This window comes from Rhododendron vialii, chromosome 11a (assembly GCF_030253575.1).
Source record: "Rhododendron vialii isolate Sample 1 chromosome 11a, ASM3025357v1".
Lineage (NCBI taxonomy): Eukaryota > Viridiplantae > Streptophyta > Magnoliopsida > Ericales > Ericaceae > Rhododendron > Rhododendron vialii.
The window spans coordinates 29,942,317-30,086,495 of record NC_080567.1 but is presented as its reverse complement, the minus strand read 5'-3'; the positions used below and the strand labels follow the sequence as shown (position 1 = coordinate 30,086,495).

Genomic DNA, 144,179 nt, shown 5'->3' with positions numbered 1-144,179 from the left:
AATCTGTGGTTCTTGGTTTGGGCCGCCGGTTGGTTGGTGTTCTTATTCTTGTAAACTGGGTCAGAAACATGAGAGTTCACTTTGATGAAACATAATTCCTTGATGTGCTTTCACTGTTACTGGCTTTTGTTGCAATTCCAACTGTAGATTCTTAGAAATCTGCAAGCAAACAGGAACCGGTATATGTGAATGTATACATCTGGGAGAATAATGCATTTAGATGTGCATTTCTGAATCCCTGCAGTAGATGGAGGTGGCGTTAAAGCAAAAAGATGCGGACAATTGGATTTTATAGAGGGGAAGGAGCTGCCAATCTCGTTCTTGCTCACTCTGGATCCTCTCCTATATTTGTGTGTTCATTTATGCTTCACCCTTTTGATCATTTCGTTGGGCCTCTTCATTTCAATTTTGGTTATATAATCATTCAACTGAGCATTTTTCCTAACTCCAAAAGGAAAGCAAACAATTAAGTTCTTCCTTCCAACAATTGGGATTTTCGTTTTGAAGAGTTGTTTGGATTTGCAAATGCATCCTTGTACTCTGTAAAATGAACTTAAATTCTAGAATAAAATGGAGATTAAAATGAGTTAGTTGCCACTTAACAGTGGGTCAATAGGGGAGGCCATAGTAACATGCTTCGTTACGAAGACGGTGCAATGTACCTACATTCATTACTTACGACATTTGCTTCGATTTTGAGTAAACAATTTGATTTCGTTGGATTATTTTTACGCCCTCATGGAACTAAATCTTGATGGACTATCTTTAAATGAATGTGTTGCATAATTGCAAAGCTACATGTAGACTTATTGTTTTTTGGGTAAGTAATATAGACTTATTGTTGGTTAACAATACACTACTATCCTTGGGATTTGGAAATGCCTGTGCTTGGTAGCGGTACTGCCGAGCGGCCGATCCGACCTTCATCTCGGCGATCGACTGCTCGAATATTGATCAAGAAATGAACGGTTTGAATTTATATGCGCTCAGATTCAATCCGAGTGATCCGTACCGAAATGAACGGTCGGTTGCCGCTCGGCACCGGGGTGCTTGGCAGCATCCTTTGGCCCCATTTGTTATCCATTGAATCCATTCAACCATGAAATTGGAAGGCCCGAAAGATTGAGGTGTATGCCTGGACAGTCACTTGGACACGTCTCTCTATTAAAATGTTAAATAATCGCAAACAATTTTATTTTTCTGCCAAACGGAATTTTTTTTGTCTCTATTCATTTTTTTTTTTTCGTGATTGTTAGTTTGCGTCAAATTTTTGTAAACTATTGATTCATCTTGACGAGATGAGCCAGAAAAGTGGAAAATTATGACCCATACTCAGTTATTTTTGGAAAAATCCAATAAAAGGCCAAACGATATTCAAACTTTTCCGACCTTTTTCTTGGTTTTTAAAAAATAATATTTGAGTTAGGGTCATAATTTTATGGTTCTTCGATTTATCTCGTTGAAACGATCCAATAATGCATAAAAGAAACTTTGACGCAAAACTAACTAATGCAAAAGAAAATTGGATAAAATAAAAAAATTAAGGAAACATTAATCTTTTAAAAGTATAAAATCCCCAAAAGAGAGCCAGGAAAATATTTTGGGCCAATTGAAAGATTCTTAAAAGTTTTTTTTGTTCAGATTTTTTCAATAGGTTTCGGCTTAAAATGAGGTGGGCCAACTGGTAAGCTCAATTCAGTCCACTAAGTCCTAGAGGCCCACTTCACAACCCAAATTCCTCATTAGAAGCCCCAGGCTCCGACCACGATGACGGGTATACTAGTCCCGCTTTCAAAAAATCACGGCCTAGTGTCAAAACAAGCGGTCAAGAGTAATAAGAAGCGGCCAAGTGTAATAAAATGCGGCCAAGAGTAATAACAAGCGGAAAGGAATAATAACAAGCGGCCAAGTGTCAAAAAAAGCGGCCAGAAGTAATAAGAAGCGGCCAAGAGTAATAAGACGCGGCCACGAGTAGTTACATTTCTCCTAAGAATCCCTAGGTCATCAAGGTGTCTGGTTAGAGGGATTGAAGTGAGCCATTGGCAAGGAATTGATGCACAGAATCCGCTGCTATTGAAGGAATTACCGGCTTTCCTTAGCTTGGCACAGTTGTAACCCAGCGAGAAAGATAATGTTAATTGGCTCTTACTTACTCAATGATCGATAGTGCGCCTAGGACTAATCCCACTCACGGCATGTGAGGTCTTACCCGCTACCTTTTCAAAAGAATGCGATCACACCCGTCAATCTCTGATAAATCAACTCAGGGGGTAGAATCCGCTGCTTGTATGGATGGTATCGAATCAGCTGTTGGAGGGCTGTGGGACTTCACAAGCTCATGCCATCAAAAGTAAGCTCTTTCGGAAGAGAAGGAGTTGCACATATAAAGGCTGTTAGCAAGTCAATTCCTTTACCTAGGGGGAGGGCCATTTCGCCTAGTAGGAGTAGTAGTCTTAGCATGTTAGCAATTTGAATTGGACAGGTTTCGACAGTTGGGATGGAGCCTTTCCCTAATAGACAGAGTGCAGATGCAGATTGCACAAGAGCGGCCAAGTGTCAAAACAAGCAGCCAGGAGTAATACGATGCGCTCAAGTGTAATAAGACGCAGCCAAGATGTCCGAAAAAAGATCAATACACTAAAACACGTGTTCCGTAACCACGCTTTAAAAAATAGCGGCCAGACGCCAAAACATGCTGCTAGGAGTAATAAAATGCGGCCAAGATGTCCGAAAACATATCATATGTACACTAATCATGCTTTTACCAGAAGTAAGCAAGAAGAAAACGCATGAACGACAACGATTTGAGCTTCATACTTTGTACTGTTCAAGCTGTTGTTGAGAGGTGGGATGGAGTTGAAGAACTACGGAGATGTAGGAATGACAATGATTTACTGAAGAAGCCGGGGTGGAGCTGCGCTGAAGCCGAAGGTTTGATCCATGGTTTTGCTTCAGGAGATCAATCACAACCTCAAATGCTATAAGCCCATGGATGTCATATGTAGAAATTAAATTGTTTTATTTCCTTTTGAAACTGCCTCGAGGCCCAAATTTTTTGTTCAAGATTTGTATCATAGGCAAATAAATATGGATTAATACAAGAAACCATGACCTCTGAAGTTTTTGTTTATTTAATTAGCTTTTTGATTTAGAATAATGGAGCTCACAGTTAAAACTTTTTTGCACTTTTGAGCATGTTAGCATGAAATTCAGGGGTTCATTACATCAAAAGAGAAAAAAGTGCATGCTCCCGAGGAGCAATTCAAATGCGCCTAAGGCACATTATGAAATGAGATCGAGAAACAAGGATGTGCCCGGGGCACGTTCAATTGCGCTTGAGGCATTTTTTTTTTTTACAAGGGAGAAAATGAGGATGCGCCCGGGCGCAACTTAAATGCGCCTGGGGTGCATGTGATACAACAAATATGTTTGATTTGTTTTTTACTGAGTTTTTCTAGTCCGAATTGGCATGAGACTAAAAAAGACAATCCCTTTAAACATTATAAGGATTGTTAAAGAATAAGAGAGGCACAAGAAGGCGGTACGAAGTGATTCCATCAGTTCAATCCATGAAGATTTCATTGACATATGTTTTGATTTTCAGGTATACATGATTCAAAAGTAATCTGTGGTTCTTGGTTTGGGCCGCTGGTTGATCGGTGTTCTTATTCTTGTAAATTGGGTTAGAAACACGGGAGTTCACTTTCTTTTTTTTTTTTGATCCGCGCGAGAGTTCACTTTGATGAAACATAATTCCTTGATGTAATTTCACTGTTATTGGCTTTTGTTGCAATTCCAATGGTAAATTCTTAGAAATCTGCAAACAAACAGGAACTGGTATATGTGAATGTATACGTCTAGGAGTATAAGGCATTTAGATGTGCATTTCTGAATCCTTGCAGTGGATGGAGGTGGCGTTAGAGCGAAAAGATGCAGACGATTGGATTTTATAGAGGGGAAGGAGCTACCAATCTCGTTCTTGCTCACTCCGCATCCTCTCCTGTATTTGTGTGTTCATTTATGCTTCACCCTTTTGATCATTTCGTTGTGCCTCTTCACCCTTTTGTTCATTTCGGATGCCGCTCGGCACCCGCTTGGCACCGGGGTGCTTGGCGGCATCCTTTGGCACCGTTTCTGATCCATTGACTCCATTCAAGCAAGAAATTGGAAGGCCCCAAAGATTGAGGTTTATGCTTGGACACGTCTCTCTATTAAAATGTTAAATGATTGCAGACATTTTTATTTTCCTGCAAAATGGAATTTTTTTTCTCTATTCATTTTTTTTTTTTGCATTTGTTAGTTTGCGTCAAATTTTTGTAAACTATTGATTCTTCTCGACGAGATGAGTCGGTGAAGTGGAAAATTATGACCTAAAATCAATTATTTTTGGAAAAATCCAAAAAAAGGCCAAATAATATTCAAACTTTTTGGACCTTTTTCTTGGCTTTTTTAAAATAATATTTGATTTTGGGTCATAGTTTTATGGTTCTTCGATTTCTATCATCGAAATGATCCAATAATCCATAAAAATAAAAATAAAAACTTTGACGCAAAACTAACTAATGCAAAAGAAAATTGAATAAAAAAAAATTAGAGAACATTAATCTTGTAAAAGTATAAAATCTCCAAAAGTGAGCAAGGAAAATATTTTGAGCCTACTGAAAGATTTTTAAAAGTTTTTTTTTTGTTCAGATTTCTTCAATGGGTTTCGGCTTAAAATGAGGTGGGCCAACTGGCAAGCTCAATTAGTTCCACTAAGCCCTAAAGGCCCGCTTCAAAACCCAAATTCATCATTAGAAGCCCCACGATCCGGCCACGATGACAGGTATACTAGTCCCGCTTTCAGAAAATCGCGGCCAAGTGTCAAAACAAGCGGCCAAGAGTAATAAGAAGCGGCGAAGTGTTATAAAATGCGGCCAAGAGTAATAACAAGTGACACGGAGTAATAACAAGCGGCCAGAAGTAGTAAGAAGCGGCCAAGAGTAATAACAAGCGGCCAGGATTAATACGATGATCTCAAGTGTAATAAGATGTGGCCAAATGTTTGAAAACAGATCAATACACTAAAATGTGTGTTCCGTAACCAGGCTTTAAAAAATAGCGGCCAGATGTCAAAACATGCTGCCAAGAGTAATAAGATGCGGCCAAGATGTCCAAAAAAAGATCATGCGAACACTAATCACGCTTTTACCAGTAGTAAGCAAGAAGAAAACGCATGAGCGACAATGATTTGAGCTTCATACTTTGTACTGTTCAAGCTGTTGTTAAGAGGCTGATCAAAAAAAAAAAAGCTGTTGTTGAGAGGTGGGATGAAGTTAAAGAACTACGGAGTTGTTTGAAAGACAATGATTTACTGAAGAAGCTGGGGTGGAGCTGTGTTGAAGCCAAAGGTTTGATCCATGGTTTTGCTTTTGGAGATAGATCACACCCTCAAATGCCAGAAATCTATGAACCCGGCTGTGGATGTCAGATGTAGGAATGAAATTGTTTTGTTTCTTTTTGAAAGTGCCTCGAGACCCAAATTTTTTGTTCAAGATTTGTCTCATATACAAATAAATATGGGCTAACACAAGAACCAATGACCTCTGGAGTATTTTTTTGTTGATCCAGAATTATGGAGTTCACAGTTAGATTTTGCACTTTTGAGCATGTTAGCATGGAATTCAGTGGTTCATTACATCAAAAGATAAAAAAGTGAATGCTCCCGAGTAGCAATTCAAATTGCGCATGAGGCACATTACAAGAAGAGAGAAAATGTGGATGCGCCCAGGTGCAACTTAAATACGTCTGGGGCGCACTCGAATTGTGCTTGAGGCGCATGTGATGCAGCAAATATTTTAATTTGTTTTTCTACCTCACTTTTTCTAGTCCGAATTGGTAGGAGACTAAAAATAGTCAATCCTTTAAACATTATAAGGATTGTTAAAGCATAAGAGAGACACAAGAAGCCCGAATGATGTATTTTCAGCTTTTGGGGAGAATGATAATCGTTTTCAAGGGAAAAATTGCATGGTTTTGCTACTGAAAATGGACTTTATCACAGTGTTCTCCAAACTTCATTCCTTGGATTTTTATGCAAAGTGCGGGTACATGGATAGAGCAGCTCAAATTGTTTAGACAAATTCCCTTTTAGAATAGCACCACTAGATTTAGAATCATATTCAAAATGCCCTCCATTTTGAGAATGCCATAGAACTGTTCCGGCAAACGGGCAATGGAAGTCTAGAACTTGTGGCTGATATCTTTTTTTTTTTCCCCTTCTTTTGATGAGTTATGTGGCAGATATCCCATCTTTAAATGCCTCATCGTTGTGTATACTAATATTGGCAGCTTGAAATTGTGGTTGATAGGATGCTAAATAGTGAACTCGTGACATGGACATCAACTATTGAGGGTTGTGGAGCCCGTGGGCTAGGTTTCGAAGCCCTGCAAATTGTTTGTCAAATGGTGGAAAAAGGACTGGAGCAGAATAGTATTGACCTCCTTGAGCTTATTATCTACTTGTAGCCACTCTTGGCCTTCCTTCTAAGTGAAGGCTGTAGAGTCTTTTATGCCATGAAATGGATATTCGGAATGGAACCCGATCTAAATCATTACACTTGTATTGTGGATTTGATGAGTCGGTCTGGGAAGCTCAACGAGGCTTTCGGTATGGTTCTAAAACTAGTAGCTTTTCTTTGAGGTAGAATTTGGGGAGTGCTATTGGCAGCCTGTAGAGTTCAATAGGAACAAAAAAAAAAAAAAGGGGAATATGCAGCTGAGGGCTCTTGGATTAGGAACACAATAATGCTTGCTATTACACTTAGTAATGTTCAAGTTGTTGTTTACATTTGATGCTTTTTAGGCCTTTTGTTTTTTTTTCACTGAAAGTCTGAAACTTGGTAATACATACATGTATGGTAACTATAGAAGTTTTCAAGATCATGTTTTTGCTGCCTTAAAGTTTTCAAGATCTTGTTAACTACACTTAAGAATTGTTTGCCAATTGTCATGTTGGATTGTGACTTTTGATTTCCCATGGAAGCAATAAATATTGCACCAACCATTGTCTGGCTCTGCAACTATTTTGCCACAGCCATTACCTGCATGACCTCTCTCCGATTTCAAACGCATTAATTTATTTGACAGTTTGGCATAGTTCTTTTTTTGCTTGGAAAAAGACGATTTTATAAAAGCTCGATAAGGGTACATTGAGGGGAAGAAAAAGTGGATAAGCAACAAAAAAAAGTTTGCAAGAAGGGAACTGGGTACTGTATGTGAAGGATTCATTTACAAATGCCGCTGTGTTACAACTTATTGTCATGCTTTCAGATATCTTTTCCTTCAACAATATCAGCTGATTAATGATCCACTTACGACTTTTCCCAATGACACGAAGTGAATTTGTATTTTGAACCAGAATTATGGAGTTCACAGTTAAAACATTTTGCCACTTTCGAGCATGTTGGCTTGGAATTCAGTGGTTCATTACATCGAAAGAGAAAAAAGTGAATGCTCCCGAGGAGCAATTCAAATGCGCCTGAGGCGCATAATGAAATGAGAGAAAATAGGACGCCCAAGGAACATTACAAAAAAAGAGAAAATGTGGATGCGCCCGGGCGCAACTTAAATGCGTGGGGGGCGTATTGCGCCTGCGGCTTATGATGCAGCAAATGTTTTTAATTTGTTTCTTACTGAGTTTTGTAGTCCGAATTGGCAGGCGACTAAAAAAAGCAAACCTTTGAACATTACAAGGATTTTAAAAGCATAAGAGGGGGACAAGAAGCCCGTACGAAGTGATTCCATGAGTTCCATTCATGAAGATTTCATTGACATATGCTTTGATTCTCAGGTATACATGATTCATAATTTGTTCTTCAATGCTTTGCAAGTTGTGTAGGAGATCATGGACTCCAAAGTTTCCGAACCTTATAAGGATTGTTAAATAAGGTGGGTGGTTGCTTTGGGGGGTTGGGGGTTGGTCTGGTGAGTGGTGATTTGTTTTGTGTCACTCTGTCTATGACTTTATGGCATGTGGGTCGGTTGTTAGCTAGCGGTAGATTGTAGCTATGTAGCTGTTCTTTTTGTCTGACAAGTCCATATCTAAAGAGTCTTCTATTCCTTAGCATCTTGGGTGCCAACGAATAATGGGAAAAAAAAATTCTGCATTCTATTCTAGAATGTTTTACATTGAAAAATGCACTACTGTACTACTGTTATCTAATTGTGTGTGGGTTGTTCTGGTTGTGCTCAGTGTGTTGGGGTGTTGGTCTTGTTTTGGGGAGGGTCATGGGATCTGGTGTGCTCCTGGGATGGTGTTTGGATCTTGAGTCCTGGTTTTGCATTTTGGTCATGAGTCAGGATATGGAGTTTGGTGTGTTTCTGGTGTATTTCTGGTGTATTAGTGTAATATTGAGTCTATCTGATGTGTTTGGTGTATGGTCTGGTCTGGAGTCTTGTCTTTTGTTGGGTGTTTGTTTAGTGGAGTCGTTCTTGAGTCTAGTCCTTTGTTGGGGTGCTTGTTCTCTGGGATTCTTTAACTGTCAGGTGTGCTGTCTTGAGAAAGGGTCTGGTTTTGTCAGCTGCTCAGGAGCCTGGCCTAAGTGCTGGTGGTGTTAATTCAGTTGATTGAAGGATGGCCTATGTTGCGGGTCTCTACCCCAAGACGGATTTGTAATCCATCTGTATTGTGGTAATCCAGTCATATTCACTCTCACAACCAGTGTGTTGATGCAATAGTGGATAAAATATTTGCTTTGATGTTATTGATGTTGCTACGAGTCTATTTATTTATTGAAAGTATAAATAAGTTCTGTCCAGAAACAACGGAGAAATAGGGACTTAGTTAGTTGCTTACCTACAAACTCAATGATTAGACGATTATCAGGAACCCTTCCAGACAGGATATATAAAGAAGGAAAAAAAAAAAAAAGAAGAAACCCTTCCAGACGGCTTGCCAGATAAAGTTTCGCAGTACGGCAACAAGGGGCTAGGCCGAAGGCTGCCATCGTCGGTGTTGGAATTTGCGTCCCCAAAGTTGTATATATAGTCTTGAAAACCACAATTCCTTGAACCACCACCACCTTTTAAGTAAAGAACATACGGAGCAAGTAAAGGGCCGTGAAGCATTCTTTTATATGGTTGTTGCCAAGCCAAGGACATAAGGATCAGGCGTGTATGGAGAATTTGTTTTTTTGTCTTCCCGTGATTAGGCGAAGCGGTTTCTTTGTCCTCCCAATCGTGCATGCCGTGGCTATCTGGCGCGGTTGTTTTTGGCTTCTCATCATCGTGAACACCAAGGAAATCCGACAATGGTTTGTTGAGATCATCAAGCGCCGTTGCATTTGTTGCCATAGCCAAGGCCGGCAGTGTGGCCACTGTAGGCAAGAGTGTTTGCACCCCTTATGTTATCTCAATGGCAGCCGAGGAAAGGACAAACAAAAGAATGAAGAGATGAGAAATCACGACGATGAAAAGGCAACTCTATGTAATGATAAAGAAATCACTTACTTTGCGTGTTACTGGTTTTTGCTAGAGATTTAGGTTCTTAGAAAGGAAATGATCGCTTTCAGAACTTTTGAAGATACGTTTTTGTGTGAACTTCTAGTTTTCCTTTTACATACATAATCAATATGAACAAAAACATACAGAAGAAAAGAGGGAGAGTAAAGCCTTCAATTTTTGAAGTTCGTTAGAGGTTCAAACCAAGCTTGACTAAGCTACTACTCCCATTGTAGGTAGCCTTCAAAACAACACCATTGCAGAGTGAGATTTATAGGAGACGCAGACACCTAAACTACACCAAATTCTGGGTATTCTTAACAGCTACAATGAAGCTTCGAGGCAGTTGTTAAATTTCAGTAAGCCCTTTCAGTGCATTTCAAGACAGGATATCATGGAAGTTGACAAGTGCATCAACAAAATGAAAGATGAAGTAAGGCCTTGCAGTGACACATTAAACTCGAGTATTTTCTGTTTCTGGGGAGAATGGTAATAGTTTTCAAGGCAAAAAATTGCATGGTTTTGCTATTCAAAATGTACTTTATCATAGTGTTCTCCAAACTTCAATGTTGGATTTTTATGCAAAGTGCGGGGACATGGAGAGAGAAACTCATGGGAACCAAAAAATTTGGGAAAGATACAGCAAAAAGGCTCTTGGATTTGGAACCCAGCAACGTTGGCTGTTATACTTTTAGTACTGTTCAAGCTGTTGTTGTGAGGTGGGATGGAGTTGAACTCTATTGAAGAACTACGGAGAGATGTATGAACGATAACGATTTGATGAAGAAGCCGGGGTGGAGCTGCGTTGAAGCCAAGGGATTGATCCATGGTTTTGGATCTGGAGATCAATCACACCCTCAAATGCTAGAAATCTATAAGCCCATGGATGTCAAATGTAGAAATTAAATTGTTTTATTTCCTTTTGAAAGTGCCTCGGGGCCCAAATTTTTTGTTCAAGATTTGTGTCATAGACAAATAAATATGCGTTAATACAAGAAACCATGACCTCTGGAGTTTTTGTTTATTTAATTATCTTTTTGATCCAGAATAATGGAGTTCACAGTTAAAACTTTTTTGCACTTTTGAGCATGTTGGCATGAAATTCAGGGGTTCATTACATCAAAAGAGAAAAAAGTGAATGCTCCCAAGGAGCAATTCAAATGCGCCTGAGGCACATTATGAAATGAGATGGAGAAATAAGGATGTGCCTGGGGCACGTTCAATTGCACTTGAGGCACAAATTTTTTTTTTACAAGAACATAGAAAATGAGGATGCACCCGGGCGCACTCGAATTGCACCTGGGGCGCATCTGTTGCAACAAATATGTTTGATTTGTTTTTTACTGAGTTTTTGTAGTCTGAATTGGCAGGAGACTAACAAAGGGAATCCCTTTAAACATTATAAGATTTGTTAAAGAATAAGAGAGGCACAAGAAGGCGGTACGAAGTGAGTCCATGAGTTCCATCCATGAAGATTTCATTGACATATGTTTTGATTTTTAGGTATACATAATTCAAAATGGTATACATGATTCAAAAGTAATCTGTGGTTCTTGGTTTGGTCCGCCGGTTGGTTGGTGTTCTTATTCTTGTAAACTGGGTCAGAAACACGAGAGTTCACTTTGATGAAACATAATTCCTTGATGTTCTTTACTGTTATTGGCTTTTGTTGCAACTCCAACTGTAAATTCTTAGAAATCTGCAAGCAAACTGGAACTGGAATATGTGAATGTATACATCTAGGAGTATAATGCATTTAGATGTGCATTTCTGAATCCTTGCAGTGGATTGAGGTGGCATTAGAGCGAAAAGATGCGGATGATTGGATTTTATAGAGGGGAAGGAGCTGTCAATCTCGTTGTTGCTCACTCGGATCCTTTCCTGTATTTGTGTGTTCATTTATGCTTCACCCTTTTGATCATTTCGTTATGCCTCTTCATTTCATTTTTGATTATACAATAATTCAACTGAGCATTTTTCCAAACTCCAAAAGCAAAGCATACAATTAAGTTCTTCCTTCCAAGAATTGGGATTTTCCTTTTGAAGAGTTGTTTGGATTTGCAAATGCATCCTTGTACTCTGTAAAATAAACTTAAATTCTCAAATAAAATGGAGATTAAAACGAGTTAGTTGACACTTAACATTGGGTCAATATGGGAGGCCATAGTAACATGCTTAGTTACGAAGACGGTGCAATGTACCTACATTCATTACTTATGACATTTGCTTCGATTTTGAGTAAACAATTTGATTTTGTCGGATTAGTTTTACGCCCTCATGGGACTAAATCTTGATGGACTATCTTTAAATGAATATGTGTTGCATAATTGCAAAGCTGCATGTAGACTTATTTGTTCTTTTTTTTGGGGTAAGTAAGGTAGACTTATTGTTGGTTAACAATACACTATTATCCTTGGGATTTAGAGATGCCTGTGCTTGGCAGTGGTACTGCCAAGCGGCTGATCCGACCGTTCATCTCGGCGATCGACTGCTTGAATATTGATCAAGCAATGAACGGTTTAGATTTATATGCCCTCAAATTCAGTTTGAGTGATCCGTACCGAATTGAACGGTCGGATGCCGCTCGGCACCCGCTTGGCACCGGGGTGCTTGGCGGCCTCCTTTGGCCCCATTTGCGATCCATTGACTCCATTCAAGCAAGAAATTGGAAGGCCCCAAAGATTGAGGAGAAATAGGAAGGCCCCAAAGATTGAGGTGTATGCTTGGACATGTCTCTCTATTAAAATGTAAAATGATCGCAGACATTTTTATTTTCCTGCCAAACTTAATTTTTTTCTCTATTCCTTTTTTTTTCGCATTTGTTAGTTTGTGTCAAATTTTTGTAAACTATTGATGCGTCTCGACGAGATGAGTCAGAGAAGTGGGAAATTATGACCCAAACTCAATTATTTTTGGAAAAATCAAAAAAAAAGCCAAACTATATTCAAACTTTTCGGACCTTTTTCTTGACTTTTTAAAAATAGTATTTGAGTTTGGGTCATAATTTTATGGTTCATCGATTTCTCTTGTCGAAACGATCCAATAATCCATAAAAAAAACTTTGACGCAAACTAACTACCACAAAAGAAAATTGAATAAAAAAAATAGGGAAACATTAATCTTGCAAAAGTATAAAATCCCCAAAAGAGAGCCAGGAAAATATATTTGGCCAACTAAAAGATTCTTAAAAGTTATTTTTGTTGAGATTTTTTCAATGGGTTTTAGCTTAAAATGAGGTGGGCCAACTGGTAAGCTCAATTCAGTCAACTAAGTCCTAAAGGCCCACTTCAAAACACAAATTCCTCATTAGAAGCCCCACGCTCCGGCCACAATAACTGGTATACTAATCCAGCTTTAAGAAAATCGCGGCCAAGTGTCAAAACAAACGGCCAAGAGTAACAAGAAGCGGCCAAGTGTAATAAGAAGCGGCCAAGAGTAATAAAAAGCGGCCAATTGTCAAAACAAGTGGCCATGAGTGATATAATGCGCTCAAGTGTAATAAGATGCGGCCAAGATGTCCAAAAATAGATCAATACACCACGCTATAAAAAAATAGCAGCTGATGTCAAAATGCGCTGCCAGGAGTAATAAGTTGCGGCCCAGATATCTAAAAACAGATCATACGTACACTAATCACGCTTTTACCAGTAGTAAACAAGAAGAAAACGCATGAACGACAATGATTTGAGCTTCATACTTTGTACTATCCAAGTTGTTGTTGAGAGGTGGGATGGAGTTGAAGAACTACGAAGATGTATGAACGACAATGATTTACTAAATAAGCTGAGGTGGAGCTGCGTTGAAGCCGAAGGTTTGATCCATGGTTTTGCTTCTGGAGATCGATCACACCCTCAAATGCCGGAAATCCATGAGCCTGGCCGTGGATGTCATTTGTACGAATGAAATTGTTCTGTTTCTTTTTGAAAGTGCCTCGAGGCCCAAATTTTTTGTTATTTGTCTCATATACAAATAAATGTGGGCTAACACAAGAACCAATGACCTCTGGAGTATGTTTTTTTTTGTTGATCCAAAATTGTGGAGTTCACAGTTAGATTTTGCACTTTTGAGCATGTTGGCATGGAATTTAGTGGTTCATTACATCAAAAGAGAAAAAAGTGAATGCTCCCGAGTAGCAATTCATATTGCTCCTGAGGCACATTACAAGAAGAGAGAAAATGTGGATGTGCCCGGGCGCAACTTAAATACGCATGGGGCGCACTCGAGTTGCTCCCGAGACGCATGTGATGCAGCAAATATTTTTAATTTGTTTTTCTACCTTGCTTTTTCTAGTCTTAATTGGTCGGAGACTAAAAAAAGGCAATCCTTTAAACATTATATATAAGGATTGTCAAAGCATAAGAAAGACACAAGAAGCCCGTACGATGTATTTTCAACTTCTGGGGAGAATGATAATCGTTTTGAAGAAAAAAATTGCATGATTTTGCTACTGAAAATGGACCTTATCGCAGTGTTCTCAAAACTTCATTCCTTGGATTTTTATGCAAAGTGTGGGTACATGGATAGAGCAGCTCAAATTGTTTAGACAAATTCTCTTTAAGAATAGCACCACTAGTTTTAGAATCATACTCAAAATGCCTTCCATTTTCAGAATGCCATAGAACTATTCCGGCAAACGGGCAATGGAAGTCTAGAACCTGTGGCTGATATCTTTTTTTTTTTCCCCTTCTTTTGATGAGTTCTGTGGTAGATATCGCATCTTTAAATGCCTCATTGTTGTGTATACTAATATTGGCGCCTTGAAACTGTGGCTGACAGGATGATAAATAGTGAACTCGTGACATGGACATCGGTTATTGAGGGCTGTGAGGCCCGTGGGCTAGGTTTCGAAGCCCTGCAAATTGTTCGTCAAAAGGTGGAAAAAGGACTGGACCAGAATAGTATTGACTTTGTTGAGCTAAGTATCTACTTGTAGCCACTCTTGGCCTTCCTTCTAAGTGAAGGTTGTAGAGTCTTTTATGCCAAGAAATGGAGATTAGGAATAGAACCCGATCTAAATCATTACACTACTATCGTGGATTTGTTGAGTCGGTCTAAGAAGCTCAACGAGGCTTTCGGTATGGTTCTGAAACTAGTGGCTTTTCTATGAGGTAGTATTTGGGGAGCGCTATTGGCAGCCTGTAGAGTTCAAAAGGAACAAAAAAAGAAGAAGGGGAATATGCAGCTGATGGCTCTTGGATTTGGAACCCAATAATGTTTGCTATTACACTTAGTAATGTTCAAGTTGTTGTTTACATTTGATGCTTTTTAAGCCTTTTGTTTTTTTTTCACAGAAAATCTGAAACTTGGTAATACATACATGTATTATAACTATAGAAGTTTTCGAGATCATGGTTTTGCTGACCCTAAAGTTTTCAAGATCATGTTAACTACCCTTAAGATATTGTTTGCCAATTGTCATGTTGGATTGTGATCGAGGGAATGGGCATTTAATCTTGTAAAAGTATAAAATCCCCAAAAGAGAGCCATGAAAATATTTTGGTCTAACTGAAAGGTTCTTAAAAGTTTTTTTTGTCGAGATTTTTTCAATGGGTTTCGGATTAAAATGAGGTGGGCCAACTGGTAAGCTCCATTCAGTCTACTAAGTCCTAGAGGCCCACTTCAAAACCCAAATTCCTCGTTAGAAGCCCCACGCTCCGGCCACGATAACGGGTGTACTAGTCCCGCTTTAAGAAAATTGCGGCCAAGTGTCAAAAAAAGCGGCCAAGAGTAATAAGAGGCGGCCAAGTGTAATAAAACGCGGCCAAGAGGAATCACAAGAGGCCAAGTGTTAAAACAAGCGGCTAGAATCAATAAGAAGCGGCCAAATGTAATAAGACGCGGCCAAGAGTAATAACAAGCGGCCAATTGACAAAACAAGTGGCCATGAGGAATATGATGCGCTCAAGTGTAATAAGACGTGGCCAAGATGTCCGAAAACAGATCAATACACCACACTTTAAAAAATAGCGGCCAGATGTCCAAACATGCTGCCAGGAGTAATAAGATGTGGCCAAGATGTCCGAAAACAGATCATACGTACACTAATCACGTTTTTACCAGTAGCAAGCAAGAAAAAAACGCATGAACGACAACGATTAGAGCTTCATACTTTGTACTGTTCAAGCTGTTGTTGAGAGGTGGGATGGAGTTGAAGAACAACGAAGATGTATGAACGACAAAGATTTACAGAAGAAGCCGAGGTGGAGCTGCGTTGAAGCCGAAGGTTTGATCCAAGGTTTTGCTTTAGGAGATCGATCACACCCTCAAATGCCAAAAATATATGAGCCCAGCCGTGGATGTCATATGTAGAAATGAAATTGTTCTGTTTCCTTTCGAAAGTGCCTCGATGCCCAAATTTTTTGTTCAAGATTTGTGTCATATACAAATAAATATGGACTAACACAATAACCAATGACCTCTGTAGTACGTTTTTTTTTTGTTGATCCAGAATTGTGGAGTTCAGAGTTAGATTTTGCACTTTTAAGCATGTTGGCATGGAATTCAGTGGTTCATTACATCAAAAGGGAAAAAAGTGAATGCTCCCGAGTAGCAATTCAAATTGCGCCTGAGGCACATTACGAGAAGAGAGAAAATGTGGATGCGCCCGGGCGCAACTTAAATACGCCTGGTGCGCACTCGAATTGCACTTGAGGCGCATGTGATGCAGCAAATATTTTTAATTTGTTTTTCTACCTCACTTTTTCTAGTCCGAATTGGTAGGAGACTAAAAAAAGGCAATCCTTTAAACGTTATATATAAGGATTGTCAAAGCATAAGAGAGACACAAGAAGCCTGTACCAAGTATTTTCAGCTTATGGGGAGAATGGTAATCGTTTTGAAGGCAAAAATTGCATGATTTTGCTACTGAAAATGGACTTTATCATAGTGTTCTCCAAACTTCACTCCTTTGATTTTTACGCAAAGTGTGGGTACATGGATAGAGCAGCTTAAATTGTTTAGACAAATTCCTTTTAAGAATAGCCCCACTAGTTTCAGAATCATACTCAAAATGCCTTCCATTTTCAGAATGCCATCGAACTGTTCCGGCAAAAGGGAAATGGAAGTCTAGAACCTATGGCTGATATCTTTTTTTTTTCCCCTTCTTTTGATGAGTTTTGTGGCAGATATCTCATCTTTAAATGCCTCATCATTGTGTATACTAATATTGGTGGCATGAAAACTGTGGCTGATAGGATGATAAATAGTGAACTCGTGACATGGACATCGGTTATTGAGGGATGTGGGGCCCGTGGGCTTGGTTTCGAAGTCTTGCAAATTGTTCGTCAAATGGTGGAAAAAGGACCGGAGTAGAATAGTATTTACCTTCTTGAGCTTATTATCTACTTGTAGCCACTCTGAGCCTTCCTTCTAAGTGAAGACTGTAGAGTCTTTTATGCCATGAAATGGTGATTCGGAATGAAACCCGATCTAAATCATTGCTCTAGTATCGTGGATTTGTTGAGTAGGTTTGGGAAGCTCAACGAGTCATTTGGTATGGTTCTGAAACTAGTGGCTTTTCTATGAGGTAGTATTTGTGGAGCGCTATTTGCAGCTTGTAGAGTTTAATAGGAACAAAAAAAAAGGGGGAATATGCAGCTGATGGCTCTTGGATTTGGAACCCAATAATGCATGCTATTACACTTAGTAATGTTCAAGTTGTTTACATTTGATGCTTTTTAAGCCTTTTGCTTTTTTTCACTGAAAATCTGAAACTTGGTAATACATACATGTATGGTAACTATAGAAGTTTTCATGATCACGTTTTTGCAGACCTTAAAGTTTTCAAGATCATGTTAACTACACTTAAGATATTGTTTGCCAATTGTCATGTTGGATTGTGATCAAGAGAATGGGCATTTTATCTTGTAAAAGTATAAAATCCCCAAAAGAGAGCCATGAAAATATTTTGCGCAAACTGAAAGATTCTTGAAAGTTCTTTTTGTTGAGATTTTTTCAATGGGTTTCGGCTTAAAAGAAGGTGGGCCAACTGGTAAGCTCAATTCAGACCACTAAGTCCTAGAGGCCCGCTTCAAAACCCAAATTTCTCATTAAAAGCCCCACGCTCCCGCCACGACAAAGGGTATACTAGTCTCGCTTTAAGAAAATCGCGGCCAAGTGTCAATACAAGTGGCCAAGAGTAATAAGAAGCGGCTAAGTGTCAAAACAAGCGGCCAAAAGTAATAAGAAGTGGCCAAGAGTAATAAGAAGCGGCCAAGAGTAATAAAAATGGCCAAGAGTAATAACAAGCGTCCATATGTCAAAACAAGCGGCCATGAGTTATATGATGCGTTCTATTGTAATAAGACGCGGCAAAGATGTCTGAAAATAGGTCAATACACCACGCTTTAAAAAATAGCGGCCAGATGTCAAAACATGTTGCTAGGAGTAATAAGATGCGGCCAAGATGTCCGAAAATAGATCATACGTACACTAATCACGCTTTTACCAGTAGCAAGCAAGAAGAAAACACATTAACGACAGCGATTTGAGCTTCATACTTTGTACTGTTCAAGCTGTTGTTGAGAGGTGGGATGGAGTTGATCTAAGAACTACAAAGACGTATGAACGACAATGATTTACTGAAGACGCCGAGGTGGAGCTGCGTTGAAGCCGAAGGTTTCATCCATGGTTTTGCTTTTGGAGATCGATCACACCCTCAAATGCCAGAAATCAATGAGCTCGGCCATGGATGTCATATGTAGGAATGAAACTGTTCTGTTTCCTTTTGAAAGTGCCTCGAGGCCCAAATTTTTTGTTCAAGATTTGTGTCATATACAAATAAATATGGGCTAACACAAGAACCAATGACCTCTAGATTACGTTTTTTTTTTTGTTGATCCATAATTGTGGATTTGACAGTTAGATTTTGCAGTTTTGAGCATGCTGGCATGGAATTCAGTGGTTCATTACATCACAAGAGAAAAGAGTGAATGCTCCCGAGTAGCAATTCAAATTGCGCCTGAGGCACATTACGAGAAGAGAGAAAATGTGGATGCGCCCAGGCGCAACTTAAATACGCCTGGTGAGCACTTGAATTGCGCCTGAGGCGCATATGATGCAGCAAATATTTTTAATTTGTATTTCTACCTCACTTTTTCTAGTCTTAATTGGTAGGAGACTAAAAAAAGGCAATCTTTTAAACATTATATATAAGGATTTTCAAAGCATAAGAGAGACACAAGAAGCCCGTACGAAGTATTTTCAGCTTATGGGGAGAATGGTAATCGTTTTGAAGGCAAAAATTGCATGATTTTGCTACTGAAATGGACTTTATCACAGTGTTCTCCAAATTTCATTCCTTGGATTTTTATGCAGAGTGCGGGTACATGATAAAGCATCTCAAATTGTTTAGACAAATTCTTTTTAAGAATAGCACCACTAGTTTTAGAATCATACTCAAAATACCCTCCATTTTCATAATGCCATAGAACTGTTCAAGCAGATGGGCAATGGAAGTCTAAAACCTGTGGCTGATATCTTCTTTTTTTTCCTTCTTTTGAAGAGTTTTGTGGCAGATATCTCATCTTTAAATGCCTCATCGTTGTGTATACTAATATTGGCGGCTTGAAACTGTGGCTGATAGGATGATAAATAGTGAACTCGTGACATGGACATCGGTTATGGAGGGCTGTGGGGCCCGTGGGCTAGGTTTTGAAGCCCTGCAAATTGTTCGTCAAATGGTGGAAAAAGGTCTGGACCAGAATATTAGTATTGACCTTCTTGAGCTTTGTATCTACTTGTAGCCACTCTTGGCCTTCCTTCTAAGTGAAGGCTGTAGAGTCTTTTATGCCATGAAATGGAGATTCGGAATGGAACCCGATCTAAATCATTACACTAGTATCGTGGATTTGTTTAGTCAGTCTGTGAAGCTCAACGAGGCTTTCGGTATGGTATTGAAACTAGTGGCTATTCTATGAGGTAGTATTTGGGGAGCGCTATTGGCAGCCTGTAGAGTTCAATAGGAACAAAAAAAAAAAGAGGGGAATATGCAGCTGAAGGTTCTTGGATTTGGAACCCAATAATGCTTGCTATTACACTTAGTAATTTTCAAGTTGCTGTTTACATTTGATGCTTTTTAAACCTTTAGTTTCTTTTCACTGAAAATCTGAATCTTGGTAATACATACATGTATGGTAACTATAGAAGTTTTCAAGATCATGTTAACTACACTTAAGATATTGTTTGGTCATGTTGGATTTTGACTTTTGATTTCCCATGAAAGCAATAAATATTGCATCGACCATTGTCTGACTTTGCAAGTAATTTGCCGCAACCATTGCCTGCATGACCTTTCTCCGATTTCAAACGCATTAATTTATTTGACAGTTTGGCATAGTTCTTTTTTTTGCTTGGCAAAAGATGATTTTATAAAAGCTCGATAAGGATACATCGAGTGGAAGAAAAAGTGGATAAGCAAAAAAAAATATTTGCAAGAAGGGAACTAGGTACAGTATATGAAGGATTCGTCTACAAATGTTGTTGTGTTATAACTTATTGTCATGCTTTCAGATATCTTTTCCTTCATAAATATCAGCTAATTAATGATCCACTTACGACTTTCCCCAGTGACATGAAGTGAATTGTATTTGGAACCAGAATTATGGAGTTCACAGTTAAAAAACATTTTGCCACTTTCGAGCATGTTGTCTTGGAATTCAGTGGTTCATTACATCGAAAGAGAAAAAAGTGAATGCTCCTGAGGTGCAATTCAAATGCGCCTGAGGCGCATTACGAAATGAGAGAAAATAGGATGCGACCGAGGCACATTACAAAAAGAGAGAAAATGTGGATGCGCCCGGGTGCAACTTAAATGCGCTGGGGGCACATTGCGCCCCAGGCGCATGCAGCAAATGTTTTTAATTTATTTCTTACTGAGTTTTTCTAGTCCGAATTGGCAGGCGACAAGAAAAAGGCAATCCTTTGAACATTATAAGGATTGTAAAAGCATAAGAGGGGGACAACAAGCACGTACAAAGTGATTCCATGAGTTCCATCCATTGAAAATTTCATTGACATACGCTTTGATTCTCAGGTATACATGATTCATAATTTGTTCTTCAATGCTTTGCAAGTTGTGTAGGAGATCATGGACCCCATGGTTTCTGAACCTTATAAGGATTGTTAAATCAGTTTCAGTTTTACTGATAATCCCAAATCATCCCAGTTTATCCATGGTTATCCTAAACATGTACGCATGATTGATGCGGAAGCATTTCTTATGCTAGACTATGTTGTGGCTGGGTGATAAATAGAGAATTTGTGACACAGAAATCGATGATCGAGGGCTGTGGAGCACATGGGCTAGGTTTCGAAGCCCTGCAATTTTTTCATCAAATGGTGGAAGAAGGTATGGAGCCGAATTGTATGACCTTCGATTTTGAGCTTATTATCTGCTTGTAGCCACTTTGGCCATGTAACTGAAGGCTGTAGAGTCTTTTATGCCATGAGGATTTGTTGGGTCGGTCTCGGAATGGGCATTTGGTATGATTCTGAAACTAGTGACTTTTCCATGTGGTAGGATTTTGGGAGCGTTATTGGCAGCATGTAGAGTTCATGGGAAGCAAAAATGGGGGAATATATGTAGCAAAATGGCTCTTAGATTTGGAACATTAAAATGCTGGCTACTACACTAATAAGTATGAACGACAACGGTTTGATGAAGAAGCCGAGGTGGAGCTGCGTTGAAGCCTAATGATCGATCCATGGTTTTTTTTTGGAAATCAATCGCACCTTCAAATTCTTGAAATCTATGAGCCACTGGATGTTGGCATGGAATTCAGTGGTTCATTACATCAAAAGAGAAAAAAGTGAATGCTCCCGAGGAAATAAGTCCAGGGAGCGTTCAATTGCGCCTGAGTCACAAAACAAAAAGAGCGAAAATGAGGATGCACCAGGGCGCAACTTAAATGGGCCTGGGGCACACTCGAATTGTGCCTCAGGCACATGTGATGCAACAAATTTTTGTATTTTTTTTACCGAGTTTTTCTAGTCCAAATTGGCAGGAGACTAAAAAAGGCAATCCCTTAAACATTAGAAGGATCGTTAAAAGCATAAGAGAGGCACAAGAAGCCCGTACGAAGTGATTCCATGAGTTCCATCCATGAGATTTCTTTGACATATCTTTTGATTTTCAGGTATACATGATTCAGTAGTTTCGAAATGGTCGAAATATGCAAGTAATCTGTCGTTCTTGGTTTGGGCCGGTTGGTTCGTGCTCTTATTCTCGCAAACTGAGTTAGAAACACGAGAGTTCACCATTCATGAAACACAATTCCTTGATGTGTTTTCACTGTAATTGGCTTTTGTTGCAATTCCAATGGTAAATTCTAAGAAATTTGCAAGCAATTAGGAGCTTATGCATATATTTAAAGCAAACTATTTAAAGCCTATATCCCAACCATCAAAATTAAAATGAGATCCAATAATTTAGAAGGACGCCAAACAAAATAAAAACAATAATAATAATAATTTAGAAGGATCTCGGATCCCACCAATAAGATGCATGTAACATCACGCACCTTCCACCTTGGACATTAAGAAAATAAAGCATGTATGCTTAACAAATTGCCAGATCCATATAAGAAAAAGGTCATGATGCATTTCATGTCTTAGAGACTCATTTATTGAGTGGCCAGGATGAAGACCGACTAGTGAGCATCTCTAACACTTCAATGGAAACACTGAAGTTATGCATATTGTACCATAACAACCAGAAAAAAATGACATTTCAAAAAGAAAGGGATGATAAGTCGCCGAACCTGGTAATTTGCCACTAATGTACTACAAGCAAATTTCTTCTGCAGCTTTAATTTGATGCCAATGCTTCAGGATCGAGACAAAATCGCTCCAACCCTGAGACTTTTGTCATCATCTTGTTACCTTGTCTGCGCTCTGTCATTAACTGAATGGTCTTCAGAGCACATTTGCAAACAACAGACTCCTTTCCTCTAGTAACTCTGTGATGCGCTTGCATTTGGCTAATAAACGTAGGCCCTCAATGCTTGCATTTGGCTAATAAACGTAGGCCCTGAATCCTTCTTACAAATTTCAGTTGGGTAAGTTGAACCTTTTTTGATGTTTCCCAAGAAAAAAGCATCACATAGTGCAGCATCCAAAAACAAAATGGACTTGTTTGTTGATTTAACTAGGTTTTCTTGTTATAGATCTCTATTTCATAGAAGTGTCCTTCATTTGGACTGGAATCAGTGGTTTGCTGATTTTTCTCATCTGTCCTTCATTTGGTAATCAAATTCTTAATCCTAAGACATTTCTTCTTTGCTTAATTATTTCACAATGTTCATAGAGTATCCACACTTTGTGAAGGCGTAGAAAAATTTGCCTCCTCATCGACATTCACCCAAAGCGCGGCTCAAATATTTTAAATTTCAAATTTGGGTGTGTAAAACTTTCAACACAAATAAATCTTTACGGTTTTAGTTGTTCATTTAAATCATCTTTTAATAGGGTGAAAACCTTATTTATCATTATATAATTGGTCGTAGTTCGATCCAAAATGGGAATGATACTAGTGTTTAACTAAAATAATTTGTTTTTCGACCAATTGAGGGTAAAATGGTCATGTATTTTGATGTAAAAATAAATTTTCGTTGAAACCAATTCGGCTTGAAAGTAGGTTGGACAACCTTTCTAACGGTTCAAACCACGAGCAAATTGGAGTTCGGTAGTATCCGGGGAAAGTCCGCAAAGTTGGACATGTTTTGCAACGTTCACGATACAAAAATCGTCGAAGCCAATAAACCTAAAGCACATTCTATGTTTCATTTGGTAATCAAATTCCTAATTCTAAGGCTTTTATTCTTTGCTTAATTGTTTCACAATGTTCATAGAGTATCCACAATTCATCATGGGGTAGGAAAAATTTGCCTCCTCATCGACATTCGCCAAAAGCGGGGCTCAAATATTTTAAAATTCAAATTTCGGTGTCTAAAACTTTCAACACAAATAAAAGTTTATTGTTTTAATTGTTCATTACCATCGTCTTTTAATAGAGTGAAAACCTTATTTATCATTATATAATTGGTCTTAGTTCGATTCAAAATGGGAGCGATACTAGTGTTTAAGTAAAATAATTTGTGTTTTGACAAATTGAGGGTAAAATGGTCATGTATTTTGATGTAAAAATAACTTTTCATCGAAACCAATTTGGCTTGAAAGTAGGTTGGACAAAATTTCTAACGGTTCAAACCACGAGCAAATTGGAGTTCGGTAGTATCCGGGGCAAGTCCGCAAAGTTGGACATGTTTTGCAACGTTCACGATGCGCCTAGGGCGCACTGAAATGCGCCTGGGGTGCATCAGATTGTGCCTGGGCACATTAGTGCTGCATAACATGTCAAACTTGGCGGACTTGACCCGGACACTCCCGAACTCCAATTTGCGTGTGGTTCAAACTGTTGGAAAGCTTGTCCAATTTACTTTATAGCCCAAGAGGTTTGGCTAAAATATCATTCGTACATCAAAATTAGTGACCATTTTACCCTCGATGGGTCAAAATATGATTCATTCTGGTAAACCGCGTATATGTTTCTCATTTTAAATTGGATCAAGACCAATTATATGTCAATAAATAGTGATTTTAAAGTACTACACGATAGTGAAATCCAACCATAAAAGTCTTTGCTTTTAGTTCATGAAAAATGGGTAGAAACTAGACGACTACAAAAATCGTCGAAGCCAGTAAACCTAAAGCACATTCTACGTTTCATTAGGTAATCAATTCCTAATTCTAAGGCTTTTATTCTTTGCTTAATTATTTCACAATGTTCATAGAGTATCCACAATTCATCATGGGGTAGGAAAATTTGCCTCCTCATTGACATTCGCCCAAAGCGGGGCTCAAATATTTTAAAATTCAAATTTGGGTGTCTAAAACTTTCAACACAAATAAAAGTTTATTGTTTTAATTGTTCATTTCCATCATCTTTTAATAGAGTGAAAACCTTATTTATCATTATATGATTGGTCCTAGTTCGATTCAAAATGGGAGCAATACTAGTGTTTAAGTAAAATAATTTGTGTTTTGACCAATTGAGGGTAAAATGGTCCTGTATTTTGATGTAAATATAACTTTTCATCGAAACCAATTCTGCTTGAAAGTAGGTTGGACAAACTTTCTAACTGTTCAAACCACGAGAAAATTGGAGTTCAGTAGTATCCGGGGCAAGTCCGCAAAGTTGGACATGTTTTGCAACGTTCACGATGCGCCTAGGGCGCACTGAAATGCGCCCGGGGTGCATAAGATTGTGCCTGGGCGCATTAGTGCTGTATAACATGTCAAACTTGGCGGACTTGACCCGGACACTCCCAAACTCCAATTTGCGTGTGGTTCGAACTGTTGGAAAGCTTGTCCAATTTACTTTCTAGCCTAAGAGGTTTGGATAAAATATCATTTGTACATCAAAATAAGTGATCATTTTACCCTCGATGGGTCAAAATATGATTCATTCTGGTAAACCGCGTGTATGTTTCTCATTTTAAATTGGATCAAGACCCATTATATGTCAATAAATAGTGATTTTAAAGTACTACACGATAGTGAAATCCAACCATAAAAGTCTTTGCTTTAAGTTCATGAAAAATGGGTAGAAACCAGACGACTACAAAAATCGTCGAAGCCAGTAAACCTAAAGCACATTCTATGTTTCATTTGGTAATCAATTCCTAATTCTAAGGCTTTTATTCTTTGCTTAATTGTTTCACAATGTTCATAGAGTATCCATAATTCATCATGGGGTAGGAAAATTTGCCTCCTCATCGACATTCGCCCAAAGCGGGGCTCAAATATTTTAAAATTCAAATTTGGGTGTCTAAAACTTTCAACACAAATAAAAGTTTATTGTTTTAATTGTTCATTTCCATCTTCTTTTAATAGAGTGAAAACCTTAGTTATCATTATATGATTGGTCTTAGTTCGATTCAAAATGGGTGCGATACTAGTGTTTAAGTAAAATAATTTGTGTTTTGACCAATTGAGGGTAAAATGGTAATGTATTTTGATGTAAAAATAACTTTTCATCGAAACCAATTTGGCTTGAAAGTAGGTTGGACAAACTTTCTAACGGTTCAAACCACGAGCAAATTGGAGTTCGGTAGTATCCGGGGCAAGTCCACAAAGTTGGACATGTTTTGCAACGTTCAGGATGCGCCTAGGGCGCACTGAAATGCGCCTGGGGTGCATAAGATTGTGCCTGGGCGCATTAGTGCCGCATAACATGTCAAACTTGGCGGACTTGACCCGGACACTCCCGAACTTCAATTTACGTGTGGTTTGAACCGTTGGAAAGCTTGTCCAATTTACTTTATAGCCCAAGAGGTTTGGCTAAAATATCATTCGTACATCCAAATAAGTGATCATTTTACCCTCGATGGGTCAAAATATGATTCATTCTGGTAAACCGCGTGTATGTTTCTCATTTTAAATTGGATCAAGACCCATTATATGTCAATAAATAGTGATTTTAAAGTACTACACGATAGTGAAATCCAACAATAATAGTCTTTGCTTTTAGTTCATGAAAAATGGGAAGAAACCAGACGACTACAAAAATCGTCGTAGCCAGTAAACCTAATGCACATTCTATGTTTCATTTGGTAATCAAATTCCTAATTCTAAGGCTTTTATTCTTTGCTTAATTGTTTCACAATGTTCATAGAGTATCCTCACTTCATCATGGGGTAGGAAAATTTCCCACCTCATCGACATTCGCCCAAAGCGGGGCTCAAATATTTTCAAATTCAAATTTGGGTGTCGAAGATTTTCAACACAAATAAAAGTTTATTGTTTTAATTTTTCATTTCCATCATCTTTTAATAGAGTGAAATTCTTATTTATCATTATATAATTGGTCTTAGTTCGATTCAAAATGGGAGCGATACTAGTGTTAAACCGAAAAAATTTGTTTTTTGACCAATTGAGGGTAAAATTGTCATGTATTTTGATGTAAAAATTACTTTTCATCAAAACCAATTCGGCTTGAAAGTTGGTTGGACAAGCTTTCTAACGGTTCAAACCACTAGCAAATTGGAGTTCGGTAGTATCCGGGGCAAATCCTCAAAGTTGGACCTGTTCTGTAACGTTCAAGATGCGCCTAGGGCGCGCTAAAATGCACCTGGGCCACGTAAGATTGCGCATGGGGCGTATTAGTGCGACACAATATGTGAAACTTGGCAGACATGCTCCGGACACTCTCGAACTCCAATTTGCGCATGGTTTGAATCGTTGGAAATCTTGGCCAATCTACTTTCTAGCCCATGTGGTTTGGATAAAATATCATTTGTACATCAAAATAAGTGACGATTTTACCCTCTATGGGTCAAAATATGATTTATTCTGGTAAAACGCGTGCATGTTTCTCATTTTACTTTGGATCAAGACCCAGTATATGTCAATAAATAGTGTTTTTAAGTACTACACGATGGCGAAATCCAACCATAAAAGTTTTTGCTTTTCGTTCATGAAAAATGGGTAGAAACCAGACAACTACAAAAATCGTCGAAGCCAGTAAGCGTAAAGCACATTCTATGTTTCATTTGGAAATCAAATTCATACTTCTAAAGCAATTCTTCTTTGCTTAATTGTTTCACAATATTCATAGAGTATCCACACTTCGTCAAGGCATAGGAAAATTCGCCTCCTCATCGACATTGGCCCAAAACAGGGCTCAAATAGTTTCAAATTCAAATTTGGGTGTTTTAGACTTTAAACACAAATAAAACTTTATTGTTCTAATTGTTTAGTTCCATCATCTTTTAATAGAGTGAAAACCTTATTTATCATTATATAATTGGTCTTAGTTCAATTCCAAATGGGAGCGATACTAGTGTTTAACTAAAATAATTTATTTTTTGACCAATTGAGGGTAAAATGGTCATGTTGTTTGATGTAAAAATTACTTTTCAATTAAACCAATTCGGCTTGAAAGTAGGTTGGACAAGCTTTCTATCGTTTCAAACCATGAGCAAATTGGAGTTCGATAGAATCCGGGGCAAGTCCGCAAAGTTGGACTTGTTGTGCAACTTTCAGAATGCGCCTAGGTCGCACGGAAATGCGCCTGGGATGCATAAGAATGCGCCTGAGGTGCATTAATGCTGCATAACATGTCAAACTTGGCGAACTTTCCCCGGACACCCCCGAACTCCAATTTACGTGTGATTTGAACCGTTGGAAAGCTTGTCCAACTTACTTTCTAGCCCAAGTGGCTTGGATAAAACATCATTTGTACATCAAAATAAGTGACCATTTTACCAAGGATGGGTCAAAATATGATTCATTCTGGTAAAACGCGTGTATGTTTCTCATTTTAACTTGAATCAAGACCCATTATATGTCAATAAATAGTGTTTTTAAAGTACTACACGATGGTGAAATCCAACCATAAAAGTCTTTGCTTTTCATTCATGAAAAATGGGTAGAAACCAAACGACTTCAAAAATCGTCGTAGCCAGTAAGCCTAAAGCACATTCTATGTTTCATTTGGTAATCAAAGTCCTAATTCTAAGGCATTTCTTCTTTGCTTAATTGTTTCACAATGTTCATTGAGTATACACTTCGAAATGGCATAGGAAAATTTGCCTCCTCATCGACATTCGCCCAAAGCGGGGCTCAAATATTTTAAAATTCAAATTTTGGTGTCTAAAACTTTCAACACAAATAAAACTTTATTGTTTTAATTGTTCATTTCAATCATCTTTTAATAGAGTGAAAACCTTATTTATCATTATATAACAGGTCTTAGTTCGATTCAAAATGGGAGCGATACTAGTGCTTAAGTAAAATAATTTGTGTTTTGACCAATTGAGGGTGAAATGGTCATGTATTTTGATGTAAAAATTACTTTTCAATGAAACCAATTCAGCTTGAAAGTTGGTTGGACAAGCTTTCTAACGGTTCAAACCACGAGCAAATTTGAGTTCGGTAGTATTCGGGGCAAGTCCGAAAAATTGGACTTGTTGTTCAACGTTCAGGATGCGCCTAGGGCGCACTAAAATGTGCATGGGGCGCATAAGATTGCGCATGTTGCACATAGTGCTTCACAACATGTCAAACTTGGCAGACTTGCCCCGGACACTCCCGAACTGCAATTTGCGCGTGGTTTGAACTGTGTTAAAGCTTGTACAATTTACTTTCTAGCCCAAGTGGTTTGGATAAAAATATCATTTGTACATCAAAATAAGTGACCATTTTATCCTCGATGGGTCAAAATATGATTCATTCTGGAAAAACCCATGTATGTTTCTCATTTTAAATTGGATCAAGATCCATTATTTGTCACTAAATAGTGTGTTCAAAGTACAACCCGATGGCGAAATCCAACTGTAAAAGTCTTTGCTTTTCGTTCATGAAAAATGGGTAGAAACCAGACGACTACCAAAATCGTCAAAACCTGTAAGCCTAAAGCACATTCTATGTTTCATTTCGTAATCGAATTTCTAATTCTATGGCATTTCTTGTTTGCTTAATTGTTTAACAATATTCATCGAGTATCCACACATCGTCAAGTCGTCGGAAAATTCGCCTCCTCATCGACATCCGCCCAAAGCGGCGCTCAAATATTTTCAAATTCAAATTTGGGTGTCTAAAACTTTCAACACAAATAAAACTTTATTGTTTTAATTGTTCATTTCAATCATCTTTTAATAGAGTGAAAATCTTATTTATCATTATATAATAGGTCTTAGTTCGATTCAAAATGGGAGCGATACAAGTGTTTAAGTAAAATAATTTGTGTTTTGACCAATTGAAGGTAAAATGGTCATGTAGTTTGATGTAAAAATTACTTTTCATCGAAACCAATTCGGCTTGAAAGTAGGTTGGACAAGCTTTCTAACGGTTGAAAACACGAGAAAATTGGAGTTCGGTAGTATCCGGGGCAAGTCCTTAAAGTTGGACTTGTTGTGCAACATTCAGGATGCGCCTAGGCCGCACTGAAATGCTCCTGGGGCACATAAGATTGCACATGGGGCGCATTAGTGCTGCATAACATGTCAAACTTGGCGGACTTGCCCCGGACACTCCCGAACTCCAATTTGCGCGTGGTTTGAACTGTTGGAAAGCTTGTCCAATTTACTTTCTAGCCTAAGTGGTTTGGGTAAAAATATCATTTGTACATCAAAATAAGTGACCATTTTACCATGGATGGGTCAAAATATGATTTATTCTGGTAAAACGCGTATATGTTTCTCATTTTAATTTGGATCAAGACCCATTATATGTCAATAAATGGTGTTTTTAAAGTACTACACGATGGCAAAATCCAACCATAAAATTCTTTGCTTTTCGTTCATGAAAAATGGATAGAAACTAGATGACTATCAAAATCGTCGAAGCCAGTAACCCTAAAGCACATTCTATGTTTCATTTGGTAATCGAATTTCTAATTCTATGGCATTTCTTCTTTGCTTAATTGTTTAACAATATTCATCGAGTATCCACACATCGTCAAGTCATAGGAGAATTCGCCCCCTCATCGACATTCGCCCAAAGCGGGGCTCAAATATTTTCAAATTCAAATTTGGGTGTCTAAAACTTTCAACACAAGTAAAACTTTATTTTTGTAATTGTTTATTTCCATCATCTTTTAATAGAGTGAAAACCTTATTTATCATTATATAATTGGTCTTAGTTCTATTAAAAATGGGGCGATACTAGTGTTTAACTAAAATAATTTATTTTTTGACCAATTGAGGGTAAAATGGTCATTTATTTTGATGTAAAAATTACTTTTCATCGAAACCAATTTGGCTTGAAAGTAGGTTGGACAAGCTTTCTATCGATTCAAACCACGAGCAAATTGGAGTTCTGTAGTATCCGGGGCATGTCCGCAAAGTTGGACTTGTTGTGCAACGATCAGGATGCGCCTAGGGCGCAATTAAATGCGCCTAGGGATCATTAGTGCTGCATAACATGTCAAATATGGTGGACTTTCCCCGAACTCTCCCGAACTTCAATTTATGCGTGGTTTGAACCGTTGGAACACTTGTCCAATTTACTTTCTATCCCAAGTGATTTGGATAAAATATCACTTGTACATGAAAGTAAGTGACCATTTTACCCTCGATGGGTCAAAATATGAGCCATTCTGGTAAAACGCATGTATGTTTCTCATTTTAAATTGGATCAAGACCCATTATATGTCAATAAATGGTGTTTTTAAAGTACTACATGATGGTGAAATCCAACCATAAAATTCTTTGCTTTTCATTCATGAAAAATGGGTAGAAACTGGACGACTACAAAAATCGTCGAGGCCAGTAAGCCTAAAGCACATTCTATGTTTCATTTGGTTATCAAATTCCTAATTCTAAGGCATTTCTTCTTTGCTTAATTGTTTCACAATGTTCATAGAGTGTCCACACTTCGTCAAGGCGTGGAAAAATTTGCCTCCTCATCGATATTCGCCCAAAACAGGGCTCAAATATTTTTAAATTCAAATTTGGGTGTCTAAAACTTTCAACACAAATAAAACTTTATTGTTTCAATTGTTTATTTCCATCATCATTTAATAGAGTGAAAACCTTATTTATCATTATATAATTGGTCTTAGTTCGATTCAAAATGGGAGCGATACTAGTGTTTAACTAAAATAATTTGTTTTTCGACCAATTCAGGGTAAAATGGTCATGTATTTTGATGTAAAAATTACTTTTCATTGAAACCAATTCGGCAGGAAAGTAGGTTGGACAAGCTTTCTAAAGGTTCAAACCACGAGCAAATTGGAGTTCGGTAGTATCCGGGGCAAGTCCGCAAAGTTGGACTTGTTCTGCAACGTTCAGGATGCGCCTAGGGCGCACTGAAATGTGCCTGGGGCGCATAACTCTTCTCTTCCACCATTGTTTCCCTGCAATTTCTTACTTAGCTGCTCATAAGTCATAACACCTTCTTATCACAGTTTATATTCCCTTGATCCATGGGCTTGTATTTTTCTCAACAAAAATTGCGACAAAAAAAAGTCCCCCAAGCACCGACAAAGATGATCGTCCATAATTACATTAGGTAATATGAAATGATGAAATCGATTGCATAATTCGAATCTCATACAATTTGGATAAAAATTGAGCTTTTGCATACTTGATAATGTGAGGTAATTAGATTGTAGAGGATTGACGCCCGTATGTGAATGAAGATTTAGTGAAATACAATGATGTATACAGAGAGAGAGAGAGAGAGAAATCTTGGGGGAAATCAACTGGGGACAACGTCTGGTGTTAGGGTTAGCACTTAGCAGCACGTCCTCGCGCTCATTAGAAACTCGCGAGTGACAGGCACGAGCCTTTGCCCAAAACGGCGTTGCCCATACTAATTACTACTTCGCAACTTCAAACTAAGAAGTCAGTTGAAAACGAGAATTTGACAAATTGTGAGCTCATTCTGGTTTATTTTTGTGATCGTAATTGTTCATGTTTTTGAGATTTTTAAGGCTGTAAACCTTGATAAATATCATTTGAATCGAATATTGATTTAAATACGATCGAAGACAATGGTGAATTTTCTTTTGTGAAAATAAACTTGGCCACACTGTATCAAACCCATTTGGGGAGAAACGACGTCGCCAGCTTTGATTCGGACGTTGCAAGCGTGCATCAGAGGAACTGCAACAGGAATTTGTCAAATTGTGATCTCGTTTCGATTTATCTTCATGATTGAAATCGTTTAAGTAGTAGAGATGTTGAAGAAGATACAAAATGTCGAAGATCATTTGAAGCGAATGCTGATTGATACATGATCGGAGATGATCAAAGTGAATTTGTTCTTATGACAATGGATTTGCCCATACTGTATCAAACCCATCATATCAAAGAACAAATTCACTCCGACAAAGGGCTGTCCGTCCCCTTCGGTGAAGTTGTTCAGCAGAAAAGGACGACGGAGGACCTTCTGGATTCTTAATCTTGCATCCTTCAACCCTAATTGATAACCAACAAGCTAATTTCGACTTTGTATAGATTTCACCACAATTGTGTTTTTGTTTTTTGGGTAAATCCCACAATTTTGTTTTGTTTATATGAGAGATTTCATGGTCACTTGAATTTTACCATAATCTGTTGATGATCTTTGTCCATTGCATGTTTATATTGAGGCAATTAGGTTCTTAGAAAGGAAAATGATTGTTTTCAGTTTAGAATACTTTGCGTGTTCGGCTTGATTAAAGCTCCTTTGAGAAATTTCTTGCTACTCGTATGTTTAAATTCAGGCAATTGTCAACTACTTTGCGTGTTAGTGATTTTTGCTAGAGATTTAGGTTCTTAGAAATGAAATGATCGCTTTCAAAACTCTTGAAGATACGTATTTGTGTGAACTGCTGGTTTTCCTTTTGCATACATAATTAATACAGTATGAACAAAAAAATACAGAAGAAAAGAGAGAGAGTAAAGCCTTCACTTTTTGAAGTTCATTAGAGGTTCAAACCAAGCTTGATTAAGCTACTACTCCCATTGTATATAGCCTTCAAAACAACACTATTGCAGAGTGAGATTTATAGGAGACGTAGATGCCTAATCAACACCAAATTTTGGATATTCTTAACGTACAACTACAATGAAGCTTCGAGGCAGTTGATAAATTTCAGTAAACCCTTTCAGTGCATTTCAAGACAGGATATCATGGAAGTTGACAAGTGCATCAACAAAATGCAAGATGAAGTAAGGCCTTGCAGTGACACGTTAAACTTGAGTATTTTCAGTTTCTGGGGAGAATGGTAAGAGTTTTCAAGGCGAAAAATTGCATGGTTTTGCTATTCAAAATATACTTTATCACAGTGTTCTCCAAACTTCATTGTTGGATATTTATGCAAAGTGCGGGGACATGGAGAGAGAAATTCATGGGAACCAAAAAATTGGGGGAAGATGCAGCAAAAAGGATCTTGGATTTGGAACCCAGTAATGCTGGCTATTACACTTTAAGTACTGTTCAAGCTGTTGTTGAGAGGTGGGATGGAGTTGAACTCTTTTGAAGAACTACTGAGAGATGTATGAACGATAACGATTTGATGAAGAAGCCGGGGTGGAGCTGCGTTGAAGCCAAAGGATTCATCCATGGTCTTGCTTTTGGAGATCAATCACACCCTCAAATGCTAGAAATCTATTAAGCCCATGGATGTCATATGTTGGAATTAAATTGTTTTGTTTCCTTTTGAAAGTGCCTCGAGGCCCAAATTTTTTGTTCAAGATTTGTCTCATAGACAAATAAATATGGGCTAATACAAGAAACCATGACTTGTGGAGTTTTTGTTTATTTAATTATCTTTTTGATTCAGAATAATGGAGTTCACAGTTAAAACATTTTTGCACTTTTGAGCATGTTGGCATGAAATTCAGGGGTTCATTACATCAAAAGAGAAAAAAGTGAATGCTCCTGAGGAGCAATTCAAATGTGCCTGAGGCACATTATGAAATGAGATTGAGAAATAAGGATGTGCCCGACACGTTCAATTGCGCTTGAGGCACTTCTTTTTTTTTTACAAGAAGAGAGAAAATGAGGATGCACCCGGGCACACAACTTGAATGCGCTTGGGGCGCACTCGAATTGCGCCTGAGGCGCATGTGATGCAACAAATACGTTGGATTTGTTTTTTACTGAGTTTTTCTAGTCCGAATTGGCAGGAGACTAAAAAAGGCAATCCCTTTAAACATTATAAGGATTGTTAAAGAATAAGAGAGGCACAAGAAGGCAGTACGAAGTGATTCCATGAGTTCCATCCATGAAGATTTCATTGACATATGTTTTGATTTTCAGGTATACATGATTCAAAAGTAATATGTGGTTCTTGGTTTGGGCCGCCGGTTGGTTGGTGTTCTTATTCTTATAAACTGGGTCAGAAACACGAGAGTTCATGTTGATGAAGTATAATTCATTGATGTGCTTTCACTGTTATTGGCTTTTGTTGCAATTCCAACGGTAAATTCTTGGAAATCTGCAAGCAAACAGGTGCTGATATATATGAATGTATACGTCTATGAGTATAATGCATTTAGATGTGCATTTTTGAATCTTTGCAGTGGATGGAGGTGGCGTTAGAGCGAAAAGATGCAGACGATTGGATTTTATAGAGGGGGAAGGAGCTGCCAATCTCATTCTTGCTCACTCCGGATCCTATCTCCTATATTTGTGTGCTCATTTATGCTTCACCCTTTTGATCATTTCGTTGTGCCTCTTCATTTCATTTTTGATTATACAATAATTCAACTGAGCATTTTTCAAAACTCCAAAAGCAAAGCAAACAATTAAGTAAGTTCTTCCTTCCAAGAATTGGGATTTTCCTTTTGAAGAGTTGTTTGGATTTGCAAATGCATCCTTGTACTCTGTAAAATGAACTTAAATTCTAGAATAAAATGGAGATTAAAACAAGTTAGTTGACACTTAACAGTGGGTCAATAGGGGAGGCCATAGTAACAAGCTTCGTTACGAAGACGGTGCAATGTACCTATATTCATTATTTATGATATTTGCTTCGATTTTGAGAAACAATTTGATTTCGTCGGATTATTTTTACGCCCTCGTGGGACTAAATCTTGATGGACTATCTTTAAATGAATATGTGTTGCATAATTGCAAAGCTGCACGTAGACTTATTGTTTTTTTTTTTTTTTTTTTTTTGGGGGGGGGGGGGGGGGGGGGGGTAAGTAATGCAGACTTATTGTTGGTTAACAATACACTATTATCCTTGGGATTTGGAGATGCCTGTGCTTGGCAGCGGTACTGTCGAGCGGCCGATCCGACCGTTCATCTCGGCGGTCATATGCTCGAATATTGATCAAGCAATGAACGGTTTAGATTTATATGCGCTCAAATTCAATCCGAGTGATCCGTACCGAAATGAATGGTCGGATGCCACTCGGCACCCGCTTGGCACCGGGGTGCTTGGCGGCCTCCTTTGGCCCCGTTTGCGATCCAATGACTCCATTCAAGCAAGAAATTGGAAGGCCCCAAAGATTGAGGTGTATGCTTGGACACGTCTCTCTATTAAAATGTTAAATGATCGCAGATATTTTTATTTTCCTACCAAACGGAATTTTTTTGTCTCTATTCATTTAATTTTTTTTGCATTTGTTAGTTTGCGTCAAATTTTTGTAAACTATTGATTCATCTCAACGTTGAGATGAGTCAGAGAAGTGGGAAATTATGACCCAAACTCAATTATTTTTGGAAAAATCCAAAAAAAAGCCAAACAATATTCAAACTTTTCAGACCTTTTTCCTGGCTTTTTTTTAAAAATAGTATTTGAGTTTGGGTCATAATTTTATGGTTCTTCAATTTCTCTCGTCGAAACGATCCAATAATCCATAAGAAACATTGATGCAAAACTAACAAACGCAAAAGAAAATTGAATAAAAATAAAAAAAAATTAGGGAAACATTCATCTTGCAAAAGTATAAATCCCCAAAAGAGAGCCAAAAAAAATATATTGGGCCAACTGAAAGATTCTTAAAAAAAATTTTGTTGAGATTTTTTCAATGGGTTTAAACTTAAAATGAGGTGGGCCAACTAGTAAGCTCTATTCAAACTACTAAGTCCTAGAGGCCCGCTTCAAAATCCAAATTCCTCATTAGAAGCCCCACGCTCCAGCCATGATGACGGATATACTAGTCCCGTTTTCAGAAAATCGCGGCCAAGTGTCATAACAAGCGGCCAAGAGTAATAAAAAGCGGACAAGTGTAATAAAAGCGGCCAAGAGTAATAACAAGCGGCTCAGAGTAATAACAAACAGCTAAGTGTCAAAACAAGTGGCCAAAAGTAATAAGAAGTGGCCAAGTGTAATAAGACGCAACCAAGAGTAATAACAAGCAGCCAAGTGTCAAAACAAGCGGCCATGAGTAACACGATGCGCTCAAGTGTAATAAGACGAGGCCAAGATATCCGAAAATAGAACAATACACTAAAACGCATGTTCCGTAACCACGTTTTAAAAAATAGCGGCTAGATGTCAAAATATGCTACTAGGAGTAATAAGATAAATATGCTACTAGGAGTAATAAGATGCGGCCAAGATGTCCGAAAACAGATCAGACGTACACGAATCATGCTTTTACTAGTAGTAAGCAAGAAGAAAACGCATGAATGACAACGATTTGAGCTTCATACTCTATACTGTTCAAGCTGTTGTTAAGAGGTGGGATAGAGTTGAAGAACTACGAAGATGTATGAACGACAATGATTTACTGAAGAAGCCGAGGTGGAGCTGCGTTGAAGCCGAAGGGTTTGATACATGGTTTTGCTCCTGGAGATCGATCACACCCTCAAATGCCAGAAATCTATGAGCCCAGCCGTGGATGTCATATGTAGGAATGAAATTGTTCTGTTTCCTTTTGAAAGTGCCTTGAGGCCCAAATTTTCTGTTCAAGATTTGTGTTATATACAAATAAATATGGGCTAACACAAGAACCAATGACCTCGGGAGTACTTTTTTTTATTGTTGATCTAGAATTGTGGAGTTCACAGTTAGATTTTGCACTTTTAAGCATGTTGGCATGGAATTCAGTAGTTCATTACATCAAGAGAGAAAAAAGTGAATGCTCCCGAATAGCAATTCAAATTGCACCTGAGGCACATTACAAGAAGAGATAAAATGTGGATGCACCCGTGCGCAACTTAAATACGCCTGGGGGGCACTCGAATTGCGCCTGAGGCGCATGTGATGCAGCAAATATTTTTAATTTGTTTTTCTACCTCACTTTTTCTAGTCCGAATTGGTAGGTGACTAAAAAAAGGCAATCCTTTAAACATTATATATAAGGATTGTCAAAGCATAAAAGAGACACAAGAAGCCCGTACGAAGTATTTTCAGCTTCTGGGGAGAATGGTAATCATTTTCAGGGCAAAAATTGCATGATTTTGCTACTGAAAATGGACTTTATCACAGTGTTCTCCAAACTTCATTCCTTGGATTTTTATGCAAAGTGCAGGTACATGGATAGAGCATCTCAAATTGTTTAGACAAATTCCCTTTAAGAATAGCATCACTAGTTCCAGAATCATACTCAAAATGCCCTCCATTTTCAGAATGCCAAAGAACTATTCCGGCAAATGGGCAATGGAAGTCTAGAACCTGTGGATGATATCTTTTTTTTTCCCCCGTCTTTTGATGAGTTCTGTGGGTAATATCTCATCTTTAAATTCCTCAACGTTGTGTATGCTAATATTGGCAGCTTGAAATTGTGGCTGATAGGATGATAAATAGTGAACTCGTGACATGGACGTCGATTATTGAGGGCTGTGGGGCCCGTGGGCTAGGTTTCGAAGCCCTGCAAATTGTTCGTCAAATGGTGGAGAAAGGACAGGACCAGAATAGTATTGACCTTCTTGAGCTTATTATCTACTTGTACCCACTCTTGGCCTTCCTTCTAAGTGAAGGCTGTAGAGTCTTTTATGCCATGAAATGGAGATTCGGAATGGAACCCGATCTAAATCATTACACTAGTATCGTGGATTTGTTGAGTCGGCTTGGGAAGCTCAACGAGGCTTTCGGTATGGTTCTGAAACTAGTGGCTTTTCTATGAGATAGTATTTGGGGAGCGCTATTGGCAGCCTGTAGAGTTCAATTGGAACAGAAAAAAAATGGAGAATATGCAGTTGATGGCTCTTGGATTTGGAACCCAATAATGCTTGCAATAACACTTAATAATGTTCAAGTTGTTGTTTACATTTGATGCTTTTTAAACCTTTTGTTTTTTTTCACTGAAAATCTAAAACTTGGTATTACATACATGTTTGGTAACAATTGAAGTTTTCAAGATCATGTTTTTGCTGACCTTAAAGTTTTCAAGATCATGTTAACTACACTTAAGATATTGTTTGCCATTTGTAATGTTGGATTGTGATTGAGGGAATGGGCATTTAATCTTGTAAAGGTATAAAATCCCCAAAAGAGAGCCACAAAAATATTTTGGGCCAACTGAAAGATTCGTAAAAGTTTTTTTTGTCGAGATTTTTTCAATGGGTTTTGGCTTAAAATGAGGTGGGCCAATTGGTAAGCTCAATTCAGTCCACTAAGTCCTAGAGGCCCGTTCAAAACCCAAATTCCTAATTAGAAGCCCCACGCTCCGACCACAATAACGGGTATACTAGTCCTGCTTTAAGAAAATCGCGGCCAAGTGTACTAAAACCAGCCGAGAGTAATAACAAGCGGCCAATTGTCAAAACAAGCGGCCAGAAGTAATAAGAAGCGGCCACAGAGAAATAATAAGCGGCCAAGTGTAATAAGACGCGTCCAAGAGTAATAACAAGCGGCCAAGTGTCAAAACAAGCGGCCACAAGTAATAAGAAATGGCCAAGAGTAATAAGAAGTGGCCAAGTGTAATAAGACGTGGCCAAGAGTAATAACAAACAGCCAATGGTCAAAACAAGCTGCCATGAATAATATGATGCCCTTACGTGTAATAAGACGCGGCCAAGATGTCCGAAAACAAATCAATACACCACGCTTTAAAAAATAGCGGCCAGATGTCAAAACATGCTGCCAGGAGTAAAAAGATGCAGCCAAGATGTCCGAAAATAGATCATACGTACACTAATCATGCTTTTACAGTAGCAAGCAAGAAGAAAATGCATGAATGACAACGATTTGAGCTTCATACTTAGTACTCTCTCCGTCCCCTAATATTTGTCCGGTCCGCAAAATGGAGACGTAAAAATAATACAATTTTTATTAGAAAAATTGAAAAAAAATTCAACAATTTACTATATCTTGACGAGTTTCTTTTAACTTATGAAAAAAATTTGAATTTTTTCTTGAAAGAAATACATTATTTTATAGTCCTCGTTTTGCGGACCAGACAAATATTATGGGACGGAGGGAGTATTGTTCAAGCTGTTGTTGAGAGGTGGGATGGAGTTGAAGAAACTACAAAGATGTATGAACGACAATGATTTCTGAAGAAGCCGAGGTGGAGCTGCGTTGAAGCCGAAGGTTTGATCCATGGTTTTGCTTCTGGAGATCGATCACACCCTCAAATGCCAGAAATCTATGAGCCCAACCGTGGATGTCATATGTAGGAATGAAATTGTTCTGTTTCCTTTTGAAAGTGTCTCGAGGCCCAAATTTTTTGTTCAAGATTTGTGTCATACACAAATAAATTTGGGATAACACAAGAACCAATGACCTTGGTAGTACTTTTTTTTTTTTTTGTTGATCCAGATTTGTGGAGTTCACAGTTAGATTTTGCACTTTTGAGCATGGTTGCATGGAATTCTGTGACACCCCGCTTTCCGGTGGCCGGCGGTACTGCAGGATAGCAGGCTCCGTCCCGACGGGAGGGGGCAAGTCATGGTTTATAAGGAAAGATATCTCCTACTTGTACAAGGCCTTTTAAAGCCGTGAGGGCGGGCCAAAGCGCATAGGAACTTCACAATTAAGCGTGCTCATCCTGGAGTAGTCCAGGGATGGGTGACCTACTAGGAAGTCTATGGGCTTTGGGCGTCCAAAGCGAACAATATTGTACAAATATGGAGCGGGTCGTTACAAATGGTATCAAAGCCCCGCCCTGGGCAAAGTGGTAGGTAGGATGCGCTCTGCTGCCACGGAACCCAGGGGAGGTTGCTAGGCTTGTGCAACGAGGACGTTGCATCCCTAAGGGGGGTAGATTGTGACACCCCGTTTTCCGATCGCCGGCAGTACTGCAAGATAGCAGGCTCCGTCCGGACTGGAGGGGGCAAGTCATGGTTTATAAGGAAATATCTCTCCTAGTTGTACAAGGCCTTTTAAAGCCGTGAGGGCGGGCCAAAGTGCATAGGAACTTCACAGTTAAGCGTGCTCATCCTGGAGTAGTCCAGGGATGGGTGACCTACTGAGAAGTCTATGGGCTTTGGGCTTCCAAAGCGGACAATATTGTACAAATATGGAGCGGATCGTTACAAATTCAGTGGTTCATATATTACATCAAGAGAGAAAAAAGTGAATGCTCCCAAGTAGCAATTCAAATTGCGCGTGAGGCACATTACAAGAAGAGAAAAAATGTGGATGCGCCTGGGCGCAACTTAAATACGCCTGGGGCTCACTCGAATTGCACCTGAGGCGCATGTGATGCAGCAAATATTTTTAATTTCTTTTTCTAGCTCACTTTTTCTTGTCCGAATTGGTAGGAGACTAAAAAAAAGCAATCCTTTAAACATCATATATAAGGATTGTCAAAGCATAAAAGAGACATAAGAAGCCCGTATGAAGTATTTTCACCTTCTAGGGAGAATGGTAATCGTTTTCAAGGAAAAATTGCATGATTTTGCTACTGAAAATGGACTTTATCACAGTGTTCTCCAAACTTCATTCCTTGGATCTTTATGCAAAGTGCTGGTACATGGATAGAGCAGCTCAAATTGTTTAGACAAATTCCCTTTAAGAATAGCACCACTAGTTTTAGAATCATACTCAAAATGACCTCCATTTTAAGAATGCCATAGAGCTGTTCCGGCAAATGGGCAATGGAAGTTTAGAACCTGTGGCTAATATCATTTTTTTTTCCCCTTCTTTTGATGAGTTCTGTGGCAGATATCTCATCTTTAAATGCCTCATCGTTGCGCATACTAATATTGGCGGCTTGAAACTATGGCTGATAGGATGATAAATAGTGAACTCGTGACATGGACATCGATTATTGAGGGCTATGGGGCCCGTGGGCTAGGTTTCGAAGCCATGCAAATTGTTCGTCAAATGGTGGGAAAAAGACAGGACCATAATAGTATTGACCTTTTTGAGCTTATTATCTACTTGTAGCCACTCTTGGCCTTCCTTCTAAGTGAAGGTTGTAGAGTCTTTTATGCCATGAAATGGAGATTCGGAATGGAACCCGATCTAAATCATTACACTAGTATCGTGGATTTGTTGAGTCGGCCTGGGAAGCTCAATGAGGCTTTCGGTATGGTTCTGAAACTAGTGGCTTTTCTATGAGGTAGTATTTGGGGAGCGCTATTGGCAGCCTGTAGAGTTCAATAGGAACGAAAAAAAATGGGGAATATGCAGCTGATGGCTCTTGGATTTGGAACCCAATAATGCTTGCTATTACACTTAGTAATGTTCAAGTTGTTGTTTACATTTGATGCTTTTTAAGCCTTTTGTTTTTTTTCACTGAAAATCTAAAACTTGGAAATACATACAAGTTTGGTAACTATAGAAGTTTTCAAGATCATGTTTTTACTGACCTTAAAGTTTTCAAGATCATTTTAACTACACTTAAGATATTGTTTGCCAATTGTCATGTTGGATTGTGATCGAGGGAATGGGCATTTATTCTTGTAAAAGTATAAAATCCCCAAAAGAGAGCCACGAAAATATTTTGGGCCAACTAAAAGATTCATAAAAGTTTTTTTTGTTGAGATTTTTTCATTGGGTTTCGGCTTAAAATGAGTTGGGCCAATTGGTAAGCTCAATTCAGTCCACTAAGTCCTAGAGGCCCGCTTCAAAACCCAAATTCCTCATTAGAAGCCCCACGCTCCGGCCTCGATAATGGGTATACTAGTCCCGCTTTAAGAAAATCACGGCCAAGTGTCAAAACAAGCGGCCAAGAGTAATAAGAAGCGGCCAAGTGTATTAAAATGCGGCTAAGTGTAATAAGAAGCGGCCAAAAGTAATAAGAAGAGGCCAAGTGTAATAAAACGCGGCCGAGAGTAATAACAAGCGGCCAAGTGTCAAAACTAGCGGCCACAGAGTAATAATAAGCGGCCAAGTGTAATAAGACGCGGCGAAGAGTAATAACAAGTGGCCAAGTTTGAAAATAAGCAGCCAGAAGTAATAAGAATCGGCCAAGAGTAATAAGAAGCGGCAATGCGTAATAAGACGCGACCAGAAGTAATAACAAGCGGCCAAGTATGAAAACAAGTGGCCATGAATAATATGATGCACTCAAGTGTAATAAGACGCGGCCAAGATGTCCGAAAACAGATCAATACAGCACGCTTTAAAAAATAGCGGTAAGAAGTCAAAACCTACTGCCAGGAGTAATAAGATGCTGCCAAGATGTCCGAAAATAGATCATACGTACACTAATCACGCTTTTACCAGTAGCAAGCAACAAAAAAACGCATGAACAACAACGATTTGAGCTTCGTACTTTGTACTGTTCAAGCTGTTGTCAAGAGGTGGGATGGAGTTGAAGAACTACGAAGATATATGAACGACAATGATTTACTGAAGAAGCCGAGGTGGAGCTGCGTTGAAGCCGAAGGTTTGATCCATGGTTTTACTTCTGGAGATCGATCACACCCTCAAATGCCAGAAATCTATGAGCCCAGCTATGGATGTCATATGTAGGAATGAAATTGTTCTGTTTCCTTTTGAAAGTGCCTCGAGGCCCTTTTTTTTTTTCAAGATTTGCCTCATATACAAATAAATATGGGCTAACACAAGAACCAATGACCTCCGGCAAATGGGCAATGGAAGTCTAGAACCTGTGGCTGATATCTTTTTTTGTTTTTTCCTTCTTTTGATGAGTTCTGTGGCAGATATCTCATCTTTAAATGCCTCATCATTGTGTATACTAATATTGGCGACTTGAAAATGTTCTTGATAGGATGATAAATGGTGAACTCGTGACATGGAATTTGGTTATTGAGGGCTGTGGGGCCCGTGGGCTAGGTTTCGAAGCCCTGCAAATTGTTCGTCAAATGGTGGAAAAAGGACTAGAGCAGAATAGTATTGACCTTCTTGAGCTTATTATCTACTTATAGCCACTATTGGCCTTCCTTCTAAGTGAAGGTTGTAGAGTCTTTTATGCCATGAAATGGAGATCTGGAATTTTACTTGATCTAAATCATTACACATTACACTAGTATCGTGGATTTGTTGAGTCGGTCTGGGAAGCTCAACGTGGCTTTTGTTATGGTTCTAAAACTAGTGGCTTTTCTATGAGGTAGTATTTAGGGAGCGATATTGGCGGCCTGTAGAGTTCAATAGGAACAAAAAAAAAACAAAAAAAAAAGGGGGAATATGTAGCTGAAGGCTCTTGGATTTGGAACCCAATAACGCTTGCTATTACACTTAGTAATGTTCAAGAAGTTGTTTACATTTGATGCTTTTTAAACCTTTTGTTTCTTTTCACTGAAAATCTGAAACTTGGTAATACATACATGTATGGTAACTATAGAAGTTTTCAAGATCATGTTAACTACACTTAAGATATTGTTTGGTCATGTTGGATTTGGACTTTTGATTTCCCATGAAAGCAATAAATATTGCATCGACCATTGTAGAGACCCGTAAATTTCCTTATTTTAATTTTAATATTTTATAAAGGGATAAGTGATGGTTTAGTGTGGAATTTGTGGTTGCGGGTTAATGTGCAAGAGTATGAAAAATGTGGGTGTTAGTGTAATATAGTGCATGTGTGTATATGTGTGTGTGCCAGGAGAGAAAATTCATTTCTCTCCTCCCTCTCCATCTCTCGGTTCTCTCTCTCCTCTCCCGGCTCTCTTCATCTCTCTCACTCTCTCACCCAAAAACTCGCCTCTAAACTCAAAACCCAAAACTATCAACCTCAACTCCATTTTCTACTTGTGTAATCGGGCTCGTATCGCATTGGATAGAGCTCGGTTCGGTGTATTTAGCTCGGTTGGGATTCCGGAAGCTAGGGCTTGCATAATCTCTTTGGTTTCGGCTTGGATACTCGAGGTAGGGAATTCTACCTCTCTTTATATGTTTTATGGGTGATTTGGTGCATGAATCGTGCTTGTAATGTCGTGTTTAAGTTTGGATTGAAAATTCGTAGTTGCTGTTAGAATTGTCTGTTTTTCCTAGATTCCTACCGGTAGGCCTGTCCTTTCTACCGGTAGAACGTTGTTACTTTACCAGAAAATCGATTCCCTACCGGTAGGAGCCTTTTCCCTACCGGTAGAACAATTGAGAAATTTCTTCGTAACCAGCTCAAACGTACAGCAGCAGCTCAAAAGCTGCTCAACGTATCGAATTTCTACCGGTAGGAATTCCATACCTACCGGTAGGTCAAGCACAAATTCGAATGTTGACCTTTCTGTTTCCAAGTTCTACCGGTAGGACTTGCTTGCCTACCGGTAGGTTGCGTGAATTGGAGTTTCTACCGGTAGGACTTGTTCACCTACCGGTAGGTCTAGGTTCTACCGAAATGTTGGCCTTTCTGTCTTCAAGTTCTACCGGTAGGACTTGCCTACCTACCGGTAGGAGACTAGGAGTTTGAGCTGCTTTCAGCTGCTTCCTTGAGCTGCTGCAGTATCTTTCAGCTGCTTTCCTATATCCTTCAACTCGCGTGTCGAAGCTTTTCATTGACTCTATTGGGTTCGTTTACGCATCATTTCTAGTGTTTGGAGAATAATACATATTTCATACCTAAAAACATGCCCGATGGACTTGAATGAACTTATTGAGTTAATTATCACGGAAACTAGGATCAACGGATTGACTTTAATGGATTACGAATATAATGTGATATGCTACCGCCTAATTTGAACTGAAAACCGCAGTGAGTAGTTGATGCGTGGGTCATGGGTTTAACTTGAAGTAAAAGGTTAGTAGATTGCTTAAAGGGGAATTAATGACGGTTTACGAACATGTGAAGAACACAATGATATAAAAGATAGCTATTCGATGTAACGTGAAGCACGTATTGTGAATGTTGATATCTTTGAAACCTGAAGCTGAGAATAAAACATGAGAATCAGATGTACGGGGTCTTAAGAACCCGGAATGAGAATCGGATGTACGGGGTCCCGAGAACCCGGAATGAGAATTGGATGTACGGGGTCATGATCACCCGGAATGTAAATTGGGTATACGGGGTCCTAATGCCCGGAATGTCTTTTGATTGATATCATAAGGTGACGATGTGAAAGATTTCTTGCGTGCCCATCAAGGATCCATAGGGAACTTATGAGATACTAAGCGGTTGTAACGTAACCATATGAGGTGGATGCGTGAAGATCGAAAGATGAGTAAAAATGAATTCGAAGGACAAAGATAGGTTAACTGTCAAGAGTGAAGTGTTCGTTTACGTTCTAAATTTCTAATATAGTACTTGTGTCTCATCCATGCTCCCTTTGTTATTCGAAAGTCTATGTTTCATCGACATCTTTCATCTCATTTGCATATAGAGTTTGCGTAGACTTTTCTACTGGGCTAGTGTAGCTCAAGCCTTATATTATTTTCAGGTGCTAACCCGGAACCATAGCTTGCATTGCTTGGCGTGCTTGGAGTGTGGACATTATTTTTGAAAGTTAACCGAAGGAGTTGCCTATTCATCTTTGTAAATTTATTTTGAAAGATGTATTTGTAACTAAAATTGTAATTCTTTTGACTCGAAATATTGTAACCACTAATTCTTTTTCGAACTTCGCTACTTATGATAATCTGGGGCCGTCGAGCCAATGTTGTAATATGTTGGAACATTATGGACTTGGAAGCTTAATTGAGGGAATGGGAACACAGTGATCTTTTGGGTACAGTACGGATATTTGTGAGTATTTTAGTATGAAAATCATTTATAATTATGTTAAAATTCGAGGGCGTGACAACTTGGTATCAGAGCGTCTAGGTTTGAATACTTTGAGACCGTGGGGAGACTTTAGTCTCATGGGTTCAAAATCATAGCAAAATTTTTACATGATATGTGTGCTTGCATTAAGGAGTCAGTACATTGGCATCACATTGCATTTACGATAATGTAGATTGTCAAAGCATGGTTGGCTTGTGTTGGGAAAGTCGGACGTTTAGTCACACGGTGGAGTCGTGGTTGTTATTGTTGATAGTTGTTGTCGTTGATTGTGTTATGTTTTCAATCCTTGTAGCGCGATGCCTCCGAGACGTGAGAATAACCTTGCTAGGGAGATTATAGCGGCACTCGCAGAGTCGAATCTTCTGAACCCAGCACTTAGGGCTAACACGAATGACCGTGCCATGGAAGCAATGAGGGCATTCCATCGTATGAAACCACCAGAGTTTGATGGGGAGAGTAGCGATCCTCTTGTGGCTGACCATTGGCTTGCACAAGTTCGTAAAATCTTTAACGCTCTTAGGATTACTGAAGATGACCTACGAGTGAGCATTGTGGCCATTCAACTTACTGGCGAGGCGAATGAGTGGTGGGAATCGGTTTTAGGAGCAAGAAGAGACGCTGGGAGAATGGCAAGGGCGGTTAATCGAATAAATGAACCTGATGCAGAGAACTTGACTTGGGCTGAGTTTGAAGAACTCTTCGAGAATCAATATTTTCCAGAAACGTATCGCGAGCAACTTAGAGAACAATTTGAGAAACTAGAACAAGGTAATATGACCGTCTCCGAATATGCTACGAAATTTCAGTCTCTGTCCCGTTTTGCTCCGGAATTAGTGGCATCAGAAGAAAGAAAGTGTAGGCGTTTTGAGAAGGGATTACACCCATCCATTAAGTTGTTGGTTGTGAGCCAGCGCATTGGAAGGTTTTCCGAGATTGTTGAATGTGCAAGGAGTGTTGAGAATCCAGTGGGTGCGCAGGGAGAACCAAAAGTGTGGGAAACTAAGCAACCGACCTCTAGTGCAAGTTTACCTTCGAGAAGTTCTGAGAGCCAAGGGAGAAAGCGACAGCGAGAACCACATCAATCATTGCATGTTCAACAGAGTTTGGGGCCGCCTACTTCTTCGGGAAGTCATGGAGCTTTTGTCAAACCGCAAATAGTGTGCCATCGGTGTGGTCAGTTAGGTCACTTTCGTGCTCAGTGTTCACAACAACAGAAGACATGTTTCATTTGCGGTGCACCTGATCATCTTGCGAGAAGATGCCCTCAAAAAGTAGGAGAGCATAGTGGGCCTAGTTCAGTGAGACCAGGGCAGAGTCTAGTTCGACATCACTCCCAATTCCAGTCTACTTCGGGTCAAGGGTCACGCGCTGAGCGAGGAGCGAGTTTTACCATTTCTCAAACTCCAGAGACACCAGATGTGTGGGGTAATTTCTCCTCTCTCGTTTAATCCTTTGCTAGGATTCTTTTAATTTGGGAACATATCATCTTTCCGTGGTTTGCATCTTTTCTTTTACTTGAATTTGAACACCAAGGATTCCTAGACCATTCTTATTTGTTGAGTAACACCTCCAGATAGTATTAGCCGAGACAATGAGTTGGTTGTTTCAGGTTATCGTTTTGTCTGTGATCTCAGTGTCTTACGTGAGGTGAGGTTTGGTCTTGTCTTGAGAAAAGATTGGCTATGCCAGTGATTGCTTGCTATATGTCGAGCGTGTCTTCATCCGAGTTTTTCTTTTCCCGCTCTTCTCTCTATGGTTTAGTTGAACCTTGATTGAAAATTGTATCTGGGCTTGCTATCCATGAAGTCGTTTGTTCATTAGCTTGAATAGATTTTGACATCTGCATCTATTACCACACGATCCTTTCAAGTGCTACTCTGTGCTACACGAATCCTTGTCATGAAGTACCATGTGGTGTACCTACTATTGATTTTGAAGTAACTATTGTTGAAATCTATGAGTACTTCTCGTCTATTATTCTCATTCTACCCCTTATGTTACGATTCATGGTATAAAATCTCGTTAGTCGAATTGAAATTCTATTGCTATGGTTACAAGTTTCTTAGTTTGCAGTAGCTATTCACTTGATCTCTGTTGTTACAGCCCCTATCTATTAAAGCTAAGTTAGTAGTGATGTCTTCAACGACATCGCATCCTTTTGTGTTGTCAAATTCAAATCTTGTTGTGATTGTGGTCTCTCTCGGGCGTTTAAAAAAAAAAAAAAAATCTGATATAGTCCTCAGCCTTGGAGGTATATAGTTTGTTCTATACTATTTCGTTCTAGATTATCAAGAGTTATGCACCTTTCGGTATTAGTCTAAGTATGGTTGCGCATCATTCGTTAGTTTTGGCGCTATCTTTTATATTGTGCTTATCATTGGTATCAGGATACTCGTTTGCCAAGGCGTATGTACTAGTTTCCTAGACTCGTGGACTAGTGGGGCAGATGAAGTTTCTTTTCCTAGATTCTTGGGTTTATTATGAGTTGGTGCATTGAGTTTGTGGCCGCTTTAAAGATTTTCCATATTCCATATTATACAAATTCATTGGTGCCATTAGATGCGGACTTGCCATTTTTGCCTACTTTAGCATTACAGTTTGTTGTGACTCCTCAACGTTGAAGTTACGAGATTTGAACTTACTTTTGCTTCATATCGGCTTGCTCATTTAGACTTTATCGATTGGTCTAAATTCCGTCATTGCAGCCTCTGGTCTATTTATTGAAAACTGCTACTCTATTCAAGTTCTTGTGTCTTAACACTCACTTATTGGAGACAAATTTTTTTTTTTGGTGACCTATTGGTTGATATTGATTTATAGTTATTGTTCGATTCAAATTCACTTGTTGTAGTTGGTCTCTGTGATGTTCAGATTTGTAGCCTTCGTGGTAGTCCCTCGACTCTGAAAGTATAAAACTCATTCTATATTGCTCAATTTCACTCTGTTAGAAGTTTTGCTTATCCTTGGTATTGGACACATTGTCGATCTTGCATCAGTTCGTTTACTTAGTGAGCTGTCCTGTTGCTATGTGTTTGTCCTCAGTATTGAAATCTATCATTTGCAAGAGATTGTTCACCAACTCATTTGGCTTGTAGAGTAATGAGAAGGTTACGATCGGTTATTTCTATGTTCCTCGGTACGTTGAGTTGGTTGTTTAGCGAATTTAAAGATTTCATGTGTTCCTTGGATTCCGGATGCCTCGTCTCCATTCTTTGAGTCCTTGATCAGTGTTGTCTGAGTCTTGAAGCTCATTGTTTCGTTTGAGATAACCGAAGGATGATGTTGACCGTTGTTGATACCCCTTTGTCATTCGAAGTGGGAGGACGTATTTCGTAAATTATTGCCGCGTTGAGGTTAGTTTCGTTGAGGCAGAAAAAGGAGGAGCTTTTATAGTTTGAAGAATACGTTATGTATCGGATACGGTGCGTGTCTTTCGGATACCCAGGCGACAACCGACGAAATCCAGTTGGAAGAGGCGATTGATCACCGCCCATTCCAGATGGAAGTCTCGGGAAGTCAATTGGACTATCGGGTATTCTTGATGCATTTTAATACATAGGTATTGAAGAAGTATGAAACGAATCCGTTGCATGTGTTAGAGAGGTCCGAAGTTGAGTTAAAAGCCGACGTGTCCTAAGGTGAGAATCCGACACGTATCCTAGATTTGTGTAGCCAAGTTTTGAGAGGCAATACGATACGATTAATATGAGTTTACATGGGGAAAGGGGGACGAAGTTCGAAGGAGATATCCACCTTCGTTTTAGTTGATTGATGTGAGTATGACATAGCACTTTCATGATTATTGAACCGTTGTATATGTAAGTTGTTGTGATTTTGCGTATCAATATGATACTTGGTAGCGTTGGACCTGGTTTGGCAAATTTCGGGACGAAATTTCTTTAAGGAGGGTAGAATGTAGAGACCCGTAAATTTCCTTATTTTAATTTTAATATTTTATAAAGGGATAAGTGATGGTTTAGTGTGGAATTTGTGGTTGCGGGTTAATGTGCAAGAGTATGAAAAATGTGGGTGTTAGTGTAATATAGTGCATGTGTGTATATGTGTGTGTGCCAGGAGAGAAAATTCATTTCTCTCCTCCCTCTCCATCTCTCGGTTCTCTCTCTCCTCTCCCGGCTCTCTTCATCTCTCTCACTCTCTCACCCAAAAACTCGCCTCTAAACTCAAAACCCAAAACTATCAACCTCAACTCCATTTTCTACTTGTGTAATCGGGCTCGTATCGCATTGGATAGAGCTCGGTTCGGTGTATTTAGCTCGGTTGGGATTCCGGAAGCTAGGGCTTGCATAATCTCTTTGGTTTCGGCTTGGATACTCGAGGTAGGGAATTCTACCTCTCTTTATATGTTTTATGGGTGATTTGGTGCATGAATCGTGCTTGTAATGTCGTGTTTAAGTTTGGATTGAAAATTCGTAGTTGCTGTTAGAATTGTCTGTTTTTCCTAGATTCCTACCGGTAGGCCTGTCCTTTCTACCGGTAGAACGTTGTTACTTTACCAGAAAATCGATTCCCTACCGGTAGGAGCCTTTTCCCTACCGGTAGAACAATTGAGAAATTTCTTCGTAACCAGCTCAAACGTACAGCAGCAGCTCAAAAGCTGCTCAACGTATCGAATTTCTACCGGTAGGAATTCCATACCTACCGGTAGGTCAAGCACAAATTCGAATGTTGACCTTTCTGTTTCCAAGTTCTACCGGTAGGACTTGCTTGCCTACCGGTAGGTTGCGTGAATTGGAGTTTCTACCGGTAGGACTTGTTCACCTACCGGTAGGTCTAGGTTCTACCGAAATGTTGGCCTTTCTGTCTTCAAGTTCTACCGGTAGGACTTGCCTACCTACCGGTAGGAGACTAGGAGTTTGAGCTGCTTTCAGCTGCTTCCTTGAGCTGCTGCAGTATCTTTCAGCTGCTTTCCTATATCCTTCAACTCGCGTGTCGAAGCTTTTCATTGACTCTATTGGGTTCGTTTACGCATCATTTCTAGTGTTTGGAGAATAATACATATTTCATACCTAAAAACATGCCCGATGGACTTGAATGAACTTATTGAGTTAATTATCACGGAAACTAGGATCAACGGATTGACTTTAATGGATTACGAATATAATGTGATATGCTACCGCCTAATTTGAACTGAAAACCGCAGTGAGTAGTTGATGCGTGGGTCATGGGTTTAACTTGAAGTAAAAGGTTAGTAGATTGCTTAAAGGGGAATTAATGACGGTTTACGAACATGTGAAGAACACAATGATATAAAAGATAGCTATTCGATGTAACGTGAAGCACGTATTGTGAATGTTGATATCTTTGAAACCTGAAGCTGAGAATAAAACATGAGAATCAGATGTACGGGGTCTTAAGAACCCGGAATGAGAATCGGATGTACGGGGTCCCGAGAACCCGGAATGAGAATTGGATGTACGGGGTCATGATCACCCGGAATGTAAATTGGGTATACGGGGTCCTAATGCCCGGAATGTCTTTTGATTGATATCATAAGGTGACGATGTGAAAGATTTCTTGCGTGCCCATCAAGGATCCATAGGGAACTTATGAGATACTAAGCGGTTGTAACGTAACCATATGAGGTGGATGCGTGAAGATCGAAAGATGAGTAAAAATGAATTCGAAGGACAAAGATAGGTTAACTGTCAAGAGTGAAGTGTTCGTTTACGTTCTAAATTTCTAATATAGTACTTGTGTCTCATCCATGCTCCCTTTGTTATTCGAAAGTCTATGTTTCATCGACATCTTTCATCTCATTTGCATATAGAGTTTGCGTAGACTTTTCTACTGGGCTAGTGTAGCTCAAGCCTTATATTATTTTCAGGTGCTAACCCGGAACCATAGCTTGCATTGCTTGGCGTGCTTGGAGTGTGGACATTATTTTTGAAAGTTAACCGAAGGAGTTGCCTATTCATCTTTGTAAATTTATTTTGAAAGATGTATTTGTAACTAAAATTGTAATTCTTTTGACTCGAAATATTGTAACCACTAATTCTTTTTCGAACTTCGCTACTTATGATAATCTGGGGCCGTCGAGCCAATGTTGTAATATGTTGGAACATTATGGACTTGGAAGCTTAATTGAGGGAATGGGAACACAGTGATCTTTTGGGTACAGTACGGATATTTGTGAGTATTTTAGTATGAAAATCATTTATAATTATGTTAAAATTCGAGGGCGTGACAACCATTGTCTGACTCTGCAACTATTTTGCAACAACCATTGCAACTATTTTGCAACAACCATTGCCTGCATGACCTCTCTCTGATTTCAAATGCAATAATTTATTTGACAGTTTGGCATAGTTCTTTTTTTTGCTTGGCAAAAGATGATTTTATAAAAGCTCGATAAGGGTACATTGAGGGAAGAAAAAGTGGATAAGCAACAAAAAAAAAATTGCAAGGAGGGAACTGGGTACTGTATATGAATGATTCGTTTACAAATGCCGTTGTGTTATAACTTATTGTCATGCTTTCAAATATCTTTTCCTTCATAAATATCAGCTGATTAATGATCCACTTACAACTTTCCCCATTGACATGAAGTGAATTGTATTTGGAACCAGAATTATGGAGTTCACAGTTAAAATATTTTACCACTTTCGAGCATGTTGTCTTGGAATTCAGAGGCGCATTACGAAATGAGAGAAAATATGACGCGCCCGAGGCACATTACAAAAAGAGAGAAAATGTGGATGCGCCCGGGCGCAACTTAAATGTGCTGGGGGCACATTGCGCCTAGGGCGCATGAGATGCAGCAAATGTTTTTAATTTGTTTCTTACTGAGTTTTCTAGTCCGAATTGGCAGGCGACTAAAAAAAGGCAATCCTTTGAACATTATAAGGATTGTAAAAGCATAAGAGGGGGACAACAAGCCCGTACGAAGTAATTCCATGAGTTCCATCCATGAAAATTTCATTGACATACGCTTTGATTCTCAGGTATACATGATTCATAATTTGTTCTTCAATGCTTTGCAAGTTGTGTAGGAGATCATGGACCCCATAGTTTCCGAACCTTATAAGGATTGTTAAATCAGTTTCAGTTTTACTAATAATCCCAAATCATCCCAGTTTATCCATGCTTATCCTAAACATCTACACTTGATCGATGCAGAAGCATTTCTTATGCTAGATTATGTTGTGACTGGGTGATAAATAGAGAACTCGTGACACGGAAATCGATGATCGAGGGCTGTGGAGCACATGGGCTAGGTTTGGAAGCCCTGCAGTTTTTTCGTCAAATGGTGGAAGAAGGTATGGAGCCAAATAGTATGACCTTCAATCTTGAGCTTATTATCTGCTTGTAGCCACTCTGGCCTTCTAAGTGAAGTCTGTAGAGTCTTTTATGCCATGAGAATTTGTTGGGCCGGTCTGGGAATGGGCATTTGGTATGATTCTGAAACTAGTGACTTTTCCATGTGGCAGGATTTTGGGAGCGTTATTGGCAGCATGTAGAGTTCATGGGAAGCAAAAATGGGGTGAATATATGTAGCAAAATGGCTCTTAGATTTGGAACATTAAAATGATGGCTACTACACTAATTAGTATGAACGACAACGATTTGATGAAGAAGCCGAGGTGGAGCTGCGTTGAAGCCTAATGATTGATCCATGGGTTAGTTCTTGGAAATCAATCGCACCTTCAAATTCTTGAAATCTATGAGCCACTGGATGTTGGCATGGAATTCAATGGTTCATTACATTAAAAGAGAAAAAAGTGAATGCTCCCGAGGAGCAATTCAAATGCGCCTTATGAAATAAGAGAAATAAGGATGCGTCCGGGGAGCGTTCAATTGCGCCTAAGTCACATAACAAAAAGAGCAAAAATGAGGATGCACCAAGGCGCAACTGAAATGCACCTGGGGCACACTCGAATTGCGCCTCAAGCGCATCTGATGCAACAATTTTTTGTATTTTTTTTAATGAGTTTTTCTAGTTCGGATTGGCAGGAGACTAAAAAAGGCAATCCCTTAAACATTAGAACGATCATTAAAGCATAAGAGAGACACAAGAAGCCCATACAAAGTGATTCCATGAGTTCCATCCATGAGATTTCATTGACATATGTTTTGATTTTCAGGTATACATGATTCAAAAGTTTTGAAATGGTTGAAATATGCAAGTAATCTGTGGTTTTTGGTTTGGGCCAGTTGGTTGGTGCTTTTATTCTTGCAAATTGAGTTAGAAACACGAGAGTTCACCATTGATGAAACACAATTCTTTGATGTGTTTTCATTGTAATTGGCTTTTGTTGCAATTCCAATGGTAAATTCTTAGAAATCTGCAAGCAAACAGGAGCTTATGCATATATTTAAAGCCTATATCCCAACCATCAAAATTAAAATGAGAACCAATAATTTAGAAGGACGCCGAACAAAATAAAAACAATAATAATAATAATAATAATAATAATAATAATAATTTAGAAGGACCTCGGATCCCACCAATAAGATGCATGTAATATCAAGCACCCTCCGCCTTAGACATTAAGAAAATAAAGCATGTATGCTTAACAAATTTCCAGATTCATATAAGGAAAAGGTCAAGATGCATATCATGTCTTAAAGACTCATTTATTGAAAGGCCAGGATGAAGACCAACTAGTGAGCATCTCCAACAGTTCAATGGAAACACTGAACTTATACATATTGTTCTATAACAACAAGAACAAAATGACATTTCAAAAAGAAAGGGATGATAAGTCACCAAACCTGTTAATTTGCCACTGATGTACTACAAGCAAATTTCTTCTGCAGCTCTGAAGCCAATGCTTCAAGATTGAGCAAATATAGCTCCAACGCGTGTATGTTTCTCATTTTAAATTGGATCAAGACCCATTATATGTCAATAAATAGTGTTTTTAAAGTACTACACGATGGCGAAATCCAACCATAAAAGTCTTTGCTTTTCGTTCATCAAAAATGGGTAGAAACTAGACGACGACAAAAATAGTCGAAGCTAGTAAGCCAAAAGCACATTCTATGTTTCATTTGGTAATCAAATTCCTAATTCTAAGGCATTTATTATTTGCTTAATTGTTTCAAAATGTTCATAGAGTATCCACACGTCGTCAAGGCGTAGGAAAATTTGCCTCCTCATTGACATTCGCCCAAAGCGGGGCTCAAATATTTTAAAATTCAAATTTGGGTGTCTAAAACTTACAACACAAATAAAACTTTATTGTTTTAATTGTTCATTTCCATCATCTTTTAATAGAGTGAAAACCCTATTTATCATTATATAATTGGTCTTAGTTCTATTCAAAATGGGAGCGATACTAGTGTTTAAGTAAAATAATTTGTTTTTCAACCAATTGAGGGTAAAATGGTGATGTATTTTGATGTAAAAATTACATTTCATCGAAACCAATTCGGCTTGAAAGTAGGTTGGACAAGTTTTCTAACGGTTCAAACCACGAGCGAATTGGAGTTCGGTAGTATCCGGGGCAAGTTCGCAAAGTTGGACTTGTTGGGCAACGTTCAGGATGCGCCTGGGGCGCACTGAAATGCGCCTGGGGCGCATTAGTGCTGCATAACATGTCAAACTTGGCGGACTTGCCCCGAGCACTCCCGAAATCCAATTTCCGCGTGGTTTGAACCATTGGAAATCTTGTCCAATTTACTTTCTAGCCCAAGTGGTTTGGATAAAATATCATTTGTACATCAAAATAAGTCACCATTTTACCTTCGATGGATCAAAATATGATTCATTCTGGTAAAACGTGTGTACGTTTCTCATTTTAAATTGGATCAAGACCCATTATATGTCAATAAATAGTGTTTTTAAACCATTACATGATGGCGAAATCCAACCATAAAAGTCTTTGCTTTTCTTTCATGAAAAATGGGTAGAAACCAAAGGACTAAAACAATCGTCGAAGCCCTTAAGCCTAAAGCACGTTCTATGTTTCATTTGGTAATCAAATTCCTAATTCTAAGGATTTATTCTTTGCTTAATTGTTTCACAATGTTCATAGAGTATCCACACTTCGTCAAGGTGTAGGAAAATTTGCCTCCTCGTCGACATTTGCCCAAAGCGGGGCTCAAATATTTTAAAATTCAAATTTGGGTGTCTAAAACTTTCAACAAAAATAAAACTTTATTGTTTTAATTGTTCATTTCCATCATCTTTTAATAGAGTGAAAACCTTATTTATCATTATATAATTGGTCTTAGTTCTATTCAAAATGGGAGCGATACTAGTGTTTAAGTAAAATAATTTGTTTTTCGACCAATTGAGGGTAAAATGGTGATGTATTTTGATGTTAAAATTACATTTCATCGAAACCTATTCGGCTTGAAAGTAGGTTGGACAAGTTTTCTAATGGTTCAAACCACGAGCAAATTGGAGTTCGGTAGTATCCGGGGCAAGTTCGCAAAGTTGCACTTGTTGTGCAACGTTCAGGATGCGCCTAGGGCGCACTGAAATGCGCTTGGGGCCCATTAGTGCTGCATAACATGTCAAACTTGGCGGACTTGCCCCGAGCATTCCCGAACTCCAATTTGCGCGTGGTTTGAACCTTGGAAATCTTGTCCAATTTACTTTCTAGCCCAAGTGGTTTGGATAAAATGTCATTTGTACCTCAAAATAAGTGACCATTTTACCTTCGATGGGTCAAAATATGATTCATTCTGGTAAAACGTGTGTACATTTTTCATTTTAAATTGGATCGAGACCCATTATATGTCAATAAATAGTGTTTTTAAAGCATTACACGATGGCAAAATCCAACCATAAAAGTCTTTGCTTTTCGTTCATGAAAAATGGGTAGAAACCAGAGGACTAAAACAATCGTCGAAGCCAGTAAGCCTAAAGCACGTTCTATGTTTTATTTGATAATCAAATTCCTAATTCTAAGGCATTTCTTCTTTGCTTTATTGTTTCAAAATGTTCATAGACTATCCACACTTCGTCAAGGCGTAGGTAAATTTGCCTCCTAATCGACATTCGCCCTTAGCGGGGCTCAAATATTTTCAAATTCAAATTTGGGTGTCTAAAACTTTCAACACAAATAAAACTTTATTGTTTTAATTGTTCATTTCCATCATCCTTTAATAGAGTGAAAACCTTATTTATCAATATATAATTGGTCTTAGTTCTATTCAAAATGGGAGCGATACTAGTGTTTAACAAAAATAATTTGTTTTTCGACCAATTAAGGGTAAAATGGTGATGTATTTTGATGTAAAAATTACATTTCATCGAAACCAATTTGGCTTGAAAGTTGGTTGGACAAGCTTTCTAACGGTTCAAACCACGAGCAAATTAGAGTTCGGTAGTATCCAGGGCAAATCCACAAAGTTGGACTTGTTGTGCAACGTTCAGGATGTGCCTAGGGCGCACGAGAATGCGCCTGGGGCGCATAAGATTGCGCGTGGGGCAGATTAGTGCTGCATAACATGTCAAACTCGGCAGAGTTGCCCTGGAGACTCCCGAACTCCAATTTGCGCGTGGTTTGAACCATTGGAAATCTTGTCCAATTTACTTTCTAGCCCAAGTGGTTTGGATAAAATATCATTTGTACATCAAAATAAGCAACCATTTTACCCTCAATGGGTCAATATTTTTTTATTTTGGTAAAACGCGTGTATGTTTCTCATTTTAAATTGGATCAAGACCCATTATATGTCAATAAATAGTGTTTTTAAAGTACTACACGATGGCGAAATCCAACCATAAAAGTCTTTGCTTTTCATTCATGAAAAATGGGTAGAAACCAGACGACTACAAAAATAGTCGAAGCCACTAAGCCAGAAGCACATTCTATGTTTCATTGGTAATCAAATTCCTAATTCTAAGGCATTTCTTCCTCGCTTAATTGTTTCACAATGTTCATAGAGTATCCACACTTCATCAAGGCATAGGAAAATTTGCCTCCTCATCGACATTCGCCCAAAGCGGGGCTCAAATATTTTCGAATTCAAATTTGGGTGTCTAAAACTTTCAACACAAATAAAACTTCATTGTTTAATTGTTCATTTCCATCATCTTTTAATAGAGTGAAAACCTTATTTATCATTATATAATTGGTCTTAGTTCGATTCAAAATGGGAGCGATACTAGTGTTTAACTAAAATAATTTGTTTTTCAACCAATTGAGGGTAAAATGCACTTGTATTTTGATGTAAAAATTACTTTTCATCGAACCAAATTCGGCTTGAAAGTAATTTGGACAAGCTTTCTAATGGTTCAAACCACGAGAAAATTGGAGTTTGATAGTATCCGGGGCAAGTCCGCAAAGTTGGACTTGTTGTGCAATGGTCAGGATGCGCCTAGGGCGCACTGAAATGCGCCTGGGGTGCATTAGTGCTGCATAACATGTTAAGCTTGGCGGTGCATTAGTGCTGCATAACATGTTAAGCTTGGCGGACTTGCCCCAAACACTCCCGAAAGCTAATTTGCGCATGGTTTGAACCGTTGGAAAGCTTGTCCAATTTACTTTCTTGCCCAAGTGGTTTGGATAAAATATCATTTGTATATCAAAATAAGTGACCATTTTACCCTCGATGGGTCAAAATATGATTCATTCTGGTAAAACGTGTGTACGTCTCTCATTTTAAATTGGCTCAAGACCCATTATATGTCAATAAATAGTGTTTTTAAAGTACTACACGATGGTGAAATCCAACCATAAAAGTCTTTGCTTTTCGTTCATGAAAAATGGGTAGAAACCAGACAGCTAAAAAAATCGTCGAAGCCAGTAAGCTTAAAGCACGTTCTATGTTTCATTTGGTAATCAAATTCCTAATTCTAAGGCATTTATTCTTTGCTTTATTGTTTCACAATGTACATAGAGTATCCACACTTCGTCAAGGTGTAGGAAAATTTGCCTCCTCATCGACATTCGCCCAAAGCGGGGCTCAAATATTTTCAAATTCAAATTTTGGTGTCTAAAACTTTCTACATCGTCTTTTAATAGAGTGAAAACCTTATTTATCATTATATAATTGGTCTTAGTTCGATTCAAAATGGGAGCGATACTAGTGTTTAAGTAAAATAATTTGTTTTTCGACCAATTGAGGGTAAAATGGTCATGTATTTTGATGTAAAAATTACTTTTCATCGATGCCAATTCGGCTTGAAAGTAGGTTGGACAACCTTTCTAAGGGTTCAAACCACAAGCAATTTGGAGTTCGGTATTATCCGGGGCAAGTCCACAAAGTTGAACTTGTTGTGCAACGTTCAGGATGCTCCTAGGGCGCACTGAAATGCGTCTGGGGCGCAAAAGATTGCGCCGGAGGCACATTAGTGCTGCATAACATGTCAAACTTGCCAGACTTGCCCCGGACACTTCCGAACTCAAATTTATGCGTGCTTTGAACCGTTGAAAGCTTGTCCAATTTACTTTCTAGCCCAAGCGGTTTGGATAAAATATCATTTGTACATCAAAATAAGTGACCATTTTACCCTCAATGGGTCAAAATATGATTCATTTTGGTAAAACGCGTGTATGTTTCTCATTTTAAATTGGATCAAAACCAATTATATATCAATAAATATTGTTTTTAAATTACTACACAATGGCGAAATCCAACAATAAAAGTCTTTGCTTTTCGTTCATGAAAAATGGGTAGAAACCAGACAACTAAAAAACTTGTCGAAGCCAGTAACCCCATTTTATGTTTCATTTGGTAATCAAATTCCTAATTCTAAGGCATTTATTCTTTGCTTTATTGTTTCACAATGTTCATAGAGTATCCACACTTCGTCAAGGCATAGGAAAATTTGCCTCCTCATCAACGTTCGCCCAAAGCGGGGCTCAAATATTTTCAAATTCAAATTTGGGTGTCTAAAACTTTCAACACAAATAAAACTTTATTGTTTTAATTTTTCATTTCCATCATCTTTTAATAGAGTGAAACCCTTATTTATCATTATATAATTGGTCTTACTTCGATTCAAAATGGGAGCGATACTAGTGTTTAACTAAAATAATTTGTTTTTCGACCAATTGAGGGTAAAATGGTCATGTATTTTGATAAAAAAATTACTTTTCATCAAAACCAGTTCGGCAGGAAAGTAGGTTGGACAAGCTTTCTAACGGTTCAAACCACGAGAAAAATAAAGTTCGGTAGTATCCAGGGCAAGTATGCAAAGTTGGACTTGTTGTGTAACGTTTAGGATGCGCCTAGGGCTGTGACAAACGGACAGTTTCTTCCCAAATTGCGGCAATCAAAAGTGCTTCCCAAATGTTTCTTTGAATGACTTCAAGTCCAAACCTTTGGCAGTTCTAAAAGATAGCATCACAGAATCCATGGCCATGTCCTTGGCATAAACAACTAGCCTCTCGATACTCCACAATCCTATCCTCCAAATTTTGCACGTAACCCATGTACTCTTTTCATTTTCTTTGGCCTTGAAAATCTTACACCGTCTACGAAACGGGCGGAGCCAAGGCCAAACCATAGAAAGGTTTGTTCTCCTAGTAGGTGAGGCTGTGCTTGCAGTCGAAACTACTCTTGGAGTAACTGCTGATTTCGTAGTGGTTGTAACCTGCATTTGAGAGCATACTTGAAGCCAGTTTGGAGAAGTCTGCCGATTGGTTATCAGAACTCAGAAGGCAGAGGGAACTCTCCTGGTGGGTACCTGTAAATTTACAAGTAACAACAGGGTTGTAAGACAAACCAAGCTCGGAAAACTTGTTCAAAATCGGATCATTATGCAAACAAGTCCAGCTTTGGAACAATATTTTGTTTACTATATACACAAGCCCAACTTAAAAACTATCTTAAAGCTTGTTTATAGTTTGAGCTTGGCTCAAATTCGCGTTGGTAAGCTTATAATATGAGGAAAAAGAACCGAGCTACTCGAACAAAGCTTAATTGAAACTCGTTTTAAATGGGTTCAAATAATAAATAAGCCAAGCTTGAACACATTTTGAATCACTTAATTTTAAGAAAAAGTTGACCATCTATTACTTGGCTCGTTTAGAGCATCTCCATAATTTGCAAAGCACTTTCAATTGCCGCAATTTGGCCACAGGTTATCAAACGCCAAGCTGTTATTTTATAGGCATTTTTCAAAATGACCAAAAAAATTAATCTTCACCGTTACGCCGAATTTCTCAATGCCCACAGAAAACCACTAATGCAAAGTGAATAAAATTAGTAAATAAAAACCACTAATGGCACAGATTTTTTTGGATATTGGCACCGCCGGAGATTCTCAAATACAGTTGTATGTTGCCGGAGAAGTTGATCGAGATTTTTAGAGGGTCGAAGACTCGGAGAAGTAGTATACTCCATAGAAGTACATCTAAAGAACTGAAAAATGATAGTTTTGGGGATAAAGACAGGCGATAATAATAAGAATTGCCAAGGAAAAAAAAAAGCACCGACAAAGATGAGTTTTTGCATACCTGAAGTGTGATGCCAGAATCAGTTTCCTGAGAATTGAACAAAGATGTAGTGAGATATAATATGCATGCGCGAGCGCGTGCGCGCACACACACATATATATAGTCATAGAGAGAGAGAGAGAGAGAGAGAGAGAGAGAGAGTAAGCCTGGGGAAACGAGACGACGACTGCTGTTGATCTTCCCCACCTTGGGCGGGTGGAGGTCGACATTTGGGGATGACGACTGCTGTTGATCTTCCCATTGCCTGTATAAATTGAGTTAATTAAGCTTTGTCAAGTATTTGTCTACCACTATACGAGTTGTTGCGAGCTTAGTGACATAATCCTTTGGTAGGACCCTTCGCACTCGCTCTCGATCTTCACTCTATGCTTGCGCTCTCGCGAATTTTTATACTAGTTTGAAATGTTTTTGAAAGATTCAGTCACGCTTGTGTTTCTGCTCAAGCACGTGCACGGGTTGCAAGCACCGGTAAACTAACAATTATTAGAAAGGGAGGGAGTATCTCATTCGTTAAACTACTTGTGCTCTCTCCCCATGTTTGGTTGCTTAGAAATTTTGCATCTTTGTGTTTGCATTTAGGCCTTTTTTCGAATTGGGTTTGCATTTAGACTCGATATGGGTAAAAGAGGAGAGGAGTATTTAGAATATTCTTGTTTCCTTGTTTGGTGATTGGATCACCATTGTCGTGGGTCTTTGATTTCTGAGAACAAAATTTTAGGAAAATATATGCTGGGTGTTATTGATAAAACCCAGACAGAGCAAAAGAAGAGTAAATTCTCAACCAATTTATTATCGAGAATTGAAGTTTTGAATTTTATTTGCAGTCTGGTGGGATGTGATAGTCAATTTGGGCGACAAAAACAAATTTAATGTATGAAAACTACACTTCCACTTTGTGCTTTTGCTTTGGCAGCCAAACTCCATGTATGGAATAACTTTGACAGCTTTGTTTGTATGAGAAATATGGTTGTGCTTCTGGTAAGTTGATTAACTTTGACAAATCAGGGGTTCTACTTTCTTCCGATTTGTGCGATATAGATAAACAGCTTTGTTTTGATTTCCTGAATATTGTGCCTATGAAGGGAGACTCGAAGTACTTAGGTCTCCCTTCTTTCTGGGGTCGTTCTAAAGCTGAGGCTTACACCTTTCTGGTGGAATGGGCCTTGAGGAAAATGCAGGGGTGGAAATCTAAACTTATCTCTCTCGCGGGGAAAAAGACCTTGATCAAGTCAAAAGTGCAGGCCATTCCTACCTACACCATGACCTGTTTCTTACTACCTAAGAGGCAAAGAGTTCATGTGATAAACCTAATACTCTCGGTCACAATTTCTGGTGGAAGGGAAATTGAGCGGATAGAGGTGTCTGTTGGAACTCTTGGGATAGCCTCTCTCAAGCTAAAATTCACGGTGGCAGGGGGTTTCGCAATTATAGAGCTTTCAATGAAGCCATGCTTGCCCGTCAAGGTTGGAGACTCCTTATGAACCCTCAAGCCTATTGGGGGAGGTTTCTGAAGGGGATTTACTTTCTTAACTCTTCCTTTCTCCAAGCTTCAAGAGGCAGTCATGCTTCATGGGCATGGATGAGCTTACTCCGCGGGAGAAATCTCCTTGTTAAAGGTCTGAGATGGCACTATGGCAGATTCAAAATGGGAAAACCACTGATTTTTGGAATGACCCCCTCCCTCCCAAACTTCAGAGTATACTGCCCCAAGCCTCTGGACAGTAGCATTAAGGTCGTGGCAGATGTTATCATTGCAGGAAATGGGTAGTGGAATCTCCAAAAAATGGCAAAAGAGGTGTCTCCTGAAGTTCTTGAAGCTATCACCAAAATCTCTCTTCCTTTGGTGGAAAGAGATGGCCAACTACTCTGGCACTTCAAACCCAATGGTGTATACTCGGTTAAATCAGGATATCATGCTTCAAGTTAGTTCTCAACTGGACCAGTTGAAAGATAAGCCTGGATCATCCTTCAAGCCTAAGGAGAGAATGTGGAAAGTCCTTTGGAATATGAAAACTCAGAACAAAATTAGTAGCTTTTGGTGGAGAGTTTGCAAGAACAGTTTAGCCACTGACAAGAACCTTTTAAAAGGAACTGTGCACCAACCAATTCCTGCCCTATTTGGATTCAGAACCAGAAATGATTGAGCATATGCTGTTTACTTGTGCTTTGACAATGGCAGCTTGGTTTGGTTGCAACATTCGGGTGTTTAGTGACCTTGGTGGTAACGCCTTAGTGGTGAAATGGACTGCTGATATGCTGGACAAGATGACAGAAAGGGAGGCAACTGAATTCATGGGAAGGGTAGCTCTGATTGCTTGGCACATCTGGAAAGCAAGGAATGCGTTCATCTTTCGTAATTCAGAAGTGATCTCCCTTGCTACTATTGCTTCTATCAATCACACTCAGTTGGAGTGTTCAAATAACTAAGAGATTCCAAGAGTCCACATGGACAACCCTTCAATCTAGGAAGAGATATTCACCTGGAGGGCTCCAGACAGAGGTAAATTCCAAGTTAACTGTGATGCTGCTATTCCTGCTAATGGTGGAGAGGGCAAAATAGCTGTGGTTTCACAGAATTGGAAATGGAAGGTCCGGGATGGATTTGCTAGAACTGTCTCAGCTTGCTCTAGTTTGCGCAGTGAGCTCCAAGCAATTAGAGCAGCCTGTGGGTTGGTGGTCAATCTGGGTATTAAAGGTGACGTTGTGGAAGCCGACAACAGACAAGCAATCCTTGTTAGCGTCTCAGAGTTAGTTCCTTGATGGGATGTGAGAGCAGAAGTTCTGGATATCTGCCACTATGCGGAGAAGGGAGGCATCCTATTCAAATGGATTCGTAGAGCAGCCAACAAGGCAGCTCATGAAGTTGCAGCTTTAGCTCTTAAAAATTCACTTCCTTGTAAATGTGGCTGTTCCCCCTTTGTCTCTTTTTTCAATTTTCTGTAAGGAGGAAGCTTTGTAAGTCTTTGAGACGTTTTTGTGGATAAGAAAAACCAAAGAACTCTATCACATCGAGCTCTTTTCTAAGAGAATCCATAGAAGTACATCTAAAGAAATGAAAAATGATAGTTTTGGCAGGTAACCATTGTCCCCCAGTCGACAAATGCGTTTCGTTGTCTTGTGCAGTCATTTGTATCCCTCCTTGTATTCTGGAAAGGATTTTATGAGGAATTTGTTTGTTGCCTCAGATGATCCACAAATGGAAGAACCTCCTGCCACTGAGGATCAAGCAACAGCACTTCTTCAGCAGTAACTATAGCCTTGATGACCTCCAAATCGACAACCATGGCTTTCTCCCTTGCTGCAAGAGAAAGTAATTCAACTTCACTCCCTCATCGCCACCAACCCTTTGTATACACTGTGTACATATATACCTCCCTTGGAGATGATCTGAGGTCTTCTTGCAAAACTAATACCCATCCCTAGGAAAAATTATAACTTGCCCCTGGAGCACCGAATAATCCTCTCTATCATTATGCCCTAACCATGTACCTAGTATTTTGCAATGGTTGTATGCACATTCTATCAAGCCCATATGACATCAAGAATAACATACTCGATAGCAAAATTGACAGTTTTGAAACTTGTTTTTTTTTATTCATTCTATCAAGCCCATATCATGACATCTACAGCTAAGAAAGAAACTTATCCAAACACCCGACATGCTCCATAGAAGTACATCTAAAGAACTGAAAAATGATAGTTTTGGTGATAAAGACAGGCAATAATAATAAGAATTGCCAAAGAAGAAAAAAAAAAACACAGACAAAGCTTTTGCATACCTGAAAAGTGACGCCAGAATCAGGTGATATATATATATATATAGAGAGAGAGAGAGAGAGAGAGAGAGAGAGAGAGAGAGCCATGGGGGAAGCGGGACGACGACGGCTGGTTGATCTCCCCCACCTTGGCCGGGTCGATATTTGGAGGCGACTGAAACGAAGACGACCGGGTTTTCTTGATAGAACCTTGCATCTTCAGCACTGCGGTTCATCAAAACGACGTCGGTTTATTAATTAGGACTTCGCATTTCGAACCTGAGAAGTCCATTTGCGACGCCTAATCGGAAAATTGTGAGCTTCTTCTGGGTTTATTTCTTGATCTAAGATGTTCAAGTTCTAGATCTTGTCAATAAGATATTATTTGTATAATATCATGTGAATCAAGTTCATATTGGTAGATAATCGGAGATGATAAGTGTGAATTTAATTTTCTGAAAATAGAACTGGTCGCACTTGATCAAAAGACGATTTCATAAAATCGTGCTGGATTTAAATTGTGAACTCGTAAATTGTGACTGCGACGGGTAATCTGTAAATTGTGAACTCGTGCTGGATTTAATTCTTGATCGAAACTGTTCAATTGGTAGAACTTATTAAGAAGATTAACAATGTCGAAGATCATGCAAATCGAATACAAATTATTCAATAATCAAAGATGATCGGAGTAAATTTATTTTTCTGAAATTAGTTTTGGATGCACTGGATCAAACCCATATCGTTTCTTTTTCCGTTCTCCAATTACGGGAGAAAATTCACTCCGCGGAGAGAGAGAGAGAGAGATTGTGTGGTTGTTCAGCTGGAGGAAAGGAAAGGGCCTTCGGGGATTTTGCATAGCTCAGGAAGGAATTCAATGGACTTGTCCGACTGCCATTGTAACAGGTCTCTTCTAATCCTTCATTCTTTCAGCTCTAACTCAAAACCAGTCAGTCAGCTGATGTTGATTTTGCATATGCCATAGCTTTCAATGTTAATTAAGCTTTGTCAAGTATTTGTTTACCACTGTACGGATCTGTTGGAAACAATCCTTCGGTAGGCCTACCCTTCTCATTCGCTCTCAATTACGGCTCTATGCTCGCGCTCTCGCGAATTTTTATAGTTTGGAAGGTTTTTAGGAATACTCTTTCAGTGCAGGCTGGCTAAAGGAGATGGAAGGAAGCTCGATGTTTGTGAGGCAATCTTGGAAGTCGGTCATAGAGATTCACTTTTGAGAGGCATATAGTCTTTGGAGGAGTGCGATTGAGGAAAATATGGTATGATCATGTCGGTTTCGTGGAGGACCTGGTGGAGTTTTATATGTGGTAGGCCTTTGGAAGAGTATTATGAGTATCTGGTAGAATTTCTTCCATCTTCAGGGTGTGAAGAGTGTAAGCTCCAGAAAGTCGAGTTCTTTTGTGTTGGCACTTCCATTAACAAAACAAATTTCTCTGTATCCAGTTTATCGAGTGGTATTTTATTTTACTTATCTTTTATAGAGTCTATTTAGGGATTATGTGGGAAGGGTCGCATGATTTTATTTTTGGCATGACTTACATTTCCGTCAATAAGGAAGCTCATGTGGTAGAGATATTGGGCTGCTCAGTTGAGGAGGCCCTTCCCTAATTGGGAGTTGGAATTTTTAGGGACGGGGGACTCCCTTTAAATGCTCCAACATTGCCAGATTCAAGGAGAGCGAGAACACATCTTGTCTTGGAGACTTGCAAGGAGTGGTCGGTACTCGGTACAGTAACGGCATTCTGAGTTACACTAATCTTTTCATTGGGAGGAGTCCATTCTGACCCTGGAAATATAGCTTCGACCAAGATGGTACTTTTTATCAGATTGGTGTTGCGTATGTGCTAGTAGGGGAGGACACTAACCACCAGTTACTGCATTGTTCAGTGACGAATGAGGTGGGGAATCTTGTTATTTCCTCTTTAGTGTATTTGGGCTGATGCCTTGTACAAAGTGAAGCAACATGTCACTACTGGGCTAGAGGGTTTTTGATGAGCAGATTTAGCGACTCTGTATTTTGGGTTTTCTAGGAACGAGGGGATAGGAGATTTTTTGAGAATGACAACAGCTGTTATTGTGCCCGGAAAACTGATTGCTAATTTGCCCAAGGAATTTTTTCCTTCTCACTCTTGATTCTTGTGTTGATCTTTTGAAGCAAAAGCTTATTAAAAAGCTTGAAACTGGGCTCCGCAAAGTCTCCTCCATTGCAATCCTTCTTGGCTGTATATCTCCAATTTTACATTTTGGGTTTCTGGTTCCTAACTTTGATGGATAGATGATTTTGCTGTTGATTTTGCTCCTAATTTTATTGGTTAACAATTGTTGAGCTTCTATTTTCTCGTGCATATGTCTGAGATGCCCCTTTTTGTGCAGATTATAACATGATTGCTGGAAGCAGAGAGGGAAAAATGTGTTGGTTTATATGGAATTCTAAAGTATGTTTTCAATTTTTCCTCCACCCCTGCACGCATGGTCGGACAAGATGTTATTTTTAAAGTTTTACCATGATTTGTTAGATCATGGAGAGTTATGTTCAGATTCCTCTTCCGTTTACTAGAAATGAGTAGCTTCCGTAAAAGTATGCTGAAATTGGTACGTTTGGGTGAATTCCATCCATAGTAGATATGCACTAACAAGAACGTAGATGAGCAAAAACTTTCATCCTTCTGTTGTGATTTTGAGGGTAGCATACTGATATGATTATTATTTATGAGTCTATGACTAAGAGGAGCAAAAATGCATGTACATACGCGAAAAGGTGCTTTGTAGAAAGGTTGGTGCTCTAGATTGAACTTTATGACCGGCCGTCTTTAATGTGCTTGTTTTTCTTTTTTGTCCCTATCTTATTTTGAAATTCGGTGTCGTTGCTCTAATATGGTCTGTATATATTTCAGGTGCTAACCAAAAGGTACGAGTACTAGTGTGGCCTTTCATCGTTCTTATCCTCTATTTGCATCATGCTCTGATGGTATGGTTTATCCCTATTTGAATCAAAATCCTCTATTGTTCCACTGGAAATTCTCCGAGGAAATTACAAGTTCAAATGGAAAAGATTTGTACTATGATTCTCCGTCTTTTTCTTCTTAATGTGGTTGAAATGGAAGCAGTGATTATCCTAAAGAATATACTGAAATATCTCAATACCCTCTTGAATATACTGATGGTGACACACTTTCTATTGAACATACACTGACTTCTTTTTGTCAATTTTCCCGAATTTTAGGAGTAACCAACTGTAAGTTCCATTCTCGGCAACCCAGGTTGTTTATGGCAGTGCTGGTTCAGTGATCAGACTTCAGTGTCACCAAGTATCAGGAAGTGATCTGTTCAAGATTAAGTGGGGAAGAAAAGTATTTCAGAATGCTGATAGGACAATCTCACAAGGGATGGAGGGCAGCTGAAGTATGTATCAGCGGATATATTCAGTTTTTCTACTCTGGGAAGACAAATAAGTCATCTAAAATGGCAACAAATGCCTCCTTTCTCAAATGCCTACTTTCACTTCAATAATGTCAGTCTCCAATGAGCGTGCTTGAACACTATCTATGTTCGTATCAATAATTGAATTTGCAGACTTGTATGGTCCCGCATAGAATGTTCCTTTTTAGCAGTCCAGTTCATGTTTAATTTTGGGGACAATTCATTTTGACTCGTAAAGCTGAAACTCTTTGGCAAAGTCCTTCATAGCAGATAGTATCATCATTGGACTAATAAAATTGCTTTCTAGGGCGTGGATCTCAGAATTAGAGAAGAAAAAAAAAGCGCATTGCAATATTAGAGCACAGATTTTGTTTTGAAAATATCCATCCACTCTGTAGAGTGCAATAACACATCCAAGCTTGTTTTAGCCGTTTTTGAATTAGCCCCTCCTAGTTGTATTTCTCCCGATATGAAAGAAAAAAGTAGGCAATTTGTCTTTTCAAAGTAGTGAAATGGGGCCTTCCTATATTTAGATGGTGAGAGCACACATTTTGCTTCAAAAAATCCATCCATTCCGGACACTGCAAAACCACATACAAGCTTGCACAAAAAACAATGATTTCCAAGTCCTGGTTTTTAGAAAGATAAAAACGACATTGTCCGTGTAAATATTGACATTCCGCTTATAAAATCTTATACAATCAATAGAATTTCTATGAATAAACTATGGCACTATTACAGTAACAATGAAACTATACAAAGTGCAATATTTGTCAACTGAAGTTCACTCCCATTCTGGGTCTTCAGCATTTATGACAACATGTCTAATGTCTTCCCTAACACCTTTCTTTAATCATGAAAGGCCTCAAACTAAACATGAAAGTCCTAGTATTATAGAATGTGAACTGCTACAATGGATGGTATTTTCTCCCGTAGTTTCCATGTGACAGACACCCCAGTAGTAGTTACAGCTGCAGCTGGCCCAGTGAATTGAATTCTCCCGATTGGCTCTTCGATTGCTACTAGTTCAAGAGATTCACTTGGTTCTCCGACTATGTATGCCGGTATTTCTTGAAGGACCTAAATGAATGAAAAGAAGTGAACTTCGGTGACTCGGGTATAGATATAATCAAATACATTGAAAACTATAAAAGCTTCTTTTAAGTACTAAATCAAGTATAGACTCAGAATATGGCATTGTTGCCAAGGAATGAAATTTCATGAACTATGAACGACGTATATCAGTTTTCAGGACACAATTTTTATCCTATGAACGGTGAAGCTCCTATCAGTGAGACACTGAAAAAAGAAATGTTCAAAATCTAGTGAGGACATTCTAATATCAGCAACTGTCCTGTCCATTCATTGCTTCTCTCTAGCAACAATAACACAACAGAATCCACAAGATTTCAGTCAATACCACAACAGCCCACACAGCAGCCCTATCGACTCAAAACTAGGGTTCTAAATAAAGTAGCATATCAGCCAACAAACTAGCATATAGGGATTTTGGATTTGTGATATTGATATTTCAGTACATCAGCTGATACTGTCTTATATCAACCAAAAAAAGGTCATCTAAGCAATACAGATACGTATCCTGACACCCCTATAAATCTGGAAAGAAAATATGGTTTCTAAAATGGTAATGCAGCACCACAGTGTAGAACAGGACTGGTTCAAAAGCATGTTAAAACCACACTTAAGTGCTTTAAAAACTATAATAGTTGTAACAAAAGGAGATGCATTATTACCTTCTCTATGTTTTCTTCACTCAACTCAAGGCCGGTCTCCTCCCCTGCTTTAGGTTCCACCGCAACTACTTGAGGAAAAATCTCCATTAAACAATTCTCAATTCTCATCTCATACTCGTTACCTAACTTGGACAGGAGCCTCATGCTCCTTGCAGATTCAAACTCACGACATTGCCATCGATCTCGCCATCAGCAATTGAGATATGGCCGAATTTCATCCAACACAACCTCCACCTTTTCTGCTGTCAAGGGCAACTCCACAACAGAATCTGAGGTGGTGACTGCCTTCACAACAGCAAAATAGCAAACAGAGTGAACTAGGAAATTTCAATAAAAATACCAATTGTAGTAGCAAAAAGCTTAAGTAAACAAAACACATTGTAAAATTTTCCAAAAAAAATCAGATGCTTCTACTGCCTAAATGACAAACAACAATGATTTACTCACATGTCTATGCGTTAGCACGTAGAAGGGACTGCAACCCAAGTAAAAAATAGGAGCACAGGACAAGGCCTGTGAGAGCCTTACAAAGACCCGACTGAAATAGGGCAGCAAAAACAAAGGCTTAATCATCGAATTCACTGAAAGAATCATATCTCAAACACAACTTGAGGAAACTCAGTTACACCAGACTTCTTATGCTTTCCTGGCCAAACCAGCCCCTCTTCCAAGTTACCATGATTCCAATATGGGCGTCCTACCATGAAGGTCATGAGTTCATAAGTAATCATAACAATATATATCTAGCCAACTACATTTAAACTATTTACATACTAACTAATAGCATTCCTCATTTGAGCCAAAAATGTAAGCAGTTTGTTTGGTTTTGAGAATTTTTTTTTGATGTAATAAGTGGTAATGAGTGAAGAGAGATAGATGGATAAACTTATTGAGAACCGTGCAGAGAGTATATTTTTTTCTCAAAACTTGAAAAAGAACAAAGTGAATCATAGAGTTTCGGCAGAGCTTTATCTTACTGATGGCAATAGAAAAGAAGCTGAGAACTAAAGATAAGCATAGTAAATGAAGAGTTTTTCCATCTTCATTAGCTGTTTGCTCCTTCTGCCATCAAAAAACAAAATATACACTTCACATCTTCTTTCTATGCTCCTACTCTATGTACATTTGGCGGCAGGTATATCATCTAAGTGTATTTCTAAACCGCCACACAATTCAAATGCTGAAATCTCATAGCTCATTGGAAAATCTAGTGGTAAATCATTTGGCAACATAGTTAGAAAGCTTGCTCGGGCATACATCATATACTAGCCACGGCAAGAAAGGAACTTTACAGATTTTCAAGGTATTCATCAACCTTTTTTATTGTTTTACATAAGATTTGATGTCCGTGTTTGAAGCTCCCAATTTTTATCTGTAAAGCAAACTCCTCTTAACACCATGGTTGTAGCTGTTGGAAAAATCCCCAAGGATTTTGCTTGTTTGGAAGGTTTGCCGTCTTGGATTCTTCTAAGATTGTTTTCCTTAATGAATTTCTCACATCCAATTAAAAGAACAATAGAGTTTCGGATCCTATTTGAAGCTCATAATAGTCGATTATACCTACCCTCCCCATTCCATGAATTTATAGGCAAGTCATATAAAGATGTTCTTACGATTCCTTCAGCTGAAATAAATTAAGAAACAAAGACTACTACACAAACAATAATAACTATCGAAACCAAACCATAATAACAAATTAATCGCACATCACAATAAAACCTTGGGGGAAGAGAGAGAGAGAGAGAACCTTGGGGGAAGCGGGACGACGACTGCGGGGTTGATCTCCCCCACCTTGGGCGGGTCGATATTTGGAGGCGACTGAATCGATGTGGACCGGGTTTTCTTGATAGAACCTCGCATCTTCAACACTGTGAGGTTCATCGAAACGGCGTCGGTTGATTTAATTAGGACTTCGCATCTGGAACATGAGAAGTCCATTTGCGCGTCTAATCGGGAAATTTTTAGCACGTTCTGAGTTTATTTCTTGATCTAAGACGTTCAAGTTGTAGATCTTATTAATAGGATATAAATCGTTGAATATAATGCGAATCAAGTTCATATTAATAGATTATCGGAGATGATAAGTGTGAATTTAATTTTCTGAAAATAGAACTGGTCTTACTTGATCAAATGACGAGTTCATAAAACCTCGCATCTTCAACGTTTGAGGTTATTCAAACGACGTCACACGCTCTTTGGAGCTCCTACTATGGGGACTCCGACGGGTAATCTGTAAATTGTGAACTCGTGCTGGATGTATTTCTTGATCAAAACTGTTCAACTAGTAGAACTTGTCGAGAGGATTAAATATGTTGAAGTTCATGTTAATCGAATACAAATCGGTTAATAATCGAAGATGAAAGGAGCGAATTTATTTTTCTGAAAATAGATTTGGATGCACTGGATCACACCCATATCGTTTTCTTTTTCATTACGGAGTAAATTCACACCGCGGGAGAGAGAGAGAGAGAGAGAGAGAGAGAGAGAGAGAGAGATTGTGTGGTTGTTCAGCTGGAGGAAAGGGCCGTCGGGATTTTGCACAGCTGAGGAAGGAATTCAATGGATTGGTCTCACTGCCACTGTAACAGGTCTCTCCTAACCCTTCATTCTTTCAGCTCTAACTCAAAACCAGTCAGCTGATGTTGATTTTGTATAGCTCAAAATGTTGATTTTGGACACAATCCTTCGGAAGGACCCTTCGCACTCGCTATAAATTATGGCTCTGCTCACGCTCTGGCGAATTTTTATAGTTTGGAAAGCTCAGAGCAGGCTGGCTAAAGGAGATGGAAGGAAGCTAGATGTTGAGGCAATTTTGGAAAGTCGGTCATGGAGATTCACTTCTGAGAGGCATAGTCTTTGGAGGAGTGTGATTGAGGAAAATATGGTATCATGTCGGTTTAGTGGAGGACCCATCAGAGTTTTATATGTGGTAGGCCTTTGTAATAAGAGTATTATGAGTATCTGGTAGGATTTCTTCCATCTTCAGGGTGTGAAAAGTGTAAGCTCCAAAAAGTCTAGTTCTTTTGTGCTGGCAATTCCATTAACAAAACAAATTTCTCTGTATCCTGTTTATCGAGTTGTACTTTATTTTACTTATCTTTTTAGAGAGTCTGTTTAGGGATTATGTGGAAAGGGCCGCATGATTTTATTTTTGGCAAGACTTACATTTCAGTCAATAAGGAAGCTTATGTGGCAGAGATCTTGGGCTGCTCAGGTGAGGAGGCCCTTCCATAATTGGGAGTTGGAATTTGTAGCGATGGGGGACTTCCTTGAAATGCTCCAACATTGCCAGATTCAAGGAGAGTGAGAGCACATCTTGTCTTGGAGACTTGCGAGGTGTGGTCTGTACTCAGTGCAGTCGTTGCATTCTGAGTTACACTAAGCTTTTCATTGTGAGGAGTCCATTCTGGATATATAGCTTTGACCAAGATGGTACTTTTTAGCAGATTAGTGTTGCGTATATGCTAGTAGGGTAGGACACTAACCACCTTTTACTGCATTGTTCAGTGATGAATGAGGTGGGCAATCATGGATAGATGATATTGCTGTTGATTTGGCTCCTAATTTTATTGGGTAATGATTGTTGAGCTTCTATTTTCTCGTGCATATGTCTGAGATGCCCCTTTTTGTGCAGATTATAACATGATTGCTGGAAGCAAAGAGGGAAAAATGAGTTGGTTTATATGGAATTCTAAAGTATGTTTTCAATTTTTCCTCCACCCCTGCACTCGTGGTCGGACAAGATGTTATTTTTAAAGTTTTACCATGATTTGTTAGATCATGGAGAGTTATGTTCAGATACCTCTTCCGTTTTCTAAAAATGAGTAGCTTCCTTAAAAGTATGCTGAAATTGGTATTTTTGGGTGAATTCCATCCATAGTAGATATGCACTAACAAGAACGTAGATGAGCAAAAACTTTCATCCTTCTGTTGTGATTATGAGGGTAGCAAACTTATATGATTATGATTTATGAGTCTACGACTAAGAGGAACAAAAATGCATGTACATACGCGAAAAGGTGCTTTGTAGAAAGGTTGGTGCTCTAGATTGAACTTTATGACCGGCCGTCTTTAACGTGCTTGTTTTTCTTTTCTGTCCCTATCTTATTTTGAAATTTGGCATAGTTGCTCTGATATGGTCTGTATATATTTCAGGTGCCAACCAAAAGATACGACGAATACTAGTGTGACCTTTCATCGTTCTTATCCTCTATATGCATCATGCTCTGATGGTATGATTTATCCCTATTTGAATCAGAATCCTGTATTGTTCCACTGGAAATTCTCCGAGGAAATACAAGTTCAAATGGAAAAGATTTGTACTTTGATTCTACATCTTTTTCTTCTTGATGTGGTTGAAATGGAAGCAGTGATAATCCTCTTGAATATACTGAAATATCTCAATACTAATGGTGACACACTTTCTATTGAACATCCGCTGACTTCTTTTTGTCAATTTGTAGTTTGTTTCTTTTGTAAATTGTGAGCCCATTCTGGGTTTGTTTCTTGATCTGAGCTGTTCTAGTTGTGGATCTTGTCAATAAGATATAACTTGTTGAATATCATATGAATCGAATACCGATTGGAAAATAATCAGAGACAATAAGTGTCAATTTATATTTCCAAAAATAGAAGTCGGCACACTGGATAAAACGACGAGTTTATAAAATCTCGTATCTTCAACATTCAAGGATGTTCAAACAACGTCACACACTCTTTGAAGCTCCCACTGTAAATTGTGAACTCGTACTGGATTTATTTCTTGATCGAAACTGTTCAACTGGTAGAACTTCTCGAGAAGATTAACCATGTTAAAGATCATGTTAATCGAATACAAATTAGTTAATAGTAGGAGATGATCAGAGAGAATTTATTTTTCTGAAAATAGATGTGGCTGCACTGGATCACACCCATATCGTTTCTTTTTCAGTATTACGGAGGAAATTCACTCCGAGAGAGAGAGAGAGAGATTGTGTGGTTGTTCAGCTGGAAGGAAGTCAGTGGACTGGTCTCACTGCCATTGTAACAGGTTCTTTCTTTCAGCTCTTAACTCAAAACCACTCAGTCAGCTGATGTTGATTTTGTTGTATAGCTTTCATTGTTCTTTTGATCATGAAATTTATGCTCCATTGCTTGTTTAAATTGAGTTAAAATTAATTAAGCTTCGTCAAGTATTTGTCCACCACTGTACGAGCTGTTGCAAGCTTAGTGACATAATCCTTCGGTAGGACCCTTCGCACTCGCTCTCGATCGTCACTCTATGCTCGTGCTCTCGCGAATTTTTATAGTTTGGAAAGTTTTTAAGAATACTCTCTCACGCTCGTGCTTCTGCTCATGCGCATTAGATACCCAAATATGGGATTTTTTAGAACAAAAATTTGATGCAGGAGCTGGCACAGGTGCCTCAATTGACACCTGAGTGTTGCCACTTGTTTCACCTATGTAATTGTATTTCAACTATGTGGAGGGGTGTTTGATCGGACCTACCCCACTTCCCGTGGTTTAGATCCTCGCCTGAGCTCCGCCTTGTAACCTGAAACTACAAGGCCAGAAACCACCGTTAGTGCCTGACGCCATCTTTGGGTATTCTTTTTATTGGAAGGGCCCGCTGTAACTTTGTTTGTTGATGATATCTATCAAACATGGATCTTAGTATGCTGATTTGTAAGATCAATGGTTTATTCTGTCGGTTCTAATTCTTACTCATTCTTGCTTCGTTGAATAATTTTGTTGGTGATTTTAAATATTATTGGAAGTCCTGTCGTAATCTTAGGTTGTTGGAGTACTGTTTTCACCGACTGGTTTTTTCTGCGCAGGATGGTGCTAGCCTCGAGGCTGCACTTGATTGGCTATACTTGAATTTGCCTGGGAACGAGCTTCCGCTGAAATTTTCTACTGGGACTTCTCTCTATACAAATGAAGGTATTGTTAAGCAATAGGAGTAACATATATAGTGTTCCTTGGAAATGCAGCGTGCTGAATGACAATAGGTTCATACATGTCAGGGCGGGACATGGAGAATTGTGCTTAACAAAAGTTCCTTAATATCAATCATGCTAGGAGGTGCTGTTGGGATCATATCAACTTCAAGAAAGGATTGGGGTCCTTCAGTGGATTCATCTGCCAAGATTGAGGAGGAAACACCTGAACTTAATGTTAGAATCAAGGGGCGTTCAGATGATAATACTCTGGATTCCTGCCAGCCTTCTCAAGCAGATTGGATATGGAGATATCTGAAAAGTAGAGGTGCGCTCAAGCTGGCCGGGACATCTCGTTATCAAAAAGAATTGTCTATGAAGTGTATTTAGTTTAGAAACTTGGCATTATTCAACAGTCAAAAGGGAAGTTCTTAGCTCTGTTCTAAAAATCGGTCTAGGTGGCCAACTAGTCGGTGCTAGGCAGGGGTTCAAGGCGTACATAAAAATCGGACTAGGTGCCGAATTGTCCGTCGCCTAGGGAGCTGTTTGGCTGACTAATCGACCTCTAGGCGCTCCTCTTCCACTCGACTAGCACCTTAGCGACTTTTAAAACCCTGGTTCTTAGCATCACTGTTTAGTGTTTACCATCTGCATTGTGTTTTTGGGTGAATAAGCAATGTGAACTGAGCCAAAGATATGTTATATGGTCTTCGTTTAGCTAAATGCTACTATGTTTCGCAATATCTGTTTTGTATAGTATTGCAGTGTGTGCTAAAATTTTTGGTTTTGATAACTTGTTAACCTGTCTTCTTTGTTTTTTTCTAATCTTCATTGGATATGTACATTCTTCTTGAACAAAGAATATGTACCTTATGTTTTGTCTGAAATATTCAGTCTCCGTTTTATTTCTGAAACAATGTAGAGAAATATGCGAGGATGAAAAGAACTTGAATTCCGTTGCACTCCAGTGGAGTTCAGCCACGTGCTTCAATTGCTATATGCTATTGTTCTTTTTCAATTTATTTTTCTACTTCCTGTGTTATATAATCAATATCATATTGGCAAAACGGCCACTGTGGGCAGTTCTTTAGGTTCAAAATGTGAAGTATAGCATGATAATGTGTATTAGAATGCGTGAAATTATACTAAAATTTGTGAAAAGTGTATCAAATTTCAAAATTTGGCACTAAACGGGCAGTTAGCATTGTTTATTATTTGCAGTGTTTTTCTGGGTGAAATAAGCAATGTGAACTGACCAAATAATATGTTACTACATTCAACTAAATGCTGTATGTTTATATGTATATGTAATATTCGTAGCTTGCCACTTTGTCTGATATTTCAGTGTTTGCCAACCTTTTTTTGTTTGATACTTTCTAACATGTTTTTCTTTGTTTTCTAATCTTCAATGGATATTTACTGTGCACTTGAACCTAATGTTGGTTTCTTCTAATACCATGTTCATGATTGCTCTACTCCATGGTCCATACTTTCTTCGGTTATTCTTTTTATTGGAATGGCCCGCTTTAACTTAGTTTGTACTATATGATATCTAATATCTATCAAGCATGGATCTTACTTTGCTGATGCTATTTCTAAGATCGATGGTTTATTCTGTCTCTTCCAATTCTTACTCATTGTTGCTTTGTTGAATAATTTTGTCAGTGATTTTAAATATTACTGAACCCAGTGGGATAGAATTCCTTGCGAATTATAGTTTTCAAAGTCCTGTCGTAATCTTAGTTTGCTGGAGTACTATTTTCACCATTGACTGGTTTGTTCTGCACAGGACGGTGCTAGTCTCAAGGCTGCACTTGATTGACTATGCTTGAATTTGCCTGGGAATGAGCTTCCGCTGAAGTTTTCTACTGGGGCTTCTCTCTATACAAATGAAGGTATTGTTAAGCAATAGGAGTAACATATTTAGTGTTTCTTAGAAGTGTAGTGTACTGCATAAGAATAGGTTCATACATATTTGTGCTTTAACATAAGTTCCTTAATATCGATCATGCTAGGAGGTTCTGTCGGGATCATATCAAATTCAAGAAAGGATTGGAGTCCTTTGGTGGATTCATCTGCCAAGATTGAGGAGGAAACGCCTAAACTTAATGTTAGAATCAATCTGAGAATATTCTGTTTTAAATGTCCAGAAAGTCAGCAGTGAATGTATTTGATGCCAAGACAATGTCAGTTGATCCTGTTGCAGTAGTTGAATTACCAAATAGAGTTCCTTACGGATTCCATGCCATTTTTGTTCCAGAGGTCAGTATTTTCTCTGTAGTGTTAACTCTTGAATACTCCTATCAAAAATAAATAAAAAAATCTTGAATAAAATTTCAAGTTCACCTGGGTGTAGAGTTCAACCTCTTCTCGTTCCCCTCAAAATTGTATATTAAATTGATATTCTTGCCTCTACGCACACACACACCTCACAACAAAACCAATGAATAAGTACCATGACTACCTGTCACTACCATCACCGCCATACTGAGGTTACGAATTGTGGCGATATTATCAAATTCTAAGAAAGCATTGAATTGTTTACAAACACAATGAAACAAGTAGCAAAGCTTTGAAGAAAGAGATCTGAGAATTTTACTAATACCATCAACACTTATATACCTTGAATACTTGCTTGTTGATGCCACTAATTGGTTCCATAATAAACTTGTACGCAAAAATCTGATTTGGTTCCTCAAATTTCCTGAAATTGGGTTGGCTTCTGCTAAGTTGATTTTGTCCCCCAACAGGCCAAAACCATCAAATTTTATGATTTTGAGATTATATGCCTGAAGTGGCTACGACAAGACTATGTGAAGTGGTTCTACAAATAGGTTAGTTGAAATGATCCTAAACATGTGATTTGATGGATAATCAACTCTTATATTATCAACTGAGGATTAAAGGAAATTTTCTCTCCGATAATGCAAATAGTTCTCTTACCATTGCGCCCCATGACATCTTAAGTGAAAACGAATGCAGCTTCTTCAAATGGCATTGAGATGGCCTCCTTTAACTATTTCTCGACTTGGCAATAGTCTACTTCCATGAGTTGAACTACCATCTTGGAAAATTATCTATCCTACGACTGTGGTCTTTTTGTATGGTTCTGCTTTATTTTTCGCTGTTTTCCTCACTGTGACGCTTAGTAAATTACTAAATTCGATTCATTATGTTTCAAGCAGGAGCAACTTCAAGAACAAGCAAAACTCTGAACCATTGAAGTGACGTAATTATCAAAATGGTTGAAGTAGAGTTCCAAGGGCATTGGGAGACTTTTATGTATGTGAAGTAAGGCCTTCTCGATGGTCGGTTTACTCTACCAGTATTGTATCTAGACAAGAGAAGTATTGTATATGATTTCTGAAAATATTACGAGACAGCATTATACTTTGCCAATGCTACTTTGATAGGTTACTTTTCTGTAATGAATTGTTGTACTTTCCCTAGTCTCTGTCTTGGCTTCCATTTTCTGGGGAAGGCTCCCATCCAGTTTTTTATGTCTAGTTTTCTGTCCAGTTTGGGCCAACTAAACTGAAAATTACAGCAGTACTTGAAGGCTGCACTTTGGGCCAACTAAAATGAAAATTATTGTCTGCGCCTGGCGACATGCCTTAACAGTCCAAGAAATTGATGTGAACCACATGAATTCAAGGGTAGACCACGGAGGATCATGTGGCTGGGTGGCTCCCAGGCTGGTAAGTTATTGCCCCTCAAGAGCATCAACTTCCTTCTTGAAATAACTTCTTGAACAGAAGATCTTATTCTCTTATCTTCCTAAAAGCAAAGATTGGCATGGTGGGTGAATCTCTTGCGGTGCCCATGGCGGGTCCAATGCTAGGAAACCACAACCCTAAGGGCTTGTTTCGTTCACATTGCTTATCTACTTCCTGCTTAAAAATACGCAGTAAGCTTTTTTGGCACCTGCTAGAGTTACTTATTGATCAACGCAAAAAATCACTATAATAAGCCAAGTAATTTTGTTCTGTGTCTCATCACAAAGATAAATAGAGAGAGAAATAAGCAAGTAACCAAACCAGCCTTAAAGCAAAAACGAGGAACATCAGTTCATGACACAAGAGTATAACAAAAGCCCCTAGATATGCACAGCAACAAGATCAAATCAACAATTCTTATGGACCAAAGCTCTCTCCCAAAAGACACAAGACAAGATAAAGTTTTAGACACAACTGCGGAAGAAAAAATGAAAGGCCTTCGAAATACTGATAGAGAACTGCTTTAACAGAGAGAGAACACGCAAGAGAGTTTAGACGATTTCTGTAGCCCTCTTTAATATGGTCACGACTATACACACGCAGTACATAAAATTATCAAACCTAAGAAGGAGATCTCAACATTCTCTACAAAGAAACAAAGGGCAAGTTTATAAAATCAAAACAAATCAACCCCCAAAAGCCTTTCTGCATCCACTTGATCACCACCCTCATTACCTAGATTGTGCCTCCTTTTGTTCACGTTTTCGACAAGGTCGCATAGCATGCCGTTTCCCCAATTTCATCATTTGCGTCCTTCATTTCCCAGAAAGTGCTCTCAAAGTGACGACCCAAAATGTACGGTTCCTTCAACCATTTAACATTGGACTTTGACAACTATAGATCATGAAGGCAATCGGGAATGACAAGCACTTTCTTTTGCACCAAGAAGTTTTCATGAGTTGAGTACCCAATATGCAACCACATGAATATAACAATACTTTGCAAAGTTCAACAAAAGATGCAAGTTGTCCAACTTTTCTTGAAAACCAAGGGGCCTCGTTCAAACTGCAACTCTCTGAGATACCATGACCTCTCAAAACTTTCTAATCTGCAATGCAAAAAAGAGATACTAAAATGATTCCACTACTTCCAAATTAAAACAACTTGAAAAGAACAATAATAAATCACCAATAGGAAAGAAAGAAATTAAGTGCTTGATGTTTTCCCCCACATAAGTTTGAAAATAACACATTGGCAACCAAGGTATAAGAGGAGGTTAAATGCAAAGATATCCCTCAACAATAATTATATAACCGCACACACTCACACAAACACTTTACACATATACACTCACATCTTTTGGAGGGTCACACACTATACCGGAGGTGTAGTGCGTGTAGGCCCCAATGTGAATGTGAGTGAGTTTTTGTAAATGTTTGTGGTTGTAGAATGATTGATCCCTCGGAAGGCTTAATACCGGCCCCCGGCATGAATTCATGGTCCCTCTACCTCTGCAGTATAAACTAGCAAAAGGGAGCACCAACTTGTCATGAGTTTCATGCACAAAATCAGATTTTTTTTTGAAGGGCCAAATATGAAAAGCACAAGAACAAAGCAGAACTAGCGGCCATAAATAAAAAGGCAAAAAACATTGTTGACCAAATTATCGGACCAAATATGATGGCTGAAGCCTCAACCCAGTACAGTATCAATCCAGAAGGCTCAAACAGTACAGTACCAAATCCAGATATCGAAATTCACAAATTTGGTGACATAGCCCTATAGTACCAAATTTGGGCAAAGCATCCAAATTGCAAACCATTGAAATTCAGACAACTAATACAAATCCCAGTTCCCTTACATAGGTAACTAATAATACAATCAAAATTCACTTCGCAAATTTTGATTTGACAGCAAAAACACTCACAATGCATAAAAAAACTGCTGATATATACCTGATCAGGTGTCTACGTAGGTACGAATTGGTTCTACATTTTAGCATATCAGCAAAAGACATTGCTCAGAAGGGGAAAAATAATAAGAATTGCCAAGAAAAAACAAAAAGCACCGACAAAGACGAGTTTTTGCATACATGAAATGTGACGCCATACACAGAGAATTGAACGAAGATGCATGCACACACGCATAGAGAGAGAACCCCGGGGGAACGGGATGACGACTGCTGACGATGTGGACCGGGTTTTCTTGATAGTACCTCGGATCTTTAATTAAAATGACGCGGGATGATTTACTTAATACTTCTCATCTTGAACCTGAGAAGAACGTTCAAAAGGAACTGCAGCGTCTACTTGATAAATTGTGAACTCATTTTGGATTTATTTCTTGATCTGATCTGTTCAAGTTGTAGATATTTCCAATGAGATATAACTTGTTAAATATCATGTGAATCAATTTCGAACTGATCGATAATCGGAGATGATAAGTGTGAATTTATTTTTCTTAAAATAGAACTGACCGCAGTTGATCAACGGACGAGTTCACAACACCTCGCGTCTTCAAAGTGCGAGGACAACTAAAACGACGTCGCCACCATTTTTGCCTCCCATTATGAACTCGGACGGGTAACTGGTAAATTTTGAACTCATGGCGGATTTATTTTTTGATCGGAGCTGTTGATGCTGTAGATCATGTCAAGAAGATAAATCATGGTGAAGATCATGTTAATCGAATACCGATTAGTACATAATCTTAGATGATTCGTTTGAATTTGTTCTTGTGAAAATAGATTTGGATGCACTTGATCGAACTCCAAGTTTTATTACGGAAAAGTAATTCAGTCCGAGAATGTGGTTTGTGAGCAGCAGAGGAAGTTACCGAAGCAATTCATGGGACCCTTCCGCCCTTCGCACTCTCTCTCGATTCTCACTCTGTGCTTGCGCTCTTGCAAATTTTTGTAGTTTGAAATGTTTTTGAAAGACTCAGTCACGCTCGTGTTTCTGCTCACGCAGGCACGCGGGTTGCAAGCACCGGTAAACTAACAATTTGAAAGTTCGGTTGTTTAGAAAGTTTGCATCTTTGTGTTTGCATTTAGGCTTTCTTTCGAATTGGGTTTGCATTCAAACTCGATAAGGGTAAAATAGTTAAGAGGATATTAGAAAATATTCTTGTTTCCTTGTTTGGTGATTGGCTTATGGGTCTTTGATTTCTGAGAACAAAATGTTGGGGAAATATATGCTGGGTGTTCTTGATAAAACCTACACAGAACACACACACACACAAAAAATGTAAAATTTTCAACCAGTTAGTACGTGAAGAGCCTCAGTTGTCTTCTGTTTTATCTTTCTTCACTTGAATTTGGGGTTGGTTTTGGTTTCAGTTTCTGCGGTTTTGGAGCTGAAGATGATGGTGATGCTGTCTTGCCGTGAGAAATTTTTTCAGTGCCGGGAGGGTATAACCCACGTGGTATCCGCTCGGCACATCCGGGCCATCTAATATATTTTTTGACGGCTCGGCACGACGGCTACTTTTGTTCGATCAAGTGTTTGGTCATCTTTTATCATATAAATTTGGTACTATATTTATACGGATTTCGAGTATCGGGAAACTACATGGTTCGTGAGTTTGCTTCATTGCACAAAAGGAAACTTGAAGGTCAATGTATCTTGGGGAAGGAATACCATTCAACCCAGTGCAAGAGGAGGTATATCGTTCCTTAGGAGAGCGCTATCATGTGTCTCGACTACCCTACAGGCTATTCTATTACTTTCTCTATTTATTTGATTATGTAAATTTGATCGATGAATATTATTTAGATTTATTATTCTATCAGAAAATTCATATTGCATATGTTTTTTCCAACAAACCTCACTCAGAGGAAAGCAAGAAGCCAACCAAAAACACCACAAGAAACATGAAAGCCTCAAAACAGCCCAATAGCCTAACACCAAAACAGCCACAAACCAAAAGAAAACAACCCTAAATCCGAACAACAAACCGAAAGATATAGAACCAACAACTAAAACCGCCAATCTATGGAATTAAACATTCCAGAGATAGAGAGGCACCATCCTCAAAGTCCTCTTCATCCTCCAAACCTGTGTCTTCCTCCAAATTGTCAAGAGCACCGATTCTTTCCGCTAAATTGGCCCTCCTTCATTTCAACATATTTCTTTAAATTAAAACTTCTCCCCCCTCTAAATTTAATGCCCAAAGTGGTACCTAAATCCATATGTAGTTCCAGTTTCGAATGTCATCAGAGGATAAAGAACAAGAGGGGACTTTCTTATTTCTAGGATTCAATTTTTCAGCCATGACCCCAAGCTCTGCAAGAAGCTTCTTTTTACTAATCTTCCTCTTCAATCTTCTTACCCTCTGTTTGAGTTGCAAAGGGCAATGAATTTTTGCCAAACCTTTGGGCAAGAACATTGGAGTTTAACATACCTGGGGCAAGTTTCTCAAATTTCCAAAAAAATATTACACTTGTTTAATGGGTAATTGCCAAGTCAAGTGACCCTATTTGACCCTATATACCTCTGCCCATGCTTACATGTATCCTTATTGAGCTGATCTCTAAAAAAAATATTTCAATAAAATTTAATAAATGGATCATAGCATTTGGGTGGGACCCAAAAGTGGGCCCACAAAAAATTTGTGCAATATTATCTGTGTAAATAGCACGTTTGATATCAAATACGCATACTTCACACAATGCTGTTTCTTTTTTCCTTATTGTTTTTTTAACAAATTTAGGAAAAATCAACTTATAACTTCTCTAAGCTCTCTCGTCTCCTCTTCCTCTAGCATTCTTTGTTAGTAGTAGTTGAAATTTTTCTTCTTCTTACTCTAGCGTTCTTTATTAATTAAATGTTTTTTTTTTCCAAAAAATCTATACTAACCCTTTGAAAATTAGATCTAAAAATATAAACCACAAATATTTTCTGATAATGGTATCGATAAGTGAATGTAATAAACTTTCTTCTTTGATATTACACTACTACATGAATTTTAGCATGGGAGAGTAAGAACAAAAGAAGTTCAAAGAATATGCACCATCCAACTTCCAATTACTCTAAAGCATAAGTAATGACGATTGGTTTAATGTATGTGCTAGGGGTACATCACTTTGTCACACTTCAACCAACCACCTGTATGTGAGAGGTGTGGTTAGCGTGTAACAAATTGATGTGTCACTAACATTTTGGCATATTTAAATGGATGGGAATCGTTAATTTTATGCAATATGACCTAATTTATATTTGGTGCTAATCTGTAGATATTGATTGATTTTGCAATTCTATAATCGATTAGACATCACAATCAATTATGTAATCCATGTTCTATTAATGTTTAATTCTGTAATTTATTAACATTATAATCGATTTTGTAATTGAATCGAGTACGATTGGAAAATAATGTGAAATCGATTACTCATCAATCGATTTGCTAATTGATGGGTCTCGGTATTTTCCACTTGTCGATCGCAAAGTAAGTTAGAAACAACATTCCAATAGTTTCGAAATCAATTATTCTGGATAACACAAATAATTGATTACATGATAGATTATATTTTGATGTGGTTTCAATTGTGTAATTGATTGGTATCGATAACACTTGTAATCGATTATCTTATCAAATTAGAGCATTAGTTATTTATTATTCGGATTCGAGCACTAACTTATAAGGCACTAATAGTATGTCTACTGACCCAAAAAATAAATATCAAGCCCTAAATATTATTGTCTCTTATAGATAACCTAAAATGTATTGGTAAACTTATCTCGTGACCATCACTCTCTTGCCCATCCATTAATTTTGTTAGTGTTCCGTACTTAATTAATACGGATGACCGACTTCGCTACCATGTGCAGTGATAATGCCAAAACTATTTTTGTTAGTGCGAAAACTTCAGTGCATAAAAGTCTTGTACACTGCACATGGTACAAACCTTTTGTGTACTAGAATTTTGACACTAACAAAAATAGTTTTGCCATTATAATTTCCCTTCCTTTTAATTGGATTATTTATGTGAAAGTTCACTATGCAATTAAAAATATTGTAACAAATATTAAACATGTTATAATTTTTAGAAAAACTTCAAATGAAACAAATTGGCCAAACTCCAAACATATTGAAACACTTTAAAAATTCTATAAATAAATACCTTGACTTTTTATTAGTACATTATGATAATGATATCTTTTTGACTTAGTAATTATCAAGACCAATGTATTTTAAAGAAGTAAATTATTTTCATTTGAAATAATCTTAGTTTCAACTTTTTTAAAAAATAAAATAAATAATTTTTACATAAATTAATTCTCAGAAATAAAATTGATTGTTACGTTGCCGTGGTTTATTGGCCAAAAGGTGCTCACCCCGATTGTTCCACGGATTGTTATCTAACGGCTCCTAGCTCATAAATTGATTATGACGTGGCAGTGTCTTATTGGTCAAAAGCTTGTCATCCGGATTGTTCCACGGATTGTAATGTCATCCTAAATCAATGGCTCCTACCTCTTCAATCGAACGGCTCCAGGGTTTCTTAGGCATTACTCTTATTTTCACAGGGATATATATTTATTACTCCTACCTACCCTCCCTAACCCTACCTCAATCAAAACACACACACATTATCCCCCGAAGGCGGGGATGCTGTCCCCTTGGGGCAGCCCAACCGGCCAAGGTTTTTTTTGTTTCTAGCTCCATATCAACGAAACAAGAAAAGAAGAAATCCAGAAATCCAGATTAATTTTTCAAACAACGGTAAGCTGTCTATAAAACTCTATTTCTTCTTCCATACAGAAAAACATAGATGCTCTATCAACCTACGCACGGCAAATACAAAGGCCTTACTAAAAACAAAACAGCGAAACGAAGTAGCTCATTTATCCCAATAAATCACTAAAATAGATAACTCCAAAATAGATAAGAACAATTTATACCTTCTTTCACAAACAATCCTTTAGCTCCTCCCTCCCACTAACAATCCTTTAGCCCCTCTCACACTGCTAAGCATCTTGGATCTCCTCAGCATCTCGGATCTGATCTTCAGGGGAATGACTGACACAAAATTGTCTTATGGCTACAATTTTCCCAGGATTGTTATCCCTCACTAGCTTGATCCGGCGACATTTAAGTTTTTTCTGCAAAATGTATTCCATCTCTTTGAGCTTCGACACAGATACAACAACTCTTTTGAGAGCAAACTCGCCCAAACTCATCTTCAACGTATCCTGAGTCTTCTTCGTCTTCACCTCCTCTATTTGATCGAGGAGGTCCTTCAAGTCATCGTCTGCAACTTTCTTCTGTAGGTAGAGATCCCTCGTTCGCATAGCAGTGGTGGTCAATTGCTCTGTTGAAAGTGTGGCGCCATCCGAAACACTTGATCAAATCTATTGTAACCCATGAACCGAGAGTTATATGAGTTCCGATCAGGTACTTAATGATATCCAATTAAGCTAATTTTGTGTATAGTTGTTCTACCCGACGAGCTCTTCCGATTATCGGAACAAGACCGAAGTGGGCCCAGAATTCGGGCTCCGTCACCGCGGCCACCCTCTCGATTCCTGTTTTTCCTGTTTTGAAAGAATTGTACGGCAGTGTGAAGCTAAGGGAGTCTGCAATCAGGGATCTCAAGACTGGTCTCAAGGACGCACAGGATTCCTGTTCAGCGGCACTAACTGCCATTTTTTTGAAGTACCTGGAAAACTCATATGGTCATATGGCAATGGCAATGGAGCCACACTTCCGGCGGAGCATTTGACCACCACTGCTATGCGAACGAGGGATCTCTACCTACAGAAGAAAGTTGCAGACGATGACTTGAAGGACTCCTCGATCAAATAGAGGAGGAGAAGACGAAGAAGACTCAGGATACGTTGAAGATGAGTTTGGGCGAGTCTGCTCTCAAAAGAGTTGTTGTTGTGTCCGTGTCGAAGTTCAAAGAGGTGGAGTACATTTTGTAGAGAAAACTTAAATGTCGCCGGATTAAGCTAGTGAGGGGTAATGATCCTGGGAAAGTTGTAGCTATAAGACAATTTTGTGTCAGTCATTCCCTGGAGATCCGAGATGCTGAGGAGATCCAAGATGCTGAGCAGTGAGAGGGGCTAAAGGATTGTTTGTGGGAGGGGTATAGATTGTTCTGGTAGATGAGTTTTGTGATTGTTATCTGTTTATTGGGGGTAAATGAGCTATTTCGTTTTGTTTTTAGTAGGCCCGTTGTGTTTGCTGCGCATTGTTTGGTAGAGCATCTCTGTTTTAACGTATGGAAGAAGAAATATAGTTTTATAGACGCTTCGTTTTAACCGTTGCTTGGAAAATTAGTTTGGGCTTCTTTTGACCTGCTGTTTTTTGTTGATCTTGCATGCATTGTGATCTCATCTGGATTTCTTTTGTTGTCTTGTTGATTTGGAGCTAGAAAAAAAAAACTTGGCCGGTTGGGTCTTCGATGAACAAGCCTTAGGTTTGTTCTTGCGTGTGAACGTCGTCTGATGTGCACTGATTCAGTTGTAAGATCTTTGTGGGGTGGTTTGGGTGAGTTAATTCTTATTGTGTGAGCATAGATATGTGAAAGCAGGTGTAGGTAATAATTGTTACTTCCAAGCACACAACGTGTTTGGTTAAGTGTCTCAATGAAGATGTCATTTTGTATTCTCAGGCATAGAGTCAAATTTGTACGTCGTATAATGGTCAACCATTGAGGCTGTACATGGGTGGAAGGAGATATTAAAGATCCAAAAGTTCAAGAGAATAGTAGTATCCTATGCCGGGTTTTTTTTCTTCAGTGCAGTAACGAGCTATGCTCATAACAGCCAAGGGTGGCGTGGACTGTTTTTCCAGAGCTGCTATATATCACTGATTTTGTATCACTGGTGTATTTTACCACATATAATGCAATATATGATTCAATTGAAGTTTCTTGAGTCTTATCATATATTTGGCACTCTAATTGAATCCTAATATCATTAGGTATTACTGTTTAGCAGACTCCACGATTTCTGTTGAGCTATTGTGTAATTGACAAGGAAATGGAGTTGCTTCATTTTTGTGTTTCTTGCTGTAAGATTTCCTCTTAGGAGTGTGGCTATTGTAGTAAATGGACCTGCCATCACAGCTAGTTTGGTAAAGATATGATACTCTTTCAATTGAATCCTAATATCATTAGGTATTATTGTTTAGCAGACTCCACGATTTCTGTTTAGTGTTGACCCATCTTGCACAGTAGAAGTATGTAGCTGGGTGTTGTAAAGCACAATTTAGCTCTTCAACTTCTTCAGTCATTAAAAGGGGCCCTAGAACATACGCACTCTTAGGTGACAGTGAGTTAGCTTGGTTGGAGTGATATTAGGTTGATACCTAACGGATCCTTGTCGATTTGTTCTCTGCTAACAACATATATGCTTTATAGGAGTATGTATTATTAATTATTGTCTTCTGTTCCCAATCCTGGCTTCTTCAAGTTTGAAATGTCTTTCCAGCTGTGTGAGGATGAGATGCACAATTCTCGAGTTAAAAGGTTCTCTGATTTGCTTTTGCCTTTTAATTCTTAGTTATTCTCATAGTATATTGTTCCTATATGAATACAGAACTTGGGTATGTTATGTCAACTAGACCCCATCTTGTGGTAGTATTTTTCTATGTAGATTTTTAGCACCTAAATTCTTTGTAGCACGAATACATCGTTGGAGGTCGTGTACCGGTGTGAGATACTGGAAGGATGCCGAGGCGAATACTTTGCCGGAGCCCGGAGGTCATATCCCGGTGTTGGATACTTGATGGTACTGACACTCTTTGGACACTTGTCTGTCCCTCAAATCTGACTTGCTCTATATTTTCCTCAACTTTTTCCATTTGGAGTCTGGACACTCCGGGAAGATGTAGAACATTCTACGATTCTCTGTGGACACTTGCTGGGGTCTTTTCTTTGTGTGCTTGACGATAGAAGATTCAATATGAAGGCATGTAAGTAATAAAAACATTTTCTTGCTGAAACACTTTATATTACGTGCTGGAAAAGGAGGAAAACAACTTGTATGGTCGTTTCATTTTTATTAGAGGTTTTCTCACTTTCTATTTGGGTAATAAAATGCAAATATATCTTCTTAAGCATGTCCCCAAGTTATCTGGCCTGCCCTCCAGTTTATGAAGATTTGCATGATAAAGAGTTGCTATTGTGTCCGTTTCGTACCATCCGTGTCAGAGCTGCATGGCATGAAATATTTTAGAGGCAGATTGCCACTTTCTTTTTTAGTTGTCCATATGTGTGACATTTGAGGCAGCTCTAAGCTCAGCGATTGGACTAAAAAGATGTAGAAAATCATCGCGAGGCTTCTGCGGTTAGAGATAAAGTATGAACATGTTCATTTGTCACCCCCATCATGTTCTAGGTATAATCCATTTCTAGGTGACAGAATTAGAAGTTATTTTTCCCTTGATAAGTAAGTCATATAAGATCTTTATTTATCTTGAGTTTGTTTGAATAAGATCGTGTTTAGCTTTTGAGATGTGATGTAGGAAAGATGATATGAAGATGGAGCCTGCAGATTGCAGCTTGATTTACTATTTGACCTGGTATATGTAGAGTATATTTATGGGTGTTCCATAGCAAGTCGGGGGTGCCATGACACCTCCACCTCAATACCAGTATCCGCCCCCGTCAGGGCGACACATTTTCTTGGACCAAAAATCCCGAGTATGACCAAGTAGGAACGTCTCGCTCTCTATTCTCACGCTCAATTGTAGCTCCCACAAGTTCTAAGTAGTTTGAGATGTTTTCGATGCGCGCTTCGAGTTTATTTAAATACTAATATACTGCTAATGAGATTCTTATTAGTGCATTCTTTGAAACTTTCGGACTATTTATGAAATCTTGTGCGGGAAGTGCCGCAAATTCAAGGGTCTTGTCAAGTTGCTATGGTTCAAAATAATTGTCCAAGGGTCTTGTCAAGTTGCTATGGTTCATTGCCGTCCATTTTACGTAATTTTTTTGGCACCCGTCTTGGGCCTGCAATAATGATCGGATCCACTCATATTGTACAACTCATTGAGAACTTGGCGACAACAAAATCATGTTCGTCAGTTACCAATCGAAGCCTGATCGGATCATAGTTCTCTTTGAATAAATAGGTCCAATCCAGTGTGATAAGAGCACGTATTCAAAGAAAAATGTGTTCTGATTAGGAGTCGATTGATAAGTATTTGACATCTAGGTTGGAATTGCTCCATCAGCATGTCAAACGTTTTATTTTAGGAAGTTTTGTACAAAAGTAATGAAAGAAATTTTTTGACATCACATGCCAAATTTGACATGAGAGTGGCGACGTCAATCAAATGACACGTGAACATTTTGACATCTAGATTGGAATTGCTTCACATGTCAATTCTCTCACTTAGCATGTTATGTCAGATTTGATATCCTTGATTGGAGATGCTCTAAATCTTGAGTAATCTTGAATATGATTTTTCCATTCAGTTTTTGACTAAATTTTTGATAACCTTACTCCAATACGCATTACTCAGAATAAATCTACTCGGATGAGACTTCTTTTACAGTAGATCTTGATTGTTGCAAACTTGCTACAACAACAACGAAAAGAGAGGTTGGTTTAAGACCTGGAATTCAGGAATTTTTGAAGTAGTTATGTAAATCCGAAAATAGAAATTGTTACACAGATATCTACATTGGGTGAACTGCTAGAACTAGGGTTGAGATCTTTTCCTTACAAAGAAGGATCACTCCCTTATTTGACATTTGCCTTCCTGGATTTTCCTGTTTTCTTGGCAATAGTGTGCTGGATTACCACGATTTTGTTAGATCATGGAGAGTAACTACTCCATTAAGATACCTCTTCCAGTTTCTTGAAATGAGTAGCTTCCATATAAGTATGCTGAAATTGGTACTTATGTTTTTGGGTGAATTCCATCAAAAGTAGATATGCATTAACAAGAATGCAGATGAGCAAAAACTTTCATCCTTCTGTTGTGATTGTGATGGTATAGCATACCGATGATTATGAGTCTGTGACCGAGTGGAACTTGTTTGCATGCGCTAACACGCTGCACATGGGTATACGTGCATGCTTAACTAGGCGCTTACATACACGAAAGGCAGTGTATAGAAAGGTCGTCGCTCTAGATTGAACTTTATGGTCGGCAGTCTTTAATGTGCTTGCTTTTCTTTTCCTTTCATCGTTCTTGTCCCCTATTTGCATTTTTCATGGTATGATTTTATCAGTATCTGAATCAAAATCTTCTATTGTTCCACTGAAAATTCTCCGAGGACATACAAGTACAAATGCAAGAGATTAGTGCCTTGATTTTCCATCTTGTTCTTCTTGATGTGGGTGAAATGGAAACAGTGATTTCCCTTGTGAATATACTGAAATATCTCAATACTGATGGTGACACACTTTCCAGGGTATGCATTCTGGAATCAGGGAGAAATACCAAAAAGCGCATTGCAATATTAGTTGGCCAAGCACAGATGTTGGTTCAGAAATCTGCATCCGTTCCAGAGAGTGCGTTCAGCTCAAGGCCGGGCAGTCTCCTCGTCTGCTTTCGGTTCTACCCCAATGATTTCGGGAAAGTTTTCCATTAAACGACCCTCGATCCCCATCTTGGCAGTCCTTACCGACGTTGGACAGGAGCCACAGCTCCTTGTAGCTTCAAGCTGACAACACTGCCATCAATGTCATGCATTGCCGCATTACCACCATCAGCTATGAGATATGGTCAGAATTTATCCAACACAACCTAACACTTTCTGAAGTTAAGGGCAACTCCACAGCAGAATTAGGGGACCCAACTGCCTTAACAGTAAACAACAGCAAAATAGCAAAAATAGTGAACTAGGAGATTTCAAAAAAAAGTACCAATTAATCTCGGTACCAAAAAAGAAGAAGTAAAGATCCAAAGACGCATTTGTAAAATTTTACAAATAAATGAGATCGTTCTACTGTCTAAGTCACGAACAACAACAGATTAATACTGTTGCAATTTTTTTTGTACGTCGGTGAAAAACAAAGAAACTTAGATACGTAGAAAGGCGTAGAAGGGACTACAACCCAAGTGAAATAGGACACGGCCTATGGGAGGCTTACAAAGACCGGAATGAAGTGGGGAAACAAAAACAAAGGCTTGATGATCGATTTTATCAAAAGAATCGTATCTCAAACACGACTGTTGGGATGAGTTGTTTAAGGAAACTCAGTTACACCAGACTTCTTATACTTCCCTGACTAGTTTTTCTTCCAATGTCACCATGATTCCAATATGAGAGTCTTACCATGAAAGTTACGGCTTCATAAAAAATGGCATATAAGGATAAACTTAGTTATTCAAAAAGAGTACACTATCAGCAGTATTATTGCCTTAGTTGATAGTGGTGCGGATATGAATTGTATCCAGGAAGGTTTAGTTCCAACCCAATATTTTGAGAAAACTTCTCAAAGTCTTACTAATGCTAGTGGTTCCAAAATGATAATCAAGGCAATAATGGACCTCCTCTGGGTGATTATTGGGACAGTATAACAGAAATCCTTGCTGGACAGCTGTCCTCCAGAAAAGAAAAGGGAAAAAATCAATGATCGAATAAAGCCAAATCAACTTTCGGTGGCCAACCACTCCAACCAACCACCTCAATTATGGAGATACTGCTCACACTCAATTATCAGATGAAATATTAGACTCATGTAACGATGGGGATGGGGCCCTCCGCACACCCGGCACATCTTTATTTCACCATGATTCCCTGACTAGTTTTTCTTCCAATGTCACCATGATTCCAATATGAGAGTCTTACCAAAAAAGTTATGGCTTCATAAGAATCATAAAAATTGTATATCAGCCAACTAAATTTAAACTATCTCCATATACTAACTAATAGACAAGTTTTCAAGGTTTCCTAATCTCACACACACACACAAAAAAAAAGCGACAAATAGAGATTTGGAACTGCTTTATCTTATGGATGGCAATTCAAAAGAAGCCGAGGACGACAGATAAGCTCAGTAAATGGAAAGTTATTCCATCTTCATTAGCTGTTTGCTCCTTCTGCCATCAAGAAACAAAATATATACCTGATCACATCATCTTCATCAGGCACATTTGGCGGCAGGTTCGTCATATACATAGTTGGTTTTTCTAAATCAAAATACAATTGGGATGCTGAATCTCGTGGCTCAATGGAAGATTTAGCGGTAAATCATTTGGCAATGCAGTTAGAACGCTTGCTTGGGCTGCCATGATATACTACATGTGGCAAGAAATGAACTATATATTTCTTCAACAAGGTAATCATCGACCTTTCTCTACTGTTCTAGACAAGATTTGATGCCCGTATTAGAAGCTCTCAATTTGTATCCGTAAAGAAAACTCCTCTTGACACCATGCTTTGTAGCCGTTGGCTAATCCCCTAGGATTTTGCCTCAGCTTAGCTGAGTTTTTACCTGCCCAAAAACAAAATTGGAGTTTCGGATCCTATTTGGGATCAAAACAAACCATTAATTGGGACGGGCAGCGGCAATCTCAGTCACACAAGCATGAGCGTGAAAGCATCTATCGAAAACATCCCACATTGTTAAAATTCCCAAACTAATAAAGTTCGCGAGAGCCAATGATACTCGTGATGAATTATGCGATGGGTAACTGCCACCCAAAACTCTAGAGAAGAACATATTAATCGATGTTTGGAGACGATAGGTGTGAATTTATTCCTATGAAAATAGATTTGGCCACACTTGATCAAACTCACTTTATTAGTAGTTATTAGTAATAGTTACAATGGAAAATTGCGGCCGTAGGGTAAAATGTTGCGGCCATGACTCATAGAGTACCGGTGGAAAAGTTTTACCGATGTGGCCGCAAGGTTTCAATGAATCGTGTATGGTAAACACGCTTCTTTTTTTATTTTATCATTGTTTTTCATCCTGTAAGGGGCTGTTTTTCTAAATAAACCGTTTGGCTTATTTTTTTATCCTTATTCAAATTTTTTTCTCATTTGTTAATTTTTTGGGAATTATTATTTTTTCATGACAAGAGGAATTTAAAAAGTAAAAAATTACGATCGAAATCTAATTTTTTTGAATAAAAATGGAAAAATTGGCTTATTAGCTTATTTTTATCTTTATTCAAAAAAATTAAATTTCGATGGTATTTTTTTACTTTTTAATTTATTTTGTTATGATGATGTAATAGTCCTTAAAAAATTGACGAAAAATTAATAAACGAAAAAAATTTTAAATAAGAACAAAAAAGAATAAGACAAGTGCGTATTTTTTTAGAATAACAACCCCTAAAATATCGGGTAATTCGCCATCTCTCTCTCAAATGGCTCCGAAAAAGAAACAGCAGAAGCAGAAGCCATCTTCTTCATCCTCCTCGTCCAAAGCCAAATCTCAATCTTCTTCGACCGGTCCGAAACTCCAGATAACAGCCGAGAACGAGAACCGCCTCCGCCGTCTCTTGATCAACTCCGGCCGGTCCCCGGTCCCTCCTCCGGCCGAACCGTCCGTTTCCAAAGCGCAGAAGGCCAAGAAGCTTCGGTCCGTCTACGAGAAGCTCTCTTGCGAAGGCTTCTCCGATGATCAAATCGAACGCGCTCTCTCCGCTCTCAAGGTGGCATTTTTTTTTTGGTCTCGAATATTCATTCTCTGTTTGGTTTACGATAAAATGTAGGAAATTATACGGGATTAAGAAAAGCTTGAACTCTGTTGTAGTCCAGTTTACTTAAGGCATGTGCCTCGATTCAATTGCTATGCTATTGTTCTTCTTCAATTTGTTTTTGTTTTCTTTTTGATATTATTACCATCATATTGGAAATGGCCAATGGCAGTCTTTAAGGTTCAAAACGTGCATTGTAGTTTGAAAATGTCAATGAAGTATGCGGAAGTGTATTAAAATGTGTGAAAAGTAGAGGTCAAGCTGGCCCGAACATCTGGTTATCAAAGAAAATGTGCGTAAAGTGTATTTAGTTAAGAAACTTGGCATTATTCGACAGTCAAAAGGGCAGTTCTTAGCTCTGTTCTAAAAATCGGTCTAGGCTGCTGAGCCTAGGCGCTGGGCAGGGGTTCAATGCCTCAATAAAAATTGGCCTAGGTGCCGACTTGTCGACCGCCTAGGGAGCTGGTTGGCCAACTAATCGACCTCTAGGCGCTGCTCTTCCGCTCGACTAGCACCTAACGACTTTTAGAGCACTGGTTCTTAGCATCACTGTTTAGTGTTTACTATCTTCATTGTTTTTTTGGGTGAATAAGCAATGTGAACTGTGCAAAAATATGTTATATGGTCTTTGTTTAACTAAATGCTACTCCACTATGTTTACGCAATATCTGTTTTGTATAGTATTTCAGTGTGTGCTAAATGTTTTAGTTTTATAAGTTGCTAACCTGTCTTCTTTGTTTTTTCTAATCTTCATTTTCATTGGATATATACATTCCTCTTGAACAAAGAATATGTACCTTACGTTTTGTCTGAAATATTCAGTAACCGTTTCATTTCTGAAACAACGTAGAAAAATATGCGAGGATGAAAAGAACTTGAACTCCATTGCACTCCAGTCGAGTTCAGCCACGTGCTTCAATTGCTATATGCTATTGTTCTTTTTCAATTTATTTTTCTACCTTCTGCATTATATAATCAATACCATATTGGAAAACGGCCACTGTGGGCAGTTCTTAAGGTTCAAAATGTGCAGTGTAGCATGAAAATGTGTAATAGAATGTGCGAAATTATACTAAAATTTGTGAAAAGTGTATCAAATTTCTAAATTTGGCACTAAATGGGCAGTTGTTAGCATTGTTTTTCTGGGTGAAATAAGCAATGTGAACTGACCAAATAATATGTTACTATATTCAACTAAATCCTGTACGTTCATGTATTATATTTGTAGCTTGCCACTTTTTCTGATATTTCAGTGTTTGCCAACATTTTTATGTTTGATATGTTTCTAACATGTTCTTTGTTTTCTAATCTTCAATGGATATGTACTGTGCACTTGAACCTTATGTTGGTTTCTTCTAATACCATGTTCGTGGTTGCTTTACTCCATAGTTTGGTTATTCTTTTTATTGGAAGGGCCCACTGTAACTTAGTTTGTTGATTATATCTATCAAACATGGATCTTAGTTTGCTGATGCTATTTCTAAGATCGATGGTTTATTCTGTCTCTTCTAATTCTTACTCATTGTTGCTTTGTTGAATAATTTTGTCGGTGATTTTAAATATTACTGGAATCCTGTTGTACTCTTAGTATGCTGGAGTACTATTTTCACCATTGACTAGTTTGTTCTGTTTTTTTCTGCACAGGATGGTGCTAGTCTCGAGGCTGCACTTGATTGGCTATGCTTGAATTTGGCTGGGAATGAGCTTCCGCTGAAGTTTTCTACTGGGACTTCTCTCTATACAAATGAAGGTATTGTTAAGCAATAGGAGTAACATATTTAGTGTTTCTTAGAAATGTAGCGTACTGCATAACAATAGGTTCATACATATCAGTGTGGGACATGGAGAATTGTGCTTTAACATAAGTTCCTTACTATGGATCATGCTAGGAGGTGCTGTTGGGATCATATCAACTTCAAGAAAGGATTGGAGTCCTTCGGTGGATTCATCTGCCAAGATTGAAGAGGAAACGCCTGAACTTAATGTTAGAATCAAGGGGCGTTCAGAAGATAATACTCTGGATTCCTGTCAACCGTCTCAAGCAGATTGGATACGGAGATATCTGGAACATCAGGAAGAGGTAAACAAAATCCCTGGGCAACTTTTATCTCACTGCTTTTAGTTGTCAAAGTTAAGATAATATTAGTCAGTCCCTTCATCTGGATTGGGACATAAGGCTGGTTTGGTTTGGTTTGGTTTGGTTTAGTCCCTTCATCTGGATCTCTAAAAATAATCGAAATAAAGTTCAACACCTAAGGATGCAAGATTGTTTGTGTATAGAACCATGATTTTAGTCAACCTAATTTTCATAGGTACTCACTCAAAACACTTTAGCCTTGCTAGAAAATTCTTTTGACACCTCTTGCAATTCCTTGGTCACCAGCACTCTCTCTGGAAAAACCACTGTTTGTGCTTCACAAGCCAAGCCCATGCACCTACTGCCTATCTACTAAACACCATATATCTAGGTTCTTGTACCTCTGGTCCTCTACCCTAGTTTTATTTTCATAGACTCATTTCTATTGGGTTGAGAATTCTAAGTTTTGCAATCTTGACGGAACTCATTAATTTTTTTTTTATAGAGGTAAAACTTTCATCTCTCACTCTCATCTACTTTATTGACACATCATAGCTGCCACCCCTAGTCTCGGAATACATATGGTGTGTGGGGTGTGTACTTTAACCATGTATGTATGTGCATTGTACGGTTCTTCTCTTCATGTTTTTTACTTGCCTCTGTTTGATAGGGTATTTCATATGTTTTTACGTTATATTTTGTTCTTTTCCCTTATGCTTTGGTGGCAAGCCTATGGTCCTTATGAATGACATTAGGGCACCCTTTCTCTGTGCTTTACAGTCGTCGATAAGAGCACAGTAATTTTAAGTAGTCAGGGTTGCAATTTTAATCCTTAGGCACTTCATTACTCTTTCGGATTTTCTATGTACCAGTGCCGAAAGTGCCAAAAACTTTTGTTTTCTAATGCTTGAAATTTTTACTACTTTTTCGCCGCACAGAGAGCTTGTAGCGAGCATGATTAACGCTTTGAATGAATGAGTTGTAGTTGTTTGTCGATTCCAGGATGAATCTGAAACTTGGGAAGCTGACTCAATTGGCAAGCATTTGGTTGAGGAGGTAATTTCTGTTTGTATTGTTTCTAGTACTAAGAAGATATTAGTTGTTTTCGGTTTGGTTGACCGATTGAGGAGGTAACTCCTCTGTCTTTTTATCAGTTTAATCTTGTCCATTGTACGCAGCAAGAAAAAATGTTGGGTTGTATAACATGCGAGGCTAGATTATCAACAATCATGTATGCTCAAAACAAATGACTTGTTTCCTTTGCTGGATAGGCAAGACACCGAACATACGCATAATGAATTCGGTTATGACTTTGTGCTGTGGGAAATGAAGTTCAAAGTACGCTCCAGGGGTCAACTTCCACTACAGCTTTGAAAGGGAAAAATAATAAATTTGAAAACTGTTTCGAAATAACGAGTTACTGAAGCCGAATCACCTTTTGAAGACTCAAACCTATCTTCTTGAATCATGAATACGGTCTCAGAACTCGTGGTTCAAGGTTGTTCAATTGCTTTATGTTATTTACTTGTGAAAACTTGAATTGATTCCATTCAATTAGAGAGGGGTCAAATGCTTTCATAGAGGATAAGACACCCTTAAAAATTCTAAAAAAGTGCATTGTAGTTGGCATCTTCTGGTTAGGAGTTTGTACGGATTCCTGTTTGGCGGTAATCATCAACCGAGTGGCAGATCGTTGATTTTCCAATCCCTCGGCATACCACCTATCCTGAATTTGAGTAGTTGATTATTTTGATGGCTTCAAATCAGTGGCTTGGAAATGCAAAATGGGAAAGAACACGTGAGAGAGTACAACACTACAACCATAGGATTTTCAAAATTCATACTATGCACTGTTTTATCAATTCGAAATCCAAACAGAACTCTAAATTAACAAAAGTAATAGTTCTCAAGTATTTTTTTTTCTCGCGTTACCGCTGATAATATTATACTTATGTTTGTTATTGATCCATGTTGGTATAGTAAATGATGAGGTATCCTTGTCTTTCGACTCTTTCAACACTTATGCCTCTTCTTCCTGCTTCATGTTGTCCACTGGGGATTGTACTTTGCATAGGATTCCTCTTATATTGTTAGCCTGACCTAGTCACAGACCGCATAATTCTTCTCCAAAAGGCTTATGCTGTTTTCTGAATGAAAGCAGTTGAACAATGTGACATTCATTGTTCAATTTCATGTGTCATTTTCAACATTATCTCGGTTCCCCCTATGGATAGGTTACAGAACCAAGGGATTCTTATGATTCTCTTGTCAGAGAATACCACAGTGCAAGGATAGAAGCTATAAATGCCAAAGAAAGAGGTGACAAGAAAGGCCAACAAGAAGTAGGCCAAATTATTCGCAAACTCAAGCAAGAGATGTCTGCCATAGGTTGATCTAAATTCGAGTGATTGTTTCCAGCTTTGGCTTCATATATTTCTTCATATGCTAAATGAATTTTCTGAACAGGACTATGGGATGACATCTTGGCATCTGGGAATGAGAGTCCTTCCTTTTGGGCAGCTGATTCATCTTCTAGTTCCATGCCTTTGCAACAACCTGAGGCTGTTGCTTTGGGGAATGAAGAAGGCGATAAAGCGTCCGTCCTACAAGCAGTTGAATCAAAAGTAAATGGAGAAGTTAGTGATGGTTCTGCTTCAATGGACCTTTCACATGAAGAAAAACCATTGAGTATTCCTGTCCGTGGTTTAGTTGAGGAACCTGGGGACGTAGAGCTTGGAAATTTCTTTTCAGAAGATGCCTCATCTGGTGATGTTTTACCTCCCCGGGATGTGAATCTACAAAAGAAACAGAAGATGTCCAGTGGGAAGAATTTAGAAAACCTTGAAGGCATCTGGAAGAAGGTAAAATGAGCAATGTATTGAGTTTGTTGTCATGAAGTGAAGATTTTGCCATTTTTTTGCCCTTCTTCTTTTATAAGGATCAAGTGTTACTCATAAATACAATTGTTAGATAGCTTAATATACATTGTTGAGCCAATTTCCTAACAACTCAAGCTTTTGGGACAACTGAGAACTTAACACCAGGTTCATCAAATAGAACTGTTCCCATTTTTCATACACATGTGTATATATTGTATAGCTATAGCAGGAGATAGTAATAATAGGAAGATTTGTATGCATCAAGAACAGATATGGAACTTTATTAAGCATCAAGTCTTGCATTTTCGCTCATATACAGGTATTTAAGTGTATATATGCATAGAGTCGATTATTAAAAGTTAAACCTTAAAAAAAAAGTATAATAAAAATCATTTCGTTATTGAATATGGGCTGCAGGAGATCGAATAGTGTATGTCGTGCAGTGCATAAGTATATGTTCAGTGCCTCGCCCTTGTCTCCTTCACCGAGGTTCATTTTCTTGACTATATAATATCTCTGGTTTAAATGATTACAGGGGGACCCGCGAAGGATACCTAAAGCTGTTCTTCAACAGCTTTGTCAAAAATCAGGGTGGGTAGCACCAAAGTATGATAAAGTTCTTGGGAAAGAAAAGAATACTAGCTATGCTGTCAGCATACTGCGCAAAGCTAGTGGGAGGGGCAAGAGTAGACAAGCTGGAGGGCTAGTTACTCTTCAACTTCCTAGTCATGTTGAAACTTCGGAATCTCCCGAGGTACAGACTTTCTCCCGGACCTTCAGATTCTCTAGTAGATGTTATGTCTGGTACTATGGTGCTCACAGGGCATAAATTAGACAACAAGGTAATTACTCCGACAATTTATGTGCTTGCAGTCCAAAATCTTATGCAATATTTACCTTTAGATGTGTGCGCATTTGCTAGCTTCATTTCTTTCCATAACCGTGAGTTTCACTCCGGAGTTTTAGGCCCGGTTAATGCAGCTTTCTTCGAGAGAAGCCATTGCTTAGTGAGGCTCCTGTCTATTCAAGGTGATAGGACGCCTGTTTCCTGTGTGTAAGACCTAACCTTTAGATTATTTTTTAAACAAGCACCACATATATTGACAAATAGAATCGCACTACTGATTTGATTGGTCTTTTTTTCTTCCTATTGCTTACAAAAAAATGTTAAACATCTAGGTATAGCCATTAGCAACAGTCAAAGCTTGATTCATCCATCTTTTGTTTGCCATGAACCCCTTTTTAGTTTGCTTCATAATGTGCTCTTTGAATGCATCTGGAGATGAATATGGAAAATAGAAATTTGTAGAGAAACACATTCAGGTTGTGGTACAGTTGGATTGGGTTGAGGTCTAAATCGTGAACAGTTTTTCTTGATGAGCCACTTGTTAGATACAAGCTCTCATATATAATGTGCTGGCTCTGGATTGTCATTTAAGCCCCATGAACTCGCTGTATTTAGTCTTATTTTTGGCTTGATGAAAAGGTGAATCTTTCAAAAATATATCAATGCGGGACTTTGATAAAAGAAACTGTCAATGCAAAATGTTGTACCATTTATGATTTGTTCCTTCCTCGTTTATACCCAATATGTAATTAACAAATGTACCTTTTTCTTTCCATCCTACTCCATCTCTGTCCCTATGCTCTTCTAGAATCCTTTCATCAAAGAGTTGTTTTTACTCAGTTTTCTTGTTTCTGTTTTGTGTTTAATGAAGTTTATCTTCTTAATGTAGTCTGTGGATTGATTTCATTGTGATCACCTTGAGTTGAATTTTTCTTTTAGAATCTCACCTTTTTACGTATTTGCTCTCAGGATTCACAGAACAGAGTTGCTGCATTTGCTCTTTATCGCTTGTTTCAGGATCTTCCTGTTCACCTGCTTATTACAGAACCTTATGCTTCGTTTGTTCTACAATGGGAGGAAGGTGACCTTTCTTGTTGGCTTCAATTAGCAGAGTTTTCTTTTCCGAAGGCTTTGGCTTTCTTAATTTACTTTAGGTTGGACGTTCGTTCAACGCAGAATTGTGTGGTAATTCCCATAGTGCTTTAAATTTAATATGATGTTTTAGGATCTGTAAAAGACGTATCCCTTTTGCTTGAACTGGTACAGGGGAATCATCAATCAAAGCAGGAGACAGTGAGGAAGATAGAAGGGCTGGTTTTGTGGATTCTTTACTAATCGCTGATGGCTCTGAGTTGATTACTTCTGGTGATGCCTTGAGTGGCTCTCTTAAAGAAAAGTTTCAAAAGCCTCCTGTGCTGGAAAACATTGACTCAACACCTATAGTATCTGATCTGAAGGCTGAAAGTATGTTCACAGACTTCTTTATGAGCTTTTCCTTGCCGAAAGTAATATTCTCTTTGATTGGCAACCAAGATTTTTTGAAGTAGAAAGGAGATAAGGAGAACAAGAAATTCTCCGAAAGGAATAGGCAAGAAAAGAAAAGAGAAATTACGGTTTGGCATGCGGCTTTCCAATTAATTGACAAAGGCCTGTTAGGTTGTTTTCCTGAGGGGGCTAACAAGTTGCATGATGACATTTATGCTCAATGTTAGAATATGATGAGGGGAAGTTAGGTCTTTAATCATGTACCTCTTCTCTATATATGTTAATGTTATCTGTATATTAGGGTGAACACCCTAAGCAATTCTATTTAGCTCTAATAACATGGTATCATAGCTAGGGTTTCGGAGGCTTTTGGACAAGACTCTCTTGATTGTTTCGTTGTTTGTTGTGGTCCCTATGTTATGGACCCGTTGTTTACCTCTCCACATGCGGGTCACCGGTCGCCCGTGCGGGGCACATGCGGGGGAGTGTAGTTATAACCTCCAAAACTAGTATATGAGCTTAGGCGGCCTCTCCACTCATTGCCAATTGGTTTTGAGTTGGATGCTTTAACATGGTATCCAAAACAAGGAGAAATTGAAGGAATATAACTGACTACTATGAATTTTCTCTAGAGTTAGAAAATGTGTGATTCTCAAAGTTGTCTGACTTGTGATTTGTGTTGTTTTACTATACAGGTGTCGACTATCACAAAGAAGCAGAAAGTTCTTGTCTGAGACTGGAACTAGAAAACAAAAAGAAAATGCATAGATACAAGGTTAGTATCTTCTGGCACTGGTCTATTGGAAAGAGGTCCTGTGGAGAGACTTGAGTTAATTACTTGGAGTAATCAAGTTCCATGTCCTGTCTCATTATGCTATTTTCTTGTCCTGCTTGCCTTCATGTCCTAGCAACTCTTGCTGTAATGTATGGTTGACTGTTTGGAATGAAGAGTATGATTGCCATCCATATTTTCTACAAAATGATTCTATAAGTGATAGTTGGCCTTGGAAGTCGTTAGCACTGTGAGAGGTTATCAACACAAAAACTTCTTATTGACTATGAAGAGTAGGAACTTGACACCATGTTTGTTCTCATTCTGTATGTCCTGAAACAATCATGAGTCTGGATTTAAGAGTTTCAAAGTCTCTTGTTGTTTTTTGGTCAGCTGGATAATGCCGGCATCCATTTTCTATCCCATAGTCATTTTTCAGGGAATGGTTTACAACGAATTTGCCATGATTCTCTTTTCAAATACTGACAATCAGCTTTTAGCAAAGCTTACGGTGTCTAATGATGAGAGCAGTTTGTGGTTGTCCCTTGTCATTTTGATTTAGCAATAACTAATATTCAGCAAGTTATCTTGATTCTTGAATTTCACTGTTTATCTTGCCTGTGTTGTATGTTGTCCATGTTACTAATAAACTGGTATATAGTGTTCATCTTGTAATTTGATTTTGCTTTTGTTTTTATCCTTTCTAGCAAATGTTAGAATCTAGAGCTGCACTTCCTATTGCTGAGCTGAAGAGTGATGTACTGCGATTGTTGAAGGAGAATAATGTTCTTGTTGTCTGTGGGGAAACAGGTTCTGGAAAGACAACACAGGTTCAACTTTATTTTCCTTTCAAGCTACTATAAGCAATTTGTCACCTTAACATGAGTTCATATACCCACATATGCTTTCCCTAGCTTGTTAAGACTCTTAGTGCAACCTTCTTTGGCACTCTCCTCCTTTTGATTTCTGTTGAACAGCATTGAATGTTGTACCCTGACTAGATGTTTGTGTAGGTCCCACAATATATATTGGATGACATGATTGAAGAAGGACATGGTGGATACTGTAACATTATATGCACACAACCAAGGAGAATAGCAGTGAGTATATGAATTTCATCTAATCTATTTGCACATTGACAGTATTTTTGTGTGTGTTCTGTCCATGTAATTACAAGTCTTGCCTTTTCATGTATTAAGCTTTGAAGGTACTTGGTGATTAAAGGTAGAGACTTGTTGTGGCTGTTTTGTAGGCTATATCTGTGGCAGAACGAGTTGCTGATGAGCGATGTGAATCTTCTCCCGGTTCAAATGGTTCTTTGGTTGGTTATCAAGTTCGTCTTGATAGTGCAAGGTGCTAAAGTAGTCCTTCTTCTTACTGTGGTTACTTGAATTTAAAGACATCCTATACTTGCAGAAAGGTCTACAGTAGTCCACCCTCCTTTCCCAGTGATATACTTACACATTGACTCCAAGTACACCCAATAATATTTGAATCATCACGAAAGCCATCCAACAATAAGTTTCTCTGAAGCTTCTCTGTTCTTTCTCCTGGTGCTGTCCGTATAAATGGGATTTAGTGCTGGTGGTCTCAGTTTTTGTTGTCTTGAGTGTGCTCTAGGCCAGTGAGGGACTTACATCGCTGGAGAGGTAGTTAGGTAAATTGGAAGAGGAAGACTCCAATAACCAATCCCTCAAGCGAAGATTATATTCTTGATTATTTATACAGCTGTTGGATAGGAAGGGTGTGCCTTCTCTTGATTCATGCTTGGGCATAGTATAGATTAGATAAAGCTTTATAAGGGTTTTGGCTTACCATAAAAACCTTTAAACACATGATATTCTAGTTGGCTCTATCATATAAATTGCTTCAATCATGGAGAGTCTTTTCCAGCCTCACCAGTCTACGTGTTCTTTCTAAGTTTACCTCTATTTTCTGTAAGCAACTCAAGTATTGCATACTAATACTTGGGTGTTTGTTTCCTTGATATTTGTGGTTGTGAAGGAATGCAAGAACAAAGCTTCTGTTCTGCACAACTGGCATTCTTCTGAGGAAATTTGCGGTAGGCCTAGCGTTCTTGTCTATCTGTTCTCCTTATCTCATTCAATTCATCAATTCATGTGTGGCACTGAGTTTTTAGCCAGATCGTAATTTACTTTGCTCCGCATTTCACCTGAATATTTGTTGTGATTTAGTGCTGCCTGAAAGAGCTTTACTCAGCAAAACATCTTAGGAACAAAAATATACTACTATTCATTTAATTGTTCAGTTTTGTTCTTTATGTACAACATTCAGCAGGTCTTACCTAAATGCTCTACATGTCTTTCTTGATTTTTCAGTACACGATAACGTTGGGGTACTTTCCAGTGTTTGTTGCAGATGCCATATGGTACTGTAGTTTTTTCTGTTTTGTTCCTCCTCTTTCCAGGAGTTTGTAACCCTACATTCAGCCTTTGGAAAACTTCTTTTTGTATAGAAGTTGATTACGGAAGTGCCAACAGTAAACAAGTCAAAACTTATGACGTGCTTGCTTTTTACCATGAAGAAAGAGATGGCGAAGCAATGCGCTTTCTCATCCTCTATTAGCACGTTCAGAAGCTTCTTGTTTTCATCTTGAAGCTTGCATTTTGTTATTTTATTCATATGTTGTGTTTTAGGAATTAGTTGAAAATCTTGAGTTATTTGTGGTTGATTTTTATCAATTCTCATTTTCTTGCAGAAGTAAGCATGTATTTGTATGGAACCTATTTCTTCCCTCTTTAAGTATATGTGATTTTATGCAGCATGCTTTGAGAGACCCATATCATACTCCAAATTCTAGCCTCTTTCTAACAGCATCTCAATTGGCAGGGGGATAAAAATTTATCTGGTGTTACTCATATCATAGTTGACGAAGTGCATGAACGTTCCCTTCTGGTGAGTTGTGTAGAGTGTTTCTGATAATTGGAACATCTCACATTCCTATGTAATGGTGTATTGTTGTGAATTTTTTTAAGATTCTATATGTATGTTGTGTCGCTTATCAAATAGTTTGGGTAGCACTAACAGTAGTTGCATTCTCTGCATCTTTTGTCTGCTTGCATCATTCATCAATATCGGTTTTTACTTGTTCTCATTCGTCATTTTCGAAGTGAATCTTTTGGGTCTAGTGGGATAACTTATCCTTTTTAACTGCGTGAAAGGAGCCAGAGCACTAACTTCATCTGTAGCATCCTTAGAGGATGAATAGGTTGGCCAATGGTTTAAGCTATGTTTGTAGACATATCTGCTGTGGATATGCCTTGGTGGTCAAATTATGCTCTGTAATTTACTCATGTTGATGCTGCTTTTTATTTTCTTATCTGCTCTTGTTATGGATGCTATTTCCATTAAAGAAATACTAAATCAGCTGCATTAGCATGGATTTTTCATGATTAATTTGGCATTGGCGAATGATTCAACTCAACAGCAGCCTTTGTCAAGGTATCAAAACCTGTTAAATGGTCCTTCTATCAGGGTTGGTTTGTTTACTTGGTTTCAGTTTTGTATTACCAACCCTGAGCTGAATCCAACTAGCTTTCTCCTCTGTCTCCTCTTCCTAAATAGATAGCTAAATGGGCTGATGCTTCCACCAAATTTTTTCTGAAATTTTCCACTCAATCTCCTTATCAAAGTGAATATCTTTGTAGTTCACAAATACTCTTGGCAAAAAGATAGTGAAGGTATACCAGATGTTTCAAATATCATTTCGGGATAAGATTTGACCAATATTTTCTCTTGGTGTCAGGGTGATTTTCTACTCATTGTACTGAAGAACCTGATGGAGAAGCAATCTGCTCATAGCACCCCTAAGTTGAAAGTTATTCTTATGTATGGTTGCTGTTCATAAACAATGCTTATTTATGTATGGCTTCTGTTCATATATATGTTTGTTGATAGTTACTAAGTTTATTTGCTTTTGTGCCCATCTATGTTCTCAATGTTTAGGTCTGCAACTGTTGATTCAGATCTGTTTTCGAGGTACTTCGGTCACTGCCCAGTAATCACTGCTCAAGGCCGAACACATCCTGTCTCAACTTACTTTCTTGAGGATATATACGAAACTGTTAAGTATCGCCTTGCTTCAGATTCTCCAGCTTACCTAAGAGATTATACATCCACAAAGGAGAAGGTATCTCTATTTGCAGATCTTCAATACTGCTTGTCAATATTCAGGTTGTACCTTTTTTAACCCCAGTTCTGTGGCTCTCACTGCTCCCTTGTCAAAAGTTCTTGTAATTTTTTCCAGACCCAAAATCCATGGACTCACATGAAGGGCTGGATTTAAGGGGCAAGGGAGAAGGTGGTTGTGCTGTGGTGGGGCTGTTAGAGGTAGTGGAATGTTTTTCAGGGAAGCTTTTGTAGGGGAATGGTATGGATGCTTTGGATGCTGCCTTATGCACTCCCAGATGAGCCGTGACCACGGATAGATAAGTTGGAGTACAGGGCATCACTGGAACTTGGATTGACTAGCTATTTTGTGCAAGTATATGTCCGTCAGTTGTCACTTTTGCTCTCTAGGAAGGGATAGGTGCTAGATATTCTGCAATGCTGCCAGGCTTTTGGGCATGTGTCCCAGCAGATGTGTCCAAATTACTGTTAGTTTTGGACATAGCTATTTTGTTCTTGATAATTTTGACGCCTGTTGTTTCTATTGCGTCAGTGTCTTCTAAGTTAACTTTTGTACTTGCTATAGTTTTGGTACTCACACAGAGTCCACAAAAGCTTGAACAGTTTTCTATATATTTGTCATTATCTCTTCATGCATGTAGGTAACAAAGTATTATTTTGAAATCAATCCACTGACAATGGGTCCTTGAAATTCGATGGCTACAGAATGATCCTGTTAGCAACCACAGAGGGAAGAAAAATCTTGTTCTATCTGGATGGGGTGATGAATCTTTGCTGTCTGAAGATTGCATAAATCCATACTATACTCCAAGCACTTATCAAACATATAGTGATCAAACTCGACAGAATTTGGTAATGTATTCGAGATATAGTTTTCTAATGTTCAGAGTACAGCTGTTGCTTTATTTGTGATGTTGAGTTCATAGGTTTTACTTGGCCCGTCTGCAGAGACGGTTAAATGAAGATGTTATTGATTACGACCTTCTTGAAGATCTGGTTCATTTCATTGATGAAACACATCCAGAGGGCGCCATACTGATTTTCTTGCCAGTAAGTTCTCCAACTAATGTTTTCTTTCTGGTCACTTGGTCAGTTATATTTTGCGTGTCAGTTGCATGTTTTGGATTTTATTGGGATGCATTATACTTTGGTTTTTTTGTACACTTAATGTTTTCTTATGGGTCAGTTATATTTTGTGTCAGTTGCATGTTTTGGATTTTATTGGGATGCATTAACCTTGGGTTGTGTAATTCACTGAAACTGATCGTGGTGTTGCATAAATTGCACCAGGGCGTTGGAGAAATTCACCTGTTACTCGATAAACTAGCAGCTTCTCGCCAATTTGGTGGACCATCTTCCGAGTGGCTTCTTCCTTTACATTCCTCGATCTCATCAGCTGATCAAAAAAAGGTGTTTCTACGTCCTCCTGATAACATGCGCAAGGTAAAGCTGCTTGTTTTTAGCGGTAAAAGTGTTCTGTGTTTGTCTTCTGTGCCTTGCTAATTTTCGTGTGTGAACTTTATCACTATAATGTGGTTTATTGGAAAACACTTAAAGTTACAGATATATCAAAACACTGAAATGGAAATCAATAGGAAACAAGCACATGTTAGGAGAAAGTGGTCCTGGGAAGCTTCTTATAGGATGCACAGTGGAATAACAGTATTTTGCGTTCTTGAATTGCATCTAACGACGTCTTCGTATGTAAACCAAGTACTATGAATCAATCATCAAACACATTTGTTCTAGCAACTGAATGTATGAATTTGATGGTCTGGCACAAAAATTGCTTCAAGCCCAAAAATGGTTAGCAAACAGCACCTAATGTTGTGGAGGACAGCAGAGGGGCTCATTTGAAGTCTATTCCCATTTGTTCAACTCCCTAATGTGTCTTTCATTTGTATGCTTCAAATGCATTTGGTGGTACGGTCTTGTGCCTGCGCTATCAAGTCACGTGCTTCACTTCTATGGGATGAGTCTATAGTCAAGAGTGGAAGAACAATTGACAGTTTAGCCCATTCACCGAGGAAAAAAAAAAGAAGAGTTTCATCGCATGTGAAACATAACGAACAGTTAACCAAAATGAAAAAAAAGAAATCTGAAGTATTCTGAACTTCTGTTAAATGTGCGACTATATAATCTTAGACCTTAATTGAACTGTACCTATTCCCCCAGGCCCCAGTCCTATTTGGACACTTTATTGCACGTATATATATAGCACCCCCATCGACTATTAAGAGACAATATTTGTATCTGCTAATTTGACGTCATCAACTTTGGTAGGGATATATGAAATGAACTGTGCTAGTAAAGCTAGTAATCAAGAATGTCTGATACAGATATGCATGGCTCTCTCTTTGTTAGACTAACGAAATAAGTATCTTATGTTTTCTTAATGTCTGCATTCCCCAGGTTATAATAGCCACCAATATTGCTGAGACTAGTATAACAATAGACGACGTGGTATATGTGATTGACTGTGGAAAGCATAAGGAGAATCGCTATAATCCACAAAAGGTTTGTTCTTTGCCTTTTTGAGTTATTATTTTGGAACGTGAATTTGTTTCTGCTAAGTAACAGCATTTTGAAACGTAGCTTTACTGGGCCATGATCTAGTATGGTGATGTTGTGTCCCCTTCCTGAATTAGATGAACATCCAAAATTCTGGCTTGCATCATTCATCATCATTAGTAAAGATAAGTCAAATCAAAGTTGTCTAGCTCTGTTATTCAATCTGACCCAATCACCAGGACTGGACTCCTTGTTTATCAACTGTTTGATGTGCTGCCTTTCGAGGCGTCGATGCTAAAGTAAATACACAAATTCAGAAGTATTTTGTGTTGATGTGTTTCGGTTGGCATTTCAGCCTTGCATGTGGTATTTTAGTGTAGAACTTTCACGTAGTTCAAGTATTATAATCTTGTTAATGCATCCAACTCAAAACCAATTGGCAAAGAGATCGTCCAGACTCATATACTAGTTTTGGAGTTTTAATTAAGAAGTTTGACAAGCACTAATACTCCCCGGTACGTGCAACCCTTGACTCCCACGTGGAGAGGTAAACAAAGGATCCTTAACTAAGGGACCACTATGAAACAAACAACGGTAATCAGTCTAGGGTCTTGTCCAAAGGCGCATCTAAAAGCCTTAGCTTTGATACTATGTCAAAGTATCCAACTCAATACCAATTGGTAACAAGTGGTGAGGCCGCCCATGATCATATAGTAATATTGGAGGTTATATAATTAACCAATCTGGGAGAAGCTCTAACAATCCTTGTGAACTATTCTTGAACTAAGTATTATACTAAATAAAAAATCTACTACTCCAGTTCTACTGTATGGTGGACAAGCTCTGATTCTCTTGCAAAGTGTCTGTTCTTGCTTCTAAATGAATTAATTCCCTTGCCATTAGAAATTGTCTAGCATGGTCGAAGATTGGATATCTCAAGCAAATGCGAGGCAGCGTCGTGGAAGAGCTGGACGTGTGAAACCTGGAAACTGTTTTTGCTTGTATACACGTCACAGATTTGGAAATCTCATGCGTCCATTCCAGGTACTGATTTCTTCAGTACAGTTCAGAGTGTTATCCATATTGTTGCCGTGTTACAATAAAAACTGATTGTTTTGGTCCTTGATGCGTATGATGTGAAGATACCTGAGATGCTGCGAATGCCATTAGTGGAATTATGTTTACAAATAAAATTGCTCTCTCTCGGTAACATAAAGGCATTTTTGTTGAAGGTATGTTGCACTGTTCCTAGAAAAGTTCTATCTATTTACCCTTTTGAGCCTAATGACACATGTTTGTACTCTTATCTCTTCAACAGTGTTGTTTTTGTAACCTGAATTCGCCATGATGTATCTGATCCCTGTTTGTTTGGTTAATTGTTGTTTTCAGGCTCTAGAACCTCCAAGAGAGGAGGCTATAAACTCAGCAATTTCATTATTATATGAGGTATCTTTTTAACATCTTCTTTTGTTGATCAACTATGGTCCTGAAACTCTATATTCTGTCATGTGCAAGTGTTAAGTCTTGTATTGACTAGTGAGGAATATGGAAAAGATAATTAAATGAACAAGAACAGAATGGGATTAACGTGGTTTGGCCAATCTGTGGCTACGTCCACACAATGCCCCAATGGGGACGTCTTGTCATTCATTGATGTTGATTTTGGTACAGTGATACGTGCCAAGAAGGTTGGCCTATCTCAACCACAGCCTCTATGAACTACATCTTCTCAATGACTTGATCTTGGCTATATAAAAACATCCCATGTTGATGGGGTAGGAGATCCAATCATTTCCTTTAGTTGTTGGGATTGAGATAATTCAGGTATACAAACTTCAAGGTAGAAATCATAGTAAGAATAAATAATGGGATCTCCCATTTTCACGACTAAGTGCAAACCATTGAATCTCTAAAAGCTTTGGCTTATCTTCAGCATCAACAGAGATTATTGCCTTTAAGGTAACTGAACATATGGATGACCATGTCCAGGATCCATTCCCTGATTGCTGAATGGGAGGGGGCATAATGAAAGGGAATCGATGTAATTCTCATTAATGCGCACCTTGTTTTATTTCTTTTCCTTGTATTGCTCATGGAAATTGTAACTTATCTGTTAATGGCATGCATATGATATAATTACTCTCTCGAGCAATCAAAATCTCTAGCAGTGGAGTTTGAGAGACCGGGAATGATGAGAAAATAAGGTTCATTCATGCATTTAGCAGAATCCTGTCGAGAAGGAAATTCTACTAGTTCCATCTAAATCATGATGCTGGCTTGATTTATCTGTTACAGCCCTAGGTTAATCGTGAATCTTTTTGTCTTTGTAATGTCAGTACCCATTTTAATGCTTTTCTGGACCGCTGTGTTGAACCCGTAGAGGTACGTGTCGAGGACCCAGCTTTCTATGTTGAAGGTCATAGGATTCCTTGTCTGGAGGAATCCTCATGCTTCCTTGTCTGGAGGAATCCTCATGCTTCCTGAACTGTGTCAGGTTCGGAGGACTCATGCACTGGTCCCCCAAAATTTGTATACCGTTGTGTGATTCTATATAATATTTTCCTAAGCTCTGCCCCATTCATTTTCACTGTTGATCTTGGTCAATGTATAAAACCTTGTACGATTGGTTAACTCTGTGCTTTTGCCTAACAGTTTGGTCTTACTTATGGTGTAGTTTTAGTGAAATATCATTGCTCATCATTCTTTTTGCCCCTTCCTTAATGACCTGTACGTATTTTGATATTGTTCCCCGCTCTGTAAAGTCTTTATCATTAGGAATTATATGAAAAATCATGCCATTATTTTCAATGAACCTGGATTCTCTGTTTGATTACCACAATAAGGAAAGGGTGTACTCTAAATATTCTCAAAGCGATCAATAGTTCCAGTATGCAGTTTTTTACTGCTTTGCAGTGTCCCAGTTAATGCTCTTACCCCATTTTTTTGTATGAGTTAAAAGGTAAATACTTCTACTTTATATGATTTCCTCAAATTTATTGGCTCTTTAAATAATAAGTCATGGAGCATTTATTTTCCCTATGATTTAGGTTTCTGCCATTGAAAGGGATGAAGAGTTGACCCCTCTTGGGTATCACTTGGCAAAGCTTCCGGTTGATGTATTGGTTGGCAAGGTGTGTAGCATTTATTTGTTTTTATTATTGACGATATTTATCTCAAAATGCTTGTAGTGCTCGGTAGGGGTGGCAAACGGGCGGGTTTGGGTCAAATTGGGTAAGTTGTTAGTGGGTTGGGTCTTTAATGGGTCATTGACCCATTTAGACCCATTAACTATGAGTTTAATTACCCATACCCAACCCGACCCATTTATTTTAAAGCAAACCCGACCCGCCCATTAACCCAATTACATATATACGAAAAATTGTGATCGAAAAATTAGAAAAGTAAAAAAAAATTATGATCGAAACTCATAAATTTTTTCAAAAAGACGAGAATAAGTAATTTTTTTTGTCTTATTGATTTTTTTTTGTCTTTATTCAAAAAATTATAAGTTTCGATCAAATTTTTTTACTTTTCCGATTCCTCTCATCAAAACAAATTAATAAGTCACAAAAATATGACACAAAACAAAAAAAATGCAAAAAAAATTTGAATAAGGACAAAAAAATAAGTCAATTTTTTAATCCAAACCCTTTGCGGGACTACTATAAGAGAAATTTATTCACAGCGGAGCACAATTTCACGGGTCCATTCGCTCAATTAATGGATGAGATGTGTTTTCAATTTTGACTGGTTAAAATAATTGTTACCGGTCACAATTGATTTTTAATTCGGACCATTCAAAATATTTTTGGACGCGTGTGATTTAGGACAAAACAATTGAATAAAAGAGAGAGAGAAGGCCATGCTCCTGGGGTTCGGGGGGGGCGGGGGAGAGAGAGAGAGAGAGGGAAAAGAGAGCAATTGATGGGTCTGGGTTTGGAAAAGAGACCAATTAAGAGATGGAATTTGGTGGGTTACTTTCATTGCCCATTGGGTCATTTAAGTTGACCCAATTGATGCCCAATTATGACCCAACTAATAATGGGTTAGCTGGGTTTGAACCCATTCTTACCCAACTAATAAATGGGTTGGGTTGGGTCTATTTTCTAGTTGATGGGTCTGGGTTTGTTAATGGGTCTGGGTTCAATTGCCACCCCTAGTGCTCGGGCATCTTGCGTAATACTTTACATGCGTCAATTTTGGAATGCAATTTCTGTGTTTTTGGTGGTTTGTTCCATGTGTAAATAATAACATTTGTGGTAATTCAAACACTTCTTATCTTTTCTCTCCATACTACATAGCTACTAGTTCGACTGTGTATTTTGCTCTTTGTTCAATAATCATTTAGGTCATCGCTGTTAATTTTCTGTCAGTAACATGAATTGCTTTGTAATTAAAACTTTTGACAGGGACTTCTTCACGTTAGTTTTATCATTTCCTATTGTTTGCATTAGCCCTTTTTTTGCTGCTTGGCTCATGTGGTCCAATATGGTTTAATACACTTGATTGGCAACAGTTTTATACTCTGTGTTTTAGTTTCCCCTGTAAGCATTGCTCTCTTTGTGTCTGTGATGGAGTGCATGCTCACTCACCAATTTGTATCAACCCTTTCTTAGGGTATTGTTGGCCATGTCCTTGATGCTGTCTTTCTTTGGAATTGCAGATGATGATTTACGGGGCAATATTTGGTTGCTTGTCACCCATTCTTTCCATTTCAGCATTTTTAAGCTACAAGTCACCGTTTGTATATCCAAAAGATGAGGTCCATTTTAATCTCTGAATTGCTTTTGTCTCCCTTTTCAGAACAAAAAAGAAATGTCACTGATTTAGTTCGTTGTGTAAATTTGCAGAGGCAAAATGTTGATAGAGCCAAATTGGCACTGATGACTGATAAAATAGATGGTGCTAGTGAATCAGATGAAGGTAGCAGGCAATCTGACCACTTGCTGATGGTGGTTGCATATAAGAAATGGGAAAAGATTTTACGCGAGGTAGTTTACAGACCCCTTTAAGTAAACCAGATTGTAAAATGAAAATGATAGTTTTAAGGTTATGGGACTTATGGGCAAAAATACGGCAGATTTACTTCTGGATAGCTTTGTGTTAAGGGGATCTATGCAGGACAAAATTGGCAGGGATATGGAAAATTGAAATATGAACTCAATTATAGATATATGGAGGCTTGAGGAGCTTATGAGGGACACCTTGTAGATTGGAAAGACGTGTGCAGGCTAGCTAAAGGAGATGGAAGGAAGCTAGATGTTAGTGAGGCAATTTTGGAAAGATGGTCATAGAGATTCACTTTTGAGAGGCATAGTCTTTGGAGGAGTGTGGTGGAGTTTTATATGTGGTAGGCCTTTGGATGAGTATTATGAGTATCTGGTAGGATTTCTTCCATCTTCAGGGTGTGGAAAGGGTCGCATGATTTATTTTTGGCATGACTTAGATTTCAGTCAATAAGGAATCTCATGTGGTAGAGATCTTGGGCTGCTCAGTTGAGGAGGCCCTTCCATAATTGGGAGTTGGAATTTGTAGGGACTGGGGACTTCCTTGAAATGCTTCAACGTTGCCAGATTCAAGGAGAGGGAGAGCACATCTTGTCTTGGAGACTTGCGAGTAGTGGTCTGTACTTGTGCCGTCATTGCATTCTGAGTTACATTAAGAAGTCCATTCTGACCTGGATAGCTTCGACCATGAGGGTACCTTTTAGCAGATTGGTGTTGCGTACAGGCTAGTAGGGGAGGACACTAACCACCCTTTACTGCATTGTTCAGAGACGAATGAGGTGGGGAATCTTGTTATTTTCTCTTTAGTATTTGGGGTGATGCCTTGTACAGAGTGAAGCTACTGGGCTAGAGGGTTTCTGACGGGCAGATTTAGCGACTCTATATTTTGGTTTTTCTGGGAATGAGGGAATAGGAGATTTTTTGAGAATGACAACAGCTCTTATTATGCCTGGAAAACATATAGCTAATTTGTCCAAGGAATTCTTTCCTTTTGACTCTTGATTCTTGTGTTGAGCTTTTGGAGGAAATACATGTAATTGTGATATAATAATGGTATAGCGTTTGACATAAACATCACATGTACATGGTTTGTGCCATCTGTTTTTGGCACCTATCTTATACAATTTTTGCTGAAAGGCTACATTTCATACCTGCAGAATGGAGTTAAAGCAGCACAACGTTTTTGCAGTTCATATTTTCTGAGCAGTTCAGTTATGTACATGATAAGGTGGTGTTTCTTTCTCTGCACCTTATGTTGCCGATACTGTGTCTGATTTTAACTTTCCAATAAAATGGCATGCTAATTATGGAAGAAAATTTGTTTGCCCAGTAACTTTGGGTTCTAATTCTATTACTCACTCAGCATCGAGAAAATTCACGTTTCCTTCATTTTCAACAGATGGATATGCAGACAACAAACTAGGGGGTACAAGAAAATAATTCACTTTTGAATAGTTTCAGTTTTCTTCTAATGAGAGGTGCACATGCAACATAGCATGTCATCATTACCCATTGTTCTATTCATCATGATCCAGCTTATTTGGTTGTTCAGGCTAACAAGTATGAGTGTGATTTACTTGTGCTATATACTATATAGTATGCTGAACTCCAAGTTTTAGTTCCCACATACCTTGTTTCTGCCAGTTTTTCATGATGTGACTTAAAACACTGTCAATGAAAGATACTTACCAATATTGTACCAAAGACTACCTAACTGCATATGTCTGTGTTCTTCGAGCACTGTTATCGATTCTGATTTATTTTGCATTGTGTTAGAGACATGCGAATTCAGTTTGGAACTTTGCTGGCAGACATTGGGCTGATCAATCTCCCGAAGAATTATCAGGTTTTTTTTTTTTGTGCTCTGGCTTAACATTGCCACCTTAATAGCATTTATGAGTTTGGAATTCGTGAATATGTCCGTCTGTCACTTTACCTTTTCATTGAGTCACTACTGAATGTGTGGGGGCCTGAAAACTTCTTGACCCTTCTTCCCCTTTGTGCCGAACCGTGTGGGTGCTCGCCAAACTTGGAGAGGTTTCTGCCAATCCTGGTGAGGTTCTGCCGAACCTGGAGGGGTTTTTGCCGAGCCTGGAGAGGTTCTACCGAGCGTGGAGGGGTGTCTGCCGAACCTGGAGAGCTTCTACCGAGCCTGGAGGGGTGTCTGCTGAACCTGGAGAGATTCTACCGAGCCTGGAGGGTGTCTACCAAACCTGGAGGGGGGTGTTCCTCCGGGGAGAAGCTCCGACGAGCAAGTTAGTATGTGGAGGAAAGGAGAGTGTATTTGAACTTTCAAGTGAGAATATCAGGAGGAAGAAGACCCTCTTACCTGGAGGGGTAGTCCACTATTTATAGGCAAACCTTGGAGTGTTGAGCAAGTAGGTCGTGCCTTACACGCACGTTGTACTGTTCAGATGACATCATTTGTCAGAAGATTTGCTCTATCACACCTGTCCTCCACTTGTTCACAGAAGCTTCTAAACCGACTTTTGGATACTTGTTAGATCTTTAGGGAGCAGAATTCAGCCGAAAGTTACAATAACCGCCGAATGCCAGGGAAACGACCGCCGAACGTTAGGGAAACGACCTCCGAACGTTAGGGAAACGACTGCCGAACGTAGGGAAACGACCTCCAAACGTTAGGGAAACAACCTCTGAACGTTAGGGAAACGACCGCCGAACGTTAGGGAAACCTACCGAACCTGGCACTTCCTGTAGCTTCAGATGTGAATGGGTCCACAGAGTGGCGTGTCCATAGCAAATACTGAATTGGTCCGCGACCTCTGGACCTTCGGAACCCTGGATATTTCGGCCCCCTACAGAATGCTTATATGTGTGATAACCACATAGTGAGCAAAATAAATACTAAGATTGTTTTCCCACTGTGTGTGTGTCTGTGTGTAAAATAGGATATGAAAGCATCAAACTCCCTAGATCATATGATTCACGTAGCCAACACCAGTCAATTGAGGCACGAGCCTTAGTTTGTTCTATTTACCCTCAAACAAAGGCTTAATTTAGTTTGGTTTGGTTTGGTTTTAAAGTGCGAGTGTGCATAAATAGGTAAATATTTTCTGTTTGTGAGCATATTGCAAACAAGTATTCATGTATCTATTTGCTCAAGAAGAATAACCATACTTTGATCCAAGTTTTGTAATTTTTGGATCAAGTGAAATGTGGGATGATAATCTGCTTCAATGCATATCGAACGTTGAAATTCTTCAGAGGAACATGGAATTTATGGGTTACTAATTCATTTAAACTTCATTCTGTCAAGATATTGGATACTCATTCATGTACGTAGACAGAAAGGACAGAATGTGTTTGAATAGATTTTATACAATGGAAGCCATTTGAACAACTTACTATATGGTCGTCATTGGAAGAAAAACTAAAGACGACAGCTATCAATCATGGGATGTGAAGTACGACCATGTCCATTACAAGGAAATAATGACGATGGTGGCATACAATAACATCCATGGCAGAGAGAGCAAGCGAGTGAGCTAGAGAGATATGCTTTGCAAGGTGAAACAGCCATGGTTGTGAGATTGGTGGAATTGTGTAGAGATGAAGATACACATGAGAATGTAACTGAGAAACACCCAAACATTGCAATTCAATGGATATTTGCAAAATTAGTAGGGCCACCTATGCAAATCACGAAATCAAGCATATAATTTGGGTTGCTCGGGTGGAATTGTTAATCCCTTTACTCACAAAAACTGGGCTTTGGTTTGCTTCTTTCACTCAAAACCCGCCTGTGTCCGAAACCATCCCTTCCGGAAACGGGCTAGGTAAGGCAGGTACCAACTTGCAGGTATCTGGTTTATTTCAATCTCATCTCTGACTCCCTAGAAACTATGCAAGGAAGGTGCTAATGTAAAATGCTCAACAAAATTAGATAGATGAGTATGATGATATTACTCTAAATTCCAAAGCAACCCCACTGCTTTTTAACCATCTGATACTTTTGTTTTCTTTATCATCACACCATAGCAACCCAACGCCATGATTTTCATTGCCAACAGTTTAGTGGTATGTTTTATATGTTCCAGGATTTTATTCCTAGCCATGAAACTTTTGAGACAAATGTAATTTTCCGTATTAGGTCGGGGGCAAAAAGAGTGACAAACTCGAGAGTTGGCTTTCGGATATGTCACAGGCATTCAACATCTATTCACATCATTCTTCAATTGTGAAGGTACAGAAGTGTATTTTTCTGTTTAGTAACGAGTTGTGTTTGTTTGGATTGTTCAAGTTATTTATCGAATCTCGCATATTGTTCTAGTAAGTTGACATCATACTGGATCTTACTTATTCCAATTCAAAAAGCATATCCTGGATCTTACTGAAAGTGTATCTTTTACTTGCATAAGTTTTGATTAAGTTTAGGATGCCTCCTTTTCAGTAATATGCTTTCTCTTTTCTTCTTTGAAACTCCGAAATGTGCTGCATTATGTTGGCCTTGACATATTGTCACACACAAAGCATTTTCTTCAAGGGTAAATCCATGAAAGAAAGATGCTTCTTATCTAGTTCTGTCACACTTGTTTTGTCTAAGCTGGATGATTTTTTTTTTTTCAACACAAAGTTTGACATTTCTCACAATTTATAGGCATCTCGTGACACACAAGGTTTGAATTTGACCTCTTCCAGAGTCGTATCTCGCTCATGGTTCAGAAGATGCAATGTCTTTAGCTAAAGTGCCAATAAATTTTTCGAAAATGTTTTTTCTGCAGTGGTAGTACTAGCTTATTGCCTTTGTCCTTTATGGGTGGGCTATTTATCAGTAGACTGATGGCATAAAAATCTAGCGTATGTGAATTTGATTCTGGTAATTAACTACAAAATGGAAGTAACAATACCCATCTGTAAATTATATGTTGTGTTAGAAGTTAGAACCTTGCTGTCACAACTCAGAAGTATTGTAGTTGTTTTTCTACTTCAATGTTTATTCTTACCATGTAAAACTATTCTTTTAGATTTAGAACCATTTTAGAAATTTGAGGAAACCAAGTCAATAATCTATATACTTTAAAAGCTCATCATGACATCTGATGATGTTTGTCTTTAAGCACAAACATTTTTATGGAGTCAGATAGAAAACAGAAAAGGCTCCAAAATGCCCTACAATGCCTTTTGTTCTTGTTTGGTAGTTGTAGGTCGTAGGGGCTCAGGTATGACCATATGGGTATTGACTGTGGCAGCATATCCTGGTGTCGAACCCCCCTAAATGCATTGTCTTAGGATGGAAGGAAATGTAGCTTCGATACATGTACACGGATACATAATAATAACCAAAGTATACAATATATAATTGCATTACATAATCGTTTAACCAATTTTTTATTATTTAGTGATCTACTTGATACGTAATCGGATTCCGGGGGGAGAGGAACTTTATCTTTCTTTCTTTTGAGAATCTAGGAATTTTTCTCCTATCAAGTGGTTTTTTTTTTCAAACATATTTGAGAACTTAAGGAACCAAGTGTTCAATTCGCCTACTGGCCTACTGCAGTCCACATCTCATACCCCTGCCCTTATTGCTAGTGTAGAGAAACTCATCAAAAGGTTTTGTTTTTTTCCTTAAATCTCACAACATATGAACTCGCTGGATGTTTGATCTTTAAGATACTCTGCAGGCAATAATTTGTGCAGGTTTATATCCTAATGTAGCTGCTACTGAAGATGGCATTGTCAGAACAGCTCTTGGTATTCCTAACCAGTCTGCAGGTCCCACAACAAAGGGACGTCCTTCCTTGTATGATGGAAAAAGAGAAGTTCATATACATCCTTCCTCTATCAACAGCAACTTAAAAGTTCTTCAGTACCCTTTTATGGTCTATCTTGAAAAGGTGGGCACGCCTGTGGAATTGCTAAAGTTCATCTTTATGTGCAACTTTTCGTGTTTTCATCTTGAACCGTAACAGTGTTTTTGGACTTTAGTTTCCATATTAGCATGCTTATAAATTTATGTTGTAATTTGTCCGTTTTGTTTTGGGTAATTAATACATTTTGTAGTAGGTTATTCAAATGAGAGTTAATTTCTTCCCACCCCCTCTGTTCTGTGGTCGACATTGAAATTCGGTTAACTGTGCAACATAATGTTGTTTTTTGCTTTAACCAGACGGCAAAGAGTAGTGATTAATTGCCAGTTATACCTGATTCAGATATTCGATTTGGTCTATCTTTCTATTCCATGCTATAGGAGATGTTTCACAAGTTTGACTACTTTACCTGTATGTTTCGTCTTTTGTTAATTCATCTGGTTTAAAATGTCAATGTAATCCTGTTTTTTTTTTTTTTTTTTCAGGTTGAAACAAATAAGGTGTTTCTGCGGGATACTACCATAATCTCGCCTTACTCTATTCTGCTGTTTGGTGGATCCATGAGTATTCAACATCAGGTATCTTTCTTGTTGAATTCTAGTAGACTATTAGGTTGCTGCCTGTAACAGAGAACATTAATTCCTGGTTTTTTACCAGGATATATATAGGATTGAATTTTCTTGTGGAACAAATTGTTTCAGTTTTCTTAATCTCATCCGTTTTGGCTACTTACAATCTTGGCCAAGGGACACTGTCAAAATCTATTGTAGTAGTCTATGCAGATATTAATAAGCTCTCTTCTCCTTAGAAATTCACATAAACCAATTTTGATGGTGGGTTTTTTTGGTGAATCGTATCCACTGAGAACAACAAAGAACATTGTAAATTTGAAGTATATGTGCACAGACTTGTGGTAAGGAGTTTCTACCACATAGCACTACACTTTTGTTGATGGCCCATGGGTTCATTTTTCTCTCCTTCTAGCTAAGTAGTGGTTTACTAATTGTTTGTTTACCTATGGCAGTCTGGATTGGTCACCATAGATCGTTGGATACAATTGGCAGCACCTGCCCAAATTGCTGTGCTCTTCAAGGAACTCCGGTTAACTCTTCATTCTATTCTCAAGGATCTGATTAGAAAACCACAAGTAGGTTATGTTTTGTGGTTCACTAACTGTAACTTGTGAACTAGATATATTGCAATTGGATTCACCAGCTCCCACGCCACGGGCTATATCCACTTTTGTCTCTTCTAATCCATGCATGAACACTTCATTTTAGTTGTTGTGGAAGTGTCCGGAAAATCTCAGACACTATCACGCCTCAGACATACTAAACTATCTCGGACATGCCCACATGGTTGGGATTATTATTTACGTTAATAGATTTTGTGTCGGACATGTAAGGGACATGGCTTGAACACAATCGTGCCTCAGATATTAAGTGCCATATCTATATTTGTCTCTTGTAATACATCCATGGACACTTCATTTTAGTTGTTGTGGAAGTGCCCCGCAAGTCTTACATGTAATCTCGCCTCATATATACTGGGATATCATCAGACATTCTACATGGTTGAGATTACTTTTTGCAAGTATACAATTCTGAACTAGTTTGTGTCACTTCTGATTTGAGTGGTAGACACGTTTTCAGAGACTATCTGTTCCGAAATGTATGTCCGACACTGGTATGTGACCTCTAAAGAGGTGTTTGTGCTTCATACCCCATGTGTATGTATATCCGAAATGTATGTCCAACACTGGTATGTGACCTCTAAAGAGGGGTTTGTGCTTCATATCCATGTGTATGTATATCCAATGGCGGACGCAGGATTTGTGTCTAGCAGGGGCCCTAATCACATGTATTCTCATATTGATAATAAAAAATATATTTTATAATATGTATTGCTACTCACAAGGTCCGAAGAAAAGATGATGTTATGTGTATGTACTATATGCACAGCCACAATTTAATTTTGTACATGCAACCTAAAAATATTGAAAACTTGAAATTTTGGGGATTTTTACCCCACGCATGTAGAAATTTTAAGAAAATTTTTTCACTCAAAGGACTTGCAGGGGCTAATTCCATAAATTTTTGCGTAATTAACCTAAAAATTAGTATAATATGTGTGATAATTTGGAGTTGTGCAGGGGCCCGGGTCCCCCCTTCAAGGGGACCCTTGCACCCCCTCGGGACCACGGACCACCCCTGTGTATATCATCCTTTAACAGCATTTTGCCTCCAGATTCCACTAAAAATTATTTAGGTTTTAATCCCGGAAACTGTCATGGTATTCACTTTATACATGACAATGGCATTGTCTCTCATATATTAGTTGGATTCTCTATCATTTACCTGGTGATACTGGCCTTCAACTGAAATATTTTCTGTTCCTTTCAGATGGGAACTGTTGCTGATAATGAAGTCGTGAGATCTATAATACATTTGCTACTTGAAGAAGACAAATCTCCAAAGTGATGTTTCTATATCACCGCCGTACATAACCATGAATTTACCTTCTGATTATGGCTTGAATAAAACAATAACAAGCAATTCCATCTGGGTTCATGAAGACTTCGTAACATTCGCTAACAAGCAAGCTGTGGGGTTCAAGCAGATCTATTTCACCTATGGTGAGGTTCCTCTCCTCTCCGCTCCTGAGTCCTGAGTCCTGAGTCTCCTCTCCTTTTTTGTTGCTTGTCATGTGTATCAACTCGTCACAAAACATAAAATTCGAGAACATTAACGGGAGGCATATCAAACCAAAAACTTTAGTTTTTAAATAGGAGTTTAACGTTGGCGTTTACAAACTTTAGTTTTTCCTTGGTCAGTTGAAATACGTGCAAAATTTTGATTATTTGGTGGGTGGCGAGATTCAAACATAGGATCTATTACATGCTCGTTGTGATATAATGTGAAGAATATGTTCTGCTAGTTAAAGAGCGTCTTTATTATTTATGTCATCAGCAGAGTGACCACTAGTTAAAGAACATGCTCTCACGTCGGTTTTTTTGTTTATTTTTCCTCAAGCTTTCCTGCTCCTCCATTTGACATGTATTCATTCTTTGCAGATGTGTTTTGTCATACCCGCAGATAAGAAAACATGGACTGTACTTTGAGGAGTCTGCTCAAAGTAGTCAACTTTATTGAGTCCACCAAATCCAAGGTATCTCCTTCTCGTGCAGCTAAAGCAGTAAAGCTGTTGTATGTAACAATATAGCTACAATTTATCGGTAGGAGGATGAAATCTACGATCTCATTTCTGTTTAAACTAACAGTATGCTACATGATAATCTGTGGGCTCAAGAGAACATGCCGAATTTTGGTTTTACACCATACGAAAACTCAGCAATACTTTACCCCTTTTGGTGTTTTGTCCTATCAAAGACTAATTAGCAAATTCATTTCGGCGTGAACTTACAAATTTATCATGCTGGACATGTTATGTTGATAAGTTTATTGGGATCACTGATACAGCACGAAAGATCTCTCACTCACAACATATGTGAAGTTAAACTTCTTTTAGCCAAGAATAGAAGGCAGTTTATGCAAATACAGCGGACTAGCCATTGGTGGTAAACGAGCACATTTTCCTTGAAAAAAGAAAAAGGCGGCGGCTAGGTAAAGAAACGGTAGCAAGAACCCGATCATGGAAGAAAGAAAACTAGCTAATGTGTGTCTCTAAGCCGTTTTAGCTGGCCTCTCAGAGTGATAAAACGATAAATTGTTATTGTCCGTGGTTGAAAGAGTCATTAGGTAGTCCTTAGCAACATGTGTCTACGGCACGCGCTACTCCGGCGAATAAGAAATCAAAGAGTCATTTGGTAGTCCTTGGCAACGTGTGGCTACGGCACGTGCTACTCCGGTGAATAAGAAATCGGAATCATACTAATCTGGTCATTTCCAGCCAAAATATGACCACCTCTCTAGAAGATCTCTCCGACGCCATTCTTTTCAGGTTAAAAAAATGATTTCTTGTGATTTCTCCCATCAACTCAGCATTTTAGTCCATTTATCCTCGCACTCCCGTGAAAGAGAGCGTCAAGACAGTGTTTGGGGGCTCACTCATGTTCGATACCGGAAGATCTTGGAGTGGCAAAAACCTTAGTCACATAATGCGTGTGCATGAGCGCAAGCAAAAGCTTGAAAATATCTTCCTAACACACATTAAACTTATAAAATTTATGAAAGTGAGGATTGCGAGGATTGAAAGTGAAAATAAAGAATTAGATTGGAAGTGAAAGCAAAAAATTAGGGATAAAACCAGAATTTAATATACGAGGGGGTCATAACATGAATAACTCTTACTAATTAAAAAAACATGAACTCTTTATTATGGTGTCTAAATAGAACTGCAATTTTGTGAACATTACTCTCCTTATTGATTGAAATAATGTGGATTCCATCACAAAGTGATGTCATACTTTTCTGTTACCATGTAATATACTTTTTGGTAAACATGACATTATTTCAACTAATAAGAAAGAAGGTAATATTGACCCAACAAAACTCAACCTTGTCATATTTTGCATACAAAACAGTAGAGGGTCAATATGTAAAGGTGTAAAAGTAACCTAAAAAAAAGGAAATGACAATTATGGGGTCTAACTCTTAAGTCTCGTACTCTACGTGAATGTGTAGTGTTAGGAGGTGGGTATGCTATGAGCAAAAACACAGCAACGGATAGCTGCGCGCAATTTCACCGTCTGGATTTTAAAAAAACTTTTTCAGGAAAACTCTTCCGTTGAAAAGTGTTTTCAAAATCCGAATTATTAATTGTCCAGACGAATGACATGATGGGTCACAGCTACGTGCTACAGTATTTGCTCACAGCAGCCTCCTGCTCGGATCCGGCTTGGGAGCACCACCATGTGCTGCACAAGCAAGTAATAGGAGTAATAATTTGTCCTCCCTATAATCCCGCGTAACACGGTACAACCTGTGGTTGCCGAGCCACTGAATAATTTTTCAACAATCACATCTCTCTCTCTCCCTCTTCTTCAAGACTTCAACAATCACAGATCTCTCTCTCTATCTGGATTCAACGACAACAACAATCATGGCTCGGAGAAACCCCTCTCTCTCCTCCTCTTCCCTCTTCCTCTCCCTCTCCCTCCTCTCCCTCCTCTCTCTCCTCACCCACCACCTCTCTCTCTCCTCCCCCCTCCCCCACTCCCACTTCGAAGGCTTCGACGACCACGCCGTCGACGAAGACGACGACGAACAACCATACACCCACCTCCCTCTCTCCACCCCCTCTCTCTCCCTCTCCACCGATCCAAACCCTAACTCCGACCCCGACTCCTCCCAGCCGTCCGATGATCCTCCGCCCCACAAACCCTCGACCACCGCCTTCGAGTACTGGGACGAAGACGAGTTCGAAGGCCTCCCCGTCCCACAACCGCCCCCGGAAACCCCCACAATTACCGAAAATGCCACCGCGGCCGACTCCGGTTCGGACCTGGAAACGGAGACTAAATCGACGTACGCGAGTATCGCGCGGCGGTACGCGATTGAGGTCGCGTGCGGCGCGTTCTTGATCGCGTTCACGATCAATTACTTTACGGGGAAGAGAGAGAACGAGAACATTGCCCTAGCTTGGGTGACGAGATTCGCGGTGAGAGACTCGATTTTCGACAAGAATTTCAGTCTTGTTGGGGTTGGAAAGGACGAGGACTCGCCCTTGTTGTTGAAAGAAGGGCAGAACGTGTTCAAATTCTATGCTAGTGGGAGGAGGTTTTGCCAAGGGTTGTTGGCAACGTTGGAGTTAAAAAGCCGGCACGATTTGATATCGAGGTTGTTTGATGTTGTTGTGGGGGGTAAGGATGAGATCAAGATTGAGGTTTATATGAATGATGATGCTATGGACCAGGTGGTTTTTGCGCTGGCGAGGAGGAGGGAGGCGAAGGCGATGCAGAAGGAGGTTAGGGATGTCCAGAGATTCGGGGGTTCGGTGGGTTCGATGCCACCGGGTAGGAAGTGGGTCGCGGAGGATCTGGTGGTGATTTCGGAGTTGAAGGAGGTGGCAGCTGATTTGATCACGGAGGCTGCAGTTGAGCAGGTATTGATTGATGGATCTGTTTTTAGTTGATCTTTTGAATAACTTGTTGTGTGTTTGATAACGCTTTTCTTGTTTACGGTTTGGGTTTTTTAGTTGCTTGCATTTACAGGTTGCAGAGTACTATAAGAAGGGGTTTGTAGAATACAAAGTAGTGTCGAAAATGAGTTGGGTTTGTAGGAGTTTGATTATATGGTGGAGATGTTCATATCGAGTCGAATGTGGGTAAATTAATGTTTTGAAAATGGGACAAAAGCAAGTTTTCTTGTTTTTATTTTCGATGATGAGAAACAAATTGTCATTGTGGAAGAAGGAAATATATGGTCGAAAAAGATGGAGAAGAAGAAGAGGGAAATGGAGGTTGAAGGATTGACTCAACTGAGTGTCCTACAAGAATAGAAAATTAGAAACATTGTGATTCAGGACACTTCCAACTAGGCTGAAGTTCTTTTCTTCTCACAATGTTGAGATTCAGGATCTCAGTTCCTATTTCATTTGAATTGGAACAGCCTTAGAATGTTAATGGAATTATGCTTTTCAATTGTTGTAGTTGTTCTAATGGTTATAAGAGGTTATATTTAAGTTCTGGGCTTGGCAAAGTGTTAAATTTAGTGTTGGTCTCTTGGTAATAAGTAGCTGTTGTGGAATAATTATGAAACAGGGAAATTCTGAAATTCAGGCTATTGTCCCCGAAGTTAGGTGGCAAAACGCATCACATTAGAACCATATATGTAGTAATTGCCTTGAATGTATTTACTTCTGAGCTCCAAGGAATGTTGGGAATCAGTCTATGATGAATGCCTTGTATGGTTGTTGAGCTAAATATTGGAGATATGAACATCTTTGCATATACTTGAAGATCAGCGTTATGATGATTCTGGAACAAAAAGACAGAATAAGATATCTGAAGTCGCTTATATTTGTGACTAGCCACCTAACTAATGCAACAAGGGTCAATTGCAAGGGTTGGGATGACCTAGGCTTCAGCAGCTCAGCCTCGGGCAAACCTGTTCTTGGCTCAGTAGTTCCCGTCCGTGTCGTTATTATACATTGGCTGCCCCAAATGTATTTGCTGTGGTGTATGAGATTCTATTGGTCTCTTAAGAAAATTGTTTCTTTGAATAGGTTACGCAATAATGCTTTCCTTATGTCGCATGTTTCACACGTGTTTTTCTGCAGGTCTTTGGCGACAAAGCTTTTGAGAAATATGGGAAGGGTTTTATCTCAATGCATTTTTCTGATCAACACGTGGGCACGCACAAGAAGATGCTGGTGTTCAAGTTTTCCCTCCCTGATGCGAATCACATGGCTGAGATGACCCGTTTGGTTGCTCTTGTACCCTACTATATTGATCTTATAGGCCGATACAAGCTCAGCCCACAGGTGGGTGCGGGTCAGATTTTATTCAAACTTCTTTCAGTACATCTGGTATGTTCAGTATATCCTTTTAATTTTATAATGTGCTGTTTGTACAACAGGCTCGCTCCAAGACTGAAGCAGCGCGACAGAAGGCTGCCCAAGAGGCATACAAGGAACTTCAAAATGCCAGGCAAGAAGTAATGCAAAAAAAGAAGGTTGAACGCAGAAGGGGGGTCGAGGAAGCTGAAGCAAAGCTCAGTGCAGAGGCGATTCGTAAGAAAGAGGCTAAAGAACGTGCTCGCCAGATGAAGAAGGCAATGCCAAAAGTGAAGATGACACGTGCTGGCTAGATTGTGTCTTAGATTTGCAGATGGGTTCTCATTTCCTTGCCAGATATAGGTAGATTCTGTAAGTTCATGGCTGTGTACACTGTACCCCATTGTAGTTGGTTTGCAACATTACGGCACCATTGTGGTTTTTGAACGATAGAGCAAGCGTTTTTTGGTTATATCTAGAGACGGTCTTCTCATGCGTAATGCTCAGGAATCAACAATGGCACCATGTTGAATGTCTAAAAAGTTGGAAACGCGAGCAGTTACTCCATCTGTTAAATTGATCAGTTGAAACTCTTATGGTGTGATCACAGCAGTCGAAGTTGTGTTTTCTGAAAAAAGCAACTATAACGAAGGTATTACCAAAAAAAAAACTGAGCGGCGCTCTGTAACTTCTCTCTAGAGATTTCTAGCTTCCCCCCTCAACTTTTCCGGTGAGTTCCAAAAATACTTCTGTCGGTGTTATTTTATGTTTAGGGACAGCGGTTTAAGAGCTTCTCTCCCACCTTGAACTAGAGAATGCACGCCCCCCCTTGTCCTTCATAGATTTTCATTGGTTCTCTCCATTTTTATACTTTGTCTTGGTGATTAGATGTTAGAATAGATCATTTGGCTTTGGTTTTTGTTTTAATTGTTAGAAGTCGAAATTTTATTGAAATCGTACTGTGACCATGAGCTGATGTCAACTGCACGACATCCCTTCCATTCATGCGATACTTCTGAGAACCTAAAAAAAGCCAGTGTTGAATGCCTACCCAAATAGAATCACAGAACTATTGTCGGTGAAAATTATGATTCAGTCTGCAGAGGATAAGCAAAAGATAGTATCCACGCACGGCTATTTTCCACAAGTAAACAGCTTACAACATATCCTTCCTTTCCATGCTGTATCCCTATTTCGATTTTTGACATGCGACAGCACCACAAGTGAAAAGTAATACATATGCAGTTGGGTTTCTTGCTTCACTTCACTCGAAAAGAATCTGGTGCCCGTCTAATTTGGTGTCACTTATTATTCTACTCTTATCCAAGGCCCTTCGAGCTCAGCCTCTCATTCCATTCAGCAGAAACGCAGAGGCTTATATGACCACAATGCAATGTTCTTTGTGATTATTCCTCTTGCAGGTACAAAATAGCATTGAATAAGATTCAAGTAACCAGCCCGAAACTTGTAGGATTCATCTTGGAGCTGTTCGCGAGATTCTTGCTAGGACGTTACGAAACCTTTTCTTGAAGAACAGTGTAAGAGCTGGTCCCACAAGGGGCCAAGTTGTTACGAGGGCAATGTAGGCTAGAAGCCAAATTGAGTTCCGGCTCTGTCGGGAAAGTTGATCCATATATCTTCTTTTAGGTATAATTATGTCGTTGACATCTTGTCCTGGGTGCTGGGGAGATTCATCCGTCAAATGTGTTCTTTCTCCCATCACGCAATCACTCCCCTGTGTTTCTGAAATTACATCTTTGTTCTTGTCGCTCTGAATCATGGGCTCAGTGTTTTCCTCTTCTATGTTTGTTTGCTCATCGGACACTGCAGCCACCATTCCATCTTCCGTGATATTAAGGTATGGGCCTTGGTCGATTGAAGATTCCGGAGGACTGATCAAGTGGAAACTTTGCATCTGTAAGACAAAAAACAAGTCCTATAAGTACCAGGAAATCGGCCAACAGCAATGGTCCTTTCGATCATGATACGAAACATAAATTAGACAGTCAGAGGTCCCTATGTACCTAAGGAAATCTAAGATAACTAGTCAGATCTTAACAACGATCTGTTATTTCTTCTTCCCTGAAACTGATCGGCACCTATGAAATCTAAAAGAGAGAATCTCCGGTCAAGCAACATCAAGTTTCATGACATATGTGGTATTCTGACAAATATTCCAATGGGGGCTCGTTTGTGCATTGAACACCTTGCATATACAGGCAAGTACGTCAGAAGATATGTAGCTCTAATTCCTAAGATATACAAAACTTTGCTTTTCCTTTACCATTTGTGCGAAACCTGTTTATTCCTTTCTTTTATTTCAGAAGTTGTCCAATGTCTAATGGTGAATGCATGTGTACCTGGGGCTCCTTTTTTCTGCAAATTAATGAACTTGAGTGTAGAACGCTGAAGAATTCGTGAACGGCTCCTACCCACCTGCAAGGAAGAGAGAAAGAAAACAAGGCATTGCTTATCCAAAAAAGAAAAAAGAAAACAAGGCATTACACGGCCAACTCGACATCAAATAAACAAGTAATGCAAAGATATTGGTTGATAAATATACATGGATGCTTGAGAAGTTGAGTTGAGAACTCTGAACTGACCTTCTTTCGTATGTACGTGCAGATTGAGCATACTATGCAGCTCTCAGATACATTTAAGAATAGATCTAGTGTCACAAAAATCGCCCAGTTTAGGGTTCTCTTTCCTGTCATGCACTACATGGGAGGAAATTTTACTTTTAAAAATTCCTAAAGTGGCTCAATGGGTTTAAAAGTTGTTTAACATCTCGATAACCAAGCTTAGGCAAAATGATGAGGCTGGAACAGGCACCTATCAACATAACTTCCCAAGTGCATGAAGGGTCATTCATCACCCGTAAGAACAAAAACAACAAAGGCAATCTAGAAGTGAAACAAAAATTACCATAAACTCTTCGCAGTTATCCCTTGATAGTATGCCAGGTGTCCTCCATGCCGAGTGGTAGCCAGAACAATGTTTTTATTTGCCCTATAGATGGGATAGTACCAGTCAGCTGCTCATAAAATACTGAACATTGAACGTAACCTCACAGTGCTGCAACGTTTAAGTTATCTACCAAAACTGAGACAGGTCATAAGTCAATGGCCATTCTGATCTGGTTTCAAGTGTTTAACCTGATCTATTTTGCTTGATCATACCTAACTGACAGCCTTCTACCGGCAGGAGTCAATTATCATCTGCTTTGTTTTGAATTTCTTGTTTGTTCCCTTCAGCTATTGGCTATTCATGTTACTATTCACTAGCAAACCACTCAAAATTAACGAGAAATTTCCCCTCCCTTTTACAAACTAAAAATGGAGTAGTATTTTTATTTAGTTCATCTGATAACTGGCATGAGTAAGTGGAAAAACCTCGGGTTCAAATCACACTTCGAAAGCAATATACACAAAAAGTGATTTCACTGATGCCCAAGCTCCCAACTACCAGATACAGACGATCTACTTCAGTCAAGCACCACATTCCACAACCTCATTTGTTTTACATACTCGGGAGGCTGAGTTGGAGGTCTATCAAGTCTTTCAGTGAATACAGGTTCTTACAATGTCCTCTGGACCCAGTAACAACCTTTTCGTGCTTTCCATACAGAACAATTGAAGCGGACAATAAGGAATGCTCAACATACATGCGGATGAGTTGGTGAACAGGACAATCAAAGGAAGAATTCTAAGTAAATGAGAACTTTGTGCGCCATCAATACGATCATATGCTATAATACAACGCATAATACCCCTTACGCCTAATTCCATCTCTCCTCTGTGTGTAATCAAAAAATGAATCTCCTCCAATAACTAGCATTTTGCAGAGAGAAAAATGTTTATAAGTACAAACTCAAGATTTCCACACCTGCATTCATCCCAAGGAATGGCTTCCCTCGTACAGACTGGATCATCCAAAGAACTTATGCAAAGAAGTGGCACCATTACATTTCCTACAAAAGTACTACTACTGGAATGCCTGTAGTATGCATCCACCGTCTTCAAAACAAGAAAATAGCGTCAGTAAATAATTGAAGTATCTGACAATAAGTCAAAAAGGCTAGTACCTCAAATTTTCCAAGGACTCGAGTCGCATAATTGTCGAAATCCCGAACAGAGCGTGACTGTTTAACACAACAAACATTATCCAGAAGTTTATGTTAGTAAAAAGAAAGAAAGAAAGACTGAGTATTAGCCACAGGTTTTTTTTTTTATTTTTTTTTATTATCAGCCAACAGTTTATCTTACACTTTTAAACTCGTACAAAATACATGGCCTTATTGCATGACTTTATTTTACACTTAATGCGTGAAATTTCAAAAACATGAAGCTATCAAGTATAACCCAAATTTGTTCATGACATGCCTGCACTATCCTTGGAAAAGACCCAACAAGAACTTTGTAACCTTTTACTTTTAGTTTCTTCTGTAAGTATACTTAAAGTAAACTTCCAACTGCCCAAACAGTTGGGACAGGATTCGGACTGCTAAAAGCAGTTCAACGCTAATTTATTCGTCCATTACAGTTGCCTGAAATTTGTTTCTCATTTACTTGTGATTAATTTTGTCAAAAAAGATGAGGGTACAACGAGAGGTTGAGAAGAGAACTAAGGTGACCTTTAAAATGCCTTCCCAATCTGCAAGACGGGATAAGACAAGCCGGTGCCTACAAAGAGTTTCAAATTTGGTCATGTAAGAACACTCTGTGGGGGAGGGAGAGAGAGAGAGAGAGAGAGAGAGAGAGAGAGAGCTGTTGAAGCAATTCAACAATTTGACCAATGAAAGTTGGTGTAGAACTGAGCATAAGGTGATGCAGACATACAACTGAGCATAACCTTTTAGGCCAAATGTTAGAGCTTTGTTATAGAACTTCTGAACAGCCCTTCGGTTAATAAACCTGTCACATATCTGCAAGAACAAAAAGAAGAAGATAGAAAATGAATCGCAGAATAGCCCAACAAATGGTTAGCAGGATACAGTCTTAACACTAATGGCTGCGAATAAATAGAATAGAGGAAGTTGGCAAAAGAACAAACGTCATTGATGCAAATATATATTCTTGTGTAGAATCACAAACAGTCACATGATGTAGTAAGAGTACCGACCAGAAGGTCCCAAGGAGAACAGATAGCTGCAGCACCAGCAATCGGGCAATTAATTCCGTCCTCGCCCAGATATTTTACCTGAAAGGATTATTTCCAATTGTTAAATTATCATGGTACAATAAGGGAAAAAAACACTACTTGCACATCGAGTTGACTGTTCGATAAAACATTTGTTTATAGAATTAAAAGAAATTTCCAACAAATAATTGCACCACATATATAAAAGTCTAGTACCAGAACATTTGCACCAATGCTAGTTCCAACAACAAAAAGTGGAGCTTCTGGGAATCGATGATGGAGATGGTCGATGACTTTGCGTATATCTTCCGTCCAGCCGGCATTGTAAAAGCAATCCGACTGCGAATATTATAACAGCCAAAGACCTTGTAATACATGACAAGCTTCTTGTGAATTTGTGATATCTAAGGTCCGCGTCATGTTCCAGTTTTCATCAGTAAATGAATCAGCATCCTGCTCGTGCCATTATAAGATGGAGATGCAGGGTTCAAATCTCAATTGGATGCAAGTGAGGAACATGTCTACGTGTTATAGTTATTCATTTGAGGGGGTAAAAACAAATAAATTATTAAAACAGTGGCTGGATAAAAGAAGTCCGCATGAAACATAGTCTGCAGCCCCAACTTAGGAACCAACTCATCTTGGAACATGTATAGACAAATACTTGCATTAGCAAGACAGGTTATAAGAAATTGCACACAAAAAATATATATAACTAGCAAGTAGCAACAAAGTGGTGGCATGACCTATGCACCCAATGTTCGAACAGGTGGAGAGAAACACCTACAGAGCATAAAAAAACGTGCTTCTCCTCCACCGTATTTATTATTCTTCCATTTATACTTCAATACCGGATGTCTTGCATCTTTAATTTATGTGACGTAGTAGTTAACCTCACGTACATTGCAAAGACCTTGTTGTACACGGGATTGTTTGGTACAAAAGTAGAAGAGGTGCACACAAATGACATATTATTAGCTCACTTGCTAGGTGATTTCTTGCGATTATTATTTCCTTGGCTAACTCTATCAGTGAGTTCTTGTAAGTGTTACTTCATAAGAGATGAACCATGTAAACCATGGTGTGGTGCATCACGACCAGTTGACGGTTGAATCCTAATGAAAAGGGGGTAGAAGGTTCTCTAAGAGGTAAAACTGGAAAATCTTTTTATTCGATAATATTCAGAGTTAGATGCATGTTACATGTCAATCTCTGTTCCTTCGTCGCACATTGGTTTTTGGTAGGTTAACATGAAACGTGAATCCAACTTTTCTCTTCCCTCTCCTTTTCTTCTCTTTCCCTTCTTTGCTCTTATGCACATCTAAACCCCAAAAGCTCTTCTAATTGTTAGCCATAAAAATGTTATAATAAGCAGCCTTAAAATATTACAACACCCAAGGAGATAAGTAGGCTTTAATTCTTTATCGGCTAAAGAAGACAAATATGTAAGCGTAACCAAAGAGAAAATAAGGTTGTTCAATCCACATTCATTGCAGGCATTGGCAGCAACAAGAAGTTTGTGCAAAAGGAAAAGAGTTAGTAAGCTTGTCAATCTTAAATAGTAGCAATATGGTTAATACCTAAGGAATGTAAGCTAACAAAACCGTTCTCCAGAAAAATCTCCTTACCCATTATACATTTTTAAATAACTCAAAAGAATAAAATCCATAATCTCATCAAGAGCATACTTACAGTAATTGATATTCCCCCTAGCCCCCGATGGTTGCTGACGACAACATTCCAACCACATTTTGCCATCTTGAAAGCACAATGCTTTACATACTGCGACACATTTTGCACTTTGACCAGAAGTAAAGATAGCAAAACGAGGAATGCAAAACTTAAAAGTAGATAAAAAGCTTACAGCATCGGCAGAATCACTTGTCAAGCCAGGAATCACTACTACAATGGGGGTTTTATCATCTTCTGCAATAGTATCTTTCAATTGGAGGGAAGCCTCTGGAACTGGAAAAATTAAACCAAAAATTAGAGAGAATATAACCTATGACAAATGATGCATTAGGAGCTCATAGCTCATATTACCTATCAGTGACTGCTCTAAATGGACTACCTAGGAAATAAGATTCTTCTCATAGCACTTCAAAGTTCAAACAATTGTCAACTCAACTTTCTCTAGGATTTTATTAAAGATCTACATGACATGTTACTAGTTACACTTCCATCTTTGCAAACGTTTCTTCTATTTTCATTGCCCTGTTGGCACTGCTGCTTTCATTTGGTCTTCATCAACTGTTATAGCATCCAACTCAAAACCAATCGGTAAGAAGTGGAGAGATTGCCCAAGCTCATATCATATACTACCTTTTGAGGTTATAATTAATCAATGTGGAACAAGCTCTTACACTCCCCTGCACGTGCGCCCCTGACCCACATGTGAAGAGGTCAATGTTTTTATTCAGTTTTTGCAATGCATTTTGGATTTGTTACAAGGTACAACTATTTTCCAATTTATATCTACAGGTATCTTATCCACAAAATTAAAAAGAAGATACACGATTGACGATACGTATCCCATTCTGACCAACTCAGCTCTATCAGAGTGAACTTAGATCATTGCACAACAAAAAAGCAGAAAAGCTAGTTTACCATTGGAACTCATCAGCCAATCCAAAGCAATTGTTCCACCATCAGACAGACGAAATAGCTGTCTGCACACAGCAACGCACCACATTATACACGGGGGTTTTGTATCCGATGCTTAGTCAATATAGTTACTGTCTGTATTAAACATGACATAATACGTGAAACATACAGTATCATAGGGGTGTGGTATTACACATCTTATCAAAATTGGCCGATGGGATTACACATTCTAGGATAGTACGATTATATATCCTTCACCATAACTCCCGTAATAAAAAATGCTAGCTAGATGCAGGTTTGATTGTAGCCCAAGGAAGTAAAACAAACCATCACCTTCTGTAGTGGAAGGCAGGACGCCAATCAAATAAGCTCAAAAATGCTGTCTGAATATGAGGACTAGAAAGCCATGGAGTTGTCAAATACCTGCAACAAATATCCTATGAAACCCAGTGAGAGAACACAAGCATTTCTACTCACATCAATCACAGAATCTATAACAATATCCTATTTTTGCCAAGCGGCCTTTGGTCGAATGGCATTAGGGGTGCACTTAGGTGCTAGGGCCTAGGAGTAAGGAAGTCAGGCCTTCAACTCCTCTAAGGTGCTAATCTAACAATACTAACTTGCGCCGAGCGAGTGAAAAACACAATGTCATATTTTCCTAAAGTTGACTTTTTTTCACAGATATAGCGTTCATTGCCATCTGGGTCATCATGGGAAGTTTCCTATTATGTCTAATTCTGTTCTAACAAACAAACAAAACATCACTTTTGGAACATGAAAGAAACAAAAAGTTGGGGAAAAAAAGGAATAAAGGGAAATGAAACCTCTTCAAAATCGAGATCTGAATTGTCATAGTTTTACCTTCCATGGAGAATTCGACACTGGGAAACAACTTCTTGGTAGACATCGGAGCAAGAATTGAAGGTCAAACACACCGGCTGACCTCTGAACCCGGTGAAAAGGTCTTGAATGATATGAATCTCTAGGAAATTGTAGAGGAAAACCAAACAAATGAACAGGAACCCATAAAAGTAGTGGGAAATGGGTATGAGAGACGCTGCTGTGAGCAGAATCTGGTATGGCGATTGGCAACTCTCGACAGAGCTCGAGCAGTCCATGGGGATGAACAGGTACTGGTGAAGTGTCCAATATGTAGTATTTATATAGTACCAAACCCAAGGATTGGCCGGTCGTCAAAGTCTCAAATTTAATCTTGAGATGAGTTCACCTACTCTCTAAAAAGATTCTTTCCACGGCGGCGAAAACGGTGTAACGGTGTATTTTTCATCTGGATCGTTGTGGGTCTGATCGTGTGTAATATTATAAACTAAACGGTGGGTTTCACTACGCGGTTGTGGGTCTTAGTCTTACCGTGTGCAATGTGATAAACTTATAATACAAAACGGTTAACTCATAGAGCTCATTTAGTAGTATGTTCACGAAAAAAAATTAGTTTGATTGGATATCGATAAATCTTTCAAAAGTTGAATTTTAATTTATAAAATGGTCGGTCTGGCTGATTCTGTCAAGTTAAACTGTCCATGACCTTTCATTTTTATTAACCGAAATACAAATTTTGAAACATATACGGATGTCTGATCAAAATGATTTTTTACATGAAGGTACTGCTCTGCAAACACCACAAGATGAACGGTTCGGATCATCAATAAACGCACGGTAGGGCTCACAATGACGGTGGTGGAAAACCCACCATTTTCATCGCTAGTGGAAGTAATTTAATTTCTTGTCTAAATATTATTTTTGGAATTTTTAGTCAAAAAATAAAAAGACCTTCTATTCAAAACAACTATTTTTTTCTTAATTTTCTATCTAAACGGTATTTTTGATATTATTAGTAAAAATAAGTGGTATTTTAGCATCTACCTAGAAATAACAAAAATAAACAGACTTTTTTTTTTTGGTAATAGACCACTCACGGCGCTTACACTTAGCTATTGCACTGGCTTTCATTTTATACGAGTAATTATTTCATGTCTTTGGGGCACCACGTGGCGGTGTCTCAAATCTTCTCTACTACACATGTGTGCTTCATACACTTTGTGGTGAGGATCTCACAGATGTATACATAGTAGATGATAAGTTTCGAACACCACGTGGCGGAACTCCAAGAGCATTGAATAATTTGGAGGTGACGCCACATGAAGCTTGGGGTGGTTAGTTGAAATGTTGAATATCCTAAACTTAGCAATATAGTACCACTGCATGCGTCATGCTTATTTTATATAACAAGACCGTTCATGTTAGTTTGCATGCAACTCGATCGATTAATTTTAGAGTATAAAGTTAACGATCGAGCAAATCCTCTAATAATCCCAAAGCGTGGAATATTTGGCATCTGTATAATTTGAACACGCAACCTTGTGAAGGACAATTTACTTATGAGTCATGACCAACTCAGCCAAACCCGTTAGTTTGCATGTGTCATGCTCTCAAGTTTTTAACAGAATAGCACAACTTTTGAACACTTTCTAGCCCTCCATGATGTTGGTGACACCCACCGCAAATGTATTCCCCTGGCCTCTTTTGCTCGTGTTTTGTTTTTTGTTGGTGGTGCTATCCACTTCATTTTTGTCATAGCTAGACTGACAATCAACTTAATTGGCTATTCATGATTTACCAAATAACCTTGGGTATTGTTGTATCATACTTCTGGACCGGGATGATGTCAAGCGGCTGCCTATCGAGCGGGTGCAGAGAGGTCGATTCGGTTGTTCATCTCAGCACGAGCGGCTCGGATTGAATATGAACGTATACAATTCGCATATAAATCTGAACCGGCCATTGCGTTCTAATTAAATAGACTGTCAAATAGTAGAATTGTATACTTTTTATTTTTTTTTGTGTGTGGAAATGGCAAGAAGGCCACTTATTGAGAAAAATATCATGATCGCTTTTGTCCACAGATTTTTTTTTTTTTGTCTTCAAATGATAAGGAAATAGTTTCAAAGTTCAAATTACACTAATAAAGTGAACTACATAGTTCTTGAAAGAGCAGTGCTACAGCCACCGCACCAAAAATGCGGTGGCCAGCCGTATGGGGCCCATTCCAAGTCTCGCACGGATAATCTGAGCTGTTCAATAATTTGAAATAAAAAACGAGTGGGCAGTAAAGAACATCAGCTCGATCCGATATGTGTAGGTGCTCGGATCAAGTTTCTCATCTTTGGAAAAATGGAAAGATTAATTTTCTGGTGTACAGAAAGATGAAAAGCTTGATCAAAGCACCTACAAATATCGGATCGAGCTGATATTTCGCGTTGCCCACTCAGTTTTTTTTTTTTAAATTATTGAACGACTCAAATCATTCGTGAAAGGCCCAGAGCAGGCCCCACACGGCGTGTTGTGGCCGGCCACTGCATTTTGGTGCGGTGGCTGTCAACTTTTTGTTCTTGAAAACAATAATTCTACAACCACACCCACTTTACACACTTAAATACACACCCACACACAAGTGTGTGGGCTTCACACACTAACAAGAAATTCTAGAGCCGCTGTTGGGCACACCCCCGGCACGTGTACGGCACGGATTATCCTTTCGCCGGAATTTTCTTTCTTTCTCCGGTTATCTCTCAATTCTCAAAAGAAAACGTGAAATACCTCTACAAAATAAACTCCCCTCAACTGCTGACACTACTACCAAATCACGAGAAGTTTTTAGGTGCCAGGCGGGCGGGTATCACACACGTGGTATCCATCGGTGATTCTAACCGTCCGTACAATCGTGTTTTGGAAGGTCCGAATTTTATAGAGAGAAAAATAGGAGAGAGGGTGGTTAGGTGAGGGAGGAGAGTGGGAATAAATTTGGGCCATACAAAGCATGTTTAGACGGCTGAAATTGCCGACGGATACTACCACATGGTACCCGCTCTGCATCCCAAAAAAATTCTCCCAAATCACACCACCCCCACTGCGGCGCGATCGAATGTTTTTCCGGCAATTTCTAGACTTCAATCCTTCCACCAATGACACCTTGCCATGCTCGGCAATCACTCCTTTTTGGACAATGCTATTCATACAACGATCCAAACACAACGACTTACACAATCTCTCACATGCATGTGGGGCCCACACATAGAAGTGTGTGTGGAGCCCACATGTATGTGAGAGATTGTATAAATTATTGTGTTTAAATTGTTGTGTGAGTATTATTTTTGCTCCTTTTTTTACCCCAAAAAAATTACTGCCTATCTCTTATTTTATTCCTCATACGCCTAATAATTATCTAGACGTAATGAAGTACATTTTTACTTACTAATTTCTTATCGTACAACGGTTTTTTCCCATAATTTTTTAGAGTCGCTCGGGGTGGCGGCAAGATTTTAACTGAGAGGTTACAAATTACGGTGTAATTCAAATATATTTATTTTGGTTGAAAACCTATCTGGCCTAGTTTAATTTTTTATTGACCGACATGCATGATTTACTTTTTTACAAATTTAGCAAAATTTTCATTTACTTTGGACTTGTACAAATAATTCAGTGCAGATAGTATTAGAGAAAAATCAAACTATATCCCCAAAAAATTTAAAACCTTAGTGCATCCTTTAACCCCAAATGGTTCACTTGAATCTCCAAGCCTAGTGGAGCTGCCCCTAGAGTCAGTCTATTCAATTTATGAGTTTCTTTTATCGTGTCGTAAAACTAACATGACTTGCTCAATTTTGATGCTTTGTTCAAGTTGAAGGGTTAAGCTTTTCTTTTTCTTTTTTTATCGGCATTAAGCTTTTGTTTTCACATTTTTTTTTTATCGGCATTAAACTTTTCTCAAACTGAACTTCTTATTTTTTCTTTCTTCCTTTTCTTTTCTCAAACTGAACTTCTTATTTTTTTTCTTTCTTCCTTTTCTTTTTTTCGATAGGTATTAAAACACGGCGTAAGGCAGTGTTTGGTAAATTGGTACTCGAGTCTCGAGATTGAAAATGAAAATTATTTTGATAAAAAAAGGGAGAAATATATTAAATACTCCATTTTACCCCCACTTTATTTGTCCATTTTGCAAATTCCAATTAATTAAGGGGATGTTATCATCACAAATTTCACACTTCATTTTTCATAATTTACCCCTACCATTTTGTGTTTCCAAAAGGATTTTGAACACTTCAATAGAAAATGAGAGGGCCAGAGAGGAAAATAAAAAAAATTATTACTTTGACTTTTGAAATGAACTAAACATTGTGGGAAAACATAAAGTATTAGAAGAACAAAGTGGAACAGAGGGGGTAAATTTTTATTTTGTTTCTTAATAGTAAGAAACAAATCAATTATGTAAAGAAATCATGATAAGCGCGAGAAAAGTGAAAAAATAAAGAAAAATAAAAAGCATCAAAAAATTTTGATTTTTAGGTTAAAAAGCTGTTTGGAAATACATTTTCGTATATAACATTCTATATATGCATAATGATGATAAGAGTATTGATTTTAGCACTCCACATTTAGCCATTGACACTTTATTTTTTTGTTTGTCTTTTTTCAATTTGAAATTACAATACCCTTTAAGGTAGATGAACACTAATAAGATAAAGAGTAATTCAACAATTTCACATAAGATAAATACAAAAAGTGAAGTGATAATAACTAAATGTGAAGTGCTAAAATCATTTTCCAAATGATAAATGCTTGTTAATATTAATATATTCAATAATTGATTGGACCTTAACAATTACTAACGAGTACTGCTATGGGTACCGACGGTACCCATAGGGAAAATGCACCGACGGCCACCGGACGGCCGTCTCCGGTCACCGGACGGCCGATCCGAGCCGTCCAAAAATTTTAAAAAATAAAACCGAGTGGCCTTACGCGAGAATCAATGGCATCCGAGGTGTGTAGGGTACTTGATCCGAGCACCCATTTTTCGTGTATATTTGTATATACGTGTATATACACGAAAAAGGGGTACTCGGATCAAGTACCCTACACACCTCGGATGCCATTGATTCTCGCGTAAGGCCACTCGGTTTTATTTTTTAAAATTTTTGGACGGCTCGGATCGGCCGTCCGGTGACCGGAGACGGCCGTCCGGTGGCCGTCGGTGCATTTTCCCTATGGGTACCGTCGGTACCAATAGGATTTCTGATTACTATATGCATGACGATAGATGCATCATACGAATTCCTTAGCTTATGGTAATTAGGCCCCGTTCCAGAAATTTTCTTAAAAAATAAGCAGCTTATTTTACATTTTCAAACTCAAAAATAATATAAATAAAAAATAAATTTTTAAATTTTTTGCACCGTATTAAAGATCTTGATGAAATCTATTAAACAAGATCTATATTGGTAGGAAAATTATTTGCGTAAGCACATTATTTTTGAGCTTGAAATTATCTTATTTAAAAATAAGTACTTATTTTACGTTCCGGAACGGGGCCTTAATTACTGTATTTGCTTAATTAAGCCCAATAGTGCACTCGAATTAATCTAGTTCTACAAGATTAGTAACGAGTCAGATTACCGCAGAATCTTATTGGTTATAAACTTTTCACACGGATTGCTAAAGTTAACATCTTTACCGTCCATCAAGGCACTCAATCCAACGGAGGAGGATCTGGCAATTCTAAGTGAGTCAGATTACTGACGTGGCAGAATATTATTGTGTATAAACTTTTCACCCGGATTGCTAAAATCGACATCTATACGTCCATTTAGGCACAATCAATCCAACGGAGGGGGATCGGCTATAGAATACGCTATATAAGTCACCAAAACACCTCGAAACGCGCGCTCATTTCCTCTCTCTCTGGAAAAATCCCTCCAAACGCGCCTCTCTCAGATGGCAAAGGCTATGATGCTCCCAAGTGGTATGGGAGCATCATACTCCCAATGAATTACAGACAACACTTACCATTCACTAAGGCAACACTTACCATTCACTAAGGCAGAACTTACCACACAAGTGTAGTAAGTTCTGCCTTAGTGAATGGTAAGTGTTGCCTTAGTGAATGGTAAGTGTTGTCTGTTCTGTGGTAAGTAATCCTCCGTTTTTTAGATCAAAACCGCCTCATTTTTAACAAAACCACCCCATTTTTAGTTTTTGGTTTTGATCTAAGGGCTGTGATTTATCTATTTTCAATCCAAGGGCTGTAATTCATTGGGAGTATGATGCTCCCATACCACTTGGGAGCATCACATAAGTTTTGCTCTCAGATCTCTCTTCTCTCAGAGAAAATGGCGACCATCTTTCCCACTCCTCAGAAGTTAAAACAACTGATCGGAAATGAAGCCATGAGGTCACAAATCCTCAAAGAACTGAAGTCGGTCCTCAAGCTCGCCAAGAAGAAGAGCTCCGCTGCAAAAGCGGCCTTATCCCGGCATAAAGAACTCTTCAGGGATGCTACTAGGGTGTTTACCCGTGAGGAGTTTGCTGACATTGGTGAGGAATACCGAACCCTGGCCCTTAAGGAGATGAAAGCCGATGAGGAATTGGATGGGGCCACCGAGCGGGTTATGGTCGAGGAAGCATTGAAAGACCAAGATAAGTTGGCCGTTGTGGAGGAGATGGCTGTCCTCCGACGGGCTGGTACTGTGGCTGTTGCTAATGTCTCGGATGCCGTCTTTCTGTGGTCAAAGAATGTTCAAGTTCCACAGCTGGTGATGGCGCCCGGAAGTGATCCTGAAGAAGTTGAAGCTGTGAGGAATTACTGCAGGAGCAACAATTGGAATGCGATGGGAAATGTTCTGTGAATGTTAGGTTGTTAATGAAGTACAATGATAGGTTGTTAATGAAAGTACAATGATAGGTTGTTAATGAAGTACAATGCTAGGTTAATGAAGTGCAATGTCTAGTTTCTGCATTTAATAGGTAAATGAAGCTAATGTTTAGCAATTTTAAAATTTTGCTCGGTTGTCTTATATATAATATAGTTTTTTGGTGGATTCTGGATT

At 38.7% G+C, this 144,179-nt stretch overlaps 4 protein-coding genes, 1 long non-coding RNA gene and 1 pseudogene across 45 annotated transcripts; 4 read left to right on the top strand and 2 right to left on the bottom strand.

The window, feature by feature from the left end:
- The first annotated feature begins 65,703 nt into the window (after positions 1-65,703).
- Positions 65,704-79,632, top strand: LOC131306426 (uncharacterized). 38 transcript variants are annotated; one of them, XR_009193874.1, is made up of 5 exons: positions 65,727-65,979; positions 66,232-66,398; positions 67,465-67,526; positions 67,986-68,059; positions 68,315-68,767. XR_009193874.1 is itself a non-coding variant. In XM_058332653.1 (4 exons), the coding sequence occupies exons 1-4, from the start codon at positions 65,795-65,797 to the stop codon at positions 73,909-73,911; spliced, it is 360 nt and encodes a 119-aa protein (XP_058188636.1). In that variant the 5' UTR covers positions 65,704-65,794; the 3' UTR covers positions 73,912-74,060. The 38 variants fall into 38 exon arrangements, 3 of the variants coding, with proteins under 3 accessions (XP_058188636.1, XP_058188637.1, XP_058188635.1); XR_009193877.1 differs by having other exon boundaries at positions 65,731-65,979; positions 66,232-66,430; XR_009193865.1 differs by having other exon boundaries at positions 65,732-65,979; positions 66,232-66,464.
- Positions 69,128-72,100, bottom strand: LOC131306425 (nifU-like protein 2, chloroplastic; annotated as a pseudogene).
- Positions 79,633-91,774: 12,142 nt separating the features above from the next.
- Positions 91,775-92,820, top strand: LOC131306428 (uncharacterized). The gene is made up of 2 exons (XR_009193895.1): positions 91,775-92,197; positions 92,275-92,820. It is a non-coding gene; the product is annotated as an uncharacterized LOC131306428 (long non-coding RNA).
- A 2,328-nt stretch (positions 92,821-95,148) lies between these two features.
- On the top strand, positions 95,149-124,492 carry LOC131306421 (DExH-box ATP-dependent RNA helicase DExH7, chloroplastic). 4 transcript variants are annotated; one of them, XM_058332646.1, is made up of 35 exons: positions 95,149-95,472; positions 97,162-97,267; positions 97,407-97,597; positions 98,597-98,650; positions 99,829-99,982; positions 100,061-100,455; positions 101,009-101,227; positions 102,290-102,401; positions 102,587-102,784; positions 103,501-103,580; positions 104,285-104,407; positions 104,591-104,677; positions 104,830-104,930; positions 105,582-105,639; positions 106,428-106,493; positions 107,344-107,426; positions 107,544-107,727; positions 108,432-108,578; positions 108,675-108,776; positions 109,017-109,169; positions 110,139-110,243; positions 111,141-111,281; positions 111,380-111,469; positions 111,627-111,683; positions 113,285-113,368; positions 114,901-114,999; positions 115,088-115,228; positions 116,401-116,471; positions 117,020-117,089; positions 119,355-119,447; positions 120,889-121,101; positions 121,560-121,652; positions 122,099-122,221; positions 123,477-123,709; positions 124,148-124,492. In XM_058332646.1, the coding sequence occupies exons 1-34, from the start codon at positions 95,185-95,187 to the stop codon at positions 123,552-123,554; spliced, it is 4,359 nt and encodes a 1,452-aa protein (XP_058188629.1). In that variant the 5' UTR covers positions 95,149-95,184; the 3' UTR covers positions 123,555-123,709; positions 124,148-124,492. The 4 variants fall into 4 exon arrangements, with proteins under 4 accessions (XP_058188629.1, XP_058188630.1, XP_058188632.1 ...); XM_058332648.1 differs by lacking the exons at positions 95,149-95,472; positions 97,162-97,267; positions 97,407-97,597; positions 99,829-99,982 and having other exon boundaries at positions 98,619-98,650; XM_058332647.1 differs by lacking the exons at positions 116,401-116,471; positions 117,020-117,089; positions 119,355-119,447; ... (3 more) ...; positions 123,477-123,709; positions 124,148-124,492 and adding an exon at positions 115,773-115,904.
- Positions 124,493-124,678: 186 nt separating this feature from the next.
- Positions 124,679-129,071, top strand: LOC131306424 (uncharacterized protein At5g49945). The gene is made up of 3 exons (XM_058332651.1): positions 124,679-127,137; positions 128,314-128,517; positions 128,613-129,071. Exons 1-3 carry the CDS (start codon positions 126,136-126,138, stop codon positions 128,841-128,843), a joined length of 1,437 nt encoding a protein of 478 aa, XP_058188634.1. The 5' UTR covers positions 124,679-126,135; the 3' UTR covers positions 128,844-129,071.
- A 495-nt stretch (positions 129,072-129,566) lies between these two features.
- On the bottom strand, positions 129,567-137,465 carry LOC131306422 (embryogenesis-associated protein EMB8). The gene is made up of 14 exons (XM_058332650.1): positions 137,137-137,465; positions 136,606-136,695; positions 136,276-136,337; positions 135,533-135,633; positions 135,361-135,450; positions 133,885-134,007; positions 133,651-133,728; positions 133,368-133,453; positions 133,163-133,211; positions 132,614-132,670; positions 132,415-132,545; positions 131,455-131,538; positions 130,890-130,965; positions 129,567-130,444 (listed from the first exon to the last, which is right to left on the bottom strand). The coding sequence occupies exons 1-14, from the start codon at positions 137,391-137,393 to the stop codon at positions 130,004-130,006; spliced, it is 1,725 nt and encodes a 574-aa protein (XP_058188633.1). The 5' UTR covers positions 137,394-137,465; the 3' UTR covers positions 129,567-130,003.
- Between the last annotated feature and the right edge of the window lie 6,714 nt (positions 137,466-144,179).

Bases quoted from the DNA above. Each gene is read 5' to 3' on its own strand.
- LOC131306422 (XM_058332650.1), bottom strand. From the start codon at position 137,393: ATGGACTGCTCGAGCTCTGTCGAGAGTTGCCAATCGCCATACCAGATT. The intron at 135,451-135,532 runs GTAAGCTTTTTA...AATGTGTCGCAG, and splicing joins CAAGTGATTCTGCCGATGCT to TATGTAAAGCATTGTGCTTT. The intron at 134,008-135,360 runs GTAAGTATGCTC...TAATATTCGCAG, and splicing joins TAGGGGGAATATCAATTACT to TCGGATTGCTTTTACAATGC.
- LOC131306424 (XM_058332651.1), top strand. From the start codon at position 126,136: ATGGCTCGGAGAAACCCCTCTCTCTCCTCCTCTTCCCTCTTCCTCTCC. The intron at 127,138-128,313 runs GTATTGATTGAT...GTTTTTCTGCAG, and splicing joins CGGAGGCTGCAGTTGAGCAG to GTCTTTGGCGACAAAGCTTT. The intron at 128,518-128,612 runs GTGGGTGCGGGT...TTTGTACAACAG, and splicing joins GATACAAGCTCAGCCCACAG to GCTCGCTCCAAGACTGAAGC.
- LOC131306421 (XM_058332646.1), top strand. From the start codon at position 95,185: ATGGCTCCGAAAAAGAAACAGCAGAAGCAGAAGCCATCTTCTTCATCC. The intron at 103,581-104,284 runs GTTAGTATCTTC...TATCCTTTCTAG, and splicing joins AGAAAATGCATAGATACAAG to CAAATGTTAGAATCTAGAGC. The intron at 109,170-110,138 runs GTAAAGCTGCTT...TGCATTCCCCAG, and splicing joins CTCCTGATAACATGCGCAAG to GTTATAATAGCCACCAATAT.
- LOC131306426 (XM_058332652.1), top strand. From the start codon at position 65,795: ATGCACTGGATCAAACCCATATCGTTTCTTTTTCCGTTCTCCAATTAC. The intron at 65,980-66,231 runs GTCTCTTCTAAT...CTTTCAGTGCAG, and splicing joins TCCGACTGCCATTGTAACAG to GCTGGCTAAAGGAGATGGAA. The intron at 66,319-73,118 runs GTCTTTGGAGGA...TGAGAGGCATAG, and splicing joins TCACTTTTGAGAGGCATATA to TCTTTGGAGGAGTGTGATTG.